The 121,896-nt window shown below is 35.3% G+C and overlaps 14 protein-coding genes, 1 long non-coding RNA gene and 1 other non-coding gene across 17 annotated transcripts; 10 read left to right on the forward strand and 6 right to left on the reverse strand.

Annotated features, from left to right (window-relative positions):
* Positions 1 to 9,459: 9,459 nt before the first annotated feature.
* LOC145577783 (uncharacterized) lies at positions 9,460 to 10,988 on the reverse strand. Its single transcript, XM_081635231.1, has 2 exons — positions 10,046 to 10,988; positions 9,460 to 9,899 (listed from the first exon to the last, which is right to left on the reverse strand). Exons 1-2 carry the CDS (start codon positions 10,986 to 10,988, stop codon positions 9,460 to 9,462), a joined length of 1,383 nt encoding a protein of 460 aa, XP_081491357.1.
* Positions 10,989 to 11,051: 63 nt separating this feature from the next.
* LOC145577791 (protein FAR-RED ELONGATED HYPOCOTYL 3-like) lies at positions 11,052 to 11,660 on the reverse strand. Its single transcript, XM_081635235.1, has one exon. The coding sequence runs from the start codon at positions 11,658 to 11,660 to the stop codon at positions 11,052 to 11,054; it is 609 nt and encodes a 202-aa protein (XP_081491361.1).
* A 7,136-nt stretch (positions 11,661 to 18,796) lies between these two features.
* Positions 18,797 to 19,805, forward strand: LOC145577798 (uncharacterized). Its single transcript, XM_081635240.1, has 3 exons — positions 18,797 to 19,183; positions 19,379 to 19,673; positions 19,756 to 19,805. The coding sequence occupies exons 1-3, from the start codon at positions 18,797 to 18,799 to the stop codon at positions 19,803 to 19,805; spliced, it is 732 nt and encodes a 243-aa protein (XP_081491366.1).
* A 19,919-nt stretch (positions 19,806 to 39,724) lies between these two features.
* On the forward strand, positions 39,725 to 40,909 carry LOC145577805 (putative F-box protein At1g44080). Its single transcript, XM_081635246.1, has one exon. The coding sequence runs from the start codon at positions 39,725 to 39,727 to the stop codon at positions 40,907 to 40,909; it is 1,185 nt and encodes a 394-aa protein (XP_081491372.1).
* Positions 40,910 to 41,316: 407 nt separating this feature from the next.
* Positions 41,317 to 42,655, forward strand: LOC145590318 (uncharacterized). The gene is made up of 3 exons (XM_081646985.1): positions 41,317 to 41,765; positions 41,905 to 41,960; positions 42,068 to 42,655. Exons 1-3 carry the CDS (start codon positions 41,603 to 41,605, stop codon positions 42,584 to 42,586), a joined length of 738 nt encoding a protein of 245 aa, XP_081503111.1. The 5' UTR covers positions 41,317 to 41,602; the 3' UTR covers positions 42,587 to 42,655.
* A 616-nt stretch (positions 42,656 to 43,271) lies between these two features.
* LOC145590334 (serine carboxypeptidase-like 20) lies at positions 43,272 to 46,830 on the reverse strand. Its single transcript, XM_081646986.1, has 14 exons — positions 46,526 to 46,830; positions 46,210 to 46,355; positions 45,980 to 46,056; positions 45,770 to 45,892; positions 45,446 to 45,548; positions 45,324 to 45,361; positions 45,143 to 45,244; positions 44,696 to 44,776; positions 44,358 to 44,609; positions 44,186 to 44,251; positions 43,970 to 44,091; positions 43,758 to 43,871; positions 43,598 to 43,643; positions 43,272 to 43,460 (listed from the first exon to the last, which is right to left on the reverse strand). Exons 1-14 carry the CDS (start codon positions 46,681 to 46,683, stop codon positions 43,377 to 43,379), a joined length of 1,512 nt encoding a protein of 503 aa, XP_081503112.1. The 5' UTR covers positions 46,684 to 46,830; the 3' UTR covers positions 43,272 to 43,376.
* A 5,541-nt stretch (positions 46,831 to 52,371) lies between these two features.
* Positions 52,372 to 57,258, forward strand: LOC145590350 (poly(A)-specific ribonuclease PARN-like). The gene is made up of 8 exons (XM_081646987.1): positions 52,372 to 52,933; positions 54,457 to 54,587; positions 54,948 to 55,136; positions 55,214 to 55,320; positions 55,464 to 55,580; positions 55,662 to 55,776; positions 55,872 to 56,087; positions 56,212 to 57,258. Exons 1-8 carry the CDS (start codon positions 52,596 to 52,598, stop codon positions 56,859 to 56,861), a joined length of 1,863 nt encoding a protein of 620 aa, XP_081503113.1. The 5' UTR covers positions 52,372 to 52,595; the 3' UTR covers positions 56,862 to 57,258.
* A 725-nt stretch (positions 57,259 to 57,983) lies between these two features.
* Positions 57,984 to 62,507, forward strand: LOC145590366 (uncharacterized). Its single transcript, XM_081646988.1, has 9 exons — positions 57,984 to 58,399; positions 59,353 to 59,502; positions 60,230 to 60,444; positions 60,566 to 60,636; positions 60,749 to 60,911; positions 61,483 to 61,666; positions 61,811 to 61,969; positions 62,073 to 62,161; positions 62,236 to 62,507. Exons 1-9 carry the CDS (start codon positions 58,096 to 58,098, stop codon positions 62,329 to 62,331), a joined length of 1,431 nt encoding a protein of 476 aa, XP_081503114.1. The 5' UTR covers positions 57,984 to 58,095; the 3' UTR covers positions 62,332 to 62,507.
* Positions 62,508 to 63,921: 1,414 nt separating this feature from the next.
* Positions 63,922 to 64,733, forward strand: LOC145590382 (uncharacterized). Its single transcript, XM_081646989.1, has one exon. It carries the CDS (start codon positions 63,980 to 63,982, stop codon positions 64,481 to 64,483), a length of 504 nt encoding a protein of 167 aa, XP_081503115.1. The 5' UTR covers positions 63,922 to 63,979; the 3' UTR covers positions 64,484 to 64,733.
* Positions 64,734 to 70,784: 6,051 nt separating this feature from the next.
* On the forward strand, positions 70,785 to 70,925 carry LOC145608857 (small nucleolar RNA snoR143). Its single transcript, XR_014105920.1, has one exon. It is a non-coding gene; the product is annotated as a small nucleolar RNA snoR143 (small nucleolar RNA).
* Positions 70,926 to 70,996: 71 nt separating this feature from the next.
* Positions 70,997 to 72,178, reverse strand: LOC145590398 (thaumatin-like protein). The gene is made up of 2 exons (XM_081646990.1): positions 71,991 to 72,178; positions 70,997 to 71,898 (listed from the first exon to the last, which is right to left on the reverse strand). The coding sequence occupies exons 1-2, from the start codon at positions 72,049 to 72,051 to the stop codon at positions 71,222 to 71,224; spliced, it is 738 nt and encodes a 245-aa protein (XP_081503116.1). The 5' UTR covers positions 72,052 to 72,178; the 3' UTR covers positions 70,997 to 71,221.
* A 15,177-nt stretch (positions 72,179 to 87,355) lies between these two features.
* Positions 87,356 to 88,581, forward strand: LOC145590414 (calmodulin-like protein 3). Its single transcript, XM_081646992.1, has one exon. The coding sequence runs from the start codon at positions 87,735 to 87,737 to the stop codon at positions 88,188 to 88,190; it is 456 nt and encodes a 151-aa protein (XP_081503118.1). The 5' UTR covers positions 87,356 to 87,734; the 3' UTR covers positions 88,191 to 88,581.
* Positions 88,582 to 90,532: 1,951 nt separating this feature from the next.
* LOC145603644 (DEAD-box ATP-dependent RNA helicase 45-like) lies at positions 90,533 to 95,163 on the reverse strand. 2 transcript variants are annotated; one of them, XM_081659603.1, is made up of 2 exons: positions 94,867 to 95,163; positions 90,533 to 94,533 (listed from the first exon to the last, which is right to left on the reverse strand). In XM_081659603.1, the coding sequence occupies exon 2, from the start codon at positions 94,407 to 94,409 to the stop codon at positions 90,912 to 90,914; it is 3,498 nt and encodes a 1,165-aa protein (XP_081515729.1). In that variant the 5' UTR covers positions 94,410 to 94,533; positions 94,867 to 95,163; the 3' UTR covers positions 90,533 to 90,911. The 2 variants fall into 2 exon arrangements, with proteins under 2 accessions (XP_081515729.1, XP_081515722.1); XM_081659596.1 differs by having other exon boundaries at positions 90,533 to 94,516; positions 94,867 to 95,162.
* Positions 95,164 to 96,488: 1,325 nt separating this feature from the next.
* Positions 96,489 to 97,387, reverse strand: LOC145590430 (uncharacterized). The gene is made up of 2 exons (XM_081646993.1): positions 97,243 to 97,387; positions 96,489 to 97,130 (listed from the first exon to the last, which is right to left on the reverse strand). The coding sequence occupies exons 1-2, from the start codon at positions 97,248 to 97,250 to the stop codon at positions 96,563 to 96,565; spliced, it is 576 nt and encodes a 191-aa protein (XP_081503119.1). The 5' UTR covers positions 97,251 to 97,387; the 3' UTR covers positions 96,489 to 96,562.
* Positions 97,388 to 99,848: 2,461 nt separating this feature from the next.
* On the forward strand, positions 99,849 to 105,677 carry LOC145603662 (glutamate--tRNA ligase, cytoplasmic-like). Its single transcript, XM_081659614.1, has 7 exons — positions 99,849 to 100,215; positions 100,986 to 101,082; positions 101,192 to 101,345; positions 103,129 to 104,231; positions 104,347 to 104,814; positions 104,941 to 105,148; positions 105,322 to 105,677. Exons 1-6 carry the CDS (start codon positions 100,079 to 100,081, stop codon positions 105,145 to 105,147), a joined length of 2,166 nt encoding a protein of 721 aa, XP_081515740.1. The 5' UTR covers positions 99,849 to 100,078; the 3' UTR covers position 105,148; positions 105,322 to 105,677.
* A 5,763-nt stretch (positions 105,678 to 111,440) lies between these two features.
* LOC145603672 (uncharacterized) lies at positions 111,441 to 120,294 on the forward strand. The gene is made up of 3 exons (XR_014104890.1): positions 111,441 to 111,665; positions 114,153 to 114,438; positions 119,468 to 120,294. It is a non-coding gene; the product is annotated as an uncharacterized LOC145603672 (long non-coding RNA).
* Positions 120,295 to 121,896: the final 1,602 nt, after the last annotated feature.

The raw sequence follows: 121,896 nt of genomic DNA on the forward strand, positions 1-121,896 counted from the left end.
GGCCATGATTTCAAATTTTCAATCATGTAAGAGTCTATTCTAATCAGATTATTTTCAGTTCAGTTCAGTTCCTAATTTATTTATATTCAGTTCAATTCAACTCATTTCATTGTATGAGAACAAACCCTAATTAAAAACACGTTTTCCCCAAATCATAATTCCATTATTGAACACCCTAGGTTATTAAATTAAAGGAGAAAATGAAAAGTTTTTAAGAGACAGAGAATTCTCCTCACTTGAAATTAAAAAAAAAAAATGAAAAATGTAATTTAAAGTTTAAAAACCCAAGAAAAATAAAATCATAAGTTTGACTCTCAGCGACCTACTAATTTGACTAAGCAAAGAAAAGAATTTGAAAAGGTGGAAACTTGACAAGAGAGACTAGAGAGTGTTAGAAGCAAAAAGTTTGAAAATGCAACACTTTTTCATTGGAACATTATTTTAGGAAAAAAAAAAAATCAAAAATTGGGAGTTGTCAAATGAGTAGACTCCCGCTATTACGCCCCTTGGCCTTTCCAAAGTTGTTTTTCTAACTGCGCTTCAACGGAATTCAGTCAATTCAGTAGTTTAGAGTTGAGCAAGGTACTGTAAGAACAGTGAAGAAGATGGAGATGCAGCATAGAAATCATCGTGACAAACCAGATTGGTCAAATCTTCCCACCGAAATTCTTCAATTAATCGCTCAATTCCTTCTCAAACCCATGAATTTGAATAATTTCAGATTAGTGTGCAAGAATTGGCACTTCTCAACCCTAATTTCCGCTTTCTTACCTCGCACTATCATCTCCGATGTCCCGGAAAAGGTAATCTCCTCCTCCATTTTACTCCTTCGCCCTCATAATTCCCCTCATTTAACCCCTTTAATTGTTCTCGCTGTTGAACCCATCAAAGGGGTAATCAAATTGTTCAACCCTTTCACCCGAACTCTGCTCGTTAATCATCCCGAAAACCTCGATTTATCCTGTTTTCTCTCTACTCGGCTTGCCACGGAATATCATGTTGTTAATGACGATTATGAACCTGATATGTTTTCTTCTTGTCCTTACATCAAAGTGTTGATTTATTATACATGGTCTAGTCGGACAATTCCGTCTTTCCGTCACTGTTGTATGTTGACTCTTTCTGATGGTGGCAAAATGCATAAATCAAAACAATTTACGGAGCACGAAGTAATTGGAAAGCGATCACATTGCGAGAATGCTGATGATGTTGTAAGGTATAGGGGGCAGACATATGCCATATATGAAAAAGAGAGTTTCTGGCATTCAAAGTATTTTCATAATTTCAGTCTTCAAATTATTGATTGTAATTTTTGCGGTAAGGTAAGACGGCGAAAGCGTTTGGCAGTTTTAAAATCATCATCATCATCATCAGCTGAGAGACTCTTGATGATCGTACCTGAGAATGGGGAAGGACGTAATCTGCATTTCAAAGTTTACAAGCTGACAAGGGACACTCAATATGCTTGGTCTGAGGTGACCAGTTTTGGCAAAGCTGATCTGGTGCTGTTTGTCAGTAGATATTACTGCTTTTTTGCTGCTGCAGGTGAATACCCTGGGTGTCAACTAAGCAACTGCATTGTCTTCTCTGATGACGCCTTCCCTCGGTATTCTGAGTCTAAATATAAATCTGGTTGGAGTTATGAAGGCAAAGTTGGAAATGAGCTTGCTGTTTACTCGATGGTTGGGCAAGACTTGTACAGTATACCTGCTGAATCTTATCCGGACTTCCCTGTGATATTGCTACAATCTCCTCCACCTTGGATTTTGCCAAATGCATCATCTTGTTTGCAATCTCAATTTCAAAGGTATTATGAGTAGAATCCTTAGATATAGATTATTAGTATGTAGTACTATACTACTATTAACTAATTCATCTTTCTATATTATAGAGCTGTTACTGTTATTTGCTCATCTTGTTAGATTATAGAGCACATCTCTGAAATTAGATCAAATTATGGGTGCTTGTTTCAAAAATTGCTTCCATATGATATACTAAGAATATCAGAATAATGCCCTTAGTTCAATCTTGGAAATCAACTTGTTGTGGTTTCTTCTCTTGCTAGAATACAAGGTATATTGATTGATTATTGGGGCTCCTTATTACTTTGTTTGGATTGAAGGAAATGGAGGGAAAGGAAGACGAGAAAATGAGGAATGTAATATCTTTAATTTGGATGATTACTGTGGAAGGAAGGGAATTGGATGGAAAAGAAATAGAGCGATTAAATTATAAGAAATTGATCTCTCCAACAATGGAGAGATTTGTAAGGAAAATCATTCTTCCCTCCCCTTCTTTTCTTTCCTCTTTCTTTATCCAAACACACCGTAAATGCGATAATTGTTTTTCTTCTTCATTCTAAATTGTTGCTTTGACATTTGAATGATAAATGCCAAGAACTTTCAGCTTTTCAGGCAGCTTAAACTTGCCTATAAAATGGTCCTATAATTATCATTCTCTGTCAACTCAAAGTTTTGTGACCACTACAATTTAACTACTAAGTACTCGAGGAATCAGATTGAGGGTTTTTAGCTAACTTTTTGCTCCAAAATCACCTTTGGCATACATTTTGTCTGCAAAATTGCTCACAACTTTTTATTTGATGGAATTAAGGCTGGCATTGCAAGTTGCCAAGTTCCTTGTACTGCTAATCTACGTACTATGATCTTATTTGGGAGTCTTTACTTGACTATTGTATCTTAACATGGGATATAGTTTGACTGTTTTGGCTCTTATCCATATAAATCAATCATGAACAAATGCCAACATATTCATTTTAAATTATCTATCATCTTATTTGGGTGCTTGTATTACTGTACTCAACAGGATAAGGTTGGTTTTCTTGGTTCTGACCGACTTTTTACTCATGTATGTATTCCTTTTATGTCATTTAGTTTTGGATTATTATTCTAAAAAGCAATTGAATATGCAGTTTGAAACAGGGCAACACCATCTTTGTGCAAGGAACTTTCTTATATGATGTCAATTAGAAATCTTTTTGTTTATGTCTACATGCCCGAATAATGCTAATAAGACTACTCAAATTTAGACTTATGTAATGTTTGTTTGTGAAGTGGGCTTGAGGAGGTTGAAATGATTCAGCAAACCAATTCTAATAAAGAAGATAGTCAAGTGGAGGAATCTGAATCTGAGCGCAAGAAACAAACCACTGATATTATATCTACCAATGCTGCCGGAGTTCAAACTACCAGCTCTCCTGTTGTGAATGATATAGAACATGTGGCTGAAGAAGGTAACTATTGGAGTAATTTCATAATTGTGGGCATAAAAAAGGTTACTTTCAATTATGTTAGATTTTGTATTGGAAGTAAGTTTTTTGTTTTCTTATGACTTTATGAGTTTGTTTGTTTTTATTTTTTATTATTAAGTTCACAGCTTTCTTTTCCTAATTGAAATTTGGATTCACTTGCTGCATTTTCTAATTTTTGGTTTATCTCGTAATTTGTAGTTCTGGAGACAGAGAAATTAGGTGATACCACTATTCAGACACATCACATGGAGCATTTGGTTCAGGTAATAATAGGATTTACGAACTTAATAGGTGATTCTTGGAAGTCAGTGTGGTACATTTTATTACAGTTTCTGTAATCTTCAATTTATACTCATTTTCCTTCATTGTGATTTATATCTGCATTTACTACATAGAATCATCTTTATATAATTTTCTCTGTGAGCCAAGGTCACTCTCTTTTTGGCCCTCTACTATTCAGTACTGGATAATAAGTTTTTACTTTTTCAATGTTATAACAAAAGTCACTCATGGACTCATGGTTGCCTATATTTAAGTTTTTGTTTCTGTTGCCTTGTTGGGCAACAAAAATAATGTTGTCAACGTAATATCACTTGTGAAAGGGAGAATAAAAAGATTACATATGAATATATGATAACTTCAGGTTCATTCCAAATCAAGCATAAAATTTTCCTATTCATTACCCCCAGGTTTTTGAATTCCATTTCATGGGAGATCATAAAGCATAAACCTGCTATAAATAGTGACTAAGTTTACATGGTTTTGTGCAGGCCTCTGTAAAGAAAGTTGTTACTGTCAAGTTTCAAGGATTAGATGTTGAGTCTGATCACCTACCTATTTTACAAAAAGTTTGGGTGAAGCATGGAGATATTGTTGAAGGGAGTTTGATACGTAGTTCTGACACTAAAACCATGGCATTGACTTCTTTGGCAAAGATGGTGCTTATTCTACAAACCAATTCTGGAAAGACCTTGACAAATGACCAAGCTCATTATCTTGATTCAACTCTCTCTGATCTCCAATGTATGCGACTAAAGGTAGATTGGTTGGCTCCGTTTGTTGAAAATGCTTTGTCGATGCACCAAAGCAAGCCATTGCAGGCCTCTCTGGTGGAGCTTGAGAAGGCCAAAACTAAAGCAGAAGAGATGGAACAGAAGTTCCTTTCAGAAATGGCAGAAACGAAAAGAGAACTGAATAGGGATATAAAGGTGGTTTCTGAGAGTTTGCCGAAAAATCTGGATAAATGCCTTGGAGAGGGCCTTTGTTAGCTGATGACTTCATGGAATATAATCTTGATTGTTGGTAGGAAATTATGTTTATTGTCTTGTTGTAGTAAGTATGCAGCACACTTGTTTTGGCTGTTTAATGGCTGTTTTTGGGAATGTTAGGCCATGTATGTAGTCACAACTCACAAGGGATCAGTCCTTTTGCTGGTGCTGAATTGCTGATGTTGCTGTTGGAACGGCTTAAACTTTCTGGAATATCAAATTTCCCATCATATATTTTTTTGATGGATAATTTCCCATTGTAACTAATTAACTATTAAACTTGTTGTTGGCCCGGGCAATGCCATGTGTAATCTAGTGTAATACAGTATGAGATTAAAGAACGTGCTTGTGAGAATTTTTTACGAATAATTATAATGTACTTATATGTTACAATTAGTGATTGTGGTTTTTGAGCCATATTAGTAATTAGTTGCTTATTAGTTACGGACTACGGAGTATTACCAAAACTAAAATGATTTTTTAATTAGTAGTTCTCAACATTTAAAATGGAAATTAAAATGGCCATGAATCATGTGGAGGTGTGTTTATGTATTCTTAAACCTATAACATTTTCTATCATCTTAAAGTTCTTATTTATTTACAGCATAAATTTAATTGTAATCCATTGCTTTCCAGAATAATATAGATAGATATGTCATATGTGACTATACATATGACTTGACATCATGTCATTGGTTAAGAGAAGGTGACTAGGGCTGAGCAAAACTAACCGAAAAATCGATCCGTAACCGTTCCGAAAATTAGGGTACTCGATCCGATATCCATAACGGTTCGGATACCCGTTCCTATAATTTGTTATCGGGTATGGTTATTGGGTATCATTTTAAAATTAACGTTTACCCGACCCGTTCCGATAAACACTTTTTTTGCTTTTTTCCTTACTTAAATCTATTTTTTTAAAATCTAAACTCTTACTTTACTTTATAATTACTTTATAATATCAATGATTAGTAATATTATTAATTATTTGGTCAAAATCATATGATATTGTTGTTAATTAGTGGTAAATTATATCATAATAACTACATAATTAAGTTTAATTATCATTATTGGATATCTTATTAAATTCGGGTACCCGAACTTATCGGTTCGGGTTATGGATATCACTTTTAGGGATTTTAGTTATCGGGTACCCGAACCGTTAACGGTACGGGTACCCGTCCCATGCTCACCCCTAAGGTGACACATGGCAGCATACACATGTATTGCCATGACTTTTAATAATAATAGATGTTTATGTTATATATATATATACGGATCCGGGATTTTCACAAAGGGGTAGCGCAATAGCGCATAGTTGTTTAAGAATTTTTAGAACTAAATTAAAATCGAACTATATACGGATCCAGGATTTTCACAAAGGGGTAGCGCAATAGCGCATAGTTGTTTAAGAATTTTTAGAACTAAATTAAAATCGAACTTTATTTTAGGGATTCAATTCATATTATAATATTTCCTCAAAAACGATTAGAAAAATAACAAACTGAGTTATTTTTTGATGCAATGCAATACGTGTTATTACATTGTTATGCTCCTTATTAATTGACGATTTGATTTGACATGCAATTCGTCGTTAAATGATAGTTGTAGGGAACGCAACTCGTACAATTGACGGAGAACTTATTCAAAAAATTAAACAATACTAACATATATTATACATTGTTTAAAAAAAAAAGATATATTATATATATCAAAATAATTACAATAAAATTAAAAAAAAAAAAAAAAAAAAAAAACTATGTACTAGTATGAAGTATCAGATTATTTTATTAATACTTTTCTTATACCTTGTACATAAAATAAAAATAAAGTGTAGGGGTAAATTTAATTTGGAACAAAGAGCAAGGGGTTAAAATACTTAAAAAGAAAAAATTCAATGAAAAAATATTGTTGGGATTCAAACACTTGTGCACGCAGCTTCACAAATACCCCTTTTACCACTGAAGCAAAGCTTGACATATGGATTTTTATGTAGTTTTAAATTTTTCATATCAAAATTCTGGTGCTACCCCTTGTGACTATCTATTTATATATATATACCTTTTAGATATAAATTTAGTGTTATTATAATTATTTGGATTGCATGGGGTTACTTAGCGTCTTGGCCTAGTTAGAGTCTTAGAGATAATAGTTAATTAAAAATTGAAAAATATTTGTTAAATAGCTTGAAATTCAATATAGTGCACTAAGAGCATCCACATAGTAATTATAATTTTTATTTTTTACAGGAAAAGTAATTTTTTTTTTTTTTTTTAAGACAAATTTCATAATTTAGATTGTTTTCACACGCAATGACAACTTTGAATTTTTTCACCCATTTTCATACTCTACCTAGTGTGATGGCGTAACCGTGTAAAATAATGATGAATTGATGACGATGGCGCCTCATGATTTACTACAGTAGTTGATGGTATCTTTCTTTACAACATTTGCTACTGTTCTTTTCTTTTCTTTTTTTTTTTTAGAAAACATTTGCAACTGTTTCTCAAAACAATTAAAAAAGGGGTGTTAAATACCGCCATTCAAAATGATCAAAACCGCCCTCATTTCAAGCAAAATGCCGTTATTACCCTTATTAAACCCTAATTATTTTTTTAGTTTATTTTTTACCCTTTTATTTTTTACTGCCCCATCAAACACCACAACCACCACTTTCTTTCTCAACAACCACCACAATCACACACTTAGTGACCACAATCAGCGGAAGGCGGCAGTAGGCGGCGGTGGCCTGGTGTTTTCATGGCTGGAAATTCGAGAAAAGAGGTTAGTTTCTGTGTTTTTTTTTTCTGTATTTTTTTTTTTTAAAAATCGATCGCTGGCAACCGGCGTGTAAAACCGATTGGCCAATTGCGGTTAACGGCGATCGAAACCGGTTAACGGCAGCGGCAAACCGGTTTACCACGCCGGTTAGGTACCAGCGACGGTGGTTGTTTTTTTATTTTTGTTTTTTTTTTTAAATTCGAATTAAGGTTACCGGCGATTGTAACCTTGTGACCGTCGCCGTTAACCGGCGTGGAAAACCGGTTGACTGTCACCGGCAAACGGCAACCATAACCGGTTAATGGCGGTGGTCACAGGTTCACAAGTCACCGGTAACAAGCGGCTCATTGTTCCCCGTGGAGTGCTACCATCTTCTGATACATAATTGTTGGCTGTAGAACTTCTCTCATTCTTGCTGCCTTCGGCAAATTTCATGCTTAATTTATGAAGCCCTTTTGCCTGCTCATCTGCATCCCATTCCTTCATGCAATAGTCTTCTTCTGTAACACCTTGTTTTGGACCGACCAACAACAAATGTGAAAAGTTAAATATGAAATAGAGGTGTCAAATTCTGTTAGCATCAAGCGTCAGTGTCAAAATTCATCAATATGAGACATCATTGGTGACCCTAGGATAAATGTAGAGAAACATCTTACAATATGTATACAAATATTTGACGTGTCTAGATAATTTCCCAAGGCCACAGAAAAACCGAGCAAGTAATGGAATCATATCAGAAGACATAACCAATCAAGTGAACATCAGCAAAGTTGTTTATATACACATATTTACCACAAAGGTGTCCTTAAGGTTCTAAAACCAACCTCAACAACTTCAAAGAGTCCAAACTCCAAAGCAATGGCAGTCTGGTAGACCTACACATTCCTCATGGAAAGATTCCCCTACATATTTGCTAATTGATTAGAGCAACAAGGCAGCCTAACACTATGAGCACTATAAAATATGCTTTCATCTTTGAATTGGATGCAATTGTATTAATATGATCATTTAAAGTTTTAATATTTGTAATTGTAACAAGGAAAGATAAAGGAAAGCAGCTAGTGAAGGTTTAATTTAAGGTTGTGGACTTAAAAGTAGTTTAAGGTTCTAGTTAGATGGAGTCTTTAAGTGAAGAGGACTTGGTCACTGTTTGGTTAGGTATTGTCTAGTTAGAATGGACAACTTTGATCTATTCGGTGTTGACTTTGGGGTAATAGCTAGAATTTATGCATCTAGATACATGGCACAATTAAGCGGCCTTAATGTTGAAAGGAACTCCACATTAATGGATAATATTGCATATTGGCTGGAGAAAAAAGCTTAAATTGTGGATTTTTTTCTTCTATTTGACACTGCATATAGATCACATGATGCTCCTCCCTGTTCGAATATCAGGCAATTACTGTTTCTCAATGATATTTTATGAAAAATTGAGGGACAGTGAACCTGTGAGGGACAATGGTCACAATACTAATTTTTATCATCATTATTATTATGAAAAAGTGAGGGACTAATATTATGATTGTTATTGGTTTTTTTTTTTTTTTTACAGTTATGATTATTATAGTTATTTTATTATCATTATTATTATAATTGATTGTAAATATTTTGTTCATTTGGTTATGACGACAGTTGGGTAGGCTCAAAATGACGTTTGATCGTATTGATGGCTCGGGTGAGAGACATACAAGGACTCGTGCAGTGACTGCTTCGACTAGGAGACTGAGGTCATCAGCTCCTATAGCTGATGGAGCATGTGTTGATGATGAGGTTCAGGGACGTGAGGGTGAGGACAAGGAGGAGGAGGAGGAAGAGGAAGAGTGGGATGAGGATCAAATTAATGATTTGATTTACGATGATGAGAGTTTGAGATCTGTTCGACGCCGGGGAGGCAGGGGAGAGCAAGGCCAGACGTCGTCTGGAGTCACTTTGAAGAGAGGTGCTGATGGTAGATTTCAGAGTACTGGAGTTGGTACTTCCCGAACTCGTAAAATTCGTGTTATCCGAGCATCGAATGATACTTCATGGCTTGTTCAAGCTCAAATGCCGGGTGGTCCCAAGGATGGTAGTCTCATTCCCAGTTACGCAGGTCACATCGCCACGCAAATTTGGATGGGGCCGCAAAAAGATCGTGACGTGTTAAAGTGTCAAGCTAGGACGCAACGGAGCAGTCCAAGGTAGCACAGTGATGCATGGGAACACACCACGACCATCTATACCAACACCAAAACACATGACAGCGGCATTATAAAAGTTAGCAATCGGAAACAAGTCATCAAAAGCAACCATCCAATGATCTGTGCCGCATCTCCCTTCAGTCCATGTGATACGGTTGATTGCAACATCTAACTGTTCAACTCTATACACTCGAGAATAAATGTCTCGATGATGACCAAACTCATTTGCAATCGATCGTCGAGCTAATATCCATTTATGCTGGTCACCTATGAAGAAATCTGCAACACATCGAAATCCACAGTTACCATCACCAAGCGGATCACTCCACCCTCGTAGAAATGGAAGCATGAAGGCTGGAACTTTATCCAAATATGCGAATTCCTCCAAGTTCAAATCATTCCCTACAAGTGTGCACAAATTAGCCATAAATAATAATAATAATAATAATAATAATAATAATAATAATAATAATAATAATAATAATAATAATAATAATAATAATAATAATAATAATAATAATAATAATAATAATAATAATAATAATAACCTGAAGCTGTATAAATCGGTGTCGTACGACCACCCCGACGACCACCCCTACGTCCACCTCGACGGCCACGAGAACCCAAAATATGCTCAAATCTGCTGCGATTACGCCTAGTAGACGTAGACCATTGACCTGTCGGTGGTCGACCCCTTGTTGTCTCGTTGACCTCTGGATCAGTAAAATCAGTCTGATCTCGGTGTAGCTCCTCAAATAGGACCCGGTTGATACCCCGCACAAAGCTTGGAACACGATCTAAGACCTCATCGACCAAAGACCTAAACAAGGCTGCATCCTGCTCCGACTCATCAGCAAAAACAGGAATGTCAATGCCCTCACCGATCACTAGTGTTTTCCAAAATGGATGGACCTGATCCAAATACAACCCTATCCCTGCAAGAATTGCTGTCCACATGGTGCATGCACATGGGAGACCGTGCGTCGTCAGCAACGCACACCCACACCTATCCAACACATCATCAGATAACTCTCTCATCCTCTTCAACTCATCCTGTAAAATATCAAGACCTCGAAATGACATAAAGCCGTTAAGATGAAGCAAAGGCATGATGTTGTGTTGTGACCCCATTCGCCGTCTCGAGTCCTCTAAATGGTGACGAATCTCAATTAGCATACCCTCAATGTTGTTGTGCACACGACGGAAGATAGTGTCTAATGCTCCTGTAGAACTGTCAAACCATTGTTTAAGTACGGAATGTTGGCTCTCTACTCTACATGTGTTGACATTGCCGAAGTGCATCACCAAATTCGTCCAAACTCGCACAAATTTCTCCTTGTGGACCAACCATTGATCCTCGACGTATTTCACCAGTGGTGGGTTCGATGCTCCCCATGTCGCTTTCATAGTTTGCAACTCTAACTCATACTCGGCAATAGTGGTCGAACACATTACTCTTCTCCATCTACCATTTCGAAATCTCTCGGCCATCAACATATCCTTCCCACACAAAATGTGCGCCCTTCCCAATACATCCTTGTTAATGTGCCACCCTCATAATAAATGCGCACAATTTGGAAAGACCTCTTTCAAAGCCTTCATCAACCCCAACTCACAATCAGTAACAAAAACATTCGGAGCCACCTCAAATCCAATGTACAACTGCAATTTCTCCAAAACCCACTTGTAGCTTTCATAAGTTTCGCTCTTTAATATGGCATATCCGATCAAAAAGTTTTGATTTGTAGGCGTGACACCAACGAGCTCGAAGAATGGCATGTTATATCTGTTGGTCTTGTACGTAGAATCCATCCCAATGACATGTGGATACGTACGTAACATATTAGCCATCTCTGGGTGGGCCAAAAAAGCATGGGTGATAGCACGGGTATCTGGATCAACATTTATCCAAGTGACATACTTGTACTCATTTGCCAAGTGAACAAACTGGTGCGCAACATCTCCACCTTCACAAGCATCTAGACGAGCACGACTTCTCACATTGTAGATATGTCTCTTGTTAGGGCTCTCATTCGGAAACTTCTCTTTCACGGCTGCCATAATGTGACGCGGCTTGGCTGCAGCAGAACTCATGTCAATAACAAGCGTCTTTGCAGCTGGACTAAGACCACTAACCTGTCGATGACCCTCTCGATATACCATGAGCGGATGGTTATGCATGCCTTTCAAGCCCTTTTTAGATTTAATTATCCATCATTCCATGTCCCGCAAACATCGAGCCGAGATTTGAAACGTACATTTACAACCCTTGCTCTTCGTGTTCTTCCGTGTGGCATTTTCACGGTCCCGATTTTCCCCTCTGTTTCTCTCCCCCCGATCACATTTCATGTAATTAATTGGAAGCCCATTTCTTTGTTTCTTATACGATGAATTTGTCAAAAAGAACCCTAATGGAGTGGCAATTTCTCTAGCCCAATCAACAGCTGCTTGATAGGTCGGGAAAACTTCTCTAGTCTGAAAATGCGGGCTATAATCAACACCATCACCGCCGTAATCTGATAATGACGCCTGATACAAATAAATAATTCTTTTAATTAATAATAACGAACAATATAACATTAATAATTATAATTATAATTATAATTATAATAATAATCTTAAATAGAATAATATTTATTTATATTATTCATACTAGTATAAAAGTTAATACAATAATATTAGTTTTTATTAAAAAAAAAAAAAAAAGCACCGTCACCACACTCAACTGGAGCTGCAAACCGGTTGACCAACATGGGTTACCGGATTTTACCACCGGTTGACCGTGACGGATAACCGGATTTCAGCACCGGTTGCCCACGGTAACCTGCGTGGAAAACCGGTGGACCAACACGGCCAACCGGTGGTCAAAAACGGTTAACAACTGCGGTCAACCGCAGCATAAAACCGATTTCCGGGGAGGTTGACCGGTTTCGTGCACCGGTTGACCGGTTTCACATCAAGTTTTACGGCAACATATATGTATACAACTATCTAATTTATAATTTATTCCAAATTCAGCATAATTTATAATCATATTAATATACAACTAGCTAATTAAATAAATAATCGTACTTGTTCAAAAGCCGAGGGTTGAGATTGCGGTTGGTTTTCCGACGAATCACCGTGATTATCATCCATTTCCGATAACTTTTCTGTTCGTGGTGGTGGTCAATCTATTAGTGGTGGTGGTCCGATGTAGGTAGTGACGCGGTAATTGTAGTCAATTAATTAAAGTTAAAATTTTTTTTTTAAATAATTGGGTAAATATTTATTAAGGGCAAGAAAGTCCCTTTACTTAAAATGATGGCGGTTTGATAAAAAACGTTGGCGGTATTTAGCAATCCACTTAAAAAAACATTTAGTCACTACTCAGCTAGCCTGATTCTCTTAAGATTTATTCGGGTGTTAACTTTGCACTAAGAATGAAAAATCTAAGGCATATACTATACAAGTAATACCTCTCCATTTCAGTGAAAATCCGGTGAAAATGAGGAACATCCGGCCACGGATAGACTGGTCCAACCTTCCTGTGGAGATAGTTCGATCAATTGCTACACACCTCCAAGAAGACATTGATGATCTTAGAAGGTTTCGTCTAACATGCAAGAAATGGCGGCGGTCGACCGCCATTTCTACAATCTTGCCACTTCCGATCAACTCCACTCCTCGTAAAAAACTCTACTTCTCCTCTGTTTCTCTTCTCCGCCCTCTCGGTTGTCGCTCTGCCCCTTCGTCTTCTTACTCTCCTTGGATGGTCTCTGCTGTCGAGACCACCAAAGGCGACATCCAATTTTGCCACCCTTTTTCGAAAGCTCCCCTTCTTTCATGGTCTCTCACCGATGGGAGTTTCGACTTTGATCGGTTTCGATCCACCGAGCTTGCGGTAGCTTATCATGTTACACTTTCCAATAACGACGAGGAAAGTGTCCATCGAGAGTTTGATAAAGTGTTGATGACCTCTTCACATTCGCTCCCCTCGGCGGATTATTGTGGTTTGCTTGCCTTGCATGACGGGGGTCGATTGGGTGGGTATCTGTCGTTTAACAATAATCAAGATGAGGAGGATGGAGATGAGTTGGAATTGCCATGGATCGAGGTGAAACACGGATCGATATGTAGGTTTGATGATATTATCATGTACAAGGGAATGATAATTGTAGTTGATCGACAAGGAAAGGTTCATACCATAAATGGAAAGACTTTCGAGGCTGTCGATACTCTTGTGGGTCGCCCCCTTTCTCCATCCCGAACAAGGGCTCGAGGAAGTTATACTTGGTTGAGAGGACATCACAACGACTTGTCAAAGTTTACAAGCTGTATGAAGAGATTAAGTCAGGAACTATGTGGGTTGAAGTCAAGACATTTGGGGATGGGCGTGCCCCAGTTCCTCTTCTTGATAAACAAGAAGTGTATCTCTTATGGCATTTTTGTAATTAAAATGCATTGGGAATTGTAAAGTAATGCTATTATAATCAGAATAAGTGTTATCTGTACATCCACTATATTTGCTGACTTGGACTAATCAAGACGGCGTCAAATGGTGAAATTAACGGCATAAATGTCCTTCGACTTCCTCAGCAACTGGGTTTCCTCCAATTCGACAGCGTCTACAACAACCACACGTTATTCTTCTTCTTCTTCCTTTTCTCACATCAGCCATTAAAGGAGCTCAAGCTTTCATCCTCACCCATCCCCACCAACACCACCATTCCGGCGGCTTCGCCGCCAAATAAAACGAAATCCCTAAAATAAATGGGAGAAAAAAAGGGCAAGATCAACCCCAAAGGGTAAGGGTGTCATCTTCCTCCATTGAAGTAGCCTTTGAGCTTCTGAAACTCCATTGAAGAGGATCTTCGGATTTTGGGTGTTCTTCACAGAAAATACAGACTATATATTTCAGATTTTCAGCTATTGTGCTCGTAAAACACCACCACTCGCTGCCCAAATTGGGTAAATTGAGTAGGTAACCTGGGTAAAGTTTCACTGGTTGATTTCTTTAGCATTCCTCCATCAAAATTGAGACTTAACGACAGTTTGATGAAAAGTTAGTGAGTCAAACAAAAAAGTCTCATTTACCCCTCATATTCTTGCGAAAATGTACGAAATTACCCTCTTGAGAAACACTCCTTGTTTATCAAGAAGAGAAACTTGGAATTACCCTTTGGGGATCGGGTGATGTTTGTTACAAGGGATTATTGTTTCTTTACTCCGGCCTCGGAATTTTCCACATGCAACTTGAACAATTGCATAGTCTTCTCCAACGATGCATTTCCAAAGTATGGCAGGACTGGTTGGGAACTCCCTGATCCAACCAAAAGTGGAGCAGATATCTCGGTGTTTCGGCTTGGCGGATGTAGTGAGTATAATTTTAAGCCAATTTCGAAATTTACGGGTTTTCCCTTGCTGTTGTGGTCATGCCCACCTTGGGCTTGGAATGTAGGATCATCGCCTTGTCAATGTCACGGTCAGCAGTCTCAGCACCAAAGGTATAATAGTAAAGTAGTACTTCCTATAATATCTTCAAATCCTTAAGTTTTATGTTTATGCATACTATTGCTTTGTGATAACATCTGGGGTGAAAAATTGCCTCATTGCATGCATTTTAGGCTTTGTGGCAAGTGCTTAATTAATTACTGTGGGATTGATGGGATTTTAGGAGTGCAAGTCGGTAGAGGAACTCACGCGGTGATTTATGAGACTTGATTGTTCTTTCCATAAACAAATGGTGTGGATTGGATTTTATGGTGAAATGGGTATGTAATTGGTGTTTGAAAATTGATGAATATGCTAGAACCGTTATTCTTAGTGTTCATCCATTCGTAAATCATGTGTTGTGATATTTATGCACTGTTCTTGCTTTAGAGCCTCTTGGCAAGCATCACTTTGCTTAGAAACATACGCCATATATAGTAATTTGATTTCTATATTTCTGTGCACGGTGTTACAAAAGTTCTAAACATGATATGATTCGCTTTGGAAGTGTAAAAAAAAAAAAAAAAAAAAAAAAAGAGTTGGGATTTATGCATGAGCAAAATATGGGACTATTGGACTAGTCACACTACAATGTTTCAATGCTTTTGATGAAATCTGGTGGTTATTTTACTCTTGTAAATGATGCATTTCGTGTGACCTAGGAGTCTAGGACCTGTATTTTGATACTTAAAGCTAACATGGGAATATGGGATAGGTTGGTTATCTCCGTCTAACACAGAAATTAAATAATTGTTTGAAACAACATTTGACAGTAACTTTGTTAACTCAGATCAAAACAGATTAATTGCTTTGGAATTGTAGAGTTTCACTGGTTATCTCCTAGGAGGGCTAGCTGATGGTTTGAGATCATATAATAAGTAAAAGAAATACAAAAACAATACAACTCATAACTCATACAAGTATTAGTGTTGCTTTTTTATTTTCAATGTATTCTTGGATTGTTGAGGTTGAACATTGATATTTCCATGTTTGTTTGTGAAGGGAGACAGAGGAGAATGAGGAGATACAAAGTGATGCCAACAGTCAAGATGATGCATCTCCTGTATCATTTGACCCTGAACCAGTGGAAAACATTTCTGAGGCAACTTCTACATCTACCACCAGATTGGAAACAGCAACTGTTATGATGCCTTCATCATTTGAATCTGAACTTGCAGAAAAAACCACTGAGATGCCTTCTACACCCGCAACAAAAGAGAGAGCAACTATTGTTGAGACACCTTCAGCAGTTGTACCACAACTTGCAGAACTAATAACCACTGAGATGCCTTCTACATCCGCAACACCAGAGAGAGTAACAAGTGCTGAGACACCTTCAGCAGTTATACCAGAACAAATGCATGAGGTTCCTATAACATCTGCAGCTAAGATGACTAAATCAAATACCCCTGATCTTGCTAAACAAGTCAGTGTGAAGGCTTCGGTTTCTGCAGCTCAAGAGGGAGCAACAACTCTTACAAATGAAGTAGAGCATGTAGCTGAGGAAGGTAATGTTTTTCCATCCATGTTTAAGCCTTTTTACTTTTCTTGAACTTTAAGCTTTGCTGACCTCTCTTATTATCAGCATTTCATATGGAGACTTTGAGGGAGGAAATCAGAAATCAATCTGGCTCAAGGGCTAATATTCAGGTATGTACTAAACTAAATTGCACAAGTCGATCGTGTAAGCCTTTTCGATTCTATATATTGCATTGTCTACTAAGCTAGAAACCTTGTTCACTTGGGCACTTCTTGTTTTATTGACAGAGCAACAAAACTGATACCTCAACAGTTACATTTGAAGGACTCGAAATAAGGTCTAATTTACTCCCGACATTGCAAAATGTATGGTCTAAGCATGGAAACTTGATGGAAAATATCACTATCCGCAATGTTGACATCGTCTCTAAGGCATTAGAGTCACTGGCGACTGCAGTACTTATTCTAGAAGAGAACTCAGCTCGATCCTTGAGTGATTCCCAAGCTGATTACTTAAGCTCCACATTGTCTGATCTAGGATGCATGAAATTCAAAGTAGACTGGTTAGTTCCTTATGTAGAAAAGGCTGCAATGCTTCACAACAGTAAGCCATATATGGATTCTCTCGACATTATAGACAAATGTAAGGCCCAAATTGAAGAAAGGAAATCAAAACTCCTTGAAGAACTAGCTCATCTTGATAAAGTGGTCGATGAACTGGACGAAGATGTTGCCCGTGTGTCAAAGGAGATACCTATTTGTATTTCTGAAAATGTTGATTTGGATAAGCCTTTAGGAGGAGTTTTATCATGAATCTGCTATTAGTTGGTTGTACAGTTCTTAGCTATATATGTATGGATGTAAGCTAGCATTTTCACCATTTTGGATTGTAGAGACGAGGGAGAGCTCTCCTAATGCAGTTTTTTGAGGTCTAATGGAGATCAGGTTCTAATTAAATATGAATTGTACAAGACTTTTCCTGTTTTTGCTTGTATTTTCGGAAGTAAAAGAAAGAATTGAAGCTAGCTTGATTATGAATTCTGTCATTCTGTGCATTATTACCATTTTGATAATGAAAGCTACCTATTTAACTGGTCTCATAATCTAATGTTTTAAATTTGTAACAAAATCTGTTTCCATAATTCGGATTTAAACCAAAATTTAATCCAATCCAAACTAAATTATCAATTCGGATCAGATTCAAACTTTAAATCGGATTGAGGTTTTTTGGAAATTCGGATTTTCAGATTGGATCAAATTGACACTAATTGGATCCAATCCAAACCAAAAACCGAATTGTAAAATTAAACTTTGTTTAAATATTGATTTCCTTGTTTTTTTGACGTTTAGCTCAAATACTTATTATTACATTAAATAAATTAGGGAGACTTTGTATTAATGAATTGATGTTGAACTATTTTTTATAATCATGATTTTGAAAACTTGTATTTATGCTTGTAAAAAAAAAAAAAAAAAAAAAAAAAAAAAAAAAAAAAAAAAAAACTATATTTATATAAAGCTTTATTTTTTTTTTTTTTTTTGGGTAATGTTATATGTAGCTCTAAGGGTTATATATAAGCATTTAATATACTCTTGAAAATGGTATAAAATTAGAAATTTATGACAAAAACACGCATAAATTAGTGTAATTAGTGTTTATATTTTCATGATTTCTTGACTTTACACAATTTTCTAGTGCGTATATAATGCTTATATTTTGCCCTAAGGGCTATGTATAAAATTGTTCTTTTTTTATTAATGGTTGACTAAACTCCTTTATTCTACTATGGAGTGATAATAATACTCCCTCCGTCCCTGAAAGAACTAACGACCCATTTGGCATAATTTTAGTCCCAAAAAGAATAACCCATTTGTTTTTCCCAACATCTATTCATTTCCCTTCCTTTTAAAAGTAATCTTATGTATTTTAATAATATTGGTTGTTGTAAAACAATACGGAGTACTTTAATTAATCTTATGGGCTAATAAAGCATCACATGGATAAGTGCATTATTACATCATGTCTATTAAGCATAGGATAATGATAAAAACTTACATCTAGGACTTTCTCTCTATAGTTATTAATTGCAAATTATTAGTGACTTGTGTTTTCCCATACATTTGTACATGCAAATTAAGTTTTTTAATACCCGCGAAAATAACCCAAATAGGTCGTTCTTTCGGGGACGAGGAACTAATAAAAATAATAATTACTCCGTAAATCACTTCTCATCAGTTTTTAATTTTTATTGACTTGGGAGAGAAAGAGAGTTTTGAGTTTTCTTTTAAAAAAAAAAAAAAAAAGAAAAGAGAGAGTTTTGAGTTGGTTTCACACGTGCGAAATAACAATGATGGAGCAGCGTCCAACTGGGAGATATCGCCAAAGCCATGTTGTAGATTGGTCGGAGCTCTCGCCGGAATTTCTTTTGGCGATCGGAAAGCGCCTCGCATATCGCACCGAAGTCTGCAAATTCCGATCAATATGTAAGAAATGGCGATCTTCTCTACCCCTTCGCAAAAACCCTAGACTCTTAATCCCTTTTCTCTCTATAACTATATCTCTCCCATTTTATGATAAATTGTTTGATCATAATCGCTATAATCTAGTAGTTTCTACTGTTTTCCATGTTCAACCCCTTATTTATGAACCCAATTCAATCTCAAAAGGTTGGATTTTAACTGTTGAAGAAAGAAAACCTGGAAAACTTCATATTATGAATCCTCTTTCAAGGGATGTTATCTGAATGAATGACCCTAAATATCTTAATTTACTGGAATTTAGAGTTTCTGAAATTGGTAAAGGGTATCTCATTAGACGTATTATTGATCCTCAATTAGATAGAAACATATCAATTGAAGGTTGCAAAGTTGTGTTATGCTTGAATCCTGCTCAAAAATCTGTTTATGCTACTGATTGTAATGCTATATAGCTGTACTCAAATGGGATTTTGATTGGTCTCAAATTGGGAAATAAAGATTGGGGCTATGTTCGCCAAAGCTTAGTCTTGCGGTTTAGGGATGTATTATGGTTTAAGGGAATGGTTTATGCTGTTGATGATGGTGGAAGATTGTATGTTATTGATCATATTACGTTCCACGTGACTAAAACTGTTGTTGATCATAGGATTTTTGATGGTCTGCACTCATTTAGGCTAGTTGAATCGAGTGATGAAGTTTATCTGTTTGTTGATGTTAGGAAGGTTTACAAGTTGAATCGGATGCAACGTAAATGGGATGAGAGAAAGTCTCTTGGGGGTAAAGCTGTGTTTTTGGGTTTTGATTATTGCTTTATGGTCTCCACTCAAAGCCTTATATCTCATGGAGGAGACTTTGTCCTTTTCAATGAAAGTATATTGAAAGATTCTTATATCAACAAGTCCGAGTTCAAAGAAGTAGCCAAAAGTCTTGGGATATATATACACTGCTTTGCTGCTGGTGACAGAACGAATTCACAACCAGATATATTTTACCAAGCTCTTTGTAATTTGCTGTGGCCGCCCCCATCTTGGTTCTGGCAGGATAAAATGCTACAAGTATATAGCAGGTAAATTAAAATCATTTAGGTTGAACTTTCCTGTGTTTCTTGCCTTGATTAGTAGTTAATGTCGTGTATATTTGACTAGTTGTATAATTGATCTCTCAATCATGTAGTTCTTTATCATTGAGGTGGCCTTTGAGATGGTTGTTTAACAATCCAGCCATCCATTTATCCCAGGAAATAATATTCCCCGTATTTCTGAAAATGTTCCTTTGTCCGAAAGTCCTAATCTCCTTTTCTAAATTTAGTTTGCAGACTTAACAACTGATTTTGTCCTGCCTTAAAATTTATTCTTGTAATAAAAAAATTTACTCTAGAACTCTTAAAACTTGATCATGGTTTTTTGTTCTTTCTCTGAAGGGATGCTGGGGAAAAAGAGAAAATAAATGAGTGCTGAAGAATTTAAGCCAATATCATCTTACCCTGGATTTCCACCCAATCTTTGGTCACCTCCAGAGTGGATTTCACAGGATCACACACCTGTCTTTGTGCCCTTTCATAGGTAATTTGTGTTATTAATACTCCCTCCGCCCCTTATAGTTTGCTCGGGGTAATCTTTAAGCTACGAAAGTAGTACTTTTTTTAAGTAGAAGAAAAGGTTACGGAAATGGACTGTCTGATTACAAAGACACGCATGGGCAGCCTAGCAATCAGCAAAAGGATTTAGGAATAAAGATTGTTTATCTGGTTTTAACACTTTGTCTGAAGGATCACATAGAAACAAAAGTATGTTGAATTGTTGATGATACTCTGTTATTGTCTTAAAGCACTCAAAATAAGGAATATTATTTTTTTGTCCTTCATTAACTATGATTCTGCTAGCCTGCTACCTCCAGGACTGGAGTATATATTTTCCTATGTGTTTTCTCCAACATTTTGTTTTGGCATTTATTTGTTATCTTTGACATTGTATCCAATCTGCAGGGTGTTGAAAAAGTTTAGGAATTAAAAATAGATAAGTAAGGTTTAAAGAATTCGAATAATTGAATTGTAGATTGGTAGTGATTTGGGGTGGTAGTTTTGATGATATTCTGTATTTCATTTCTGCACTTATTAGCATATGTCAGTTATAAATTTCATGTTCTGTCCTGCTTTGCACCTTGAATTTCAGATATTTGTACTCTGTATGTGATGCAATTGCCTTACTTCCTGCGGTCATATGAAGAGAACATAATCTACCCCTGTGAAGTGTTTGATCAAGCAAGTGTATCGAAAAATCATCTTGCTGTGTAACGAGTAATAAACTTTCTTTGTCAGAGCATCGACTTTGGCATTAAAGAATTGTTAATATTATCCTTGTCTGTTAGGCCAAGTAAAAACATACCTTTAATTCCATTTAAACAAACCTTTTGTATGTTTAATTATGAAGGGAACCTATAGAGAGTGATGAGATGTTGCCTGTCACAAGCAATCAAGAAGGTGCTCCTTCACGAAAGCATACACATACGAGTTCTGCTCCATTATCTGGACCTAAATCCAGAAACGGAACCACTGAGATTGCTTCTACTTCTGCAACACAAGAGAGAACTACAGGAAATTCTTCCAACTCCGAAGCACGAGAGGAAACTACGAGAATTAAATCTATCACAGAAGATGTGAAGAATGTCAATGAGCAAGGTAACTACTCACAATGTTTTACCCTTTCTGTCCAAATTAAACTGTCTTATCATAGCCTTCAACTCTTATTCAAGTTTACTGTTTGCATTGATGACTGTTCTTGTTGATCAGCATTTCATCTGGAGGCTTCAAGGGTGGAATGCAACAATACTCAGATCACTCACTCAGTATCAAGGGCTTATATAACCTCTATGAGTCAGGTTTGAATCAAAATTACTCCTGTTTTAGTCTTTTCAGATCCTTTGGCTACTAGTACTTGCTAGAAACCTTACCTCTGTATTTTTGATAGAGCAACCAAAGTGATAACTCAACAATCAAATTTGAAGGACTTGAAATAAGGTCTACTTTATTTCCGACATTGCAAAAGGTATGGTCTAAGCATGGAAACTTGATAGAAAATATAACCATCCGTAATGGTGACATTGTCTCTAGAGCATTAGAGTCACTAGCAACTGCAGTAATTATTCTCGAAGAAAATCCAGTGTGTACCTTGACTGATTCCCAAGCTGATTACCTAAGCTCTACATTGTCTGACCTGAGAAGTATGCAATTCAAAGTAGATTGGTTAGTTCCTTTTGTGGAAAAGGCTGTAGAGCTACACAAAAGTAAGCAATTGATGGATTCTCTCGACAAGTTAGACCCAAATTGCAGAAAAGAAATCAAAACTCCTTGAAGAAGTAGCTGCACTTGATAAATTGGCCGATGAACTGGAGGAAGAAATTGCCGGTGTGTCAAAGGTGGTATCTTTTTATGGAAATGTAGATTTTGGCAAGCCTGTAGGAGGGGGGCTGTCTTGAAATTTGCTCTTAATTGGCTTAATTGACTTTTCTTATACTTCTATGTATATATGTTAGCTTGTGTTTTAGATTTAGACTGTGCTAATAGTTCTCCTAAATACCTAATGCAGTACAGTTTTTGGTTGTCTAAATGTAGAACATATGAGTAATGAGTTGCACAAGAGTTTTGCCTATTACTTAAATCATTGAATCATTTACTCTTGTACCCACATCCCATAAATTTCTGTTAATTTGGTAAATGCTTATATTGAAAGTTACTCTTGATGACTTAGTTCCCTCGGAAACGTTGATCTCTTACAGTCTTACCTTCATCTAAGTTCTTGTTGGTTTTGAATTTTTTTTTTATTAGGACTTGCTATTGATATTGTACGGTTAGTGTGGTATTACCTTGATTATAAATTATGATGGAGTATTATTATTACCTTAGCTTCATTTCTTTTGGCCTTAGGGTGTGGATAGAGGAAACTCCTCTATGTGCTAACTCTGCTGTACTAGTTGATGTTTCTTTGCTTGAATAAAGGCTTTCCCCTGTTTCTGTCAAAAAAAAAAAAAAAAAAATAAATAAATAAAATCAGAAAAGCTTCATTTCTTGTTCATATATATTGTGTAGGTATTATACATTTATACTTACTTTGTCATCCAATTACTTGATTTATGTTTCCAGCATTTATTAATTCACGCTATTCGTTACTTGTGAGTTTACATTACTCATTGAATAGATCCATTAAATTGTTTTATTTTTTCAAATACCTTGTCATCTTGTATACATAAATTACGTTTGAGGTAATTTATATTATATTCAGCTTATGTTGCCTAAACTTATCTTATTCGAACCCTTTTGAGGCTGTCCCACTTCAAATTACTAGTGTATTTCGTATTTAATTGATGGTTATCCTTTCTTATTTTTCATCATCCTTTTTTTTTTTTTCCGAATGAATTTTTCATCAACCTTATTTTAAACATTTTTGCAAACCATCCTATCAACAATTAATATGATGAACTGAAGACTTATTTACCATCATTATTATTATCACTGACTCCATTATAACCTTCATAAATCCATCAACCGTGAAACTTCCATGGCTCCCATCTCTACATTAACTTAACATCACCTATAAAAACATTATCATCTCAGAACTACTCAAAACATGAGCAGTTCCCGCCCGCGGCATGACTCATGGTCCAATCTTCCTGGACCAATCATCCACAAAATCTCAAAATTACTCAAAACCCGAGATCAAATCCTCCTCTTTAAGCAGGTTTGTAGGAAATGGAGGAAACGTTCTCTTCCTCTACCTGTAAACATCCTATCTCCTAATCTCCCTCTTTCCATTCCCATTTCTTCATCATCAGACTCTCCTCCTTTTCACCTTTCGAATCGCCCTTTAGTACCCCAAGTAAGCTCCGTTTATCTGATCACCCCTTCTCAGCCTTCCTCTGCTTCTTTCAAGTCATGGATGATCAAGGTTCAGGAATCGAACCCGGGGAAACTCAGGCTTCGCCACCCCCTCACTGCGAAACGAGTTACCAAGCTTCCACCCACTCTTGACATGACTCGGTTTCGAGTCTCTGAGCTTGCTCAAGGGTATAACTTCAAGTATTCTGACTGTGTTCACAAAGTTCTCCTCTGTTCAACTTCCCCTTTTGTAGAATTCTTGGTGTTGTACCACAAGGGCAATTTAGGAAAATTCACTGTAAGAATAGCAGAAAGCCTAGTAGTTGAACATGACAGTGAAGATGATGATGAAGAAGCAAGGTATTCTTGGAAGAGTTTACAATCGCGGGTAAATCGCAACTGTTGGCAGTCTTGGCACATCATTTACTTGGATGATGTGGTAGAGTTCAAGAAAATGTACTGTGCTATAGACAGGGAAGGGAGGCTCTATAGGCTGGATACTGAGGCAATGACTGTGGCAGGTGTGTTTGTGTCCGAACCAATATGCTGGGGCGGTAGACCTACTGACAGGAGGAAGCGGCTGGTGGTGGACTTCACTTCTGGGGAGTTGTACTTAGTGTTACGGGAGCAATCGAGGGCGAAAAACTCAAGATTCACGGTATACAAGTTTAATGAGCAATGCAAAAGATGGGATGTTTTAGAAAGTTTTGGAAATGAGAGGGTGATTTTTGTTGGTATTGATCACTCTTTCTTTGCAAAAACTGGGTGTAAAGGGAACTGTATTGTGTTTGCTGCTAATTGTTTTACTCAGTATAGTGGGCGTGATAACCCTGATGGAAGATTGTTTGGTTACGAGGATGACGAAGTTGGAGTTTATCGACTAGGAAGAGGGGATAACTTTCGCTTGTTATCCTCTTTATATCGTGAATTTTCTAAAATTATATGGCCACCTCCTACATGGTTTGCCTGCCAAGGCCAAGGGTATGTGTTTATGCAAACATGTTCATTATAATGTATAATGTTTTTAGTTTATATATTTTGTTATACATTGGCTGACAGATTATGATATTGAAGAATTTCTTTCTTGATTCAAGTAAACTGTTATGCATTATTTGTATGTGTTATATGTGCTTGTTTTTTTAAACGAACTTTGGCAATTGACCATTTGTCCTTGTTTATAGTTTTGGCATGATTTTGGATTTTAGACGTCTTTTTCTTGTTTCTATTGGCATTAAATAAAGTTTGAGGGCTTATTATTTGCAAGTCAGGTAAGAAGTTTATATGTATTAATTAAATGATGTTTCTGTTTTCCTATGAATATAAGATCTAAAGATCATGTTGTTCCCAAATACTTGAACAAGCTAAATCCAAGATCTTATGTTATATAGCTGAAATAGTTCAATCCCTTGCTTCAATTACAAGTTCCAACCAAAACAAATGACAACCCCTTGCTAAACTCGAATGATAACAGAAAGAGGAGATTTCATAGTTTCATTTAATCACAATTTGGGAGGGAATGATTATTGCTAAAATTCGGTTGATGACTATTTGTTTGTTTGTTTCTTTGTTTAAGAAGCAAATGTAGTGATGATGATATAGAGACCGAGTCAGGATCTACCAGCCAAGAAAATGCAGATGAAGAAACTTCCAGCAGCATAAAATCTCTTCCTGATGGTCATGCAGAAGGGATGCTGACTGATTCATCAGGTGAAAGCTCTTCTGACGATGAAAAAGATGAAGAAATGCAGTTAGATTCCCCTAGACAGTCCTCTAAAGCTGATGACAACAGTGGAACAGCCGAGTCTGAGGAGGAGGATGAAGAAGAGATACAAAGAAGCTCCTCTAGTGAACAATGTGATGTTCAAGCAAATTTCTCTGACGACGCAATGAAGAATGATTTACTTTCTGTTCCTCTGTTAACATGTGAATATGAGTTGAACAATACAGGGACTTCCAAGATGAATAATCAGAAGAATGCAGAAGATTTAGATAGCTCAACACCCAACTTCCAAGGTATATCTGATCACATTGATTATGTGTAATTATTTTGTTAGATTATATGACAGCTTTTAATTTGATTAATACCTGCATTACTAATATAAACTTGATTCAATAACTCTTATGCAGGACAAGATTTCTCAACGGAAAAGGTCTCCAACAATGCAAATTCCACTCACTCGACTCCAACACTAGTGCCATTAGTAAGCCTATACTGCTTGTTACTTTTAGTACACTTGATAATTGCAGCATGTTTATTACATTTCTTCTTCTACCCATATTTGCAGGCATGTATAAATTGCTCTTCAACTGTCAAATTTGAAGGGGTTGATATCAAGGCTGAGCTTTTGCCTACTTTAGAATCCATTTGGGTTAAACATGGTAGCCTATTTTCTGAAGCTACTGTCAGTAACAAGAGGATACGAGCTTGCGCATTAGAGTTGTTGGCAAAGCTCATGATAAGTCTTAAGAATACTACAGGTAGAAGCTTAACTGATTCCCAAGCAGATGACATAAAGTCGGCTATGTTTGACCTACAACGCGTAGGCTTGAAAGTGGACTGGTTAACTCCAATTGTCGACAAGGCATTAAAACTTCATAGTAACAAGGCATTAATAGAATCTATGATGATTCTAGACAAGAAAAAAGCTCAAATTGAGAAAGAGGAAAAGGAGTTTTTAGCTCTTAATGCTAAGATTAAGCAAGAAATAGAGGATAATATGGCCTCTTTATCTGCTAAGGTTCCTTTCCCGGAGATAATAGATCTTGATGATTGCTTGGGAGACGGACTATTTTGATGGTAGTAAACACGACTATTATTAGACTTTTAGGTACTCATTGAGTGTTTTTTGGATAGAAGATGGTAGCAAGCTAAGCTGCAAGTAAAAGTGACTTGTTTAGGTAATTTCAATGCAGCAGTCTAATTTTGGAAGGGCCGTTTCAGGGTGCATTAGTAATCTCTTCCTAATCATAAGCGCGAACATAATATGTTTTGGCTTGGTTTTGATGTGAAAACTAGAAGTTTATAACCCTTGGAGTACATTTTGGCTGTTTGATCAATGATCTTAATGAAATTGTGATTATTTATTTGCTCTAGTCTTACTGGACTCACAAATTTTGTATTTAGCCCTTTTTTCCCCCAAAACTTACTGTCTAAATAATTTTTATGTATTTGTCTACAGAAGAAACATTATGTTAGTTAAAATGAAAATTTGATCCATATTATCTTATGATTCTACATTAATCCATTTGTTAATTTACCCACTAATAATTTAGATGTTTATATTATGGATTTCGCAATATATTTATGTGTATCTTTACATCAGTAGGTGTCTAGGTGACTAGAACACTAGGTGAACAAATGTGAGTAATTAGTGGACCTAAAAAAACACATGTAATCACAAAACTTCTACTCTCTCCGTCACCAAAACTTCGACTTTTTGGGTTAATTTTACGGTTATTAAGAAACATAAATAAAAAGAAATAAAAACATATTAAAAAGATAAATTTACATAGGGTTTGTAAAAAAGTAGAGGGATAAAATATTGAAAATATACGAAATAACAAAATTTTATAGGGAGAAGCTAATATTACACAAATATTGTTGTAAATTGGTGGGTATTTTAATGCAAATGGGTCGATTATTTTGGGACTAAAATTAAGGTAAAAGAATCGAAGTTTTGGGGACGGAGGGAGCATATATTTATACTCACTCTATTCCAAAATGTTTTTAGAAAACCCTAGCAAAAACACGGGAAGTTACACTTCTTACAAGATTTCACTATTAACAAATTAAAGGAAATTGTGGTCTTCAAAAAAAATTGAAGGAAATTGTTTATTAGACTTCCCTTTAGATAAGGGTCTATTCTCTTACATTGAAATTTAGTTCAGTTCAGTTCAGCTCAATTCAGTTCAGCTCAGCTCAGTTCAGTTCAGCTCCTAATTTCCTTCTCTTATAAAATATTCATTTCAGTTCAGTTCAGTTCAGTTCAGTTCAGTCAATGAAAACAGACCCTAAGTAGAGCATTTCATGAAAAGGTGACTATTTTTTTTCCTTAGAAAATCTTAAAATAGGGTCAAATGTCAATTACTCTCTCCCTCCTATACTTGTAATCTTCCCACAATTGAGATTTGGATCAATTTTGCTACACAACACGAAATAACTCGTCCGTATTACGCTTAAATTTTGCTCCACGAAGTATGAAAACATGCATAGCACGTACACGGTACACGTATTAGCCTATCACCTATGCTAGAGCATCCTATATGGGTGAATTACAGGATTTGATAATTGATAGTGCATTTAATAGATTGGAGATTATCCTTGTGTTTGTCGCATATTAAATGCTGTAAGCGCCTAAATTCCTGTCAAATCAATTTAAGAAAATTTTTTATAAGAAAAAACAATTGAAGAACGAATTTAATAAGGTTCGTTTTGAAAAAAGTAAGGAAGGTAAGGGATAATCGGATAAGGATCCTCTCTTGATTTTTTTTTTTTTTTTTTTTTTTTTTTTTTGACAAAGATCCTCTCTTGATTACTACGAGTATCATAGTATAATTTCGGTCTAATAATATACGGTTTGATGTACTTTTATGCTCAATACCCGCATTATTTTTTTTTTTTTTTTTTTTTTTTTTTTTTAATATTGTACTCTATCATAGATTTATAAGAGTTTATTTCAATCTAAAAAAAATTGAAACATACTTAATTAACAAAGAAAAACGTCTAAAATAACAAATGTAACCATTTTATCTTTTTAGAAACGGATGAAGTAATACGAAGTATGTATTAAATGAAGGAAGTTTTAAAATGCACTTTATCTAATCATCTCTTCTTATTACGGTACATTTGAAGAAATAAAATGTATATATAGGGACTATTTGAGTATTATAGAAGAAAGGTTTTTCCTAAGAAGCGGACAAATAAAAGTGCAATTGTTGAATTGATAGCCTTAACATTACATTAGGCAATAGTTTGGTTAACATAGGAGATAATATTTCAACGTATTCACATTTATGTGCAATGGAGAAGTCGCTTATTTATGTGGAAAAGGCCTCTCATAATTACTGTATTGAATTCATCATACTCCATATTAGTTTATTACTTCTTCATGTGAAGATATATTTCTCTTATCTAATCCCAAAAGAAACAATTAACTAATTGAAGCATATCCTGTTTTATACTCGTACTGTAAAGTGTAAACGTCAGTGCAAATTTTTTATTTTTTTGAAAAACCTCGAATCCAATTTTTTACAATTAATATATTTAATACAAGTATAAATGAAATCTAGCTTTCCAAAAAAGTATAAATGAAATCTCAATAGAAAAAAATTGATAGAGTATTTAATTTTATGTATAAAATCAAATCTAAACAAATATTTCCTCTTTTGTTATTTAGTAGTCACATTTTGTTCTTTATCACTATTCACACAAATTTGTAAAAGAAGTGTTTTTTAATCATGTTATAGAATAAATATATGTAGTGGTCGAAATTATAATCATGTGAAATTTTATTAAATTCACCTTAATATAAGTAATTTTTTTACTCCGTATTATTTTGATAATGAAAAATATTAATAGTTGAATTGTATATTTACTAACGGACTAAAAAAAATGTAAACTTAAAAAAGTGGAGAAGGTATAAAATATTAAAATAATATCTTAAAGTTTGATTAAAAGTGCTTATTAAAATAAAGAAGTGAAAAACACTCTCAGTTGAGTTGAAGTCTATCTGCTACTCTGCTTCAACCTTTATCCACAAATATCCCTAACAAAAACCTCCATTAGAGAAGAAAAGGCTAACTAAAAAAAATGAAGGTTGTGCTCTCCTCCTCAATTGTTATATTATACCCTTCAAGCAACCTTAGTTGCAACTCGCCATGGATAGTTCGCTTGCTCGAAACCGAAGGCGAAACCCAATTTTTCCATGCACTCTTCGAGGAAGAGGATGAAGACTACATTTCTGAATATCTCAACTTACAAAGTTACGTCCCTCCTTATTACCTCTCCCTACGCTATCATATAACCGAAGAGAAATTGAGCGAAAACTTTTCATGGTCTCGAGGTAAATATGACAAAGTATTGATCTTCGACCTTCCTAGATATCAATCTTTCCCACTTATGATCAACGATTGGTCCTTGTTAGTTTTAGACAAATGGGGTCAATTATCCTGGTTTCGGCCTCAACTCAAACATGATGATGAAAGGTTTGACATATCTTATGATAATGTTGATAAGTTTGATGATATAATATGTTTTAAAGGTATTGTTTATGCATTAGATCAACTTGGTAAACTCTACAAAATTTCTACTAGTACCTTTAGAGTAGAAAAGGTTGTAATTGATAAGGCTGTTGTTAGAGCTGAAAGCACAGTTATAGGATGTAGAAAGCGGTTGGTAGGATCAATTTTAGATGAAACTCTTTATTTGATTGTTCGAGATGATTTCGAGGATGAATTAAGAGTCTACAAGATCATGTCTAACAAGACGAAAAGATATTGGATTGAGGTACATAGTTTTGTAGATAGTGATCAAGTTTTGTTTTTGTCAAGAATTGATGGTTATTTTGTTGCTGCTAGTGAATTTTCTATTTGTAATCTAAAAAATTGTATCATATTTTATGATGCTTTTCCTTTGTATTTTCATACAAGGAAGAAGTTTCATAAGAAAGTTAAAGTCGAAAAAGAGATACAAGTTTTTTGGTTGGGAAGAAACATTCGTTATTTCAGGCCTATTTCGTCTTACCCTGAATTTCCAGCAGCCTATATATTTTCGCCCCCGAATTGGATGTTGCAGAAGACTTGCCAATCACCCTGTCAAAGGTAATCAAGAATCACATTAGTGTTAACTAATTTCATTATGATCATTGATTTTTTTATTATTTAGTGTTAACTAAATAATAACAGACCTCATAGCTTCATTTGATCACATTTTGGGAGGAAATGATTGCTAAAAATTTATACCTACAGAGTATATGACAGTTTATTTGCTTGTTTATGATGCAAATGTAGTGATGATGAGGTGACGAAACCACGATCTTCCTGCCCTCAATTGGGACTTAAATATGAGAAAACCAACTCAGGGTCAGGGACTTCCAAGATGAATGATCAGGAAAATGCAGATGATTCAGATTACACACCACCCGAATTCCATGGTATGATGATCACATTAATTATGTTGTAATTATTTTGTTCCCGCGTTACATATAGACTTATAATTTTATTTTTATGTGTGTAGGACAAAGCTTCCCGACTGAAAAAGTCTCCAATGCTAACTCCACACACGCGACACCAATATGTTTGCAGGCATGTATAAATTGCTCGTCGACTGTCAATTTTAAAGGGGTTGATATCAGGGCTGAGCATTTGACTACTTTAGAAACCATTTGGGTGAAACATGGTAGCCTATTTTGTGAAGCTACTGTCCATAACAATAATATACGAGCTTGTGCATTGGATTTGTTGGCAGAGCTCATTGATAGTCTTCAGAGCACTACAGGTAGGAGCTTAACTGAATCCCAAGCTGATGACATAAAGTCAGCTATGCTTGACCTCCAACTCGTAGGCTTGAAAGTGGACTGGTTAACTCCAACTGTCGATAAGGCATTGAAACTTCAGAGTAACAAGGTACTCATAGAATCTATGATGCTTCTAGACAGGAAAAAAGCTCAGGTTGATAAAGAGGAAAAGGAGTTTCTAGCTCGTAATGCCAAGGTTAAGCAAGAAATAGAGGAGGATATGGCCTGTTTGTCTGCTAAGTTTCCTTTTTCGGAGGTGATAGATCTTGATGATTGCTTAGGAGGCGGACTATTTTGATGGTGCGCGCAACTGGCCTTGTAGTTTTAGGCACTCCTTAGATGTTTTTGCTATGTAAGTATGATTTGTTTATGCAGTTTCAATGTAGAAACATGATTTGTTTATGCAGTTTCAATGTAGAGCAATGTTTATTTGAAGACCGATTCCATTATACATAAGTGATCTCTTCTAATCATAAGCGCAGGAGCATACATGTAATATGTTTTAGCTTGGTTTCTTATCATAATTGCGAGAGCTTACATGTAATACTTGGTATGTTTTAGCTTTGGTTTAAATGTGAAAAGTAGATGTGTATAGTATCCTCCTTTAGAGTACATTTTAGCTTATTGATTCAATGATCTTAATGAATTTATGAAATTTTCTTTACCTAGTATAATTGATCGAAGTCGTCACTCAATTATGGGTGAGTTTAATGATGTTATGACTTTCAACTTCCTCTGTGTTGAGGTAGTTCATCCCAAGTCGCACATGAAAGGAATAATGAAGTGAAGAGCTCCTTATAAAGGAGTGCATACTACATTAGTAAGAAACTACAAATTTGTGCCTGTTAAAAGGAAAATGTTATACATAGCCTTTAGGGCTACATATAAGCATTAAATTTACACTTGAAAATCGTAAAAAATTATGTATAATATAAGACATATTACATTATAAAAAGTTATAAAAATAACCAATTTTGTATAATTAAAGCAATTTGTATCCGTGGGAAATCATATCGATCTTATCACAATAAACGAGTAGCTCGTAAACATATATAAACAAGTAGTTAATGAACATAAATAAATATTTTGTGTTTTTAACGCAAAAATGAATTGAATATAACAAAAACACTAGGGGTGTAAATGATCCGAGCTGATCAATAAACTACTCGGTTGAAGTTTGTTCATGCTTGTTTATATTTAATAAATGAGCCAAACTTGAACAAAAAATTTGTTATTAAATAAGCTTGAACACAAACATTTTTCCATGTGAAAGTAAGCTCTGTAATACGAGCACATTTGCCTGTAAACAATAGGGATAAAAAGATTATAATAGGAAATGAGGGCAATTGGTGACTATATCTTTCAAATTAAAATTGCACAGGAGACAAATATTGTACTCTTGATTTTCCTCTTCAATTGTTTTTGTTTTGTCCCTTTGGAATCAGAAAGTAAATAAAAAATGAATCATATCATGAGAGAAAAACAATGAAATTGATAGAGATTCAAATTTAAATATTTGGAAATCTCATGTTCATCTCAGTTACAAAACAAAATTAATGAAAAAATAGAGACAAGGTGAAGGTAATTTAGAGCTTGTTCATATTTACTTATTTTCAGTTTAGTTTAGTTCAGTTCAGTACAGCTCCAATCAATTCAGTTCAGTTCAGCTCTTAATTTCCCTCTCTCATAAAATATTCATTTCAGCTTAGTTCAGTTCAGTTCAGTTCCAATCAGTTCAGTTCAGCTCCAATCAATTCAGTTCAGTTCAGCTCAGTTCAGTAAATATGAACAGGCCCTTACTGTGACATTTGAGAATAGAGAATTATGATTAACAACTAAAATCATACATGAAAAATTTAACTAAGTGCCTTCTCATACGTTTATTTTCAGTTCAGTTCAGCTCAGCTCAGTTCAGTTCAGTTCAGCTCAATTCAGCTCAGTCCAGTTTAGTTTAGTTCAGTTCAGCTCCTAATTTCCTTCTCTTATAAAATATTCATTTTAGTTCAGTTCAGTTTAGTTCAGTTCAGCTCAGCTCAGTTCAACTGATTTCAATCTATTAGAACAGGCCCTAAGAGCATCAACACTCGTGGTAAAAACTCATCAAAAACCTGCAATTTTTTATTATATTGGTGGTATAAAGTATACCATTTAATGGTATATACCATCCCATGGTTAACATTTGTTTTGGTCCCCGTGAAACATGAACCAACCAGGTCACGCGCATGTGGCCTGGTTATCATGTATTTTTTTTTTCAATTGCATTTTTAGAAAAAAATTATAAAGTAAAAAATCGTGAAAAAACTTATCGGTGTTTATAACACATAGACACTCATATTGATATAGTTTTATATATTTTTTTTCGAATTCGCTTTTTAGTACCTAAATTGCTTATATTATAGTATAGATGATGTGGATGGGTGAGAAAGTGGTAGAGAAAAAGCGATGGTATAAATTTTTTATACCATGAGTGATGATTTCTAATGAAAAATAGTGTAAAAAATTGGTTGAAAAAAGAGTAATAAATGTTGTCACATTCACCAAATAAATAGGGGACAATTAAAGGAAAATTTATAAACGCATGATCAGACTCCAAAATAGAATAACTTTTTAATTTAATCTTGCTCATTGGTAAATTAACAAAAAGAACATATACGATCAGAAGGGGTATAAAAAAATTAAATTAACAAAAAGAACATATACGATCAGAAGGGGTTATAAAAAAATTAAACTTACAATGGTGATTTTAGAATACTCCGTAGCTATGTTTTGTTTTGAGGGTCATATTATCCACTACGAAGCATTTTACGTTATTTTCAAATTTTGTAATTCCTCTGTCCTTATAGATAGTCTCTTATGGGTAATTTTCACCGGAAATAATAAATATAATACTAAGAAATATTAAAATTAAATTGAAAGTGTAAATTTATATTGGGTATGCAAAAAAGTTGAGAAAAAAAAGAAATAAAAGTACATTGAAAAGCAAAGTTTACATGAAATAGTTAAATTTGCACAAGTATTGTTATAAATGGAAGGGAATTTTGATAAAAAAATAATATTAATGATATTTGAAAAAAAACAAATAGGACTATCATTTTAGAATTTAAAATTAGCCATAAAAGACTATCCATAAGGGACAAATAGAGTATTATTTTCACCAAAACTTCAACGTCAAATGTCTCAATTAAGAGTCTGTTCTCATTGACTGAACCCAATTGAACTGAATATTTTATAAGATAAGGAAATTAGGAGTTGAATTGAACTGAACTGAAGTGAACTGAATTTCAACGTATGAGAACAGACCCTAAGTGTCCGTTTTGAAGAATTTGTGCCATTTTCTATAGTCTCGCTCAAGTCCCTAGTCACTAATAAGTAACAACTAAATAAGCTAGTCACTACAATTAAATATTGGATTTTACTTTTGAATTGCATAAAAAAAAAAAAATTACTTTTGAAATATCTACGATTATACTACTCCGTATTTAGTTTATAGGGTAACCCAAGATATACTGACAATTGACAAATACTAAGATTTCACACACAAGGCAAAAGGATATATGTGGTTAGTAGTGTATAGTCACTATTACATGCATTTTTGCCCATACTTTACTAGTCCCTAAGTTTCTTGCCTTTTTTTTTTTTAGGAAATATGTCTCTTCATCTTTGACCTTTAGGCCAAAATATAATCCCAAAATAAGCATCTTATTTGCCCTAAAATATCCATTAATTAACTTTCTCTCTCGACATTTTTATAAATCATGTGAATTTAACTTTCCAACATACTTGTACTACTTTCTCTTTCTTAATTCTCGTGGAGGGAGTATTTTGTAAGATTTCTTTCCAATTTCCATACCTTATGTTACATTATTTAAAAAAATTGCTACATTATTGATTTATTGACGGTTGCTATGTGTTTTTAAATTTCCTTCAAATTGTCCTTTTAAGTTTCTCGTTCATTGAAAACTAGTTTTGAATGACATTGAAATTTTGGAGACAAAAATAATAAACAAAATATCCTTTTAAGTCTATATATACTTAATATTATATAAAAAATTATGTAGTACTTTCTTAAAATAAAAAATGAAAAAAAATCGGAGTCGAAATTACGGCCCTCAAATTACGCTCCGAAAACTAAACACTTATGTAAATGATCGAGCTTAACAATTTTAAAACAAGAAATTGAAGGGTAACATTTAAGCTTAACAAGTGCATATGAGCAATTATGCGAGGATTTCTATTTGTTGACTTTTGTATTTTAATGTTAATGCATAAGGGTGAAAGAGTTAGGGCATGTTCTCATACGTTGAAATTCGGTTCAATTTAGTTCAGCTCAGCTCAGCTCAGCTCCGCTCCGCTCCTAATTTCCTTCTTTTATAAAATATTCAGTTCACTTCAGCTGAGTTCAGGCAATGAGAACAAACCCTTAGTTTTACTTATCATCAATTAACCTATACTAAAAGCGAACCTAAAGTGACACTTGTCACGATGTTATAAAAAAATTTTCCGCCTTTTTATCTTTTTTTTTTTTTTTTTTTTTTTTTTTTACAATTTTTAATAACTTCCATTTTATAACCTACCATAATACTTATTTCCAATTTGACAACACATTTAATCCAATCATACTCAATTAAATTTTTTTTTTTTATTATTTTTTAACATATATTTTATATACTATAAATCTTTTAGTTACAAATATACTAACATAGTTTAAAATTAAGGTATTGACATATATCATCATCCAAGATTATCATAATATTATTATAATTTTTTTTCCTCCGACTTAAAATTTATTTTAATTAAAAATAGGAATAATAATTTTGGTATGATACTTTGTATAAATCTTACAAATATATATAACGTTTATAAGAACAATTGAACAAAATCATTTTATTATATTATGCTCCTCCGTTTTTTATAAGTTATGGTTGAATTTGCACATTTGTTGCGACACAACTTTGACCATCAATATCTTTAATTAGAGACTATTATTTTGTTACAAATATTTTTTTTTGGATAAATTTGTTGAATTAACACCATTCTTTATAAATTTTGTCGTAAATTTTAATTATGACCGTGCATGACACGGGATTTAACCTAGTTGATTATATAAACTTGGATCAGTTGGATATACAACATATTTTAAGGTATTTTATTTTATATGGGTGATTATTAATCAGTTAATCATTGAATCTAGGGCAAAAATTTACATTATGTTACTAGGTGCACCAGCCACCATGTACCCTAATGTCAAATTGTTTTAGATAATGATTACCTATATTGTAGTTTAAAAAAATTTAAAATGCCAAAAAGAATAATGGAAGCTAAAGAAAATTGTGGAAAATTGTGGACTGCCTTGAAACTAAGCAAAGTAGGTAGCATAGACTCGATAGTCTAACGAATATGGTCGTAGGAAGCTGCATAATTTTTTGCTTGTTTTTTTTTTTATTTATTTTTTGTCCTCTTTTGGTTTTTTTATTTCTAGTTCTTGGGGGTAAACCTATTCAAACACTCCATCTTTTTTTTCTTTCTTTCTCCATCTTTAGTAAGCTAAAAACACTGCAAAACCAAAGTAAAATAAAATTACGGACGACAAAACAATCTCATGGGAAGAATCTGGAGAAATCATCCACAAAGTTTCCAAACAATTCAAAACTCGTGAACAAATCCTCAAATTTAATCAACTTTGTATGAAACGAGAGAAAAACCTAATTCATAGGAAAAATCCTTTAATTTCATTCCCTACTACCTCCCTTGTTCTCCCTATTCCTTCCAATCCTCCTTTACCCTTTTACCATTCCACCACTAAGTTAATTCTTGAAGTTAACTCCATTTGTTTGATCAATAATAATAACCCTTGTCACACTTTACAAATGCCGTGGATGATCATGGCCCGAGGTTCGGACACAGCAGGGTCGATTCAACTTCAACATCCACTTACCGGGACTCGAGTCGAGACCATCCCACCTAGTTTCGACTTGATGCAGTTCCATCCTCTTGTGCTCGCTCAAGGGTACGACTTCAACTATTCTGCTAACAGTCACGTTCGTAAAGTTATTGTCCTCTGCTCGTCATCGACTTGTTTAGAAGTCTTGGTTTTTTTACAAAGAGGGCATTTTAGGAAAACTCACTGTAAGAGTACCAGAAAGCCAAGATGAGGATGAGGACGAGGAGGAAGAGGTAAGGTATCGTTGGAAAAAGTTAGACTTGGACTCGAGTAATTTTAATTTTGACTACCTAGACGATGTTATTGAGTTTAAAGAGATGTACTGTGGGATCGATAGAAAAGGAAGATTGTTTGAATTAAACATTAACACAATGAAGGTAAAATTTGTAATGGTGTCTAAACCGATTGTTGGCCACGACCGACAAGTACCCGGCCGTAGATGTAGGCGGTTGGTGGTGGACACCACATCGGAGGAGCAGGAGCTCCACCTGGTGGTTAGGGAGCACACCAAGGAAGTTCGAATCAAGATCTACAAATTTAATAGCCGAGATGAGAAATGGGAGGAGATTAAACACTTAGGAAAAGATAAAGTGTTGTTTGTAGGAGTAAAACATTGTTTCTATGTTGAGACTAAATATATTCCTGGATTTAATAAGGGAAACTGTCTTGTGTTTGCCGCTAATTGTTTCCCTCTATGTCGCAATGCAACTGATGCTTATGACAAGAAATTGTTTGGATCTGAGAATAGTATCAAAGTTGGAAGTTATAGAATTGATCGAAAAAACAGCTTCAGCTTATTATCATCCCAATTTTCTTCTTTGATTTGGCCTCCTCCAACTTGGTTTCCACTTACAGGGTACGTATTTACGCTCTTAATCATTCCATCTTCACAATTTTTTTATATTTTATTGCTTTAATTAAAAATAATCTTGTGTGTGTATTTTTTTGTAAAAAAATAAAGTATATTGGAATTTGAAGAAGTGAAGAACCAGTGAATAAATTAAGTTTGTATGTTTGATAGTAGTCTGTATGTTTTTATTAAATCAAATTTGATTTATTTAAAAGACTGATTCGACTTTTTATAAGATTTATCAGATTGTACTTGTACTATAAACTTATATGCCTGGTTCATGCATCCGCTAGTGTTACGAGTCAATGTTTTATGTTACACTCTTGATTATGATGCTAAGAAAACAAGTTACTTACAATTCAATTGATGTAACTAATTGATGATCCATAGTCCATTTTGGCGAAGGAAGCTAGGTGCAATCTGGAGGCGTTGAACGAAAAATGTTACTACTGTGAACTCTTTTGTTTCAGCTAGTGATGTCTCAGCTCAAAACTTGATGTCTGTAACTAACTCTATGGTTTATTAATTTATTTTGCACCTTCCCTTCGGGGGGGAAAAAAAAGGAATAATTATTTTGACAAGAAAGTTTAAGAACCAGCTATAGTAATTAATTAATTAATTAATTGCATTTTTTTTTTTGAAAGGGAATTATATGCATCTAAATTCCCAGAAATAGGCAATTAAAATTAAATTAAGAGCAAACCAAATTAAAACATTTCTATGTGAAGGTCAAAGTATTATCCCGGAATTTCCATCATCTGTTTGTCTTCATCAAATTGAAATGATAAAGTCTTCTGAAAGTGTTCAGGCTAGACCGCTTTGTGCAAGGGAGCTTAATAATCCTATCTTCTCCCTCAATGTGATCTTTTTCTTTTATTTGCTAAGTTATCAATATTTTTTGAAGAAGGATATGATTTTTTTTTTTTTTTTTTTTTTTTTTTTTTAAGAAATATGATTCTTTTCTTTTATTTGCTACAGTCACTCTGTATTTTTTTTTTTTTTTGTTAAGGCAAGTTATAAAACTTTTGATAAATTGTCACGGAAACAAATGTATAAATTTTTTAGAAATAAACTATAGAGAAGAATATTACTAGTACTCCCAATTGAACTAGAGTTTTTTTTTAGGGTAATTTTTTTTTTAAGCATTAATTTCCTTAGAAAATTCATTATATTTATTTATTATTAATTTTCTTAGAAAATTCATTATATTTATTATTATTATAATTTTTTTTGACTATTTATTACGTATAATTAACTATTATGTTATATTTCTCTAGAAAACTTTTACTGTATATTCTAATTTACGAAAATTTTAAAAACCGGACATGGCTTGAAAACTATGTAGTATGATGTATTTTATTCACTTAGTTGGATTAAATTCAAGCTAGGCCCAAATGAGCTGCTTTTGGGCCAACCCTATTACCAAACATTCATATTGCGCGCGAAAAACATAGTTTTTTCGCGGGAAGATAAAAACAACAAGTCAACAACCAATACGAAGAGACGGAGATGCTTAACCTTAACACTAATAATTCTTGTTCATCATTTTTTCTCTCTCCTCCATTAAACCTCAAGCTCAACTCTTTGAATTGAAACCAAAATCAACTCTTTTTTTGTACTAATATGCGAAATTCTCGCCGGAAAATACTCTGGGCGGACCTTCCGGTGGAGATTCTCCGATCGATTGCGAAACGCCTTAGAAAGAAACAAGATCTACAAAACTTCAAATCAGTTTGTAAAAAATGGCGTGGAGCCACCGCAATCTCCGCCCTCTTACCGTACGATGTGGGTTTGGAAACTCTGTTTTCATCCTCTGTTTTCCTCCTCCGACCACCTGTCTCTGGCCCACCATGGCTAGTCACCTCCGTTGAGATCACTAAAGGGAAATTCCAATTCTGCCATCCTCTTTCCGGTGATCTACTGCCTGATATTCCTGAGAATTTTAGCCTAGACCGGTTTCGGCCGCGTTGTGTTGTTGTTGATTACCATATGGCTGATGAAAAGGATAAGTGTAACCCTTCAAGGGCTCTGTTTTGTCATGATAAAGTGCTGCCGTTTTTTGATGATCAAAGTGTTCCGACCGGTGTCGATGATGGTTCGTTGTTGGTTTTGTTTAGAGGGGGGCAGTTAGGGGGGTCTCCTGCGGTTAGGCCGGAGTTTCGGTATGGAACGGAGTTGCCTTGGTTTGATATTTCGTATGGTTCGCTTGACAAGTTCGATGATGTGGTGTGTTTTTGTGGTGTAAATTATGTGATTGATAGAGTTGGGAAGTTGTACAGGATGTTTACTAATCAATTTGCTGTACTTAAGACCCTAGTCGAAAAGCCGGTGATTAAGCCGGATTGTGTAAGCAAGGGATCGAGGAAGCGTCTTGTGGGATTAAAGTCATCTGGGGATATGTTTTTGATTAGGCGAAGTAATGATTTGATCAAAGTTTATAAGTTGTGTAAATTCGCTGATAAGAAGTCATGGAGTTGGGTTAAGGTGGAGAGTTTTGGGGATGATTACGATCCTAAGGTGTTGTTTGTTTCGCAATCGAGTAGTTTCTTTGTTTCAGCTGCTGAATTTCCTGGTTTTGAGCTTGGAAATTGCATTATCTTCTCCAACAGCGCCTTTCGTCCCTATAGTAAACCCGGTGAATCTAAGGTTGTTGAAGAGAAGATTCAGTATTTTAAGTTGGGAGAGCATGATCATGATGATTCCATACTGACTGTGGGTTCCCCTGGCAGTCCTCTTGACTTTTATTCTCCGCCGTCTTGGGTTTTGCAGGCTCAATCAACTTCATCTCCGTCACACTCTCAATGGTAATCAATTTTAGTCTTTAAAGTCCAAAAGTAATTCAAGGTTTTTGTGAAGATATATTTTCAATTTTGGAGTTGTGTTTGCTTTTGCGAAACTTATTTGAACGGATATTCAGCCAGGATGTAGAAGCTATTTCTTAGGAGAATAAAAAATTAAACCCACTAACCAAACATAGTACATAAACTAAGATGATCATATATTATACAAGTAGGAATCATGCTGAATTATCATTGTTGTTGTGGTGTGTAATAATTATAGTGTATATGTGCAGATGATTTGAATTAACTGTATTTTTTAAAAGAGGGAATAAAGATTTTACTTTTAGATATTGTAATTAAGCTTTATACAGCTGAAATATGACTTGATAAATTGTCTAGTAATGCTAATATGCTATGGTATGTGTTACCCTTTTCTTTCGTTGGATCGGACAATGCATCACTTATGTCTTACAGCTTTGTTTAAGGTTGATAAGGTAAGAACTGAGGTAAAGAGACTTATTAGTGTGCTGTAGTATGTATAAGATGCAGCTGGACAGTTATTTTGGGATAGCACATTTACTCTATAGTTCAGAGAAATTTAAGTTTAATCCTGTTAAATGAGAGAACCATTGTCTGCATAGACATATGCCTGATTAACTGCTAAACTTGACATTTCTACTTCATCTTTGCATATTTATGAAGTGAACCTGAGGAAGATGCAATGATGGAACCTGGTACAGGCAACCAAGGTGGCACGTCTTCACACGAACATGTCTTGACTCCCTCGCGTGCACCAAAATCCAAGGAACAAAGCACATCAGACTCTGCAGCAAAAGCAAAACCTACCTCCCACCCCCCTGGTTCTGATAAAAAGCATGAGGAAGGTAACTTCACCAACCATCCCCCAATCTGATGATTCAACCTTTTTGACAGCCCAAGTTCGCTTGTTTTTCATGTTATGTCATTGTAAATGCCTCTTTTTTCCCTTATTTCTGACTTGATTTTGTTCATGCAATGCACCAGATACGTCAAAGAAAGCTTCTGCTGCAGAAACTACACCTGAAATTCCATCAGTATTGGTAAGCATGCTTTTTTCCTTCAGGATTTTATGCAAGCATCTCTATAAAAATCTTACACGGAAATTTCAAGGAATAATGTTTTCGGTTTCTCTTCTTTGGTATTGTAGGCTTCGAAGGATTGCGAGTCAAACCACAAGTTTCAAAGCTTAGAATCACTAGACATCAAGCCCAACCTATTGTCAACTTTGCAACTCATTTGGAACAAGCATGACATCCTAGTTGGAAAGTATACAGTACAAAGCAAAGACATGTTAACCTGTGCCTTAGAATCACTGGCAAAGCTCATAATCACTCTTCAAAATACTACAGCTAGGACCTTGACTGATTCCTTAGCTAAGGACCTAGAATCCGTTCTGTATGACCTTCATTGTGCAAGATTGTCGGTAGGCTGGTTAGTTCCTTTTGTTCAAAGGGCTTTGGCCCTGCACAAAAACAAGCCTCTGATTGAGTATTTGATGGCTATTGACAAGGAGAAAGCTCAGGTTGATAAAGAGGAAAGAGATTTCCTTGCTCGCACTGCTCAAGTGAAGCAAGAACTAGAGGAGAGAAGAGCCTGTTTGTCTGCAAAAATTTCTATTCCGGGGCCAATAAATCTTGATCAAAGCCTGGGAGAGGGATTATTCTGATTTGATAATGCAATTTTCTGTAGTGTATTTCAGAGAATCTTTAGTTATGTTTCAGGAAACATACTGTGTTAGTTATTACAAATTGCAGGCTACTTTTTTTTAACAAAGCTACTTAAATTGCCTTGCTTATTTAAATGTCTTTATCATTTATATTTTCTTGGTGCAAAATGCCTTAATCTTTTGTGAAAGCATAGAAAGGCATGAATATCATCATTAGATGCTTATTTCATCTTGTGTTGTCAGTTAAGCCAGGCTGAATGTCTTAAAATAAAAACACTGATCATCTGTAAGCAGTAGTTCTCCTGTTAAACTGCTAATAGCTCTTTTATCTAAATCTGCTCTTAATGAAATGATTTTGCAAAAGACTTACATAGCTATGTTGCAATGTAACAACATAACTAAACGCGCATTTTCAAAGTAGAAATGGACAGAAATGTAGAACCAAATGATATGTTACCAAAACCACTACAATTTTCTGATTGTTCTATTTATAACCTTGTACTGTATTTCTATCTTCCTAGGTTTTCAGATTTATCCTTTCTGTCAAAATTGCAGACGTTCTTTTTTTTATTTTTTTATTTTTTATAATGTAGGACATGTCTCGAGTCTCCAATGTAATATCAGCAAGAGTAGCAAAAGTTTTAACAGAGTCAGAAGCCAACAAAGTTAACAGATACATACACAATTATGCATTTAAGATTCATGACCATATATATTTCTTTCAAATTGTATCCTACAGAAGTTTATTTGTCAGATGAATCAACTTTAACTCTCATTAACATGAAATATTTTATATACTTTTCCCTGCCAGAAACTGGCTATAAAAGTACAGTGCTTCTCGCGGTTTGTATTCTGGTACCGTATGTCCTGCCCCCTGCACCAGAAATGTTCCATGTTGCAATCAGACTCATATTAAAGAATTCATGTGTTACTCATGCTAAAAATAACTGCAACTATTTAAAACTTTTTAAAATCTTGTGTAATTAGCTAAAAATAGCTGCATGGACCAACCTTTATAGTAAGGAAAGTGAGATTCTTCTCATACCCCTGTGTGAACCTGCATTATAATGAATAGCAGTTAATTTTATTACCACTGTAAACTAAAGAAACTTGTTTAACATACAATGCCATCAGTATATTATAATCACAAAGTCTGAAGACCGAGACTCACCCAGAAACTTGTTCATTGCAAACCCATGGCCTCCAATCATCTACTACTTTGTACCCAACAGATTTTGTCCATGCCTCGCTCCCAGTGTATGGAACACACATATCATGGTCTCCACTGTCAGATTGACAAAAAAATTGAAAAACTACATTCAGTACAATTATGCTGATATATATTTAATAATCTCACTAATAGATATCAGCAAGCTGATTAACCTGTAAATGAGGGCTCGATAACCTCGAGAAGTGAGGTTCTTATGGTATGTAATCATGCTTCCAGCATCATGGCTAAATGAAATCCTGCCTGTGCAAAGTTCCCAGGGACCCGACACACTTTCCTGGAGCATTATCAAAAGAAAAACGAGTTTAACATGTAGAAATACTTATTTGCATCTCTTTTGGCAGAGAAAGGAGATGGGTGTGCAGTCCTACCTCTTCAGCATGGATTGCTTTTCTCACTGCCTTGTCATTCAGCCACAAAGTTGCAACTTCGTCATTCTATATATTTCAAATTTTGCATATATACACATTAAAAATTAGTCCTATTATAGTACTATGCAATTTAGTACAAAATTTCATCATAGAACTGTTATTGCTAACTTACAATGCAAGGAACAGAAGCGCTGTTAGCAAGTTCCGGCCAGGTAGGAACATGTCCATCTCTCACAGGAGCTCTGAGGGGCCAAGCACGGCCAAAAATTCTTTTCCTCACAGGAAGAGGTCTTTCAGTTTCTCCTAATGCCTTGAAGCTGAAAATTTTCGAAGGTAGTCTTAGATGAGCAGTACTCTGCATATCTGAGTCAGGGGAGTGATAACAAGGCTCCAGAATATCATATATATTCAATCCATCAACATCCTGCAGTTGATCAAAATGCATTAAGAAGAAACCTAACCAAATCAATGTATATAATAAATTTCCAGAATTAAAAAAAGTATATTAACCTGGTTAACTTTTGAAAGTAAGGCATCACAACTATCAGAACTCGGATTGTAAAAGTTTCCTTCACATTGAGTGACAACCTCCTGCAGATTTAGACTATAATTTGTCAGCCAACAGATGTTTTCTTGGTATGATTATCCTTATTTAAAAAAAGGATAGATGAACAAGTTCTGCAATGCTAGCCAGGTTTTCTTGCAAATTATGAAACAACTTTGTAACTTGTTTAGTCCAGTAGGAAGATTTCCTTTGAAATAATGATGTGACAATGCTAACATTTGCTGTAAATGACTACAAAAACATCATGTAACTTGATCTTGGCATCTCATAAACCAAGACTCCAAGAGCACATTATATTACAGTAGTATCATGGGATGATCTGAATAAATGTTAAAGAGTCAATAAAGATGAGGACGGGGATAGTCTCCGACATAGATGAAAACTATGTGTACCTGATATAATTGATCAGAGATTAAGCCCATTCCATGTGCAAAAGGCACTAAAGCATTTCCATCAAAGGTTTCATCTGTAACACCATTTCCTACCAAATAACCCTGTACACCAACACAAAAAGGTATTAAAAATTGGACATGAAACCATTTTTAAATGCACCAAGTTACAATCTTAAATTACCTTCAAATTGATAACAGGCTTTAAACCAGCATCAAGTCCTGCATACCACAAGGCACTATTATTACCCTTATTATCAAATGGAATGTAACAATCATGTTCTCACAAATCTTAGGAAAATTTACCTTTCACGACATCTGAAGCAAGGGTTGGCACATAAATCCCAGCATAAGACTCACCCGCAATGAAAAATGGGTTTGCAACAAACTCTTTATAGATATCAAACCACTGCACACACCATATCAGCAGCATCAGGATTAAGTATCCAATTATCTAATTAGATATATATTATGAGATATCATATATCTCTTGGTATCATGATCATTAGGATATCATAATAATATCAAAAATATTTCAGCAATATAATATATGATACCATAATGATCAAGATACCAAGAGATTATAATATCAACCAAATTCATCACAATAAAGCCTAAATTGAAATGTACCTTGAGCAGGAATGTATGTGTATCAGAGGCGGTCTTAAGGTCCCCGGTATCATACTCACTAATGTTTTGTGCATAAGAATACCCAACTCCTGCTGGAGAATCCAAGTATATAACATTGGAAACCTGTGATAACATCAAATTAATTTCCAAACGATGAATTTAGTGACTAAACTATGCACATTGATGAGATAACACGAATCCGATTATGACCTTAGACCAGCTGTATGGATTAATATGCAACTTTGGCAAGCCTCCTTTTGTCTTTGCTGCCTCAAAATTGAAAGGACCTGAGATGCACAGTAAAAAAAACTAATTCATATTCATGTAGACAGTATTCATCAGTGAATATTAACCTTTACCAAATTCATAACATTTGAAAAATAAAATAACCTTAAGTTGTAACAACAGAACGTATTGTTTAACTAGTTTAAAACCCGTACCATGCTCGTACACGAAGCCATCTAAACTCGAGCATCCGGGTCCTCCATTAAGCCAAAGAACAACAGGATCCTCTGATGGGTTTCTCTCTGATTCAACAAAGTAGTAAAACAATTTCTTCCCGTGACTCTCATCAATTGTCACATACCTTAACACATCATTTATACAACATCAACATATCAAGAAATGCTCAAAATTTACCATAACAGTCATTCATTTGACTACAAGTCAGACAGATTGAATAATAAATAAACAGAGCAAATGAAAATCAAAATAGAAAAATGAGACAATTATATTAAAGCAATGATAAATTAATACCCAGAGTAGTGTTTGGAGGGAAAAGTGCCATTAAATCCAGGAAGTTGAGTAACAATAGAACTTTGAGGGGCAGATTCAGTAATTATAAAACAGAGAAAAAACACCATTAAAATTGGTATTGGTATGTGATTAAGAATATAATGACAAGGTTTAGCCATGGCAGCTCAGAGTTTCTCTCGTTTTCTACAAGAATCAATATAGAAAAGAGAGAAACGAAGAGAAAAAGGTGGGTTTTTTTTTTGTTGTGAAATATGAACCATTTGAAGGTGAATTATGATCGACAAATTTATAGTAGAGTTTGTGATGGATGGATTGCCCCAAAACGTGTGCTTATTGGTTTGGATTTTGTTTGCTGTTGCTTAGAAGTCAAGGATAGGGTCATTAATTAAGATTAAACATTTTAACCCAAAATGTATTTTTTTTTTTTAAAAAATATATATATATATATATATATATATCATGATTAACCAAAAGTTTTTAAAATATCTCCTTGTATCTATTTAAGTAAACTCTTAATTTAATGTCCATCTAAAATAACTAAAAAAAAAATAGGTTAAGTTTAGTAAAAGTATTTGTAAAAAAAATATATATATTTAGCAAAAATAATTTCACATAAGTAAAAAATATGTTTTAATTTAAAACATTAATAATATAGATCAAAGAACAAATGCAATAGCAAAAAAGTAAAAATAAGCTTTAATAAAAAATAAATAAAAAAAATCTTATATAGAATAAAATACACTAAGCCAATAATAATAATAAAAAAAAAATTAAAATAAAAAAAAAAAAAAAAAAAAAAAAGAGAAGAGACATGTTCACATTTACTGAACTGAATTAATTGGAGCTGAATTGAACTGAACTGAACTGAATTGAACTAATTAGAGTTGAACTGAATTGAACTGATTAGAGCTGAAATGAAGTGAAATTAAATAAATGTGAATATGCCCTAAAAATGATTTAAATTCAATGAAAATTGTAACATGTGGAGGATTGGTTAATGGAAATGATGTAGGGATCTATTGGACGTGGAAGTAAATATATTTTGTTACTACATTTGCTACGTTATACATACTAATTTATAACATTAAATAATTATGATGATCCACTTCCAAAACTAAATACTTGTTAATTTGTTACTTCGTATTAAGTTGTCATTGGCCACGTTTCATACTATCATGGACTCCAAATGTATACTCCGTATTTTTTTTAAGACGATCATTTGGCGCACAACATCACAATTCACAACTTCACGAGGACATTTTAATACGGATTATATAGGTTTTTTTTACCGATCATAGAATAAACAAATATTTTAAAAAAAAGAATTAAATGAGAAATTATTTGTGGGCCGAAAAGAGTTGTCAGTTGTACTGTTAAAATTTGATCGATATCATGTATGTCGTATCAAATTGTCTAAGCATTTCATTTATTTTTATGGACTACTTTTAGTAATTTTCATTATGCATCCTACTCTTATAATGATATATAATACTAGCTTTCCATATTAACTTAATTAACTTCTTCGATCCTTAATATGGCGTATATGAACATAAAAATCTAGGTGTTAGTTAAGTGTGAATTCAAGTTCAACCGTCAACACACAAGGCAAATAAGTATTTCAACTAATAAAGACTAACCAAAATTTTGAAATATTTGATCAGATCAATTTTACTTAATTAAGTAGTCTAACATTTGTACATTATGCGGGTTTAAAATCTAGTTAAGCCCGATCAAAGTGGTTACTATCCATCCTTTATATTTTGCTTGTATAAAGAATTGTATTTACATGCTTAATACTACTACGTACTGTCATAACCTCTTGCAAGAGAGTGAGAGATATCTACAGTGGTTAGAGCTTCCTTCTCGATTCCAGGAGATCATGCAATCGATTCTCACTCCGCCCTTGTGGCTCTCTAAACACCAAAAAAAAAAAAAAAAAAAAAAAAAAAAAAACCTCTTGCAACATGCCAATATTTCCAACATGCTAGGTTACGCACCCCCAAACTAGATTCGGCATGGGTTCGCAAGTGTTGTGATCTTGTGAATATGGCCAGCTTGCTAGTTTTGATCACAACTTGAACTCTTTAAGACTTAAGAGTATTCACAAATCACAACATCAACTAAATTAAATTTATGAAAACTATTGCCATGTTTCTAGAATTTTAGTCATATAAGAATTTTTTTTTTTACTTCTAATTGCAAACGTTAATAAAAGTTTTTTTTACTTCTAATTGCAAACGTTAATGTGTTTATTACTCAGTACCACATAGTACAAAGCAACAGAATATTATTGTTTTGTTCAATAGCAGACTAGAGTTGCCAATAAATAAATAAATAATAAAAATAAAAAGGGAAAGATTTAACTTTAAAAAAAATTGTTTTGCTTTCGACTTTGAATGAGTGTCCCAAAAGAAATTATCAAAGCTAGAAAGCAGCCAATTTATCCAAAAAGGTCAACGTCAAAAACACAAGAATATTCTGAATTTGTATTATTATAATTAGCTTTTATTTTAATTATATAATAATATAACTATTAGAGACCCATTTATAGTTTATACTATTATGTACTCAACCAATGGATGAACAAGGGAGTGATGACGTGAAGTGCAATTATGAAGTTAGCATTTCGTAAGCTAAAATCGCTCGCATTAGATGCATACATTAATACATATTTGATTTACTTCCTTCAATTCCTACCATGCAAATATTGTGGTGAATTGGTGATACACTGATACGTACCAAATACGGAGTACTTTGTAGAGTGTCTACTCAAGTTTTGGTAGATGATTGTAGATAAGGAAGGTGCTCCAATTTCACCCAATCGATGATGCTATCAAGGTTTAATTTCGGATAGGAGTTGAGTTTTTTTTTTTTTTTTTTTTTTTTTTTTTTTTTTTTTTTACTGTTAAAAAAAAGCTACATATGTAATGATCTAGAAGAGATTTGATCCCAAATCTTAAGTACATACTAGTATACTACCTCTAGGACTTTAAATCACTAAGTTGACATCTAATGGCCGGGTAGAAAGTAAGTTGAGTTTATAAAAAGTTATTTGTGTTGTTTTGACTTTTAAAATAGTCGTTAGACAACTTGTTACGTAAATTTATTAAGTTATTTAGCATTTTGGAATTGAAAATGATATGAGATGATTTTTCGAAAACATTTAATAGTTGTGTGGTTGTGTTGCGTTGTAAAATTAAAAAAAGATCAAATACAAGTTTTACATAATTTTCACTACTTTGCTATTTTTTTTTAAAAAAAAAAAATATACTCCCATTGCTTTATTGAAGGTATCATAATTGAATGGATGGAGTTGCTTATTACTAGTATTTTTTTTCTGATATATATATATATATTTTAATATTTTCATTTTAGGACTTGTTCTCTTCAACTTATTTCAGATACTTATTCCTTATTCCTTAATACATTCAGATCAGATCAGAAAGATTCACATCAGACCAGATCAGAACTTTGGATTATCATTTACTTATTGCTAAATATCGTTAATTGCGTATTGATTTTTTTTTTTATAAAAATTACATATTTAAAAAGTTCATAATGAGACGATCTAATAAGATCTATTTTGATAATATTTTTCTTTATAGATTAGTATTAAAATGCGGTCAAAGTTTAGTCAAATTGTTAAATCAGATCAGATCAGAAAAATTCAGATAAGATCTTAAAAAATTCAGACCAGTTCTACTTGTTTCAGGTGAGGAGAACAAGTCCTTAATCCGAAAAGGTATATAAATCAATAAAGGTCTCTTTATGTAAAGGATATACTAATAGATTGATTGAAACAAAATACAAAAAAATCTCAATATGTGGTAAGATAAAAAAAATAAGTGATGGAATGCTTTCCTTTTATTAAAAAAAAAAAAAAAAATGATTTTACATAACTTGATACATAAGCTCCCATACACCTCAGAAAATTATATTATCTTCTATGACAAAAAGAACAAGAATTGGCCACTCTTGGCTGATAATTGATTATATGGGTATCACCAATGCAAGTTGTAGTAAATTTTTAGTAGATTGACCGAAAAAGATGTAATAAAAAAAGGATATTGAATACTCAAATGGGAAATAAAGTGGTTAAAGTGAATAAGCACATTCTAACAACCAATTTTGTTGGTCACTGCTACACGCCCTGACCTGTGGGATGATGAGCCTGTATGCTTAAGCAACATGCCAACATCCCAACTTACCTCATTTATATTATTGGCTTTCCATTCATCATATACATAAATCCAAAGTCTAGCTACAATTTATTGCTACTAGAATCTAGGATATTTGTTTATTTACTCGTTTTAGGTATTGAGTACCACTCGATGCCTATTGCCTATCCAACACGGTAACACTTCATTATTGTCTAATGTCTATTATATGGATCGGAGAGTATAACAAATTTCATTTTACATCTTGCCTATAGCATCCCATGTACTTTTTATATAAAGAATAGAGAAACAGATGTGTACATAATGTTAATATATAAGAATGTTATATAGATCTTACTCACTTTGCGCATTTCAGGGTGATGTAATAGGTAGGCTAGCATAATTGCAAAAACTTAACTAATAATATTACTTAGTATTTATCTATATTAGCACATACATGATACATATAGGGTGACCTCGATCTGATATTCTCATCTTTGGTGTTCATATCACTCAGAATTATGTGGAACTATGTGCAAGATTAAAGCTAGATCTATATAGCATCAACTAAAGTGGAATTAGTGGTAGTGCAATAGTGAGTAATAAGTGGTCCAAGCTGAGGGGCTTGACCGCCTGACTGTTTGAATATGATGTTCAACAAATTTAATTGCTCTACTTAGCAAAGTGAAATGATGATACATCATATCACATTATCACTCACATGAGACTTAATTACTTAACCTAGGTTTAATTGCATTATTATATCTGATCTAATAACCAAGAAAAGTGCTCTCTTCATCACTAAATAACACTAAGTATTTTGTATGTCACATTGTTATTGAAGGTCATTTTAAAGAGTTGGGTATATTTGAATGCCAAATGTTTGAGGTCCAAATAAACTTATTTTGGCCGAATCCATTAAATAGTCAAAAGCCTATAAGTCCTCAAAGGCCTTTCCGTGCCAACAAGTCCAAAGTCTTCTATCATCCATTGAGCAAATCCACTTGCATGCCACATGGGTAAAATCAGCCCGCTTACGCTGGGGAACACATTTGGATACCCCCAAATTCTTACCAAATGGTTTTTATCCTGGTTCAAACGATTTCGGGTTGAAAGCGGTTTCGGGTTAGAAACAGTTCGGTTCTTTTTTGATTCGGTTTGATTTCAGTTCGGTTTAGAACGGGTTCGGTTCTTATACGGTGTAACGTTATTCGGATCGGTTCAGTTTCGGATTCATTACATACGGTTCAGGTCTGTTTTCGGTTTCAAAAAAACGGTTTTTAATCGGTTCGGTTCTCACTAGGGTCGGTTTGTTTCGGGTAGTAAACAGTTTCGGTTTGAAATTTGACAGCACTACTTGCATGCATTGAATTATCTCCTTGAGCTTTTAATCAGACGTACTGACTTAGGCATTAGACGAGTTTCCTTGGACACACCGCCGAGGCCTATTAACATACTCTCTTGCGCAGGTATTCTTCGGCCCATCACATACGGTCCGAATCAGTCTTCAGTCCAAGAATAAAGGTCAAAGTTTTAATCACATTGTTTCACTCCAAAAACCAAATATAGATGATTATTGTACATATATAAGTTCAATTCTTATCTCCTTCAATTCCCATGCATTTCACAATGTATAAAACCAAAATTTTGCCTCCCCATTAAATAGGAAAAAAAAAAAAAAAAAAAAAAAAAAAACCTTGTTCCTCTATTGTTTTTTCGTTTTGGGTTGATACAATACATCTTGGTAGGCCATAGGCCCAATACAAATGCAAAATCCATGAATAATAAAATAAACCTGAAGTCATCCTCATCAACATGGACCGACCCATTTCAATTCGACTGCAAATCACTAGAAACCCAAAAAAACCAGAGAATTCGGGAAGCCATTGCAGCAGCTGCTCAAAAATATTACAATGATGAAGAAGCGTTTGTTCTGTTCTCAAGCTTCAATTCAAATAGAAAACACCATTAAAAACACTAATCTCAGCAATAAATGGAGAATTAAGCAAGTTAAAAAATCCAATTTTAGTCAAGTATTAGAAGAAATTAAGCCCCACATTTCAAATTCCGATTTTATTGCAGTTAGTCTGCAAAAAACTGGTTCATATTCATCTCCATGGCAAAGGGTTCTTCCTTTTGACACCCCCGAAATCGCCTATTTGAAGGCAAAGCGTTCTTCAGAGAATTTTCAGCTTCTTCAGTTTGCTATTTGCCCTTTTACTCTTAGGGCTTCTAAGCTTACTGCTTACCCGTATGTTTATTTCCCTTTATTTCTTGTTTTATTTGGTTTAAATCCTCTTTTTTTTTCTGGTGTTTTTATGGTTGTCATTGCTTTAGTTTTTCTGGGTTTGATGATTTTGCAAATGTTGAATGGTAAGTAAGTGAATTTTGGTTGTGTACTTTTCTGAGGGTAGTTGGTTTTAGCTGATTATTTCTGGGTTTTAATGATTGGTGATAGTTTTAGCTACAATTTTCAATTTTTTAGGGGGTTTATTGGTTTTAGCTGATGATTGATTGGATTTATAATGTGGTGATGGGTTTAGCTAGATAATTATGGCGTTTATTGGGTTTATCTTGTAAATATCTGGTTTTGATGTATGAATGTTGTATACTGGTTCACTAATTTAGGTTTATTGATTCGGGGGTTTTGGCCGGGTTTTAGGAAGAAAGTCTTAATGGTGTTACTGTGTGGCTTGATTAATTTTGGTGTTATTGGATTTGGGCATGTATGTTTGGATAAAGGAAGATGATCAATCGATCATGAGGAATAATTTGATTTGTGGAAAACGAAATGCGTAGAAACTTTAAGCATTAATATTAGAAACACCAATTACGCGTAAGATGCAATATGTACTTTAGAGCTAATTGTTTCAGCAACATGAAGAATTGAAGATGACATTTTTCTCTACACAGGAGGACTCAAGGAATTGTCATCCATCAATGTTTAAAGAGTTATACATAAATTTTAAAAATGCGCTATATGACTTTGCCTGCTTTAGTTAGGGGCTTTGGCATGAAAAAGGTTTACTAGACTGTGGTCACAGGTCACAGCCTCACTGGGATCTAGGATTCTAGCTGCGCCTCTTATTTATAGAATTCAATACCTTCTATTAGGAATAAAGGTATATGCTCTACCTTTACCTCCTGCATTTTGTATTCACGGAAAGATAATTATTCCAAGGCGCATGGCTTCCCTTGAGATGTGAACTAATCGTCTGTTTAAGACCACTTATAATTATTTGCCATAATATAACAGAAGATTTGAAGTCTTCAAGCTTAATTTGCATCCTGTCGACCTAAAATGAGAAAAGACAGTACTTGTATGGTATATTGGTATGGTGAGAAGAGTTGAACATGTCTCTGGTATGGTTGGGTTAATGGGTTCAAACGATTTCAATGTGGCATCCTTGGCTGCAAATTACTTAGTTGGAACCTTAGGTTATCATCAGCTGTGGCATCTTTACGTAAACAAAGAGGTTGCGATAGTATGGTCCTCAGTGTCCTTCCTTGCAAGTTGTTATTAGTTATTGTTAAGACATAATTTCATGTACTCTGCGTGTTTAGGTTAGCAGCCCTTAGTTCATAAGCTGCTGCAGAGCAATAGCTCATATCACCTAGCATGTGGCAGTCCTTGTTTAGGCCAAGGATTTTCTTGTTAAAACTGTGAGTTGGGGATAACCATGTTGAGAATGGATTGTATTATGTATGTAAAATTATCTTGGTTTGGAAACAGATGCCTAAGTCGTGATTCTACTATTTTTTCATGATTTGCAGATATAATTTCCACCTATTTCCAAGGGATGAACTGAAATTTGGGGTGCCTTCTTACACTTTTGCATGTCAAACATCGTATTTGACATCCATGGCTCGACTCGGTTTCGATTTTAATTCCTGCATATATGATGGTAATTTCTAGATGAGGAGTGAAATCACATGTGCAAGTGCAATACTTCATTTCTCTGTTAAACCCTTACTCATACTCATGTGTTTCTATTACTAGTATTGGCCTAAGGATGGAGGGTTCAGGATTGTTGCTAGTGTTATAGGGATCAAAACATTGTTGAAAAAGCTTTTGCAGTTTCATTATCTCATAAGATGTTTAGAAAAGGGTGTTTGTATTGATGACTTGCATATTCTAGCAGTACTTTTCTAGAATTACATACTCATAATTCTATTATCTCATTGACTACCCCCTTCCCAGATTCATGATTTTTCCAAATAGATTATTTTCATCATTAATTCATTACAGTTTAATTCTTGGATAGGGATCTCATATGTATCCAGAGCTCAGGAATCAAGTATGAAACGACATTCAGGAAATTCAATGCTGAGGGCAAATGCTGTACAAGCTTTGCCAGCCACATCAGTTGCTGATGCTGTATACATTGAGAGAATCAGGTCACGAATCAAGACCTGGAAAAGTGCTTGCAAAGACTCAAAAAGGCTCCAAGAAGGTGTGCACGATTCTGCTTTATAAGAAAAATTCTTTTCATCCCTTCTCAGCTGAAAGTGGAACATCTTTAATCTGCAGATCCATTGGTCAAAGCTCTGAGAAAAGTTGTTTTGGGTGAACACGGATCCAGACCTTGTCTTGACGTGGATGTTTGCAGTGAGCGCCAAGTGCAACTTGTCCTTGAGGTTGCATATTCTTATATTCTTTTATCTTTATGCATACAATGTTCCTAATTCACTGGATGTGTGTTGCCTGATTTTAAATAATATGATGGAATAGATATTGTTATATGTTAAGAGCTCTTTTACAATTCGGCAATATGCTGCAGCTTATGAAAGAACACTCTGATGACATTGTCCCTCTGTTAATCCCTACAAAACGTGGGGGCATTCAAGGGCTTCGGATGGTTTTGACAAGTTCGAAAGAGGACAAAATTCTTTTTGAGGTAATAATCCAAGATTGTCTTTTTCTTGCATTTTGGAGTCAAGATTTTTTTGGAGAATAAAGCTGTACTTAATATTTGTAGAAAGAACTTCAAGATCTGGAGGAGGGGCAAGTCAAGAATATTCGTGGATTTCGAGAAGTGATTGATCTGATTTCTGCTTCAGGAAAACCTGTTATTGCACATAATTCACTTGATGGTGTGTGCTGCTTTATGGACTTTTCAGCTTAAAGTGTTTCCATCTTCTAAATGCAATTTTCTGCAAGGTTGACCTTCAGCATTTTGCTTATACAGATTTTGCTTTTATTCACTCAAAGTTTCTGAGCTCTCTACCTCGAAGTATTGACGAGTTCAAGCACTCTTTGAGCTCTTATTTCCCCTATATCATCGACATGGGCCATTTAATGAATGAATTCAACCCTAGCGGAACCATGAACAACATGCCTGCAGCTTCATCTTTCTTGAGAAACCGGTTTTTTGCACCTATTGATATTGATATTCCTCTCAAAGGCAAGTTGCTTTTCAATGATTATATGTTTGCAATTATTATGCATAAACCATAGACCTGTATTTTACTGTGATTGCTGGAATGTTAAGAGACTAGTGTTAAGTGTACTTGTAACTGGATACACAGGTACACCAGATGAGATGAATGAAGGGAAGATCCACGGTCATAATGTTTTACAGATAAGTCATCTTTTTGCAAAACTCTACTCCATAGTCAAACGTGGTCAGCAACATATTAACGAGGACAATAGCTTAGTGCTCAAAAACTTTGCAAACATTTTTGACCCGTGTAGTAGTCCTCTTGAAAACTTTGATGAGGATGTCAGGATTTCATCAGGTAGCATGATAAGACTGAGCTGCGATGATATAGTCTTCCTATGGGGATTCAGGAGCGGTTTGTCAGCTGGAGATCTGAAAACACTCCTTTGTAGATCTCATGAAGCTTTCTCTGCAGAGTTTGATGTCAAACTAGTGGATAAGAGCTGTGCAGTGGTTGCCTTTCGGCAGCCTGGACTTGCAGGAGCTTTCATCAATGCTATGGGATCTGGAGGAGCTTGCCATGAAGGCTTGATGGAACTGATTGCTGAGGGTCTGAGAGCAGCAAATTACGAAACTTACAAATGTGTGTGTAACAAGAGCAAATGGGACTCCAATCTGGCCGATTCTTTGGACCAAGTAATGATGTCAGCTGACCAATTTCCTGTTGATAGTTATGAAAGAAGCCCATATGAAATCTGGTGGGATGACAATACTGTCCTCAACCTTGATGATGTATAATTATATGAACGTTGGGTTTGTGTATATTCAATTATTCCATCAAGGCAGAAAACTGAAACCAATGCTGAACCGTGAGTGTTGTGCTTGGTCTCTATCTCTGATAAGACAGAAAGCTGAAGCCAGTGCTTATTATTCTGAACTCGAAATCATTATTTCAACGGACGGTGGGTAACAGAACTTACCCTGTTACAAAACTTCAGGACCTGAAGAAGTGAAAGGACCAACTGTTGATTGGCAACTTGCACTTTCTTTGCTGAGTAACCATGCTGATGCTATTGCAGCGAAATCTGTATGGGATTCATTTATTCTTTCATCACCCCTTTAGTGTGGAATAGGATATACTCCTTGTACAACATCACTTGATTTTGATATAATTAATTTGTTTTTGATTCCCTGAGTGAACATTGTAATTTGTTCTTGGGGGGTCAGTTCAAAAGATATCAAGTGGTCTATCACATTAAAGATTGTTTAGTTTGGTATGTATGGAGGACTTGATTGCCAATATTATTTCAAGTAACATTAAATATACAAGTTGAATTTTTTGCAAATTTAAATGTCAAAACTGCTTGGCAAATCTGTCAAATTTAGCACTGATTTTAATTGATTGATTTTAGGGAACAAAAATTTATGATTGCTGAACATAATCAATTGTATTCCACATTCTAATTGTGAATTGTGACATATTGGAATAATATAGTCCTTGCTCATAACAGTATCTGAATTTCATTTAGGAATGAGGAGATAGAGGGATGGTTAGTCCCTCCATCTTCCCCCACCCACCCAAGTGATGGGGGTTCGATTCCTCATAACCCATTCCTGTGATAGGGTGGGGGCCCTCCACATAATTTACCGTTAAAAAAAATATATCCGAAATTCATTTAACTATTAAGTTAAGTGACTTTCCAACCCTCTTGGCTCTTATATAAAAATATAAAAATATAGGAATTTTGAGATTTTAACTCAATATAAAATATTTAATGAATTTATTACGATTAACTTTGAGTACTCGTATTCATATGTTTACTACTACTGTAATACGGAGTATCATGGGGTAATTGGTATCGAGTACTAATAGTAGATTAACAAGTTGTCAAGTATGTAAAGTTTTGTCTTATTTTAGTCTTTTGGTTGATTCTTTCAGTTATACCAAACGCAAGCCCTTCATCAACTAACCAACTCCATTAGCAAAGAAGAGGAAGCTTCAAAATTTTGCAGCAAGATAAACGAGCAGAAAATGGCGGGAATTTCAACACTTCACCTAAACCCTAACCCTAGCCTGAAATTCAAACACCAAATTCTCACTTCATTGAATCAGAAAAACCAGCTATTCTCAAATTTGCCATTGCCCAGAAAAATCAAACGCAGAAATGGGGGTAATTTAGGGATTGGCGCAGTGTGCGCAACCCATAGTTTCGACGTAGTGGTGGTTGGAGCTGGAATAATTGGGCTGAGCATTGCCAGAGATCTCCTTCTTCGCTCTAATCTCTCTGTCGCCGTCGTTGACGCCGCCGTTCCCTGCTCCGGTGCTACCGGTGCCGGTATATTTTTACTCTCCACTACTTTTATTTATTGTTTGTTTCTTTGATTTTGCAGAATTTTTAGTGATATGTGTTATATTATCAATGTTGGATCAGCTAAATGCTTAATTTCTTGTTAGTTGATTTTGTTATGAATGTTGTGTCAAAATTATCATTTATGTTCAATTACCTTATCTATTTCTCCCTAATTAGTATGGGCAAAGTATAATTTACGCGCTTTTTAATGTTTGAGTGTAGCTGATGATAAAGTAAATTATTGGGATTATGTTTTAGTTTATGAGAGTGAAACAATGGTGCATACTTTTAGGGACAAGGAGAGTAGAGACGAAGCGAGGTTTGGACCATGATGGAGCCAACCAAAATATGAACCTAAAATAATAGTGAACTTACTAAATATTAAAATAGAGATGCATAATGATTTTATTTTATAAAAATAATCAAGAGTGCTTAGGCCTTTTAGTTGCCTCGCCATGGGAAAGAGTGATTCTAATGTATAAGTACGTTATGTGTGCCCTGACTCCTAGAGCTGTGCATTACCAAAACTTGATCAAACATTTGAGTCAGAATCTAATCCAAAAATCCAACATTTGAAAATTTGAGCCTGAACTCGAATAGTCAATTAGATTGAATTAGATAGCATCTAGGAGTTTGTACAAATTGCTTCTATTCCTTCACTATTATAGAATTATTACCTAATAACTAGAGCTATTGACCATTATAACTCTTCTTTTCGTTCCCATAAGGCCTTTTGGAATTTCTATTTTGACTTTTTGAGTTTACTTCACTTTAGTCTTGTAGAGGATTCTTCCAAAGTTCCAAGCTCTTTTGAAGCTCCTTTATCTTGTCATATCCTTTTGTCAAATTTTTAATATTGATAAACATGCCTAGAATTTAGGATTGAATGAATGATATCACAGATTCATCGTTGTAGCTTGATAATTGACTTGCTACAGGTCAGGGCTACTTATGGATGGTGCACAAAACTCCTGGTACTGAAGTATGGGATCTTGCTATGAGAAGCCGAAAATTGTGGGAGTTGTTGGCAGATAATGTTCAAGATCAAGGCTTTGATCCCTTGGAAACATTGGGCTGGAAAAAAACAGGTATTAAACATTTGTATGCTAATTACCCATTTTTACTGTAGTATAGTTGTATTTTTTGAAGATCTTTTAATTTTAATGTGCATGGGCAATGTTCAATCTTACTTCTTATAAGAATATTCAATACATAAAATGATGCTACCACTTAATATCTTACTCAGATTACCTAATATCTTTCCAACATTGCTAATATGCATTTGTATAACCATTAAGTAGTCTTGTAAGCCGTACTATTAAACAGTCCCAAATAAAAATTTACCAGCTTGTGTTGTCTATGGGGTTGTTTGTGTGTGTGTGTGTTGGGGAGGAAAAGAGGGGGGGGGGGGGGGGGGGTGATGGCGTTGGCAGTCTGAAGCATGATTATTCCTGAGCTTCAATTGGTACGTATACTGACATTTTTATTGAGCATGGTGTTTATCTGAATCATCACTACCCTAGGCAGCAGCTAACTTCTTATATATGCCCTCATTATGTTGTCATGGTTTTAGGTTTCTGTTAGTTTCAGAAGTAAATCTGTATGATGCCTGATCTCTCATACCTTGCCAAAAAGGGGCAGGTGTAAACTTTAAGTGTGGGTGTATCTCCCTTTTAAGTCATGGACTCCACTAAAGTGTCTAATAATCTAGATATTGCATAAAAAGGCCGTGATATCACTTGATATATTGATTATTGGTATTGCCTATTTGTGTAATACTTTGGATGAATGGTGCTGGTGTCTTTTTTATGTTAGGAAGCTTGTTAATTGGTAGAACAGAAGCAGAGTTAAATCAATTGAAGAGGAGTGTACAAGAGCTATCTAAGGCTGGGGTAAGGGCAGAGTACTTGTCGCACGATGATCTAGCTAATAAGGAACCCGAACTCGGAATTAACCAGCAAAGTGGTGCTGCCTTTCTGCCTGATGATTGCCAATTGGATGCTTATCGTACAATGGCATTTATAGAAAAGGTTTGTGCAGTCATCTTAGATCCTGATGAGGATTTTGTTGGTGGTTGTTACTTCTTTTCTACAACCTATCACCAATGTATAGCTTGACTTAATTGGTTATGGTCCATTCCTTCATTATCAGGGTAACAGGCTCTTTAAGACCCTAGGCAGATATGCAGAGTTCTATCGTGATCCAGCTGTACATTTCATAAGGTCTTTTCCAAATTTCCAGTGTTTCTTCTTTCTTTCCAGAACTAGGAACAGCATATTGTGGTATGAAAATGAAATTTGAGATGTAATGATCTTATATTCTATATACATTCAGATCAAATGGAAAAGGAAAAATTGACGGCATCAAAACTCAAAAGAACACATTATATGGCCGAAAAGCAACTTTAATAGCAGCTGGTTGTTGGACTGGATCTTTGATGGACAAGCTGCTTCAGGATTCACACATAGTATTACATGTTCCCATTAAGCCTCGGAAGGTGAGAATTGTTGATAATTAGAAACAAGATTAGTAACAGGCTAGCAGCTAATACTTACCAATACCTCTGGAGCATGAATGTAACTTAAGTGTTGATGCCAATTGGTTTTACTACGTATATATTTGGAATCTTGCATGTGTTTATCCGATGTGTAACAAATTGGCTTAGAAACCTATTGTTGGCTTGTTGCTTCTCAGTGGGTACTGGCCTATTCTGCAATGAACCAGCTATATGAAGAGTGAAGCTAGAGTTACTTATAAATCAGTAAAATGAAAGATAATTGCTATGATCAAAGGGAAAATGAGGAGAGAAAGTAATCCAGAAATTGGAAGGTTTTCTTCGTTTTGTTTACCCGTTGGGAGAGTGAATCAAGCAAGTCAAAAACTTAGCCTATCTATCAGCTGTTCTGGTTCTAGAACTCTCAATCAAATTCCTCTTTTTGCTCTGGCCTCCTGTCCAGTTATGCTAGTACATAACATGTCCCTAAAGTTTATCTTGTTCATAAATGTTGAAATTATTTTCCATGCAAGATATGCTTCCTTTATTTATTTTTTCTAGAATTCGTTCACAGGGTTTTCTTTTGAACCTAGAGAACTTTGATAACCTTGATATTAGGCATGGTCTAATGGAAGCTGGTTATGTTGATCATCAAAAATCTGTCATATCTGAATCAGAGGGGGTTGATCTTGATCTTAACGAAGCCTTGTCTGTTTCAATGACTGTAACAAGAGATGCATGTGGGAATCTTCTTATTGGTAATTTTTTTGTTCTTGGGTTTATTTTACACTGCCTTTTCATGTTGTATATTCACTTTTTTTCTCATAATCTTCATAATTATGTGGCATGTTTTTATCCTTTCAAAAAAAATAAAAAAATGTGGCATGTTTTTATGACTTCAGGAAGCAGCCGACAATTTGCTGGATTTAACACTGAATTGGATACATTCATTGTTGATCGCATATGGGAACGTGCTCAACAATTTTTTCCCGCTTTGAAAGAATTCTCAGTCAAAAACTTGAGTGAACAAATGAATGTCAGAATTGGATTACGCCCTTACAGTAAGTCATCTTTAAGGATACCAAGATGAAGTAATCCCATCTGAGATTGTAAATAATTCTTTTATGTCAAATTATTGTACTGATATGCTTGTTCCTTCTCCAGTGCCTGATGGCAAGCCGGTTATTGGCCCGGCACCTGGTATTCCCAATCTTTTCCTTGCAAGTGGACATGAAGGAGGAGGACTTAGCATGGTAATATTCTCCTTTGATCTGGCCTGAATACAATGATAGAAATGTAACTCTTTTGAATGATTTTTTATTGTCAGGCTTTAGGAACAGCTGAAATGGTCACCGACATGGTATTGGATAATCCATTGCAACTTGATTGTAAGCCTTTTTCTGTTGAAGGTCGATGCTGCTGATCAACTAGTAGTTAAGTTCCATTCAACGCTGCATGTCTGCCTGGTATAGTGGTATTTATTGTGTATTGAAGGTTTCTATTAGGAGGGCTCTCATAAAATGCTACCTTGTTATCTCAAGTTATGGGGTTTGTAAGATACTTCGTATATATGTATTTATAGCTTTTTATTTTGGGTTACATATTTGTTTTATATTTTTTGCAGCTTTAAAATATTTTATATCTCACAAATAAATAATGCAAAAAATATGAAATAAAAGTAGTAAATACAATACATTGACTTTGTAATACCTTTGAAATTAAATTTCCTCATTTTAACATACACTTTTTGCCCTTATAAAATATAGAGTTAGGTAATAATTAAGATATTACCGCTACCGTAATAACGACTAACGTTTTTCAAAGTACATAGCGTCTTACAACTAAATAAACAATAAATAAATAACTTAAATAGAGTAGAAGTCTAATAAAGCGATAACAGATAACCGTCGATATTGTCATGCTTTTAGTATTCATTGCTTTTAGTTATTCAGTCTCACTACTCGCCCTAAATGGGTCATTGTAGGTTGATGCAAAGAAAAATCAAGCACAAACTACAAATTATGAATTAGTAAAGCTGTGTATATATGTATCTATAAAACTAATACACTAACATGATAATCCTAACAATGGAAATAAATTAGATTAGACTCGGTGCATGGTACGATTTTAAAAATTTTATTATTATGCATAAAAATTAAAAATTAGTTTTTATCATTTGTGTAAAAAAAAAAGGAGTTGTGCCACTTAGTGCGTTTTTTCATGTACAGTTGAGGGGTACATGTGTAATTTCCTCACCAAACAATAAATGTAAGTTGCAAACAGTAATTGAACGAGAAATATAGCAAATTAGCACCAAAACTTTAATTACAGCTGAGCATCATTATTTAACAATAAATTCATCAAAACATGCTAATTTTTTGTATTAATAATAAGCATTAAGAGTATTATACATGCGTTATATTTCTTACCATTTCAATTAAATGTGAGCAATTGAAGAGATTAATCAAGTATGATGGTTTGCTAAATTCCGTTAATTTTTTCGCCCTTTGTCATATTTCAGTGTCGATAATTTCTATATTTTATAGTATGTATTTAATATGTATGATAATGTATATGCACAATATTTTGGATGTAATTAAATTTTTTTTAACTTTTTTTTGTCTTTTATTGGAGTATATTTTATGAAATTTATATATTTTAATGTGATTTTGCTCAAATTTGATGTATAGGTTTTGATTGCACAATTATATTAAGTTGTGGGGTTAATTTGCTACAAGTAAAAGTTATGGGGTTACTTTACACCTGCAATAAAAGTGTTGGGGCTAATTTGCTGACCAAAAGTATTGAATAAATGACCACACTTTTCATATCTATTTACATAAATGCCACTAAATTAAAAAAAAAAAAATCGTTTAACTGGCAGATAAACTTGTATTTGCCCGTAAAAATGAGTGGCAATTATAAACTTAAATGACGAATTTGCCCCTTTGAGATAAGTGGAATGTAATCGAGCCAAAGAAACTTGTATGTTCACTTTTCTCACTCAAGGCAATTAATTTGTGATTTTGTGCTCATTTTGAGTCTCACCTGACAAACCCCAACACAACACAATGGCGATCGCAAGTCTCCAGCGTCTCTCCACCCACCTTCACCGCACCACCGCCACTTCCTCCACTTTCTCTCTCCTCTCCAAATCCCTCCTTTCCCGCACCACCACCACCTCCGCCGCCGCATCCACCGGCGGCACAAAGAAAGTCTCCGATCGAATCGTCAAGCTCTTCGCAATCGATTTAGACGGCCACAAGCGCGAAATCATCGGTCTCACCGGCCAAACCCTACTCAAAGCCCTAACTAATCACGATCTAATCGACCCTGCTTCTCATCGTCTCGAAGATATCGAAGCTTGTTCTGCTGAATGCGAGGTTCATATTGCTCAAGAATGGCTCCAGAAGATTCCTGCTGCTTCGTATGATGAACAGTATGTCCTCAAAAGGAATCAGCGAAACCGTGTTCTTAACAAGCATGCTAGGTTGGGTTGTCAGGTTGTTCTCTCGCAGGAGCATCAAGGTATGGTTGTTGCTCTTCCTGAGCCTAAGCCTTGGGATACTCCTTAATTTTCCCCAATTTTATTAGGGTTTGTGGGGTTGGAAATGTAAGCATTTTAAGGGTTCCTTTTGTTGTTACTTGATTTTGATAATAAGGATTTGATGCAATTGGGATGCGTTATTCTGGTTTCTTGTTGTTGCTATGATGACGACGATGGGGAATTGTTGTTGACAATGTGGAATTTTTTTTGCAAGTTCCGATTATTATTTGCTGAATTATCGAGCTTTGAAATTTATTTATTTGCAATATTTTGTTTTAGATTATGTTTGCTGGAATTGCTATTGCTTAGAACTTATGCTATAATTATGGTGAATTGCTGAGTAGATTGGTTGTAGGAATCGGGTTCATTGTCGGAGCCTGTATAAGGGCTGTTTTGAGGGGAGATTGTATGCAACTGGCAGAAAATTTGTGAACTTGATTGCTTGAAGTGAAGAGGACTGAATTTCGTAATGCTGTCGAGTTTTGTATAATTTTATCAAGTTTTGAGGATGGACTCGATTAGCTTATTTCCATTACCTATAGCTTGGTATGAGATGTGTGGTGATACACTCAATTTTATTAAGGATAAACATTACTACCTATTTTACATTATTAGCCTTTCCAACTCTATGGTAACAATAGGTGTTACCCTCCTAAATCCTCAATTTGATTTAAGGGATCTTTTTAATAGTTATACCAAACGATTAATAATGGAAACAGTTAACATAACCCTTTCTTATTTGTTTCCATTCCATTTTCTATTCTAAGTTCATACCAAACATGCACTTTGGGAGTTTTGTGGGTTTGTTGGGGGTAGAGATTGTGTTGATTTAGGCTTCTTGAAGAAATTTTGGGTCTCTTAGAAATGTGATTTGAACTGCTGGCATTTGAAGTTTTCTGTGCTGGATGTTATTTACTGTAATAGCTTTAGTAAAAATACTTCGGGAGTTTTGTGGGTTTATTGGGGGTAGAGGTTGTGTTGATTTAGGCTTCTTGAAGAAATTTTGGGTCTCTTAGAAATGTGATATGGACTGCTGGCATTTGAAGTTTTCTGTACTGGATGTTATTAACTGTAATAGCTTTAGTAGAAATGAGAAACTACATCTTACTGAATTGGGAAAAGGATCATGTGAAAAGTGGTTTTGAGCAATAAAATTTAGTTACCATGGTCCATGGTGCCCATAAATAAATAATGAAAATCTAAGATGATATAAGTGCCTACATCTTAATGGAAGGAAAAGCTGTAACACAGAGTAAGTAATATTGTAATAGACTAGCTTTAGGTGAGGCGCTTTGGGAAGTTTAGTCTCATTAGGTTAATAGTCTTTAGCTTAGTATACATAGAGGGAGAGGGGAAAGGAAAAGGTGGGCAGGTATTTGTATTGAAGGGAACCCTTAGAGAGTCATGGCCTAAAGCCATTAGGAAAGTGATAGCCTAAAGCTATTAACCTATCCTTTTGTAACCTTTCAGCCATTATCAATCAAAATATAAAGCTTTCACCTTTTTTAATCTTTAGTATTCATATAATATACACAATCAGAAGATCAGTTCATTACAAATACCCTTTATGTTCTGAAGAAGTTTGGCATTGTGTTTTTAAGTGTTAACATAGATTGATCCTTTCCTCTTAGTCTGCTTACTCTTCAGTGGAGAATCCAATGTGGGTCATCGTTAAGTGAAATTATCGTGGAAAAATGTTGTTTGCTTCATAAGCTTGCAGAGGACTAGAGGGTACATTTGTGGTCAATATGAAGTATTATCTTGAAGATGATCTTGAATAGCCTATACTTTTTGCTAGACCAGGGAACTTGATGTATTTATTCAAATATTGGAAGAAATTATTGCTCATATCTTGAGGAATTAGAGGCTACTGTAAATTTTTGTTTGAGTTGTATAATTATGCTGTGGGATGTTTTGCTCCTTGCCAGGAAATACGAACGCACAATGATCTAGTTTGATTACACTTTTATAGAAGTTATGACATTATTATCAGTTGGCCCTTTTTTGATGTCATAACAAGGTTTTTTTTCTAGAAATTGTTTGTTGGAATTTTGTTTGGCTTTTGATGAGCAATCTGTGTCAGTCATCTTAATCTATGCAAGGGAAAATTTAATGGGTCTCTTAGAGTCCTTGACCTATGTGTGGCTATTGTTGGGCAGAAATTTGAGCTGCCTGTGCTAGCCTTCTTACTTTTCGAAGTGACTCGCTGAGCAAAGCACTTGTACTTGAAGCCTAAGATGTGTTCCCCAATTCCTTTCAGAAGCCCAAGGTGCTGCTTAGAAATGCATGCCAATGCATTTTTAATGAGGTGCACTAAGGCACAATAACTGCACTTAGTTCGCAAGATCCCTACTGTGTGCAAGGATACAACCTCATTTTACGAACAAAATATTTTATTTTAAGAACTGGCCTTGCTTCAATTAGGTGCTTACCTCACCCCTGTGCTTTCTGCTTATGATTAGGACCCTGTCGCCCAAAAAACACTGCAGGCCAATTCAAGCTAAATTATTTTGGCTTACAATTAAGGACAGTTGTTGGAAGTTCCAAATTAGCTTGAGTTACTAAGGTGGCAGTGTGGCACTGCATTAAGAATATCCTTGAAACTTAGAAGTCTTATCTAATCTATTTCAAGTACTTCGGTCTTGTGCTGTTGTGCATATGATGTACTGAGCAGTTGTTTGTGCCTTTACATAATTGAATGTGTTCATTCCACCACTTTCTTTCTGCATTTGTCCTTGACCATCCTTTAAAGGGGAGGAGACTGTTTAGTCATAGAAGAGTGAAAGATACATGAACTTAAGATGCTCAGGAAGCCTCAGCAGGGGATAGACTGCCCTGATTGTTTTTACAGCTTGTTTGGTTGAAACCATGAAATTGAGAGAGGTTAGGAATGGATGGTTTTAGGCTCTTTTATTGCAGCTTTTGAAATAAAAGTATTGAAGTTTGTCCTGCTACAGCCCTCAAAACCTTTTAGGCTTATATTTCCCTACTGAGCTTCTGGAATCTGAATTTCTGTGACATGAATGGGCAACTAAGACGAACATTCTATTGAAAATCTTCCTCATTAGCAGCAATTTAAGTTGATTGAATTGATTATAGGCTCTTCTATTGCAGCTTCTGAAATAAGACTATTGAAGATTATCCTTCCACAGCCCTCGAAACCTTTTAAACTTTTATTTCCCTACAGTGCTATTGAAGTCTGAAGTTCTGTGACATGAATGGACAATTTAAACAAACATGCTATTGAAAATCTCCTCATTAGCTGCTATTTCAGATGATTGAATTAGGGTGCCAGCAGTCACAGCTTCATTGACTTTCCCATATCCTTTGTTCTCATTCAAAACATGCCATCTAATAGGAGATACAAGGTTTTAGCTTTTCCATCTAGTAAATCTGTTCTGACTTCTGAGGAGAATATTTAGCATGCATGATTTATCGTTTAGGAAGTTTGTATATCGCATGCTATTTGATGTAAACTAAACAACCTGAGTATTCTCTTTTGATTGTCAATTGCATAATGATTTATTGTTGCAATGGTTGCTGTCATTGCCATGTTGGATCACATACGCTACTAGTCAAGTTCCACCTTTTTGTTTGTCCTATAACTGTAAATGATTTGGCTTTGTGTTTCCCATCTTCCCTTTTAATTGTTGAGTTACTAGATGAGACATTATACAGTTACAAAAATAAATCACTTTGTCTTTCGAGTGTCATCCCATTTTCTCTTTTAGAGACAGAGAATACCATATAGTCTTTGTTATAGATGTATCACAATAACCAGACAGTATTTGTTTAGATTACTTAGATTTTTCCTCAAGAGAAAGTCGTCCTAATCCAAGGTGTATACTAATTTAGGACGTTTTCAAACAAGAAAAAATAGCAATACAGTTATTTTGGTACAAAGTTTGAATCCATCTTATGTGACTCTATAGACTATGGCCTTGTTTGGCAATAACGCCAATAAGCTTTTAGCCAGTAGTTGTTTGCATTAACTGTTTAGACTAGCATATTGTAATAAGCTATATGTGTAAAAGTGTTGTAAATAACCATGACTTTCATGTAAGATTTGATTCCAACATGCTTGTGTTTTTTTAACTTTTTACCCCCATATTTTTTCTCCTTTTAGTGAAGGTACAATGAATCTTTTAATCATTTGATGAGGTTTGATCCCATATTTTAGGTGTCATTTCACAAGACTTAGACCAACTACAAAAGTTTTTCGAAATTGCATTGCGTTAACAGACCTAGTGGTAGATCTAATATGGTAGCAGACCAACTTTAAAACACCCTTGCAATAGCCATATAATTTATCCAAATGATCCAATTTTGTGTATTATTAGACTTTAAATAGCCTATGGGAAACATATTTGGAGCTAACAAAGTTATGTATCAAGGTGCTTCGTGGTCAGAACCATCTAAGTCGTTCTTGTCTCATTACTTTGCGGCTTTGCTCCCCTTGTAATCATGTCTTATATAATTTTGTTAAGTCTTGCCTCGTCTCTTTGAAAATGCCCCTAAGACTAGGGGTGAGCATATTGGGTACCCGGTCAAAATTTTATGACCCGGACTTGGAATTGGTTGGAACCGGGTCCTAAAATTCAAAACCGGAATTGGAAATGGTTTAACCGGGTCCTAACATTTAGGAAATGGAATTGGAACCACCGGGTATTGATTCCGGTTCCGGGTACCCACTTATGTATTTAATTGTTAAAATATAATACAAATTATAATTCTTATTTTAGTTAGTATCATTTTTATTGTTTAATACTTATATTTATATATGCATTAAGCTATTTGTATTCATGTTAGGTATTAATAATACTTTTTTATTTTACAAATTAGAGACATTCAACATATTTTTATTATTTAAAATATATTTAGTTTAGCATATATTGGGTAACCGGGTACCCAACCGGTTCTGGTTCCAAAAGTTGAGAATTGGAATTGGAATTGGTTATAACCGGGTCCTCAATTTATTACCCGGAATCGGAACCACCGGGTCCAATCTCGGTTCCGGACCCACCGGTTCCGGTTCCAATTTCGGGTACCCGGTATTTTTGCTCACAAGACAATCCAAGGCGCTATCCCTATTACATAATTACATTTAACGGTGTTTTTTTTAGAAACTTGTTTTATTTCGGCTCATGTTGGATAGGATTTGCCAAAACAAAATTTGTTTAAGACAACAAACTTTGCATAATGTCCACTGATATAATCCCTCACAATTCACGAATTAATCATGCAAAAAAAAAGGTAGACTTCCCTACATAGTGACAAAGTTCATCCCATCTTCTAATTACCTCTATAAAAACCTAACTAATTAAAATTATTCTATTTATACTTATTTAATCGTTTAGTTAATTCAAATATGTTAGTAACAAAAAACTTTGAATTTTCCTAAGACAAAAACCTATCTTACTCAACTCGAATTAAGAAGTACGAGTACTTAATTTTTTAAGTTGAGGTAAGCCTTATTTCATCATTAGAGTTGAAGCTAAAATAAAGACCTAAGTAGTACTCCGTACTTAAAATATGTGCATGAACATTTTTTGGGCTATTATTTGGGCCTGGCTTTTGAACCTCTTACCTAAAATTAGGGTTGGACATCTCTTAACTTCGCAAAAAATCTCTGATTATAAAATCTGAGCTTGTTCACAAACCTAATCATTCGTGCTCAGCATCAACCTTCAGCAGTCATCTTCTTCCCTCATTTTCTCTCTAATCCTTAAAAATTTCAAATTTTTTTTATTTATTTTATTTTTATTTTTTCAATCTTGGTTACAAACTCAATTTCTTAATGGTTACAGAATCAAAAGCAAGGTAGCTTCTTGTTTGGATTTCGAAATTATTTTACAATCCAACCAATTTTTCCTGAATCGGAGCCTTGCAAAACCCTAATTTATCAGTATCACTCGCCTGAATTTGATTCTTTCTGATATTTCGGGCCCTTATATACTGAAACATTTCATCAATCTAATCTGTAAATTTAGGGTTTTTCATTTTGTTTATTGATCCGCAAACGCACTCTGTCCCATAACCATTTTCCATGTTTTGAGGCAATTTCTTCGTTTGCGAAATTAATGGAGTTTTTATCAATTTCAACTTCCAATTTACTCGCCCATTTGTTCTTCTTTCCGATGATCAAATTGGGCACATGGTTGGATTACATTTTTTATCTGACATTTTATCATTTGTTTTTGGAATATTGCTTTGAAATGTGGAAATTTGTGTTCTTGGTAGTATGATTAATTAATTTAAATTTTGCACCTTTGTATAAATATAGGTACCCACTAATTGAATTCAATAATGGGTTCCTTTGATTTAAGGTGCATAAATAAAAAGCTGAATTTTATTGTTTTTGATGAAAATCAAATCAATAAATTTCAGCAGCGGCCAGACAACCGTAGAGATGGATCCACAGATGAGGTTGCTTATCATTGCTCCTTGTCTACTAATTCCTTCTCACATTTTTTTCCCAGAAAATCTAAATTAAATTAATTTTTAAAGTTTGCAAAAGTATACAACAACAACAAAGCCGTAGACTTAAAATGATTTGGGGTCAGCAAAAGTTTGCAAAAGTAATTTTACTAAAATGATTGTGTTCGATTCTCATTACCCGACTTTAGACGGACTTAATCGAACGAGTTGATGGACATTCTTACAGCTAAAGCTTCTTAAGATTACAGACTTACAAAGTAAAAAGATAATCTATGTGACTACTAACTCTTTAAGAGTATCTGTAGTTTGATTCTTTGTGATTAATGAACTACTTAGGAGGACAAAATGTGACAACATATCTTGGTGCTCTGCATCTGTTAAGACTTGATGAATCGTCGAAAGCGTAGGTGTATGCCTTTGGACAAATGGCCTTGAACAGATTAGCAAACACGGTAGGCTTGCAAGTTTTAGGATCCGAAAACTCGCCTGTACAGCAGTACTTAGCAGATTGCATAGCTAAGCAAGCACTCTTACAGCCTACCACTTTATTACCCTTTTTAACTTCCAATGCTGATGGACAACAGACATTCAGATCAGCATCGCATTTAGCAACACCACATCCAACCCCTCCCCCTACTGGTTTCATAGAGACCGGCAAGTTGAATCCATCAACGAGGCTGACATCGTAGTAATGTAGGGGAGACACTGATGAACCGAATGTCATTTCAACCACCGTAGCTGGGGGGACTCCACTTGCTCCGCGGCAGTGAATTTGACTAGCACAGTCACCAGTCTCACACTGCCCTTTTCCTTCTGCATCAAAAATGCAACCTTGCCTGCCCCATAACCTTCCTGCCCATTTGTCAGGCAGGTCAAGAACAACTTCCTCGCCGCTGTTGAGTTTGAACCCACCATCTTTAGGATTTTGCTGACCCGGGTTTCCTAAGATCCCCGGCCACAACTCTTCATTACAGTTGTTCACTATTATCAACTGAACAGCTGCATCTGTAATCGAAAAAACAGTCAGTCTTTTTTGTACTGTCAAAAACAAACATGTTAATGAAAGAACAAGAGGTAATACTTACAACAAAATATACCTGTAATAGAGATTAAAACTAACAGATACATAAAACAAGAAGAAAGAAAAAGGTTTTTCATAGCTTAGCTTTGGAATTTGGTATGTTCAACACTAAGTTGAGGTAGTGATTGGGAAAACTTTACATAGAGTTCTGCTTCACTCCACTCACAAAATTTACATATTTATGGGTGAAATAACTTGAGACAATCTTCCAGAATTGAATATCTTTGTATCACTTCGATGTATTTTTAAATCCACTTTTCTTCCTTTATCTCTCCATCTTTTTTCTTTTCTAGTATAATATTGGTGCCTTATTCTTTGATGATCATTATTTGAAATTGCAAAAAAAAATCTATTTTTTGAGAAAATGGGAATTTATCCATTGCTTCCAAGACAAGGTGCTCACTATTTCATTTCTTAGTCATCTAAAGATTAGAGAAGAAAAGGAAGTATACTCCCAACTTTAATAGGATTAGTAAAATAATCACAACTTTCATTTAAGGGTCTGTTCTAATTTACTGAGTTGAACTAAATTTTTATGAGAGAAGGAAATTAGGAATTGGAATGAATTGATTAGAGCTGAATTGGAATGAATTGATTAGAGCTGAATTGAAATTAAGCTGAAGAAATTAGGTCATAACTCCGGGATGATTATCTCATGATTAGTCTTTTTTTTCCGGTTCAATTAATACTTCCTTGCGAAAGATCACCTTCAAATCTTTGAGTCTTGATGAACAATTATTATAACCTGTTTACATTTAGAAAATTTACATTGATATTAATTTGGAAAATGTTATATATAGCCCTTAGGGCTACATATAAGCATTAATTTACATTTGAAAATCATAAAAAAGTTAAGAATCATCAAAATATAAACACTAATAACACTGATTTACGCGTGTTTTTGTCATGAATTCCTAATTTTATACAATTTTCAATAGTATATTTAATGGTTATATTTAACCCTTAGGGCTACATATAACATTATCCTATAAAATTTACTCGTATTTGTTTTAATTAACGAACAATGTAAGTTCAAAAAAAAAAAAAAAAAAAAAATTAGTTTTAGTTAATAAGGCTAAAGGCATAATGTATATCGTGATTCGTGAGTGATTACATAAAATATTTAACGCTTCTATAAGCAAATTAGGGGTGTGATTGCATGATGTACACGGTAAACACAATTGATTTCGAAAAATATTTGTTTTCTCAAAAATTATTTGTATTTTCTATACCTAGATATATAAAGTGAAATATGATGTCTCGAATTCTCCATATCCATTTTGTCTGCCCACATGCACAAAGGAATTTAATGGTTGCTTCTTCCATGGGTTATACTTGTAAACTAATCACCTAGTACTGCAAAGTCTATAGATTCGAAAGAGCCATGCTACTATCTAGTGGAAGCCGAAAGTTGAACTAATTATCTTACTACATATTTTTAAACTGGTTAAAGTACAAGGTTAGAGCAAAGTATTTGTTACGGTCCTGGAGTACTGTACTCACTACTCACTAGGTATGTTGTTTTCCTGTGTATCCGTGTATTATAAGCTAGGTTAAACCCGTTCAATAAATACACGGTTGTTCAATAAATTTAATGACAACAAAATTATAGAGATGATATAAAAAAAATAAAGATTTATGGTTTGTTTTGTTCACCTTAATTTTAGCTCAGTTCAATTCAATTCAGTTCCTAATTTTCTTCTCTCGTAAACAATTCATTTTAGTTCTATTCAATTCAATTTAGTTCAGTTCAGCCCCAATCAGTTTAATTCAGTTATTTTCAGTAAATCGAAATAGGCCTAAACAGACTAATTATCGCACCGTATGAAGTATATTATAAAAATAGCTATATAATCATAATGACTCAATATTATTTAGAAAGTTAATTTAGATTTTATATAAAAATGATAAAAAAATAAAAAAAAAATAAAAAAAAAAAAACAAATGTTACCATTTAGATAAAATTCTTTTTTCTAATAAGAATAATCTTTTAAAAAACAAAGTACTATTAGAGGGAACATTTTTAATGTAACAATTGTCAAATGTCCTCCTTGATTTCGCCTTTATATTGTGTAATGAAACTAGGTGATTCCCAAATTCCTTGATCATCATCCTACAATAGGGGCTTCGGCCCCAAGGGCACATGTCAATATGTCATAGGCAAGTACAGGATAAATGGAACGTTTAAAGGCAAATTGAATGGTTCCATCCACCCAATTGGATTCCCGGAGGTTACTAGGATCCATAATAAAAAATCTCGGCAATTTTAATGTTCGGGCAAAAAAAAGTCAAAAATTGCCAAAATTGAAGCCTATAATCCACGCTTTTTGAAGAATTTTAGAGGTTTCGGTACCCGGTGTCGAAAAGTCTTGAGATAGTAGGGGATACATCTCGGGGACATATAATGTCATTTGAAACTCTATAATATATCATCATTATATGTTGTCATAAATGTCCTGATAGACTTGGTTTTATTAAATCGATGCAAGTTGTAAACGGATAAATTAAACGTTTAAAGAAAAATTGGATGGTTCCAACCACCCAATTGGAATCCTGGAGGGTACTAAGATTAATGATGAACATCTCGACAATTTTTATGTCCGGGCCAAAAAAAAGTCAAAAATTGCCAAAATTGAAACCTATAATCCAAGTTATTAGAAGAATTTTGGAGGTTTAGGTACCCGGTGTCGAAAAGACTTGAGATAGTAGGGGATATATCGTATGGTCATATAATGACGTTTGAAACCTATATGATCATTATATGTTGTCATAAATGTCTTGATAGACTTGAGTTTATTTATTAAATCGATGCAAGTTGTAAACGGATAAATTGAACGTTTAAAGGAAAATTGGATGGTTCCACCCACCCAATTGGACTCCCAGAGGGAATTAGGATGTATGGTAAACATCTCGGCAATTTTTATTTTCAGGCCAAAAACAGGCAAAAATTGCCAAAATTGAAGCCCGTTATCAACGCTTTTTGAAGAATTTTTGAAGTTTCGGTACCCGGTGTCGAAAAGTCTTGAGATAGTAGGGCCGTAGGGGGTGTATCGTGGGGTCATATAATGATGTTTGAAACCCTGTATGATCATTATATGTTGTCATAAATGTCCTGATATAATTGAGTTTATTAAATCGATTCAAATTGTAAACAGATAAATTGAACGTTTGAAGGCAAATTGGATGGTTCCACACACCCACCCAATTGGACTCCCAGACGATATTAGGATCCATGGTAAATATCTCGGCAATTTTAATTTTCAGGGCAAAAAAAAGTCAAAAATTGCAAAAATTGAAACCTAATATCCACGCTTTTTGAAGAATTTTGGAGGTTTCGGTACCCGGTGTCGAAAAGTCTTGAGATAGAAGGGCATGTATCTTGGGATCATATAATGACGTTTGAAACCCTATATGGTCATTATATGTATTCATAAATGTCCTGATAGACTTGAGTTTATTTAATCGATTCAAGTTGCATTGTAAACGGATAAATTGAACGTTTAAAGGCAAAATGGATGGTTCCACCCACCCGAATGGACTCCCGGAGGGTATTAGGATCCATGGTAAATATCTCAGCAATTTTTATTTTCGGGCCAAAAAAAAGTCAAAAGTTGCCAAAATTGAAGCCTATTATCTACGCTTTTTGAAGAATTTTAGAGGTTTCGGTACCCGGTGTCGAAAAGTGTTGAGATAGTATTGGATGTATCGTGGGGTCATATAATGACGTTTGAAACCCTATATGATTATTATAAGTTGTGATAAATGTCCTGATAGACTTGAGTCTATTAAATCGATGCAAGTTGTAAACGGATAAATTGAACGTTAAAAGGATAATTCGATGATTACACCCACCAAATTGAACTTCCGGAGGGTATTAGGATCCATGGTAAAGATCTCAGTAACTTTTATTTCCAGGCCAAAAATATACCAAAATTGCTAAAAATTGAAGCCTATTATCCACACTTTTTGATGAATTTAGGAGGTTTCGGTACCCGGTGTTGAAAAGTCTTGAGATAGTAGGGCATGTATCGTGGAGTCATATAATGACGTTTGAAACCATATATAATCATTATATGTTGTCATAAATGTCTTATTAGACTTGAGTTTATTAAATAAAAGCAAGTTGTAAACGGATAAATTGAACGTTTAAAGCAAAATTGGATGGTTCCACCCACCCAATTGGACTCCAGGAGGGTATTAGGATCCATGGTTAAAATCTCGGCAACTTTAATTTCCGAGCGAAAAGATGTCAAAAATTGCCAAATTAAAGCCTATTATCCACGACGTTTTTTGAATAATTTCGGAGGTTTCTGTACCCGGTGGCAAAAAGTCTTGAGATAGTAGGGGATCTATCGTGGGGTCATATAATGACGTTTGAAACCCTATATGATCATTATATGTTGTCATAAATGTCCTGGTAGACTTGAGTTTATTAAATCGATGAAAGTTATAAACGGATAAATTAAACGTTTCAAGGCAAATTGGATGGTTCCAACCACCCAATTGGACTCCCAGAAGGTATTTGGATTCATGGTAAACATCTCGGCAAGTTTTATTTCCAGGCCAAAAAAAGTCCAAAATTTCCAAAATTGAAGCCTATTATCCACGCTTTTTGAAAATTTTTGAAAGTTTCGGTACCCAATGTCGGAAAGTCTAGAGATAGTAGGGGATGTATCGTAAGGTCTTATAATTATGACGTTTGAAACCCTATATGATCATTATATGTTATCATAAATGTCCAGATACACTACAAGAAAACAAGGAAATAGCGACGGACTGCTCCTGACGGACACATTATTCCGTCGGAAATTTCCGACGAATTCAATAATTCCGTCGGAAATTTCCGACGGAAAATAAATCCGTCGGAATATATGTAATTTTCCGACGAAAATTCCGTCGGAAAGTACCATTTCCGACGGAATAAAAATCCGTCGGAAAGTACCATTTCCGACGGAATAAAAATCCGTCGGAACTTTTCGACGAAATATTCCGTCGGAATATAATTAAAAAAAAAAAAACTTTTTAAAAAACTCTAAAACCCTACCCCTTTCTTCCGCCTCCCCTTTTTCTTTTTCCCCCTTCTCTCTCCTCTTTTTGCGCCTGTCTTCCTTCTCCCTCATCTTCTCTTTCCTCCTCTTTCCTCTATGTTCTATACTCTCTCGTCTCTCCTCTCTCCTTCCCCCTCCTATCTCCTCTTCGTTCTCCTTCCCCCTGCTCTCTCCTCTTCGTCTTCTCTTCGTTCTCCTTTCCCCTTTTCTCTCCTCTTCGTCTTTTTCCCTTCTTTACCTCCTACCACCACCGCCAACTTAATCATCGGCGCTTTACAACCATGGAAAACACCAACATCGACATCGAAAATCAACTACAATTTCCTCCTTTTCGCCCTTTCTCTCTCCGCCTCATGATGAAAACAAAGGTTTTCGGGTCAAATTCGACCATGAAAACTCTAGATCTAGAGTTTTCATGGTCGAATTTGGCCTTGTAAACCCAAATTTAAGGTTTTGTGTAGCCAAATTAAGGTATGTGTATCTTTTTTGATTTTTTTTGTTGTTTTATCAGATTTTTTAAATTATATATGTTGTGGTGGCTGTTGGAGTTCGAATTTAAGGGGTTGGGTTTGGATTTTTTTTTCTTAATTTTCGGATTGTGATGGTGGTTTTTTGGGTTTTAACGGCGATAGTGGTGGATGGTATGGTGGTTGGCTGTGGTTCAGCCTAATTTGTTAGGGTTAAGGTTGTAGATATGGGTTCATTGGGGTGGTAGATTTGTATTTGGGTGGGTTAGGGTTAGGTGGGTAAGGGTTCTGGTGGTGGGTTAGGGTCCGTGGTTGGGCTGGTGGTATGGGGTGGTTGCTGGTGGTGTTGATGTTGTCCGTGGTTAGGCTGGTGTGGGCTGGGGTGGTTACGGAATTAGCGGTGGGGGCTGGTGGTGGTATGGGGTGGTGACGACTTTTTTTTTTGTTTTTTTAAAGGATTTTCCGACGACTTTTCCGTGAGGAATTTCCGACGGACTTTTCGATACCAGAAAAACCTCTTCCGACGCAAAAATCCGTCGGAAATACCTTTTCCGACAGAATTTCAATCGGAAAAGGTCGATTTTCCGATGAACACTATTACGACACACGCTCCGATGGAATTTTGTCGAAAAATCAATTTCCGACGGAAAACATGGTGTTTCCGACGGAATTTTTCCGTCGGAATTAAGTTGTTTTCTAGTAGTGGATAGACTTGAGTTTATTAAATCGATACAAGTTGTAAACGGATAAATTGAACGTTTAAAGGATAATTGGATGTTTTCACCCACCCAATTGGACTCCCGGAGGGTATTAATTAGGATCCATGGTAAACATCTCAGCAACTTTTGTTTCCGGGCGAAAAGATGTCAAATATTGCCAAATTGAAGCCTTATCCACGCTTTTTGAATAATTTCAGAGGTTTCGGTACCCGGTGTCGAAAAGTCTTGAGATAGAAGGGGATGTATCATGGGGTCATATAATCACGTTTGAAACACTATATGATCATTATATGTTGTCATAAATGTCCTAGTAGACTTGAGTTTATTAAATCGATGCAAGTTGTAAACGAATAAATTGAACGTTTAAAGCAAAATTGGATGGTTTCACCCACCCAATTGGACTCCTAAAGGGTATTAGGATCCATGGTTAACATCTCGACAACTTTTATTTTCAGGCGAAAAGACGTAAAAATTGCCAAATTGAAGCCTATTATCCACGTTTTTTGAAAAATTTTTGAGGTTTCAGTACCGGTGTCGAAAAGTCTTGAGATAGTAGGGGATGTATCGTGGGGTCATATAATGTCGTTTGAAAACCTATATGATCATTATATGTTATCATAAATGTCTGTATAGACTTGAGTTTTTTAAATTAATACAAGTTGTAAACGGACAAATTGAACGTTTAAAGGATAATTGGATGGTTCCACCGACCCAATTGAACTCCCGGAGGGTATGAGAATCCATGGTAAACATCTCGACACTTTTTATTTTCGGGCCAAAAACAGTCACAAATTGCCAAAATTGAAGCCTATTATCCACGCTTTTTGAATAATTTCGGAGGTTTCGGTACCCTGTGTCGAAAAGTCTTGAGATAGTAGGGGATGTATTGTGGGGTCATATAATGACGTTTGAAACCCTATATGATCATTATATGTTATTATAAATGTCCTGATAGACTTGAGTTTATCAAACCGATGCAAGTTGTAAACGGATAAATTGAACGTTTAAAGGATAATTGGATGGTTCCACCCACCCAATTGGATTCCCGGAGATTATTAGGATCCATGGTAAACATCTCGGCAACTTTTATTTCCAGGCCAAAAACAGTCAAAAATTGCAAAAATTGATGCCTATTATCCACGCTTTTTGAAGATTTTTTGGTGGTTTCGGTACCCGGTGTCGAAAAGTCTTGAGATAGTAGGGGATGTATCGTGAGGTCATATAATGACGTTTGAAACCCTATATGATCATTATATGTTATCATAAATGTCCTGATAGACTTGAGTTTATTAAATCGATGCAAGTTGTAAACGGATAAATTGAATGTTTAAAGGATAATTAGATCGTTCTACCCACCCAATTGAACTCTCGTAGGGTATGAGGATCCATGGTAAACATCTCGACACTTTTTAATTCCAGGCCAAAAACAGTCAAAAATTGCCAAAATTGAAGCCTATTATCCACGCTTTTTGAATAATTTCGGAGGTTTCGATACTCGGTGTCGAAATGTCTTGAGATAGTAGGGGATGTATTGTGGGGTAATATAATGACATTTGAAACCCTATATGATCATTATATGTTATTATAAATGTCCTGATAAACTTGAGTTTATTAAATCGATGCAAGTTGTAAGCAAATAAATTGAATGTTTAAAGGATAATTGGATGGTTCCACCCACCCAATTGGACTCCCGGAGATTATTAGGATCCATGGTAAACATCTCGGCAATTTTTATTTTCAGGCCAAAAACAATCAAAAATTGCCAAAATTGATGCCTACTATCCACGCTTTTTGAAGATTTTTTGGCGGTTTCGGTACCAGGTGTCCAAAAGTCTTGAGATAGTATGGGATGTATCGTGGGCTCAAATAATGACGTTTGAAACCCTATATAATAATTTTATGTTGTCAAAAATGTCCTGATAGACTTGAGTTTAATAAATCGTTTCAAGTTGTAAACGGATAAATTGAACGTTTAAATTATAATTGGATGGTTCCACCCACCATATTGGACTCGCGGAGGGTATTCAAATCCATGGTAAACATCTCGGCAATTTTTATTTCCGGACAAAAAACAGTCTAAAATTTCCAAAATTGAAGCCTATTATCCACGCTTTTTGAAGATTTTTGGAGGTTTCGGTACCCGGTGTCGAAAAGTCTTGAGATAGTGTGGGATGTGTTGTGGGGTCATATAATGACGTTTGAAACCCTATATGAACATTTTATGTTATTATGAATGGACTGGTAGATTTGAGTTTATCAAATCGATGCAATTTGTAAACGGATAAATTGAACGTTTAAAGGATAATTGGATGGTTCCACCCACCCAATTGGACTCCCAGAGAGTATTAGGATCCATGGTAAACATCTCGGCAATTTTTATTTCCAGACCAAAAAAAGTTAAAAATTTCCAAAATTGAAGCCTATTATCCACGCTTTTAGATGATTTTTGAAAGTTTCAGTACCTGGTGTCGTAAAGTCTGTAGATAGTAGGGGATGTATAGTGAGGTCATATAATGACGTTTGAAACCCTGTATGATCATTATATGTTATCATAAATGTCCTGATAGACTTGAGTTTATTAAATCGATGCAAGTTGTAAACGGATAAATTCAACGTTTAAAGGATAATTGGATGGTTCCACCCACCCAATTGGACTCCCGGAGAGTATGAGGATCCATGGTAAACATCTCGGCAACTTTTGTTTCCGGGCGAAAAGATGTCAAAAATTGCCAAATTGAAGCCTTTTATCCACGCTTTTTGAATAATTTCAGAGGTTTCCGTACCCAGTGTCGAAAAGTCTTGAGATAGAAGGGGATGTATCATGGGGTCATATAATGACGTTTGAAACACTATATGATCAGTATATGTTATGATAAATGTCCTAATAGACTTGAGTTTATCAAATTGATGAAAGTTTAAACGGATAATTTGAACGTTTAAATGATAATTGGATGGTTCCACCCACCCAATTGGACTCCCGGAGATTATTAGGATCCATGGTAAACATCTCGGCAATTTTTATTTTCAGTCCAAAAACAGTCAAAAATTGCCAAAATCGATGCCTATTATTCACGCTTTTTGAAGATTTTTTTGTGGTTTTAGTACCCGGTCTCCTAAAGTCTTGAGATAGTAGGGGATGTATCGTGGGGTCATATAATGACCTTTGAAACCCTATATGATCATTATATGTTATCATAATTAAATGTCCTGATAGACTTGAGTTTATTAAATCGATGCAAGTTGTATAAATTGAACATTTAAGGGATAATTGGATAGTTCTACCCACCCTATTGGATTCCCGGAGGGTGTTAGGATCCATGGTGAACATCTCGTCAATTTTTATTTCTAGGCCAAAAACAGTCAAAAATTGCCAAAATTGAAGCCTATTATCCACAGTTTTTAAAGAAATTTTGTGGTTTGGGTACCCGGTATCGAAAAGTCTTGATATAGTAGATTATGTATCGTGGGGTCATATAATGACGTTTGAAACCCTATATGATCATTATATGTTATCATAAATGTCCTGATAGACTTGAGTTTATTAAATCGATGCAAGTTGTAAACGGATAAATTGAACGTTTAAAGGATAATTGGATGGTTCCACTCACCCAATTGAATCCCGGAAGGTATTTGGATCCATGGTTAACATCTCGACAACATTTATTTTTGGGCGAAAAGATGACAAAAATTGTCAAATTGAAGCCTATTATTCACGCTTTCTGAAGAATTTTGGAGGTTTCAGTACCCGGTGTCGAAAAGTCTCGAGATAGTAGGGGATGTATCGTGGGGTCATATAATGGCGTTTAAAACCCTATATGATCATTATATGTTATCATAAATGTCCTGATAGACTTGAGTTAATTAAATCTATGCAAGTTGTGAACGGATAAATTGAACGTTTAAAGGATAATTGGATGGTTCCACCCACCCAATTGGACTCCCGGAGGATATTAGGATCCATGGTAAACATCTAGGCACTCTTTATTTTCGGGCCAAAAACAATAAAAAATTGTCAAAATTGAAGCCTATTATCCACGCTTTTTGAAGATTTTTGGAGGTTTCGATACCTGGTGTTAAAAAGTCTTCAGATACTATTGGATGTATCGTGTGGTCATATAATGACGTTTGAAACCCTATATGATCATTTTATGTTGTCATAAATGTCCTGATAGACTTGAGTTTATTAAATCGATGCAAGTTGTAAACGGATAAATTAAGCGTTTAAAGGATAATTGGATGGTTCTACCCACCCAATTGGATTCCCGGAGGGTGTTAGGATCTAAGATAAACATCTCGGCAATTTTTATTTCCGGGCCAAAAACAGTCAAAAATTGTCAAAATTGAAGCCTATTATCCACGCTTTTTGAAGATTTTTGGAGGTTTCGATGCCCGATGTCCAAAAGTCTTGAGATAGTATAAGATGTATCGTGGGGTCATATAATGACGTTTGAAACCCTATATAATCATTTTATATTGTCATAAATGTCCTAATAGACTTGAGTTTATTAAATCGATTCAAGTTGTAAACGGATAAATTGAACGTTTAAATAATAACTGGATGGTTCCACCCACCATATTGGACTCTGGAGGGTATTCAAATCCATGGTAAAGATCTCGGCAATTTTTATTTCCGGGCAAAAAACAGTCAAAAATTGCGAAAATTGAAGCCTTATTATCCACGCCTTTTTAAGATTTTTGGAGGTTTCGGTACCCTGTGTCGAAAAGTCTTGAGATAGTGTGGGATGTATTGTGGGGTCATATAATGACGTTTGAAACCCTATATGATCATTATATGTTAGTATAAATGTCCTGATAGATTTGAGTTTATCAAATCGATGCAAGTTGTAAACGGATAAATTGAACTTTTAAGGATTATAAGATGGTTCCACTCACCCAATTGGACTCCCGAAGGTATTAGGATCCATGGTTAACATCTCGGCAACTTTTATTTGCGGGCGAAAAGATGTCAAAAATTGCCAAATTGAAACCTATTATGCACGCTTTTTGAAGAATTTTGGAGGTTTCGGTACCCGCTGTCGAAAAGTCTTGAGATAGTATGGGATGTATCGTGGGGTCATATAATGGCGTTTGAAACCCTATATGATCATTATATGTTTTCATAAATGTCCCGATAGACTTGAGTTTATTAAAATGATGCAAGTTGAAAACGGATAAATTGAACGTTTAAAGGATAATTGGGTAGTTACACCCACCCAATTGGACTCTCGGAGGGTATTAGGATCCATGGTTAACATCTCGGCACTTTTTATTTTCGGGCCAAAAACAGTCAAAAATTGCCAAAATTGAATCCTATTATCCACGCTTTTTGAAGATTTTTGGAGGTTTGATACCCGGTGTCAAAAGGTCTTCAAATAGTATGGGATGTATCGTGTGGTCATATAATGACGTTTGAAACCCTATATGATCATTTTATGTTGTCATAAATGTCCTGATAGACTTGAGTTTATTAAATCAATGCAAGTTGTAAACGGATAAGTTGAACTTTAAATGATAATTGGATGGTTCCACCCACCCAATTGGACTCCCGGAGGGTATTATGATCCATGGTAAACATCTCGGCAATTTTTATTTCCTAGCCAAAAACAGTCAAAAATTGCCAAAATTGAAACCTATTATTAACGCTTTTTGAAGATTTTTGTAGGTTTCGGTACCCGATGTCGAAAAGTCTTGAGATAGTATGGGATGTATCGTGGGGTCATATAATGACGTTTGAAACCCTATATGATCATTATACTAGTATGTTATCATAAATGTCCTTATAGACTTGAGTTTATCAAATTGATGCAAGTTGTAAACGGATAAATTGAACGTTTAAAGGATAATTGGATGCTTCCACCCACCCAATTGGATACCCGGAGGGTATTAGGATCCATGGTAGACAACTCGGTAATTTTTATTTCCGAGTCACAAACAGTCAAAAATTGCCAAAATTGAAGCCTATTTTCCTCGCTTTTCTAAGATTTTTGGATGTTTCGATACTCAGTGTCGAAAAGTCTTGAGATAGTATGGGATGTATCGTGGTGTCATATAATGACGTTTGAATCCCTATTTGATCATTATATGTTGTCATAAATGACATGATAGACTTAAGTTTATTAAATCGATGCAAGTTGTAAACGGATAAATTGAACGTTTAAATGATAATTGGATGGTTCCACCCACCTAATTGGACTCCCAAAGGGTAATAGGATCCATGGTAAACATCTCGGCAACTTTTATTTCCGGGCCAAAAGATGTCAAAAATTGCCAATTGAAGCCTATTATCCACGCTTTTTGATAAATTGTGGATGTTTCAATAACCGCTGTCGAAAAATCTCGATATAGTAGGGGATGTATCGTGGGGTCATATAATGACATTAGAAACCCTATATGATCAATACATGTTGTAGTAAATGTCCTGATAGACTTGAGTTTATCAAATCGATGCAAGTTGTAAACGGATAAATTGAACGTTTAAAGGATAATTGGATGGTTCCACCAACCCAATTGGACTCCCGGAGGGTATTAGGATCTATGGTAAACATCTCAGCAATTTTTATTTCCGGGCCAAAAAAAGTCAAAAATTGCCAAAATTGAAGCCTATTATCCACATTTTTTGAAGATTTTTGGAGGTTTCGGTACCCGCTATTAAAAAGTCTTGAAATAGTAGGGGATGTATTGTGAGGTCATATAATGATGTTTGAAACCCTATATGATCATTATATGTTATTACAAATGTCCTTATAGACTCGAGTTTATTAAATCGATGCTATGTTGTAAACGGATAAATTGAACGTTTAAAGGATAATTGGATGGTTCCACCAACCCAATTGGACTCACGATGGGTATTAGGATCCATGGTTAACATCTCGGCAACTTTTATTTTCGGGCCAAATGATGTCAAAATTTGCCAAAATGAAGCCTATTATCCACGCTTTTTAAAGAATTTTTTAGGTTTGGGTACCCGGTGTCGAAAAAGTCTTGAGATAGTAGAGGATGTATCGTTGGGTCATATAATGATGTTTGAAACCCTATATGATCATTATATGTTGTCATAAATGTCCTGGTAGACTTCAGTTTATTAAATCGTTGCAAGTTGTAAAATGATAAATTGAACGTTTAAAGGCAAATTGGATGGTTCCACCCACCCAATTGGACTCCCAGAGGGTATTAGGATCCATGGTAAACATCTCGGCAATTTTTATAAACTGCCCAAAAAAAGTCAAAAATTTTCAAAATTGAAGTCGATTATCCATGCTTTTTGAAGATTTTTTTAGGTTTCAGTACCCGGTGTCGTCGAAAATTCTTGAGATAGTATGGGATGTATCGTGGGGTCATATAATGACGTTTCAAAACCCTATATGATCTTTATATGTTGTCATAAATGTCCTGATAGACTTGAGTTTATTAAATCGATGCAAGTTGTAAACGGATAAATCGAACGTTTAAAGGATAATTGGATGGTTCTACCCATCCAATTGGACTCCCGAAGGGTATTAGAACCCATAGTAAACATCTCGGAAATTTTTATTTCTGGGCCAAAAAAAGTTAGAAATTGCCAAAATTGAAGCCTATTATCCACGTTTTTTGAAGAATTTTGGAGGTTTCGGTACCCGGTGTTGAAAACTCTTGAGATAGTAGGGGATGTATCGTGAGGTCATATAATGACGTTTGGAACCATTATTGCCCATGATATGTTGTTATAAATGTCCGTGTTATACTTGAGCTTATGAAATTTGTGCAAGTTTTTAACGGGTAATTTAAATTAACCGTTTAAAGGCATATTGGATGGTTGTACCCACCCAAATGAACTCCCGGGGTGTATTAGGATCCATGGTAAGCCTTTCGGAAATTTTTATTCTTGGTTTAAAAAAATGAAAAAATGTCCAAAATTGAAGGTTATAATATACGATTTCGTGTCAATTTTTTACCATTTTTCAAAAATAAATTGTATGCTTGGGGTGATTCTTGGGGTGACATAAGGAGGTTTGAAACCATAAGACACCAATAAAGATGTCTATAAAGATGTCAATAAAGATATATATATATATCTATACAAAACAAAATTTACTCAATCTAATTTGTCATGGATGGCAAATTTTATAAAATTCAGAGTTAAAAATATTATGTGTTTCATACTTGATAATATCTTTTTTAAAGAAAATATTATTAGGATTAGATATATTATAATACATTATAGAATTGTGAGTTGCATATTTTTTTGTATAAAGTGATTTTAATTTATTTTTATATTGATTAATTAATTGTAAATTATGTAGGGTTTGATTAATTAAGCTCGCCCTTTGGACTTTCTTCAAAGTAAAAAAAAAAATGTAAATTATGAATAAAGTAGTTGCATATTTGTAGGAGTAAAATTTGATAGTTTTTTCCGTCAATAAAAATTGATAATTTCAACTCATATTTCAATTTGTTTAATCTATGTAATAGGTTGATCATTTAAACTCATATTTCAATAACTTTAGTCTACTTAGTAAAATTGACATGATTTTAATTTAATTGGGTAAAATTGTTAACTTGAAAAAACTCGTTTAATCAATCAAGTAACACAAATCACCATAACATCTTTGTTAATTAGATCTAGGCAATCTAGCTTAAGATGTGAAAGTTATTATTTAGTCCGTATTTGACTAACTTTCAATCATCAGGAGTTTTTTTCAATTTGACTTGGGTAAATAAACCATTAACAAAGTTTAACCTACCCACTTATGTAGCGTTATAATTATACCGAGTCTTCTTATATGCTCAATGTCGTTATCTTACACTCGATTTAATTCATTAAAAATTCATTTTGTCAACTCTTAGTTTCTAGACAATAAAAAAGGATAGTCATGTACCTTCTATTTTAAACATACCAAGTCCAAAACAAGAGTATTTTACTTGTAAATTCTCAATAATTATACTACGTTATTATTAATTATATAATTAAACAACCAAAAGCATGTGATTAAGACCAAGTATTCCAACAGTTATGGACTCCATGAATTAAGAATGAGCTAGCCACGACGAAAAACGCGCCAATTCCAACTCCCTTTTTTTTAAAAAAAAAAGATAAAATTAAATTGCATAATCTAAACCCCTTAAAACAGGAAGAGACAAGTATATATCCAACTAACTACTTATAAATCAACGACTCTTCGAAATTCTTGCCTCTTCTCCTAATTATCCTACTCAATTCTACCAATTTTCATCTTTTGCATCCAATTTTTTGGGGTACAACTTTTTTGCCCCTCATTTCAAAAAACAAAATCTCTCCCAAATTAATTTTGCCAATTTTTTTTCGTTTTCGAAACTTACTTTCCCTTTCTATTATCCTCTTTGTTTGTTGCATTTGTTCTAAAGTTCTGTTTTTTTCCCTCTTATCTCGATGTTCATTTCAAAGTCATCACATTAAATTTAACCATCTCCTTATTTGGAGATTGTAAAGAGATCATTAAAATAATACAAAGAAAGGTACGTAAGTCAAACGTTGTTGTTTGTTTATTTGGAGGGATCTAAGTTCAAAGTAATGGATCAAGCAGAACTCAAAAGAGTTTTTCAGATGTTTGACCGGAATGGAGATGGGAAGATCACGAAAAAGGAGTTAAACGATTCTCTACAAAATTTGGGAATATACATTCCCGATAGAGAGCTTAGTCAAATGATAGAAAAAATCGACGTGAATAAGGATGGTTATGTTGATATGGAAGAATTTGGTGCTTTGTACCAAACAATAATGGACGAGAGGGACGAGGAGGAGGACATGAGGGAGGCATTCAACGTGTTTGATCAAAATGGTGACGGTTTTATAACCGTCGAGGAGTTGAGATCTGTTCTACAATCATTGGGTTTGAAGCAAGGAAGAACAATTGATGATTGTAAGAAGATGATTAGCAAGGTGGATGTTGATGGTGATGGAATGGTTAATTATAAAGAGTTTAAGCAAATGATGAAAGGTGGTGGATTTGCTGCTTTAGGTTCATAGATATTTTATTTTGTTTCGTTTTTTCTTGCTAAGATATTTGAAGCCTCAAAAGAAAGAAAGAAAAACTAAAGGAAGATTAATATAAACAAGATTGAAGAAGAAAATTATATTGATTAATCCTCATTGGAGGAGGATGCAAGGAGAGAGATTATAGTAAGATCTCTAATTTTTTATGAAATTCATGGAAAAATTGTATTTTTGATTCTTGTATAACCTAGATTATCAATGATGGGGTTTTGTTAACATTGAGATTTGTGATAATTTTCTTCATTCTTTTTCTTTTCCTTTTCCTTTTCTTTTTTAATTTTTTGTACATTAGTAACTAAAATGCTGTTAATCATAGATACATTTTTTTAATATATACGAAGTATAATATTGTTTAACATGGAATAAAAAATTTTATGTTATTGAATCGATTTGTAAAACATGGTAATAAGATTGAGCTATATAAACATCACCATTACCATAATCATGGTTATGCACAAGTCCACATATTGTTACTCTGTATATTGACTTATGAAGAATATATGTGTATTGTCTCTAATGGATTCTAAACCTTAAGGCTTAATTTAACTCAATCTTTGTCTCTAACCCGTGTTCAAGTAATTATACTGGTAGTGGTAACTGATTTGCCCATCCTTAAACCAAGTAATGATCAGTACAAGCATAATAGCCTAAAGGATCCTGGATTAGTGGATTGAAAAATCGAAAAGCCTATAGGACCAAACAGTTGACGACCCTCTTATGAAAATCAGAGGGTACACGGCGTACACCTGAGGCCCTGCAAAGATAGATAGGCTTAGACAGCAAGAACCACGCAAAAAGAGTGTTTATTATCTCTAAGAACTTCAGGACCTGGAAAACAGACAAAAGGCAATCTACAATATCCATGATCTTCTAATAACTCCATCCACAGTCTTACTGTAATCAAAACTCCCGAAAAGCCTTCAGAGGTTCAACAGCCAATCCTCTAGATCTGGTTATAACTGGTCACGTACTGGTGGTCATGTGAGGGATAAGGAGAAAGTAAATAACCCGCTCATGTAGTATCATGGCAGGACATAGAATGATAGACTTCACCAAAATGGAGTAACTTTCTTTTTGTGCAGTAAAGCTTTCATTTAACTAGCAGCTAGCTATGTTAACTTGACACCCTGTCGCACGTTGAGGGTTGAATGTCGGATCTTTCAACACGACACCTAAATACGGAGTATATAGTTGCTTAATATAGATTTTTGTAAAATCTAGTGTCAGAGGATCCAACATATCAGGCACAACACCCAAATCCGGTCTAAGCAACATAGACTGCTAGGCAACTTACTTTCTCTGTGGTGAGACATAAACTACCGAGGAGGTTCAGGCATACAGCTACATGAGGTCACTACCTGGGTTTTTTTTCAGTCAACCAATCTACTTTCTAGTATCTACTCCCAAAAGTTGGAATTCTAAAGTCTTTCTACCTAAAATTAACCACTAACTACAATATCTTATATAGTATCCAAGTAATGCCAGTTGATTCACATCCTTCATTATCTTTACACTCCCCAGTGCTACAAAACTCAGGATCCATAACATAAGTCTCCAAAGTTCATAAGATCTCAGCAAACAGCAGTACATAACACCAGTCCATCACTGTCCAATAACAAGCTAAACAATTAAACATAATCTAAGGCAAGTCATCCTGTCTATATATACATCATCACCTTCAACAAACTCCCTACCCGATCTAACCAAACTAGTAAGCATAATCTAAGGCCGGTCTTCCTGTCAATTATACATCATCACCTTCATCAAACTCCCGACCCTGATCTAACCAAACTAGAAACTGACAAAATTTGACAAACTAGCAAGGTAGCCAAAGGATTTATTTGAGAGCAAAAGATAAATTGTAATCTAAATTTAACCTTGAACAGAACCTAACCAATCACAATATCTTCAACATACAATATCACAAAGCTATAAAGATACTTCTGGGGGGAAGCAATTGCAATAACCCCATTTAAGCTTATACAAGGAAGTGCTTCTGGTTTTCCAACCGTCAGACCTACAATCAGCAAAAAAAAACATATGAGCTTTCACCCCGACCAAAATATCAAGAAATCAGTCAATGAGATCCATCATAATTGAAGGCTTGAAGTGCAGGTACCCAAATTGCTTTCTGTAAGCCTCCAGAAGCCACGCAAGACAGTAAGCCACTTCTGTCAAAAGGCAATGGTCTCCTCTGATCCTCCCTCGAGCTCAGGGTAAAGATGAAAACGAGAGGAAAAAAAAGGAAAAAAGAAATCGATCAAAAGAGGCACGGACTACCAGAGATCAAGCATAAATATTCAAATGCTGAACTGTTAAGTCAAATTAGTGAACTACAACATATGTATGGGAAAAAACATAGAAATGGATAGCATTTAGGCAGGTTTATCCATGAATATCCTCATACCCCTAATCTGACACATACCAATGAATTTCTACTCCTCACAAGCAAAATCAGATATAAAGATGAATGATGTACCAAGTTTAGAGCATCATAGCTTAGCAAGTCTCATCCATCACAACAGAATCATTTAAGAAATGACAACCAGACTTAATGTTACAAAAGTAAGCAAAACATTAATAAAGTATAGCAAAGCAAATGGATGATGGTACACCAGCAGCATCTAATACTGATTCCAATCTCAGGATGACCAATGTACTACCATTAAGGCAGTACAATTAAGACTCTGGTTATCAGAGAATAGAATACCTGCCAGGTTGGGCCCCGCCTGGAAGAGAGATAGCTTGCGATGTGATATCCTCCAAAACCCTCTTCAGTTCTGCTTTAGCTGTTTTGACTGAATGCTCTGAACGTCCCTCGATGAAGAGGTATAGTTTACGTTCATTAGGACCTGCAACCTTGCCAGGAGGATAATACTGTCCCCTAGTTGTGATGGCAGCTCCAGTCCAGTCAGATATAGGACCCAAGGTCTCCTTATGAGTCACCTTCCAGCGAGCGTTCTGTGGGAAATCATTGATTTCAAGTTCTGCCTCATAGTGCTCAGGCATTGCATCTTGTTGTAGCTTGGCTAAATTCTGTAGTATCTTCATTGATGCGGCGAGGGCAACTGCCCTAGCTGGATTATCTGCTGAATTGATTGACAGTATAGAGCCAGGCACTGAGCCAGCTGTGCCCGACACCGAGGCAGGATGCCCTGTAGTATCTGGTAACCCTTGCCCACCAAGAGCAGGGTTGGGTACAGTAACATCTGTTCTTTTGCGGACTTCATCGTCTTCATCCTCTGAATCTGACTTGTCAAACTCAAAACCATACTCTTTGGCCTGTGCTTTCTTCGCTGCTTTCCGTGCTTCATCCTCCTGCTCATCAAACTTAAACCCACTTCCACCATAACCTGTTCCATGGGCTTGCTCAAGACCCTGTCTCACCTTTGCCAAGAACCCATCGGCAAGCGCTTTCAGATCCTGTGGAAGGGGCTGCTCTGAGAGTTCCAAAGCTTTCACAAGATCAGGAGCATATCTTTCTTCATCTTCAGAAATAAAAGTAATAGCATGCCCCTTGCGACCAGCACGACCTGTCCGGCCAACACGATGAACATAGTCTTCATAATGGTTGGGGACATCGAAATTAACTACTAGCTCAAGATCCTTTACATCAAGACCCCTAGCAGCAATGCTAGTAGCAATCAATAAGTTGCACACATTACTCTTAAAATCTGCAAGGGTGGATTCACGGTCCCCCTGATCTTTTCCGCCATGAAGAGAAAGACAAGGATAACCACTCTTGAGTAAATCCTTAAACAATGCATCACATTTATCTTGGGAATGGACAAAGACCAGAATCTTTCCCTTTTCATACCACTCCCCAAGCAGTTCCAAGAGTCTAAGAAACCTTTCACTTTCAGGCCTAACTTCAACCATCTGGGTTATGTCTCTGTTAACAACACTTCTCCCACCAACCTGGATTTCCACCGGTTTATTCAGGACTTTCTTTGCCAAAACCTCAACCTGACGAGGAAAGGTAGCAGAAAATAATACAGTTTGACGGTCTGGTCTTATGTTCTGGACAATTCTCGTTATCTGAGGTTCAAAACCCATATCAAACATCCTGTCAGCTTCATCCATGACCAAGAAGGTAACTCTTCTAAGATTTGTTATTTTACCACCACTTGTACAAAGTATATCTATCATTCTACCAGGGGTGCATACAACAATCTCTGCTCCTTTCTTCAGATCACCTATTTGCTGCGCAACACCTGAGCCACCAAATACAGGTACAGAGGTCAAATTCATTACTTTGGCAAATTTCTTTATGTCATTGTGAATTTGCTGGACTAGCTCTCTTGTAGGGGCCATAATAAGTCCTATTGGACCATCTCCAGACATCAAAGGTGGCTGGTCCTTAATGTGCCTCAACATTGGCAACACAAAAGCCAAGGTCTTTCCCGAACCAGTTTTTGCAATACCAATGCAATCTCGACCACTCATAATTACAGGCAAAGCCTGAGTTTGGATTGGCATTGGCTTCTCAAAGTTCATCTTTCTGATCACCTCCAGAATTTTAGTTGTTAGTCCAGTTTGGTGCCAGGTTTTGATTGGCTTTGGCACATCTTTTCCATGAACTTTCAGCTCCAGCTCCTTCCTGTAAGCATCAACTTCCTCAAGAGTCATCTTTGCAATATCCTTTACTTCAATGTAAAAATTCTTCCTGACGTCAATATAATCAATCTTTGAATGATCAACTATGGCTAATTTCTCAGCTTTAGTCTTCTTCACCCTTTTAACAAACTCATCATCATCTTCATCCTCTAAATTCATTCCCCCGTCTTCTTGATCCTCGTACTCAGGGTCTGAATCCTCGTCAGGCATTATTCTTCCAAGAAATTTCTTCGGAGCTTTCTTAGACACCTCACCATTGCTTTGTTCAATATTTTTATCCTTGCCATTCAATTCAGTACTTTCTGTATCAAGCACAGCACTACTCAGTTTCTCAACTTCAGGTAACACCATTGAGTTCATAAAGGCATCCAGAGGATCAATATCTTCCTCTTCAGCTGCAGCAGCACCCCCATTAGGTAATGCATTTCCATTCTCAACATCAACAGCCATAGGTTCACCAGCTTCAACTGGCGGTTTAAATACTCTATCCACATCCATATCTGTATCTGACTGCCCTTCTGTAGCAGGTTCTTCATCATCAGATTCACCTTCTAGTGTCCACTTCTTACCTGCTTTAGGTTCTTCAGCATTTGCCTCCCCAAGCTGTTGTCGTTCCTCTTCTTCCTTTTTCCTTCTCAGCTCTTGCCATTCCTGAACTCTCCTCCTCCGTTTCTCCATCTCATCATCCAATCTCTTCTGTTCCTCCTCCATGTCCTGTTCCTTTGTCTCCATTAATTCCTGAATTCTGTCAGGCTCATCATCACTCTTCTTCTTCTGGCTGTCCACACTATCATCCCGGTGCCTATGTGATCTGCTTTTATCTCGATCTTTTGATTTACTTCTTTCTCGGTCTCTTGATTTACTCCGTTCTCGGTCTCTCTCCTTGTTCTCATCATCTCTCCTTCGCCGTTTCCTATCTCTGTCCTTCCTCTCATCGCCACTGTCATCACTTACTGCTTCACGGCGCCGCCTCTCTCTCTCCTTATCTCTTTCTTCCCTCACCCTTTCCCTCTCCCTCTCTCTTTCACGTTCTCTCCTCTCGCGTTCTCTTTCTCTTTCCCTCCTCTCCCTCTCTCGTTCCCTTTCTCTCTCCCTCTCTTTATCTCTTTCCCTTTCCCTCTCTCGCTCCCTCTCTCTTTCCCTTTCTTTCTCCCGTTCCCTCTCTCTATCCCTTTCTTTCTCCCGCTCCTTCTCTTTCTCCTCTCGTTCTCTATCCTTTGCCTTCTCCTTTTCTCTCTCCTTCTCTCTACTTTCTCTATCTCCATCCTTATCTTTGTGATCCTTTTTCCGCTCCTTCTCCCTATCCCTGTGTTTATCCCTGTGCTTCTCTCTATCCCGATCCCTTTCCCTCTCCCTATGCTTATCATCTACACTTCTATCTCTCTCCGACCGCCTACTCTCCCTATCCCTCTCCTTCTCCCTGTCTCTCTTTTTCTCCTTTTCCCCATTCCTTTCCTTATCCCTGTCCCTTTCTCTTTCTTTTTCATGTTCACGGCCTCGACTCCTTCTAGACTCCTCCTTGGTCTCAATCTCCTCCTTCCTCGACTTTGATTTCACATCCTCAGATTCCCCCATAGATTCTCTCAATCAATTCAACAAAACAATAGTTGTATTATGCCACAAAGATTATTGCCTGGTAAAATAATGAATTCCTCAAATAACGCTTGCTTCGCCGCCTACAACTGCAGCCAGCAAAACACTAATTTAGTAGTGTGAGAAATTGAAAGACAATAAACACACACATATCAAATTCAAGGGTAATTTCATAGTTCAAACCTAAAATTAAATGGTTCAGCAATACATGAACAACCAAATTCGATTCAACTACCAAATCAGGCTCGAAAAGTCACATAATTATAGGAAGAAAAGGCGAATTTGATTCAATTAATTAGGCTCATAATTTCGATAGCAAAAGTTTAGAATTCCGGAACCCTAAATTTGCTATACTGACAATAAAATTAAATTGGATCAACGATAAACCCTAGATTGTGAAATTGATATCGGAAGATTACAAAAAGAAACAAGAACTTACCTGAGAAATTGCTTCAATGGAGGATAGAAATATCAGAAGGCGCTTCAATGGAGAACGTGGAGTGCGATTCAATGGAAAACTCGGAGGAGATAGAATGGCGCAGCGTATAAGTGAAAAATTGAAAACCTCCAAAGAGCAAGAGAAAAAAAGCGCCGGGAGATTACGCGCATATGTCAAGTTGTCAACCGCCAGATGCCTTAAAGATCTATAGGTTCTAGATAATATCAACGGTCAGAATTTATCGTCATAAGTTTTGTTTTTACCTTGTCTATGGAAATTAATTTTAGCACACTTTTATAACAAACTTTTAAAACAATTGGGGTGTAAAATAGGTATTCTATATCCGTTGTAAAACTGCCCTAAAATTATAAAGTTTCCTTAAAACAAATACTGTAAAAGTTATTATGATTTTGATATACTACCTCCGTTTTCCATTACTCAGTACAATTACCAAATACGGATGCTTCACATTACTCGCAACAAAGTAGATTTTTTTTTAATTAGTTTTTTAGTGTGAATTTACAAAATTACCCCTTTCTTTTAAAAAAACCACACTACACATGATCTCCGCTCTATCTACATCTAACAGGAAATTTCTCTCTTTTTGTTCATCTCCCCTCAATTCAACTACAACATTCTATGGCGTCCACCACCATCGCCACCTCCATTTTCTCGCTCTTCATGTTCTTGTTGTTTCATCATAGCCGCTGAAACTCAAATTTGTAGGTTATTTGGTCAAATTTAACCATGAGATGGTTAAATTTGACCAATTAAAGCTTTAATCGATGATAGAGAAAGGTTCGTGGAATCGTGGGTAGTTTGTTCGTGTTTGGTGGGTTCACAAATAACTTTTGTTTTATCGCGATAACTTTTATTTATTTACTTCCTCCGCTTCTTATTACTCGCAACAATTTTTCCATGATCAAAGTTTGCTTTGTGTAGTTCAAAGAACTAAGAGCTCGCTGATCAAGTGATGTTGAGACTAAATCCATAAGAAATGCTCTGAGTCCTCTAAGCACAACCAATATGAGCAAAAGACTATTCCACTAAAATACTGATTTTCTCCTATGATGTTGATTGAAGCAGTAAACTCGTAAATGAAATTGATTGGATGAATCATCAAGCAGTGATATAAATACTCCATGGAGGCCGAAGCCATGATTTGCCAAGCTAATGAGACAGGCTTAACTCACTTAAGTACACCAAGACACCAGAACAGTTCAGTACTAGAATGGCCTAGCTTAACTAGCTCAATCACACTATATTACAAATTTACAATAGCTCAAACTACGAGATCACCAAGTCCAACCGAAGTTAGCCAGTTAGGACTTACAAGCTAAGCTCGATCTATCAAAGCGACTCCCTAGAATACTAATGCTCCATTGTTACCCGCTCAATTAACCAAATTGAGCTCCAAGCACATAACAAGCTAGTTATTCCGAAAACTCGAAAGTTCATCCAGTATTGATTGGAACATAAACTTATCCACAATACTCAGCTCAATGAGGAAAACAACCATAAATAACTCAAACAATAAGGCCAAAATTCAACATGTAACATACAATTAAAATAATTATCTTCGATTTCACCCAACAGACAAATCAAAATGCAACCAAAAAAACACCACAAAATAGAGCAAATTTCTTGGAAAATTGACACAATTTTTATACAACAAATAGAATCCGAATACATGAAATCAATGCAAGAAAGCATAAAGAGCAGTAGAAATATAAACCAAAAGAGCAGAAGTAACAAGAATAACCAAAGCAGCAACAGCATGAGTAGCAGATTTACTCCCACAACTCAACAAACCCAACCTAATTTCAATGACATTAACCATTGACAACATCAAAAACAAACACCCCATAACACTTCCAATAGCAGAACCCAACATTCCAACCCTCAATACTTTGGTATTAATGTGGGCCCTAAAAACCTCATCAACATCCTTGCTATTTAATATGTTGATTGCAAGCTTTAATCCCTGCGCAACCAGGGACGAGAAGAGGAAAAAGCTAAACGAGACGACCTCGAACACGAGGAGTTTTTTAGCGACGTCTATGCCGGCGTCGCAAGAGGAACGATTCTCGAGGCTGCGTTGGCCGGGAGTGGTGAGGGAGAGCCCGACGAAGACGGCGATTGTGAAGAGGGAGTTGACGTTGACGAGGCCGTCGAGGGCGGTGACGTGGACGCTTGTGGTGGAGTATGCGGCGGTTGAGTATGTCGGAGTTCGTTGGGTTGTACGATCTGGGTAGAAGTCGGATCTGCAATTGAACAACAAACAAAATCTGGGTTAATCTTGGATTTTGGTAATAATGGCGAAATTTAATTGAATGATTGATTGATGAATAAAGGGAAAGAGAGAAAGTAGCTTACCCTTCCATGTTGAAGATGGAGATGAATGGTTAGAATGTGTTGCTTTTTGAAATTGAGTAGGAGGGGTAGAGTGTGGAAAGGACGATGGTGCTTGGAAGGGAGAGTGATGGTGAAAGACGGAAAGTTGGGTAAAAAAGGAATTTGTGGCTTAATTACTACTCCCTCCGTTTTTAAATACTAGCTTCATTTCTCCATGCACGGAGTTTTAGGAGAAACGAGAGAAAATAATAATATACGGAGGTAGTGGGGTAAGTGCAAGAATAAAAAATTGTAAAAAACAAAAATAGGGGAGAGGGTTGGAGGAGAGAAAATATGTGGTGGGTCCACTAGGTAAGAAAATTAGTTAAATATTGTAAAAGTTTTCCAAATAAGGAAATGGAGCAAGTATTTTAAAACGGCCGAAAAAGGAAAGGGGAGCAAATATTTAAAAACGGAGGGAGTATTAGATTTTAATGTTGGTAGTTGTAGGAATGTTACCTAATAATTTGTCTATCTTGTCAATTTGATGTGTTCTTGAATCTTGACCATCTTGTCTAAGTTGTAACTCTTATCTCAAGGCGACAAAGCGTTTATCATTAAAGCGATGGTAGAAATTTTGTCATTTGCACGATTTTGTTTGTCAAGCCACCTTTCTCGTATAACATCGTGAAAAATGCTTGCTTACATCATAATTTGATGAATAGGTGTTGGTTTGAATAGTTCATATTTGATTACATTAAGTTGTAACTTGTTATACCTTTATAATTATTTTTTGTTTTTTTTTTTAAAAAAAAAAAAGGCAGTTTGCTTGAAATTATATCTCTATCGAATGTCGAATAAAAGTGATTGATTAGTGATAGGTAATTCTATATGCAATTAGTGATTGATTAGTGATGAGTAACAATATATAGTTATACAAGAATATGTGAGCAAGTTTTTGAATTTTTGTTAATGCACTAATAATAGTCCTAAAGACTTTTTTTTTTTTTTTTTGTGTTTTAGCTTTTAGCTTCTCGGGTCCTTAAAGCTAAGTATCCTTCGTTACTTTCTTCCAAGCCTTCTATTACTTGTCCTCGTCCTTCTTAGGGAAGTCGTGGTTTGGCGGGGGGGGGGGGGGGGGGGGGTTAGCTCTTTCCAAGGGTTTGGCTTGGAAGATAGGCTTGGGTGAAAATGTTAGCATCCTGCAGGATTGCTAGGTGCCTAATGTTAGGATTGTTTTTAAGGATTGTATTCTTGTAGAGGAACGTCCTTCTGTGGGTTTTGCTTTGTTACTTCAAAATTATAGTGCTTGGAATGCGTCTCTGACTCTCTGATTAGGCATATGTTCCCTAATTTTGTAGCTTCGGCGATTCTTGGTTTAGAACGTATGTTACAGAAGATTGATGACTTTGTTCATTGGAAATACACTCGGGATAGATCTTTCTCGACCAAATCTGCCTACACAGGTTTACTTTCTCAGCATTTATCCCTACCTTAGCACTTCAATTTTGTATTCATGGTGAAAATGGTTATGGGGTTTGCCTGTTCTTCCAAAGTGAAAAATGATGGCTTGGAAAGTTTTACATAATGCTCTTCCTACGGCGGGATTACTGGTACTTAAGGGCGTTCTGATTAATTCGACATGTGTGTTTTGTCATGATGCTTCTGAGTCGGTGGAACACTTATTTCAGGATTGTCCTTTCTCTTGACGTTTATGGGATTCTATTCCTTGGGATTCTATTCCTTGGGATTCACTTCCCACGCTTGATACTCTTCTTCCTTTTCACAACTGGTTCTCGAGTCTTATTTCCAGTTATGCTACTGGCAAGAATTGGTCTGCTTTAGATCGTTTCTTCAGGATCTTTTGGGCCATCTGGCTTACCCAGAATAATGTTAGGTTTCGATCGGTAGTTTACTCTCCCTGATCTGTTTTGGATCTCGCCTTTGACCGGTGTGACATAAGTGGAAAGGCTTGTGAGTTATCCGATTATTCTGATGGTAATCCCCCTGGTTCTCTTGCTTTTACGCGAGTCAGGTTCTTCGGGGTAATCGTCAAACGACCTGTGATATCGTTATGATTTTTGATGGTGCCTGGGAACAAGAGAATCATAATGCAGGTACAAGGTGGTGTTTTTGGGATCCTTCTTCTTCCTAGATTGTAGGGGGTGGTTCCCGAGCTTGTACAACAAGCTATGCGCTTCATTATGAGTTACAGGCTGCTTGTCAATGGGTTTTTATGCGGATTAACCTTCTCATTGACTGTATGATTATCCATCGGCTGCCTATGGAGCTTGGGTCATCAGATATTTCGGTGGTCTAGATTGTTCAGGAAATCAGGGATATTGTATCCTCCTTTTCTACTTGTCATATTCGGAAAGTCTCAAGGACTTCAGATACTCCCTCTCTTGCTGGGGCTGCTAGGCGTAGATATTTGCTTTATTTTCTTTTCTAGTCTTTTGTTGTTAGTTCTCTTTGTTAAAAAATAAATAAAAATAAAATAAAATAAAATAAATAAATAAACAAAGTGTTTTGAATGGTAAAAAGAGGGTTGTACAACTTTGATTGACCAAAATGGGCTGAAAACATGATTGGATAATAGGGTCCAAAAGTCTAAAACCATCAAATGGTTATAGAAAGACCCAAAAAAACAATCGGCCACCATTTCATAAAAATACAAAGTTACAAACATCTCTCATTTCTCTTTCACTCTTCAACAAATTTCACAGATTCATTGTAAATTTGTTCTGGGTAATTCGTAAAAAAATTCTTCAATAATTCTGTATCCCCTAAAACCCTAGAAAGGGTTTACATTGAAATCGCAAACTAGATTATAGATTTCAAATCACCTGCAATTTTTTCAACATTGGGAGAAACAAAAATGGAGATTAAGCTGTCGTTTGCAGCTGATAATCCTCCATTATCAGTCATTGCTGCTGCTAAAATTGCTGGGATTTCTCTGTCTCCTGACCCGTCTCTTCCATCTGGCTCTGCTCCCAAGTTTATCTTCTCAAATGGGTATAATTTTTCTTCTCTAATCTTTGCATTTTCTTCTTGTTTATATGATTTTCTGTAATTGTTTTTTTTTTTTTTTTTTTTTAAGATATCGAACAATTAGGTCTTTTTTCCTGCAATTAAATACTCCAGTAGGTAATTTTAGGTTAATTTAGTAATGTTGAGTTTCGATAAAGATAACTGTATTGTTGAAATGAAATTAGCTGTAAGTTTCATGATTGCATAGAGTATACTATGAGGTTATAAATCATGGGATTGATAATGAATAAATGAATTCGTGTGTAATTTTGTGGGGTGTTCTGCGAAGAATGATGCTCAAATGAATTACCCTTTCATAATTGTATGATGAATTTGTGTTGAATGAGTTGTCATTTCAAGAAAAGACCATGATTTGTTTTGGTGCTACTAGCCCACTATTAATTTAACTAATTAGGCCATAGATTTTTATGTTTATTTTATGCGTTTTGCTAAAACAAAATGTATGGCGAGTTTGATTGAACTTATTGCTGTTTGGAAGGATTAGTATAGTTTCATGTCTTTCTCATCCAACCAAACAAAAAGATATTGGGGGGAGGTAGTTGTGGCATCTTTTAGCTTACAATTTGCGTATAGTTGAATCTGGTATGTGTTTTTTATGAGTTATTGGGAGTTAATAACATACATGCTCTGCCAAGACATGCCTCACAGCCATGTTGCCACAATTTTATCATTGTAGAAAACTCTATTTATCAGGCTACTAAAGTGTCGTTCATATCTGTTTTTTGGTATCATAGGGGAAACCTCCGTGGAACCTTGGTACTTCTGCGATATATTGGCAGAGTTGCGGATAAACTGACTCTATATGGGAAAGATTTATTTCAGACTGGAGAGGTTTTTTTTCCTTATATTCTTTATACATTTTGGTCTTAACAGCTCAGATGTTTCAACCTAACTGTGGTTCTGATGCTGACATCTTTTTGTGGGCTGCATTTCTGTACAGATTGATCAATTGTTGGAGTATTTACCTATTCTTGAGAAAGGATCTGAGTTTGAAGCAGGTTGCAGCTATTTGGATGCCTACTTATCGACTAATACCTTATTGGTTGCCCATGATGTGTCGATTGCTGACATCTTTTTGTGGGCTGCCCTTGCTGGTAATGAGTCTATAATCTCATTGGATGTTAATAGTACTTATTACTTAAATTTGAATTTTCTGATGTGGTTTCTTTGGTTACTGAAGAATATATGCAATTTAAATATTAGTCTTCATGTGAAGTAAGGTTTATGTGTTATATATATTGAGGAAGCTCTCATCCAGATTCATAATCTTTAAAGCTTCTGAAGAATTTGTTTCTGATTATTACTTGTGCTTATAATTTGTATGTTTTTGGGTAGATGTTATATGATTCATGGTAAAAAGAAAAATGCTCCTGTTTTCAAATTGGTAAAAACATTCTGCTTGCTCTGGCCGCTCTGCCTCATATAGGGGAATTCTGCATACACTGCATAGGAGAAAGACATGAATGTGGTGGTGGACACTTTAGCAGCAGATTTAACTTAGAATTATATTGTTCACCAAAGCTTTAAAATACAAGCCATTTTATCAACCCAATGCCCTAAAAAATTACTTTGAATATGTGAGCTCAAAGGGACTGTATATGTGCCACCTTAGCCCTTGTTTGAAAAGGCAATACCTGCCACCTTCTTCACATTAGATATGATGTCAAAGACAAGCTATGCAGGAGTTTTGCTTACTCTATTATGACTTACAGTACATTGGTAGCAAGATAGAAAGGAAGGGAGAGGGGTGGGGGAGAAGAGGAAGGGGAGGGGTAAGAAAGGGAGGGGGAGGTGGATCTCCATTTCTCCCTCAAATCTTTCCAAATTTGGAGGGATTGTGTTTATTAAAGAGGTAGGGAAAAAGATCACTCCCTTTCCTTCTCCCTACCTCAACTATCCAAATATGGGAACTTGTTCCTCTTCCTTATCCTTTCTTCCCTTGCACTTCTTTTCTCTAATTCAAACAAGGTGTCAAAATTGATTATGTCCCATCTTTTGTGTGCACCTTTTTATACATGGAACATTTGGATTTATTTTGTATCAAATAAGAGGCATCTATTTTTGTGCTTATCTTTCATGAATTCACGTTCCTGCTTATTGATAAGCTCTTGTAGATGACAGATATTCAGGTTTTGACTTAATAAGTGTGGAGGTGATTTTTTTGTGAGCCAGGTAGTAAATGTACTCATGTGTGCCCCCCTCCCCCTCCTTTCAAGCCTATGACAAGGCAGGGGTTTTTGTTGCATCCTTAGTGTGGGGTGGAAGGAATAAGTTTTTTTCCTTGGACAGCCAAAATTTCAGTTATGTCTCTCAAATTGAGATAGGTCTTCAGACTCTTCACCACTACTCAATGACAGGAAAGCACCTTATTATGAAAGTTTGTTTGTTTGTTTTTTTTTTTTAAAAAAATTCTCATTTGTAAATTTGGATATTTGCTTATACCACTTATCCATACACTTAAAAGTGTGCGACGTGTCTGATTCTGTCAAGAATAATTAATGAGGTTATGACCTAAGTTGAAGAGGACAATTCTGAAGGGAGGTGGAGGTTGGGTGCCTTAAATATATATATATCTAGATAACATGCACTTTAGGTTGAAGGTAATTACTATTAGGGACTAATGTATGAGACAGCCCTTGTATGTGGGATTATTCCTTAGCTAAATTAAAGGTGGAACAGTTCTATGAAGATTGGGCAAAGGTGGGTTTATTAGAACAAGATTTTTACAAAATGGTTTTTAACTTTTTAAGTGTACTGGGATTTGCAATGGGAGTTTGTAATTTTGTATCTAGCATTATTTGTAATTATTTTTCATTATTAACTTGTTGAAACTATGTATCCATTCTCTATTTTTTCTAAAGGAATTTCCTCTGGTAGGTGCTGGCCAAAGGTGGGAAAGCTTGAGAAAATCCAACAAGAAGTACCAACACTTGGTGCGTTGGTATAACTCTCTAAGTTCTGAATTCAGTGCTTTGAGTGAGGTGTTGCAAACGTATGTTGGGAAAAAGGGCTCAGGGAAGCCAGTTGGCGGGAAATCGAAAGACCCCGATTCTCGAAATGAATTGAAGAGCACTGGTGGTGACAACAAAACAACCAGCCGATCTGAAATAGATCTTCCTCATGCCGAAGTGGGGAAAGTTTGTGTAAGGTTTGCTCCAGAGCCTAGTGGGTATCTTCACATTGGACACTCAAAAGCAGCATTGTTGAATAAGTATTTTGCTGAAAGGTATAAAGGACGTCTGATTGTGCGCTTTGATGACACAAACCCAGCCAAAGAGAGTAATGAATTTGTCGATAACCTTCTCAAGGATATCGAGACTCTGGGTATTGTTTATGATGATGTTACATATACTTCTGATTATTTCCCTAAGTTGATGGAAATGGCTGAGAATTTGATCCGCCAGGGTAAAGCGTATGTTGATGATACACCACGCGAACAAATGCAGAAAGAAAGAATGGAAGGGATTGAATCAAAATGCAGGAATAATAGTGTTGAGAAAAACTTGGAGTTATGGAAGGAAATGATTGCAGGATCTGAAAGGGGTTTAATGTGTTGCATTAGAGGTAAACTGGATATGCAGGATCCAAATAAATCCCTGAGAGACCCTGTTTACTACAGATGTAATCCAATGCCTCATCATCGGATAGGGTCCAAGTATAAGGTTTACCCAACCTATGACTTTGCCTGTCCATTTGTAGATTCTGTGGAAGGAATAACCCATGCTCTAAGGTCTAGTGAATATCATGATCGCAATGCTCAATATGACAGGATTCAACAGGATATGGGACTAAGAAAAGTTCATATATATGAATTTAGTCGACTAAATATGGTCTATACTCTTCTTAGCAAGCGCAAGCTTCTCTGGTTTGTTCAAAATGGAAAGGTGGATGGCTGGGATGACCCTCGATTCCCCACCGTGCAAGGCATTGTCCGTAGAGGGCTGAAGATTGACGCTTTGATCCAGTTCATACTTGAGCAGGTGATGTCGGCAATCAATTTTACTATGCAATTAGTAGCTAATAAATTTTAGTCTTCCCTTTAATATTTTATTTTTCCTTAAATAATTCTATTAAATCTGTTTATATTTTCTGCAGGGAGCTTCCAAAAATCTCAATCTCATGGAATGGGATAAGCTCTGGACCATAAACAAAAAGATCATTGATCCTGTGTGTGCTAGACACACTGCAGTGATTGAAGAGCGTCGTGTTTTGGTGACTCTGACTGATGGCCCTGAGCAACCATTTACTCGTATTATACCACGTCATAAAAAGTATGAAGGTGCTGGAGAGAAGTGCACAACATTCACTAAGAACATATGGATTGACCATGCTGATGCAGAGGCCATCTCTGTCAATGAAGAAGTAACTTTCATGGACTGGGGTAATGTCATTATCAAAGAGATCAAGAAAGACGAGGCTGGGAATGTTGCACAGTTAATAGGGGTTCTGAATCTAGATGGATCAGTCAAAACCACTAAGTTGAAGCTAACCTGGCTGCCTGAGATTGACGAGTTAGTTAAACTTCAACTTATGGAGTTTGATTACTTGATTTCAAAGAAGAAGGTACATTATTCATCTTTTTCTGACTTTCTTGGGTCCAGAAGGCTGCTATCATTGAACAAGTGAATATTTAATCAGAAGGTTTATAAGCTGATTCTATGAACAATTTTCCTGTTGAACTTGATTCAGGTGGAAGAGGATGAGGATTTCCTCGATGTGCTGAACCCTGTCACTAAGAAAGAGACTTTAGCTATTGGAGATGCAAACATGCGAAATTTGAAACATGGAGAAGTTATTCAGTTGGAGAGGAAGGGATACTTCAGATGCGATGTTCCCTATGTGAGACATTCAAAGCCAATTGTTCTCTTTGCTATCCCAGACGGGAGGCAACATTAAGGTAGTAATTACTTGAGATTTAGCTGTCTTCAATGTTTCGTCTTTACATTTTAACAGTAACTCCACATCTGAATTTTTTTTAGTATATATAAATCTGCATAATCAGTATAAAACCCGTTGTGTATCTAGTAGAGATTTGCAAAGCCCTTTCATGAATTTAATTTTGTATTGTAGGTAACTTGTTGGGCACATTGAAGTACCCAAATAAGCGTGACTCATTTACTTCTTTGACTTGAAGATATGAAGGCTACTGGATGCGGAGGAATAGAGGATAGTTTACTTGGTTCTGGTAGATTTTGTTGTAAGAAGTTGAGGATTGAATTCGAGTGAATTAACATCTTAGTTTGAGAATTGATCCAAAGCTATAGATCCTAACCTCGCCCCTGTGTCCTGTACATCAACTCAAAATCATGTTTTTCCATTACAAGACATATGGTGTTGAAATCCTTTGTTTTCATTCCAGAATTTTCGACAATATACTGCTGTGAAGCTTGATTTTCATTTCAAAAAGAATCAAATCAAATTATTTTCGCACACTTTAGGTTTTTTTTAGTGGATATTCAATCTTCAACTTCCTGATTTCTAACTGAATATTGCAATCAACGGTTTGAATCCTCTTCCTATCTGTGTTCCATCTGATCCTTTGTTGTTGCAGTAATGTGATGTAATCACTCAAAGCTAGCCCAATACCCTTTGTAAATCTGTTCGGGTATAATTACACCCAGGTGCACCTAGCACTGTACCCTTTGTAGTTCTGTTCGGAAATATTCGAGTACCTTGAACTTGCACCCCGGGTGCAATTAGAGCAAGGTGCATCAAAGGATGACCTTTTACTCATTTGATGATTTATGCTAATTTAAAAAAAAATAAAAAAAAATAATGTTTTAGTTTTCAACCATTTTGAATCTATTTCTCAATTTCCTCTCCTCACAACCTTTGATAGGAAAAGCAAGAATCCAATTTCAATTAGTTAATAAATCCCAAGCTTTCAAATATGTAGACTGACTAGACTCTCAATTGTAAACATTTTTTTTTATATATAAATATAAAATCCGTCCAAACTGTATAATTTCTTATTTATTACTCTATTTGGATTTTAGATGTATTCAACTATTCATACTCCTCATTCCTGAAATGCAAATTTTCCTCTAAAGATCATGTACCGAATTCCTTCAAAGATCCTTTAGAACCCTTCTTCCCTCAAAACACACATATTAAGAATTACTTTTTTTAATTTAGGAATCTAAATGTACAATCTTCATTATATAATCTTCATTATATTTGAAAGGTACAAGTAAAGGCTAGGAATCTAAATGGAGACTAGCACATGGTACATTCACTTTTTATCTTTATGGTGCTGTTTAACAAAAACTACCAAAATTAGTTATTGCTATAGTTTTTGCAAAATGCATCACAAATAGCTTTTAGAGTAGTCTTTATACATTTATACCAATGTTAAATAGCTGAACTAGTTGTTTTAAGCATTAAGAGTGTCTTTGGTTTGAAAGAATTGGAGGGACAAAAGGGAAGGAAAATGGAGGAAGGAAGTATCTTTCATTTGAATAGCAAATTAGGGATAAAAAGAATTGGAAGGAAGAGAAATGGAGGGATTAAGTTCTATGAAAAAGATCTCTGCAACACTGGAGAGATTTGGAAGGAAAACACTTCGTTCTTCCTTCCCCTTCCCTCTCCTTCCCAAGCTATACTTAATTTTAATTTGTTGATGCATCTTGTCCAAATATTTAAAATAACCCAAATCCGATGTTTTTGAACACTAAAATCTTAAATTGTTGCTGCAAGTTTTTGATCTCAAAATTCAAATTGTGTTCCAAAACTTGATTTTCGTTCTCATCACCCAAAACTATTTTTTTCTGTTCATTTTAATTTTTTCCTTTTTTTTTGGAAATTACTTAAATAGTTTGTATTTCTTAATTTGATTTTTCACTTTATTTTTAGGAAGTCTTATCTATTACCTTTTGCTAAAATGTCTTTCCTAGCTAAAGTTGGAATTTTTTTGGGTGCTAATTGTTGTTGTATTGCTAAGGGTTTATGAAGATGGCTTCAGCAGTTGAGCATTGTTTGCCACTATATGAGTCTATGAGACTAAGCTAGGCTAGGGTTGAGGTGCTGCCATGCCTTTTTCTTTCAATGCATCTTCCAAAAGCTACTACATTATTCTCCAAATATTGTACTTTGTACTTCGTTCAAATGTTCTATGTCACACACTATTTACTCTCTTCCAATTTACACAATCTCTAATTTGTAACCAATTAGTATTAATTTCACATTTGCTACCAGCAAAAGGCCCTTTTTTCACATTTGCTACCCCTTTAATTTTTTATTTTATATTACTACCACCCAAACAAACTAACTGTTATAATCACTACCACTTGACTTACACCGTTAGTATTTCAGTTACCACCACCCAACCACCGTCCACCCACCACTCCTTCCCACCCACCAGCTGCCAATCCGCCGCAACCACCACTCACCGTCCAGCCCAGCCACCAAGCCACTGCCGTCGCCTGAGCCCAATCCCCTGCTGCCCGCGACTCCGACCACCCTGATTGTCGGCGCCGGCGTCGCATTCCCAGCCCCTCGAAAACCCGATCATCTCCTCTCTCCCCTCGAAACCCACCTCAATCTCAGCCCCTCTCCCCTCGAAAACCTCCGTCGATCCCAGCCCCTCTCTCCCCTACCCCCGTCGATCCCAGCCCCTCTCTCCCCTCGAAACCCCCGTCGATCCCAGCCCCTCTCCCCTCGAAACCCCCGTCGATCCCAGCCCCTCTCCCCTCGAAACCCGATCCCTTCCACCAAAAACCACCCTAAGCTAGCGAAACCCTAAAACTCGTTTAGGGTGGTTTCGGGCAGGGGGATTAGGGTTAGGATTGTCGGTTTTGGGTGGGGAAGGGGAGGGGTCCGATTCCGACCCGAATCGCCGGCGCCGGCCGCAGGTTTGGGCGCTGGCCGCCGGCAGGGGGAGAGGGGAGGGTGGATGACGGGGAGAGCTAGGGTTTTTTGGGTGGTTTTTTCATTTTATATTTATTTATTTATTATTTTAATTTTTTTTTAATTTTTTAATTTTTTTTAATAAACTTAACGGAAATCGTGAAAGTTAGTGTGTTTCGGTGGTAGTAAAATAAAATAAAATTTTAAAGGGGTAGCAAATGTGAAACTGATAACTTGTTATTTGATACGATTTTAGAGTGATTTCGAACCTTGTTTACTTGGTATATTGGCATTTTGATTCACTTTTACTCTATTTTTGTTCAACTTTTGTGTATCCCTTGCTTCACGGGTTGTTAGTGTTTCGTTGGGTTTTTAGGTTCAAAGGCGACCATTTGAGGCATTTGGATGATAAACCGAGGTTAGAAGCTGAAACAATGGAGCAAAACCGAAGAAAAGTGAAGATAAAGGCCTTAGAGAGTCTGCACGGACGTGCAAAGTATGGCACGTCCGTGCAGAAGTGTTCCAGCACGACCAGAAGCTATTGCCTACTGCTTTCAAGGCCTGCAAGTCCGTGCAGAACTCAGCACGTCCGTGCAGGATATTCAGCACGCCCGTGCCTGATCCTGCACGTCCGTGCAGGTTGCTCAGCCAAAACTGATCCTTCTGCCTCCCAGGTGCACGCCCGTGCCAATCTCAGCACGTCCGTGCAGGATGCCCTGACTAAAACAGTACCTTCTGCCTCCCAGGTGCACGCCCGTGCCAACCTCAGCACGTCCGTGCTGACCTGTAGCCGTGCCCGACTCTTGTTTTCTCCGTCCTTTTTATTTGGGGGTCTTTATAAATAACCTTGGGAGCTCATTTGTACGGATCAAAGTTTTTAGTGCTTCCTCTTAGTTTGCAATTGTAGAAACACAAATATTCTCAAATCATTAGTTAGATTATAATTATTAGCTTGGAAATTTCATTCTCAATCATTGTAGAAGACAAGTTCCACCATTGATATTCAAGTTGAAGCTTCTAGTAACATTTTCTCACTCTTCTCTTCTATTTTAATTGCTTTGATTGTTAATTATCTTGCTTAATTCTTGTATGCTTAGATTGTTATTTAGCTTAATCTTTAGTTAATTCTTGTTCATGAGTTACTTTTCCATGGATTGTGAGTAATCTAATTTTCTAGGGTTTGGGTAAAACCCTCAATGTAGTCACTAATTACTTGTTGCATGTGTTAATTTGGTAATTGTTTGGTGTTAATTAGTTGAGCTTAAGTGGTTTAATTGCTTAGTTCTTGTATATGGCCATTGCTAGAACTATTATTTAAGCTTTCTCAACGAAGGATCGAGAGATGAACTTGAGTTAGCTCCCTTATGCTTAATTGACTTGAAATGCCATGAGAATAGGAATTTCCAGTCAAGGGAATGTTTTTGTCATCGTGATTATGCTTTAATACTTGTTTTATGCTTTGTAACCACGAGAGTAGGTTGTATTCATAATTCGAGTAATCCCTCTAGCTTGAAAGAGTAGTTGAGTGCTTTAGATGACTTCCCCTATATTATCCCCTCAAATTACCATTGTTTGCTACTTGCTAATTGTGATTTGTGACGAAATTGAGTGGTATATCCCAAGCCCTAGAACTCTCTAAATATTGTTAATCTCCCCCTAGCTTTAGTTGACTTGAACTAGCACTTGTTACATAAAGCCAAACCAATTTCGACTTCATTTAGCTTATTTATGCGGTAGTATTTCGGTGGTTGATTCAACGCCTCTCTTGGGTTCGACCCTTTCTTACCCTTGCTATTAGCTAGTGAGACCAAGATAGGACTTTATCTTTGGTAGGCTCGACGACGGCCTATCAAAAACATGGTGCTTTCCCTGGTAGTAAATGTGAAATTTTCCTTATTACAACTATTATGAAAAATTGCAACTTCGAAATTTCATTTCAAAACAAACTTATGACAAGGTTATTCTTATATACTACTTGTGACTATTATGAAAAATTACCACGTATAACTCGTACGTATTACTTTCACTGTTTTTAATCCTTTTACTACTCGTATGTTTTGAAATGTTCATTTTGTAAAATTTAAATTCCATTTAATTACTTTTTACAATAATTGTCCTTCACTAAGTTTATTACGTTACTTATAGATTATAAACAAATATTAATGTTAAACTTTATTTTTTTTTTCAATTTTAATTACTCTTACATAAAAGTTAAACTATATTAAACATTATTCTAAATCATTGCTGATACTATATGCTGCACAATTAACCGTAAAACATCGAAAAACACAAATCGATCAGGTCACAAATACAACAAAATATATATTAATATGTACAAGTATATTCACTTAATTACAACACCTATATATTATCTTACAAACTTATATTGTACCACATACATCCATATTATATTCTAAATTTAATTTCTAGCTTCTCAATCATATCTTTTAGGCTTCCATAAATATAAAGTAAAAGGACATTCTATATATCCGAGTATACATCTAACACCCATAAAAACATAATCTATGTATATCGACGTCATATATACATAAATATAAGGTACAACGGTACACACCATCTATACGGTAGACATCATCTATTTAAAGTATCATACAACCTATCTAATTGTCATCCCTTTTCATAAAACAAAACTACAATAGCCACAACCATCTCACATTTCCACATACAACCCCAACAACAAATGTCAAATACTAATTATTGGATTCTTAAACAAAGTCATTCCCCCACCACTATCTTAGAAAGCCATAGTACATTACTACTTGACAAGTTGACAACTCACTCAAACTAAACTAACATATACAACAACAAAGGTTAGTTGTACCTTCATATTCAAAACCATAAAATCATACCTTGTTTATTTCCATTATTTTTATTACAAAAAAGTTGTACCTTATTATTGTTAATTCCCACTAAATTAAATTAAATTAAATCAATAAATAAAAACAACCCACATTGGATCGTGCATCACATTTGTACCACCTTTAAAATTGTCTTAATCACACTATTTAACTTAAATTATTAATATAAAAAAATAGAACTAAAATTTTTAGTGGAACTAATAATTCGGTCGTTGTACTACTAATTAAAGTCCAAATCTAAAGACCTTATCATCTTTCCTTTTTTTCACTATATTATTAGTCCTTTCGTCAAATCTTGTCATTTCTTTTTCTATTAAAAATATAAAAATAAATAAAAATAAATGTAGTCATATCTTTGATATGCTTATCCAATTCTGTGTATCAGAGTGTACCTTTGTTCCGGTACACCCTCTTACGTGGCACCACCTGATAAGGTGTTCCCACACGTGAACCGCTTCTATTTCAACATGTTTCTCTTCTTTGTGGGTCCCATCTTAGCTGTTCCTCAACTTTGTACCGCACTCTAGAATTTTCCTTTATTTTCTTTTTTTAATTTTATTTTTTTTGACTTTTGTCCTTTGGTTTTCCAAATCTAAACCCTACAAAATTCCGGAAAAATATCACCAAAAATATTGTACTCTTATTTTCTCTCTCTTCTCTACCATTTTCATGAACAGCAAAAACAAGAAGGTTCATCTTTCTCTTTTTTTTTAGTATTTATTTTGATTTCCTTGTAATTTTATTTCATTTTTTTTTTGTAAATAATTAAAATTTAGTTGTATTTTACATGAATTGTGTGATTTTCTATTTTGCATGTGTTATTTTTAAAATTTTAAAGTCATTAAAAATGTTTTTGTGTTGTGAATTTTTGTGGGGGTTTTGTTAATTGTTAGTTTGTTGAGTGTTTGTTTATAATTATGCATGCATTAGACTTGAATTTTTTGTATTAATTTATGTTTTTAATATGGAGTTGTTGATGTTTTTTTGAGTAGGGTTGTTTTCACATGTATTTCCTTTTATAGATATATAATTTGAAATCATATGGTGTGTTTTCTATTATTGGATAGTGGTATTTCATGAAGAAATAGTTGATTTCAATCATGAATTTAGGGTTTCTGGTATGATTTTATTAGTTTCAGTTATTTTATTGCTTGTTTTAGTATAATTTATGTTGACTTTTCAAATTATACTGGATTTATTTATTTATTTATTTTTTTTACTCCTGTATTTAGTTTCATGCTGTTTATTTATGATTAGTGGGTGTTTAAATTTTGATTTTAAACTCATAAGTTATTGTTTGTGTAATTGACTGACGCGGCGTAATTGATTATGGAATCCCTTTCAGTTGTATTGTGATTTAAAACAGATAGTTAATTACTTGTTTCTTGTTAATACATGCTGGGTATTTGGGTGTGGCTAGTTTAATTTTGTGATTTTTAAAAGTTTTGTATCATTTAATCATGCATGTGATATTGATGTTTTGGATTACCTTTTTCTATGTGCTGCTTGATTAGTGATAAAAATGTTTAAATTTGACATCATGTGGTTAAGATTGAACATACTCCTTTGTTTGGAGTTATAAAAAATACTTGGTTTCAACCCCTCATAATTAAGGATCCGCCATGATTCAACTTAAATACCCTTCATAATAGTTGGCTCGTTTCCATCTTCACTCCACCACCCTATTGAAGTGGGGGTATGTTTGGAAATCTAAGCACGTTTTCTATTTTAGGAATTGTGACAACTTTTTTCGGTCATCTTAGAATAGTATACATGATTATTGATTCCGGATAGAGGGAGTTATTAGCATCCAATTATGCTAGTCATTTGAATGGAGAGGACGTATTAACATAGCCTAGCAGTTAGGACAGCCCAATATGAAGATCTAGGGGGCCTTTGGCATAGAAATTTTAACGTTGTCCTTGTTGCTCTCTTCCTCTCACCTCCCTCCCTCCTAGGTTGACATTGATCCATGTTTCGCTCCGTACAAAAGTAATAATTACAATGGTTTTAAAAATCAAAGCTGTAAACTTTGAAATGCACAAGTGTGCAAATAATATCAAAGCTTATATTAACTTAGAAGTTAGACCTTTAGCCAAAAAAAATAAAAAATTCTAACTAAATACTTGGTTTTTAACAACTTGATCTTACATTTGTCATGCATTATTTTTGGATAAATTATATGTATGACAATATGGCGTTGCATCTCTTACATATATACGCCATTGATGTAGATCAAGTTTTAAAGGTTTCACTTGGCTGCTTGAGAATCACATCCTTCCTAGTATTTTTTATTTGTTTCGGGATTAGAATCCTTGTTACATAGCACTTAAAGAGTTGAAGGTGACTTCAATTTTTAGTTTGAGCTGAAAATTGGTACTATTATGCGTAAGATGTGTTACTTTTGTTCGAAATTAATAGTCACGTATACTATTTTGGGATGTCCGGAAAAAGGTGTTACTTTCCTATCATAGATAATGGTTTAATTATTATTAGATTTCCAAATATTCCACCACTTTAATGAAGTGATGGATAGAAGATTGAAATGATTCAACTATTATGAAGGGCCTTATTAGTATAAATCATGTCACAATTATGAGGGGATTGGGACGAACCGACCAACCATGTGATCAACTATTGTAATAAGAAAATCATATGTCACTGTTGTTAATCCATTGTCATTCTGCCATCGACAATATGTTATTGTCACTGTAACAGAGATTTTATTGTTGTGTGCTCCATCTTTGATCAATTTGGCTCCATATATTTTTCTTTAATACTAGTTTTTTAAAAAATGAGACCAAGGTTGATCTTTCTGTTTCTAGATGGCTTCTTGCAAACATGTGGTATGTTTCTAGCTTTATCAACTTAGATTTGCAGAAATATGGAGCCCTTTTAACACTTTCAGTGTATCAGATTTTGGGATCGTATATTGTTATAGGAATAATAAATTAACCTTTACAATATTGCTACAATATTACTTGCTTCCTGCTTTGTTGGATACCTCTTTGATTGTATTTTAATTTTTGTAGAACCATGATGATTCCGGAGACTATGTGTTATAGTTGCTTAGCTAGCTTGATTGCAAGATATATGTTGTTGTCTGAGAACTTGTGTATTTGCTTTCACTTTCTATGCCCATTGTTTCTAAGATTGATTCCCATCGATTTATTGCAGGCTTTGATTCTCATAATTATTCATCTAAAGATTGTTTGACGATGAGAGAGAGCACGCTTAAGCAAGCCTGTCGAGATTTATGCAAGTAATGGAAGTAACTACAGTGTACATGCGTGCTCTCTCTCATTGTCATATAATCTAAAGGTGGAGGCAGCTTGTTATCTTCTATCCTCATGCTTCAACAACATCCACATTGCATGAACAATTGAACATGTTCGGAAATTTCTTTGTGCTTCACTCTTATAGGACATAAATGGTGATTATATGCACAGCTTGGCATCTTCATGTGAGTGGATAGACATTCATATTTCTCTTATCATTGTGGAATTTTTTAAAATCATCCCATCAAGAATTGATTTTCTTGCATAGATTTATTTCTTATTCAAATCAAATTACACATTTGTTTTAGATGCAAATTTGCCCTTGATTTTGAATTGATTAATTATGTTGGTAGAATGTTAGTTGGTACTTGGTAGAGAACTTTTGACATCCATAAATAATCAGCCCTTAAAGAATATTTGAGACTATTAGTCTACTAGTGGATGTGTATGCTTGTTCCTTTTACTTTTGGGATTCCTTTCGAATTTATTACTAGTATTTGTGTTCAGTTTTACTCATGTAGTATTCGAGAGTTAATAAACATTAAGAAAAATCCTTCACTGTTTTAGATCAGTGTTTGTGTTGTGGAGGTAGGTTTTTAGTGATTATGTTATATTGTTTAAGGAGAAAATGTTCAGATTTATTTTAGCAGTCACAATTTCATTTCTAGATGCGTGAGGCAAGTTGAGTGAAAATAGTAGATTATTTGCGGAGATAAATTGTTGCTAATAATGTTTTAATATTTTGACTTTCACATGGAACTAGGTACCCTTTTTTTTTTCGAGGAAAAAAACTAGGTACCTATTTTGAATGAAAAGTTGTATTTTACCCAATTTGATTTTCTGTTCGTTTTCCTATGTGAAGATATATTTATGTACCGGGCAGACATGTTTATGGCAATCCTGGTGACAGTAGAGCCTGGGGTTATTCAAGCTTGTACTTATTAGGAGTAAAGGAGTAATAGCATATGGAGTTAGCTAGGTCTTGCACATACATGACATTACCACAATGCCATTATTGACTTATTCCTTGCTTTGTCTCGTGTTACTTTACCAGTTAGGTTTCCCAGTGCAGTGCTGGGTGTTTTAGTAAAACATAGTCATCATGACAGTCATGATGATAGTGGTGTCATTTAAATTTATGCATATAGGGCTATAGGAGTGAATGAGTAATAGTTGCATTATTGGTGGAATAGGCCTTGTCCAGTTGCTCATACACGACCATACAACAATGCCTTTATTGAAGCCTTCATTGATCTATCCCTCGGTTTGTCATGAGTTACCTCATCAATTGGGCTTCCCGGCCTTGTGCTGAGATGTATTAGTGTCATTGTGTTGAATGGAAATTTATAGTCCATTGCCATACAGATAGGAATTTAGCATTATTTCAACACCAAATGTATTTGTATTAATTGGACATTTTGTACTTGCTTAGCTTCCACACGCATTGGATTATATTGGATATCATTATAAACACAACTACGTGCCTCTCTGCACACCCCTTGTATGAAGTCTCCTTACGCTTGGCATTCTTAGTTGCTAATATTTTACCATTCATCAAATGGCAACAAGTTTTTCTCTAGCAATGAAAATGATGCTTTATTTTGGAACTTACATAGCACCCATCACCGATCCATGTATCAATCGTTCATACTCCTAAAAAATGATTTATTGTTTTATTATTTTGTTCTATAGTTTGAGAGATTTGATATTCTTATCAACCAAATCCTATGTATGTTTTTAATTTCTATATAGGCACACTTATTTGCTACTAAACTGTACAAAGATTTAGATAATTTAATTATCTTCACTGCTTAACTTTATTACTTGTTTTTCAAGTGTTGACTGCCAGGTTCCCACCTTAATTTTCTGATTAATGCAATTCTGAAGGTGTTTCCGTGTTTGTGGCATAAGTATATGCGTAAATTCTTCCATTCTTTATTGTGCTTCTGCATCTACATGGTTTGATTCACTTCATAGCCAATTAACATGTAAGCTCTTTACTTTTCATCTTTATGTGGTTGTGTATGGTGGTTCCTATTTTTCACTAAGTAACAAAAACAAGTGCTTGCGTATGTTAGCGTCTTATAAAAAATTTTGGATCTTCAAACTTGAGTCGTTGAAACTTCTTGGTAAGGAATAGTTAAAAGTATGTAAAGTGGCTAGGGAGGCTCAAACCCTTATCAACCCTATTTAAGCCATAGATAATTAGATACCACATATGTGATTGCCATATAAGCATTATGTAAAGCACCTTATGAATTTGAGAAAGCAAAGTGCTTATCCTTAAGACACTAAGAACAAAACGCACAATTTACCAATAACAAGCAATGTAATACAAAGGACATCCTATCGCCCCACCTTATACCCCATACTTGCTCCCACTAACATGTATACCCCCACTAAGAGTGGCTTATGAAGCATGTATTCAATATTGTGGATAGAAAAAGGATAAGTAACCTTTGTGAAGATATTATCACTCTTTAAGGGCTTTAGCCACCTAACATGGTTGTTAGGGAATGTGTGTACGAAGCAATGTTTAACTTAGTGTCTTTATTATCCACTAAACATTTTCTCTCAAAATAGTATCACATTTGTCCAACTCACCCTATTTAGCTTTTTTTAAAATCTAAATCATAAACCATCTCCATTCCTTTGAATGAGCCTCATCCATAACTTTTTCTTCTACAAGAGCGTACAACATTATTCACTCTATCTTTTACAAAAACATAGGAGGACAACATATATAATAGTATAAGAAAGCACCTTGCCAATTGGGTTAGCTAGCTAGGACCACCATGACAATCTATTAAGCACAAGTAAATTGATTAAATGGTAATTGTTAACCTACATAAGTGGCCCTAGGCAATGCTCCCTCTTTCTAAAATTATTTGCTCCATGAGAAAATGGCACACTATTTTAGAAGGAAGAAAAGGTACAAACAAAGGCTTATCATAAAAGGAGCGGAGCGAGTGATATATATAGACAACCAAAAAAAGAAATTGGAGGGAGTTAGAGTATGGTTACATCTTTAAGTTTTAATTTGGTTGTGTGAAGTTGTTAAGAGGAAATTGGTGGAATTAAGTGTAGTAATGTAAGACTAAAGTGGTGGTTCGTTATGGTTGTATATGTTATAAAGCAAACTCAAATAGACAAACCAAAAATGAATTCAGTGCTATCTTAGAAGGACGAAGGGAATATAGTTGCTTAACATTCAAATCAATTGACTTCAAAAGTTTGCCCTTTAAATATCTCATGTTTTAATTCTCCTTCCAAAGCACCTATAAGTTCCTATGTCAAACCAAATGCTTTCCAACCTTGGATATCTCTCTCAAGCTACTATTCTTCCACACCCCTCTTCTCCTCGTATATATGGATGTGTTGCTCACATACAAAGCTTACAGCTGGAGAAGCGTAGAGGGGAAATAAAGGTGATGTAAACAAGGCACTATAAAAAATGCCAGTTTACCAATTGAAACAAACAATATTATTTACTATTGAATAGAGATCACACCACTCTTAATTTCAATTAAAAGTGCATGTTTTCATGTGAGTTACCTTCCACCCCACCCCTATAGTTCCTTGAGCTCTCCCCAACATCTCAAAAGCCATTGAAGTCACCACCTATATTCCAATTTGTTGAACACATTTTTGAGGACAAGTGGACAACATGTCACGTATTGATTCATTGATGTCAATGTCAAATAGATGGTGATTAGGAAAAACATTTCAAGAAGACTACCTAAAGAAACCCTAGTTTTTCATTTAGCAAAATAGCGAATGTACATCTTTACTTTTTCCTTTTCTCTTTTTGGTGATGAAAAGGGCATCAAAGGATCACATGTAAAGGAATTTGTTTGTTTTTTTTTTTTTTTTTTTTTTTTTTTTTTTTTTTTTTTTTTTTTTTTGCCTTTGTAATTTAAATCAGCTTAACCTTTCTCTTGATCCTTTTACATTCCATCCTTACTGGCAAATGGAAATAATTTAAACCGCTATCCTCAACCAGCGCCCCTTATCAAGATTAACACTTCACTGAAATACTTGAGCCCTTTATGCTTGTTCTTTTAGTGCCCTAACAAGAGATTAGGGATAATTGCTCCATGTTAATCATTGAATGACACCCTGATTGGCTCCGGAAATATTATGATACGATTCTTTGTGTCACTTGTATGGAAGGGGGGGTTATATTTGATTCCTTGAAACATATGATGTGGCACCAGTTAAGTCAGGCTGTTTTAATTTGCAGTTTTGATTTGTTAGTTTATTATGATCAAATTGGGTTATCTTTTGTCATTTATTGTTTTATGAGAAAAGGCTCCCGGGACTCCGGGAGTATACTTTAGTGAGTGATATTATCGGATCAGGTCTGTTTTAAAGACACGGAAACATGATAGTGGCCATTTCCGATCCCTTGATTTCAAATTGGATTCCTGCTCTCAACCTGAGTTTGTTAAGTTATGCTAATTTTGATGTATTTTGTTGTCTGTTAAAAAAAAATATGTATGCTGTTGCCCCAGCGATGTTTTAACTGTTGATGGGTGATTATCATTTATATGGTGTTGAATTGTGCTCATCATTAATTGTTGAAGCCTTTATTTTGATTTGTACATATATACTTGGTTTGGGGAATTTATCATTATTGTGTGCATTTTTTTGATGTACTGGTGAGTTTGGTGATCCAGGTGGTTAATGTTTTGATGGCTCATTATTACGGATCGAAGTATTGATATTTTTTAAAAAACTATTAAGAGATTTAGATATTTTATTGAAGAACTTGAGAAAAAGGAGTGTTAAGCCTTTGTGGGCAAGAACCCCATTATTAGGGGTAAAACATCCTACCAAAGGGTGGGTGGCCTCCCGAAGGAAACACTTGATTTGAGATCCTAAGTAATCGAGCATCGCCGCCATTTCACTTTTTGGAATGTTGCTCATTAGTAGTGCCAATGCTGTAGTCACCCATTTCCTGTGAAATTGTTGATAGGTTAAATATTCATTTTCGATGTAAATGTTCTTATTCTTCTTCAACTCAAGCGCGATTTTGTTTATGTTTCAATTTAATTCTACAGAGAAGATGATTTGAATTAATCATGATGAAGCAAGGGATTTTATGCCCTAATGTTTATGGCTTTCTGTGTTTTCACCTCTTTTTTCTGTTGCTCATCTGTATTAAACTCGTATACAGCACGATGTTTAATTTTCTTTTATCTGTGTTTTCAGCTGATTTAGGAGATAGCTAGGCCAGTTTACATTGAGGAGTTTAATCTTTTTGGTGTAATTTGAAGTTACAGGTGCAAGATGGTGGTGTTATATTCAGGATAAAGGCGGTACATTTTTAAACCAGGTAAGATATTGGTCCTTTGTGTTGTTCCTTCTGAGCAAACCCTAGCCAGGGTTTAATTTTGCCTGAACATCAGATACCTTTTTCTGCACAAAGTAATATCTCCCCCCGGTGCTTTGTGAGGATCGAATCTGGTGTTTGCTGTTTGGAGTGGACTTAGTGGAGATCAAGAGCATAGTATCTGACTCGATCTCCCTAGATTTTTGGTTCCTTTCCACATGGACACTTGCAATCGGATTTGTGTGAAATTTACATGAGTTGTATATGTGTACTGCATTTTGTGTATCTGTGACCTGCAGGCTGCAACTCTTGTTTTGCAAAATTGCAATTCAAGCTTTGGGGATGGTCCTTGAGAAGATGTCCATTTTGTTGTCCGTCTTAGATACGTCGTATGGGTTTAACTGTTTAAGACATGGGCGTGTGATATCAGGCCTTTAGTGAGCAATCACTTGTGCTGAAGTGAACACCACCTTCAATTTCTTTCTTGGATGAGAATATGAGATACGCACGCACGTCTAATCCGGAGTAGATCATTCTACACCTATAATGTGTCTTATAACTCGTATGATGCCCCATACTTTGTCATGCTTAAAAATAAATTGTCGGTAAATGTTATTCGTATTTAGATTGGAAGTGCGAGTTATTTCATGAAGCATTCCAACATTACTTGATGACCTAATGGAATTAATTTTGTGCTTTGTATTAATGAATGCCTTAATATAACTTGTTTTCTTGTGGCATCTTTTTTTCCATTTTTTAATATAAAAATTTGAGATTATCTTTAGAGAATAATTAAGCTAACTAATTTTATAAATTGACCCATGATGAATTTGGGATATACAATACAGTAGTATTGTTTACAGGAGTAGATTATTAATTTGTCATTTTCTTGACATTCATTTTTGTTTTTTTTCTCCGAAGTCATTGTACGCTTGGCAGGTTATCACTCGTAAAGTGTGAATAAATTGATAGACATATGATACGGACATTACGGAGTGATTGATAAATGAAAATTTGGTCCTACCAATTTCAGGTTTAAGCAGTAGCACACTGCCACGCTTCCCCAGCCCTATACAATTTCCCCTTTGAGTACAAATATAGTGTTAAATTAAGCCTTACTCTCTAATATTTTTGTTTTCTTTAAAAAAAAAAATCCTTACTCTCTAAATAAAACAGAGAAAGTATTTATCAGACGCCCAAATTAACTTTTTTAATTTGTCAAACCTCTATTTGGACAAAATAAGCTAAAAGCTCTTTACCAAATAAGGCCTATGACTCTTCACTCGTATCTTATTGGATCTTGGATGAATTTTTCAATAAAAGATTAAAATTAAAAAGTAAATCGTATATAGCAAATAATTACAATTAAAAAAATAATAATAATACTCCATGTTGATTATTTTGTAAATCAACTCATTAAGTTGCTTTTTTTTTTTTTTTTTGTCCATTTTGTGTTTAGAGAGCCACAAGGGTGGGTGAGATTCGATTTCAGGATCTCCAAAAATCGAAAGAAAAGTTCTAATCACTTGATTTATCCCTCATTCATTAAGTTCCTACATACGAAACATCATACTTTGTATAAATTACAAATGAGGGTGTGAAACTAAAGTATAAATTACAAATGAGGGTGGGGGAAGTACGAACTTGGTTAAGCTTACACGCATCTAATGATCTAAATTGTTGGGTCATTAATTAAATTAAGTGAAGAACATGTGAGTCCACCGACAAAATTATACAAAGTGTAACATGAGTCAATCAGGTTTTACCATGATTTCAAGCTAAACACCATGTTAATATAACTTAATACATTCAAATTTACGTGTAAATATGCCTACTCCACTTGCCACCTACAACAGCAGATAAATGTCATTACTATTATTAATTTTATAATAATTAGCTTTTTGACCTCCATACTCAATTGTCTGTCACTCCTGTACTGAATAATCGAAAGATGTTAACAATGAGTACGGAGCACGAAGCATTACATCTCCACTCTTTTAGAGGCTTCAATTCCAATGGTCTACGAACCTATTCTTTTGAGCTTTTGGGCAGAGCAGAGCAGAGCAAAACAGATTTCAGCAGAGCAGAGCAGAGCAGATTGAAGCAGAGCAGATTGAAGCAACTATTTTTAAGTACTATTTTTAAGCAGAGCAGGGCAGAGCAGAGCAGATTTCAGCAGGGCAGAGCAGAGCAGAGCAGATTTCAGCAGAGCAAAGCAGCTCTAAAGAACGGGGCCGTAGTCAGTTTGAGCCAAGTCTAGTTGGGTTAGGTCATTTCGGATTTGAGTCATGCTAAACTATTATGCATT

This window comes from Chenopodium album, chromosome 2 (assembly GCF_948465745.1).
Source record: "Chenopodium album chromosome 2, dcCheAlbu1.1, whole genome shotgun sequence".
In the NCBI taxonomy this organism is placed as follows: domain Eukaryota; kingdom Viridiplantae; phylum Streptophyta; class Magnoliopsida; order Caryophyllales; family Amaranthaceae; genus Chenopodium; species Chenopodium album.

Excerpts from the sequence above, each read along its gene's own strand:
- LOC145603644 (XM_081659603.1), bottom strand. The coding sequence starts at position 94,409 with ATGGGGGAATCTGAGGATGTGAAATCAAAGTCGAGGAAGGAGGAGATT.
- LOC145590382 (XM_081646989.1), top strand. The coding sequence starts at position 63,980 with ATGGCGATCGCAAGTCTCCAGCGTCTCTCCACCCACCTTCACCGCACC.
- LOC145590366 (XM_081646988.1), top strand. The coding sequence starts at position 58,096 with ATGGCGGGAATTTCAACACTTCACCTAAACCCTAACCCTAGCCTGAAA. Across the intron at positions 59,503-60,229 it reads ATTGGGCTGGAAAAAAACAG|GAAGCTTGTTAATTGGTAGA; the intron begins GTATTAAACATT and ends TTTTTATGTTAG. Across the intron at positions 60,445-60,565 it reads CAATGGCATTTATAGAAAAG|GGTAACAGGCTCTTTAAGAC; the intron begins GTTTGTGCAGTC and ends CTTCATTATCAG.
- LOC145577805 (XM_081635246.1), top strand. The coding sequence starts at position 39,725 with ATGCGAAATTCTCGCCGGAAAATACTCTGGGCGGACCTTCCGGTGGAG.
- LOC145590414 (XM_081646992.1), top strand. The coding sequence starts at position 87,735 with ATGGATCAAGCAGAACTCAAAAGAGTTTTTCAGATGTTTGACCGGAAT.
- LOC145577783 (XM_081635231.1), bottom strand. The coding sequence starts at position 10,988 with ATGGCCGAGAGATTTCGAAATGGTAGATGGAGAAGAGTAATGTGTTCG. Across the intron at positions 9,900-10,045 it reads ACCGATTTATACAGCTTCAG|GGAATGATTTGAACTTGGAG; the intron begins GTTATTATTATT and ends GCACACTTGTAG.
- LOC145590334 (XM_081646986.1), bottom strand. The coding sequence starts at position 46,683 with ATGGCTAAACCTTGTCATTATATTCTTAATCACATACCAATACCAATT. Across the intron at positions 46,356-46,525 it reads CCCTCCAAACACTACTCTGG|GTATGTGACAATTGATGAGA; the intron begins GTATTAATTTAT and ends TGATGTGTTAAG. Across the intron at positions 46,057-46,209 it reads TGGCTTCGTGTACGAGCATG|GTCCTTTCAATTTTGAGGCA; the intron begins GTACGGGTTTTA and ends TGTGCATCTCAG.
- LOC145590350 (XM_081646987.1), top strand. The coding sequence starts at position 52,596 with ATGATGAAGAAGCGTTTGTTCTGTTCTCAAGCTTCAATTCAAATAGAA. Across the intron at positions 52,934-54,456 it reads TCTAAGCTTACTGCTTACCC|ATATAATTTCCACCTATTTC; the intron begins GTATGTTTATTT and ends CATGATTTGCAG. Across the intron at positions 55,777-55,871 it reads TGCACATAATTCACTTGATG|ATTTTGCTTTTATTCACTCA; the intron begins GTGTGTGCTGCT and ends TTGCTTATACAG.
- LOC145577798 (XM_081635240.1), top strand. The coding sequence starts at position 18,797 with ATGATGGAGCAGCGTCCAACTGGGAGATATCGCCAAAGCCATGTTGTA. Across the intron at positions 19,184-19,378 it reads TGAATCCTCTTTCAAGGGAT|CTGTACTCAAATGGGATTTT; the intron begins GTTATCTGAATG and ends AATGCTATATAG. Across the intron at positions 19,674-19,755 it reads CAAGTTGAATCGGATGCAAC|CCTTATATCTCATGGAGGAG; the intron begins GTAAATGGGATG and ends CTCCACTCAAAG.
- LOC145590318 (XM_081646985.1), top strand. The coding sequence starts at position 41,603 with ATGATGGAACCTGGTACAGGCAACCAAGGTGGCACGTCTTCACACGAA. Across the intron at positions 41,766-41,904 it reads TGATAAAAAGCATGAGGAAG|ATACGTCAAAGAAAGCTTCT; the intron begins GTAACTTCACCA and ends GCAATGCACCAG. Across the intron at positions 41,961-42,067 it reads CTGAAATTCCATCAGTATTG|GCTTCGAAGGATTGCGAGTC; the intron begins GTAAGCATGCTT and ends TTGGTATTGTAG.
- LOC145603662 (XM_081659614.1), top strand. The coding sequence starts at position 100,079 with ATGGAGATTAAGCTGTCGTTTGCAGCTGATAATCCTCCATTATCAGTC. Across the intron at positions 101,083-101,191 it reads ATTTATTTCAGACTGGAGAG|ATTGATCAATTGTTGGAGTA; the intron begins GTTTTTTTTCCT and ends ATTTCTGTACAG. Across the intron at positions 104,232-104,346 it reads TCCAGTTCATACTTGAGCAG|GGAGCTTCCAAAAATCTCAA; the intron begins GTGATGTCGGCA and ends TATTTTCTGCAG.
- LOC145577791 (XM_081635235.1), bottom strand. The coding sequence starts at position 11,660 with ATGGTATATCGAGAGGGTCATCGACAGGTTAGTGGTCTTAGTCCAGCT.
- LOC145590398 (XM_081646990.1), bottom strand. The coding sequence starts at position 72,051 with ATGAAAAACCTTTTTCTTTCTTCTTGTTTTATGTATCTGTTAGTTTTA. Across the intron at positions 71,899-71,990 it reads AGTTTTAATCTCTATTACAG|ATGCAGCTGTTCAGTTGATA; the intron begins GTATATTTTGTT and ends TTTCGATTACAG.